This window comes from Tachypleus tridentatus, chromosome 6 (genome assembly GCF_004210375.1).
Source record: "Tachypleus tridentatus isolate NWPU-2018 chromosome 6, ASM421037v1, whole genome shotgun sequence".
Lineage (NCBI taxonomy): Eukaryota > Metazoa > Arthropoda > Merostomata > Xiphosura > Limulidae > Tachypleus > Tachypleus tridentatus.
Window position 1 is genome coordinate 107,468,056 of NC_134830.1, and position 144,179 is coordinate 107,612,234.

Below are 144,179 nucleotides of genomic sequence, written 5' to 3' on the forward strand. Positions count from 1 at the left end.
ACCAACCTGGCCATGCTGGACCAGGAATGTGATTTTTCTCATATATTTTACACCTATCAGTTTATAATGTCCTTTAAACGGTAACTTTTAAACAATAACAGCTATTTTAAGGAGCATGTGGATTAGAAGTTTCGAGGATGATAATTTTGGCAAAAAAAACTTTATGAAGTCAAAACCTACATTTTTTTTAATGGAGAGAAGAAAGTAAACCACCAAGAAGTTGCCCGTAAAAGAAGTCAGTAGCTACCAACATCTCATTTATGATTCAACTATAGCCCACATCTCAGGTTGCATACTTTCCCGCAATACTACGGATATCAATTTACTTGTTTCGTGATGACAGGAAACTCACTTGAAGTAAAAATGTATCTCAGGACGGTTGGTATGGGTATTAACACTTTTACTAAAATAAAGAAGAAACAACGTTTTGACCTGAAGATGACCTACGAAGGTCGAAATGTTGTTCTCTGCTTTATTTTGGTAAAAATGTTAATACCCATACCAGCCGTTCTGAGATACAGTTTGTTTGTTTGTTGGGAATTAAGAAGAAAGCTAGACAATAGGCTATCTGTGCTCTTTCCACCATGAGTATCAAAGCCTGGTTTCTATCGCTGTGTCACTGGGGGGCCTGTAGCTACCAAATACATAAAATTAAATAAATGAAAATATTAAGTTAAATAATGATACATAACATTAATGTATAAAAGAATAAGTTGGGTTAAAAGGAAAACAAAACGTGTGTTTAAAAGTGACGTATGAATAACCGTAAGGTGTCAATTGTTTTGTTTAAATTTACTCTTTTTTTTCTAGTCTTATTTTGATTATTTATTTTCGAAACAAACAAAACGTATTTAGTTTGATGTGAAATCATGTGGTGTAGTAGGTCAATTATTCAGGTTGCACTGTAAGAATAAACAAACCATTTTCAGTGATATAAAAAAACGAAGTACTGAGTTTAGTTTGTCAAGTTTAGTTCCAGTCTATATAATATCAAAAATATGGCCATCTATACTATAATTCACGTTGAAAGAACTGCAAAACTGTCTGCATTCATCTTTCTTACTGACTTACGTACCAAGGCTTCACAGGTATTCCCGAACAAATGAGTGATTTACATTTGTAACGATGCTCATTAGTGCTTTAAATGGAACAGGGGCCTTTTTTTACTGCTCCTATTTACAACTTAACATTTTATTTGAAAAATATTAATGAATACGCACTGATCTAGTATTTTTGTTTTTTAATTGCATAGGATTTTTCTTATATGACGGAACAAGTGTAAAAATAACATGCACCAAGAGATCTTTCAGAACAACAATTGTAATATGTAATGTGTATCATTTTACAAATAATTTAGAGATGAGAATATTTTATGTCCATTTCAGTGAAAGGAATAGATCCTTTATTATGTGTTTATACAATTATAACAACGTCTCTTAGTTTTATTGAACCTACTTCACTGAAGTAACATTTAGAATCACACAGGTTTTACTATCCTTCTGTGGGCGTCTAGCTGGAATTTACCACAAACTGAATAAGTAAGTTTGTTTCTGTGACTTAAGTTAGTTCACAGTGTTGAATTTATGTCTAAATTTACATTATTCAATCTACTGTTGTTACTGTTATTTCAATACAAGGCTTCATCTTGGGCTATCTACGTTCTATTTATCACAGTGAATCGAGCCCCGGATTTAGTAATGTAAGTCCGCAAACCTACTGCTGACTCACCATGGTACTAATTCATCATATACTTTAGTTATTTGGAGTATTAACAAGATTAAGTATATAACATTAAACGTCATAAATAATAATAACCATATTGAATAAATGTGATAAGCATGTCACATAGATTTATATGTAACCCTTATATTTTGGTACGTAATAATATCGCCATTATTAACTGTAATTATTATTGCAGTAGAAGTTATTACGTAGTTAAAAGCGTTTTTTTATATTTATTACAAAAATGTCCGCGCAGCTACAACTCTTTAACGAATAAACAAATCATTGGGCAAGAGAGAGAAGAAAAAAAAAAACATACTAACGAATTATCTCTTCAGGAATATGATGGTTTATTCAATTGACCTGTATCTTGCATGTTCCATCCTTATCCATGTCAAAAAATACAAAATAATAATAATCGGTTAATCTTAACTGGTAGGTACTGCTTTTATTAGCACAGAGTGGATTATCTACACACTACTCAACGAGTGGAATCAAATCCGAAATTTTAGTATTGTAATTCCGTAAATTTACTGTTGTCTCACTGTTTGTTTGTTTTTGAATATCGCACAAAGCTACTCGAGGGCTATCTGTGCTAGCCGTCCCTAATTTAGCAGTGTAAGACTAGAGGGAAGGCAGCTAGTCATCACCACCCACCGCCAACTCTTGGGCTACTCTTTTACCAACGAATAGTGGGATTGACCGTCACATTATAACGTTCCCATGGCTGAAAGGGCGAACGTGTTTGGCGCGACGGGGATGCGAACCCGCGACCCTCAGATTACGAGTCGCACGCCTTAACACGCTTGGCCATGCCGGGCCGTTGTCTCACTGACGGACATTGATGTGTAATCAAACTGAGCTACCCAAATAGATCAGAACTAAAAACCAATCCAGTAATGAGTATGTATAATTAAATTCGTTGTTCTTACGAGGTGGGCACATAACAAAAGAATTTGTGAAGAGTTATGTTCAATGAAATATCCAGTAAATTCATAAAATAGCATCCCTGAAGTACAGAAAATACTATATACAAATGTTTTTAAAACATCATTAGCATTCTAGCCTTAAACTTAAAACAGTTCTCTCTTAATTAAAAGTCTTAATTAGCCAAAATATTTTTGTGTTAAATAGTATTCCTTTTTTTTCTTATATATATATATATATATCCACATCCAGCTAGGAAACTTTTAAATTTCTTTTGATATCCTAACACAAACAAAAGCTATTGAGAGAGTTGGGGAAGTCATGGTATTTGGGTCAGGGACTTTCGAACAATGTTTTGCCGTCAGGATCCTTCAAACAAATCTCTAGGTCATTCCAAGTTACTTTAGAGACATTACAGAAAAAAAATCGGAAATGAACATTTAAGATATTTTTCGGTAAACAGTGAAGCTAACAGTGGGCTAACACTTCTCCAGGGTTTGTTTAAACATTTATGGGGCCTTGGGTAAATATCAGAGGGTTAGGACCCCTTATTTATATTTCCATATTTACAACCCCGATGTATAATATTTATTTCAAAGCAATGTCTTGCTTACCTTTTGACTTAGAGATATTTTCGATTCAGCACGCTATGTAAGATTTGTGAGACGACTTTTGGTCACGGTTGTCCGTTGCAAGTTTTTGATCAGCTTCATTTTAGAAAAAAGATCGTTTACCAGAACAGTTAGTGACCATTAGTGTGAAACGGATTTTTAAAGCAACTTTCACATTAGGAAAAATAACCTGAACATCATTGTCGAGTATTAAATTATACATAACATTTTTTTCAGATTGCGGTCTTCTTTTTCTTCTGGTCCAAAAGAACAGAAAAGAATGGTTAAAAATTAATTTTAATGAAAAGTTACTGTCCAAACCATGTTTTGTAAGAGCCAGGCAACTTATATGCAGCAATTTTATTGAAAGCAGGGTTCTTCGTTAGAAAGTTTATAAAAAATCCAAATAGATCACATACTTCGATTGAGGCTGCTATCCGATATTACAAGCCTTTCGAATCACTGCTGAAGATCTTACTACGGTTTTCGTTTCTTATCCTTTATGCCCTGTTGGCTCATGAAAAGTTAGAAAGCATGGTCGTTGTGCATCATTGACTGATGTGATAAATCCATTATTTCGTAATTGTTGAAGTGTTTTGTGTACTGATGCATCTCGTTCCTTGACCCAGTATTCCCCTCATTTCTGTAGTAGGTAGTTTGAGTCACATGCGTGTGTGTTTATAGCAAATCCATATCGGGTTTTCTACTGTTTCCATCAAGAGGAAAAGAACTCCTGATTTTAGTATTGTAAATCTGTAGACATACCGCTGTTCCATCGATGAATATAGGGCCACATACCAATATTAAACATGAAACCTGGTTGTCTCACTTCGATGTTCACTCCATTTAGTCCATCTGATGTAAGAACAGCTTAAGGGGGGGTATCTATCAAAAGATCCATGTATGTCATTTTCAGAAGGAGGTCCAGGTGTTTCACGTTGTGCAAAAGTACCACTTAGAAAGTAATTAAGTTTTGGATGTTTCAACAATTCTTTCCTTCAGAACCTACTTTTTCTTTCATTCCACTCGAAGACTTCATCAGGATGAAATGTGCAACTCGTTATTTGCTTCTCAGACAACTTAGATCTTAAACAAAAACAACAAAAAAGGGAAAATATGGGTATACGTATATATAACTACACTGGCAAAGTGGCTTTAATTTATTTATTACAATAAATTAGTCCTGTTTTCTACCTGTTGTCCTTCCCAGCATGCAAAGGAAATTACAAAAGAATTATTGGAGAAGATATCAAATCTGTCAATTTGATGCCATTTGACAAAGATACTACAAGAGTGATTAAATAAATCAAATGATTTTCTTATTCCCTTTTTCTTGTGCGTGAGGTGGGCCCTGGGTAAGTGCCTCTTTTGCCCATTGGATAAAACGGCCCTAGACTTTCGAAACATTGGAGCTACAGCCTTATATCTTCCTCACTTCATGGATGCGCCCCTGGTTCTTATGTTCTTACCTATAAAAATTAAAATGTACTGTTAGCAATATTTTCGACAGTGATCCTGATAATATCTGACAAGACTCAGCCAGCTTATGAGATTTAAATTAATATTATATCCAGACATCAAAATGATAATGCAAAAGATAATGATAAAAGAAATATGGAAGTAAAAAAATGAAAGGTTTGTTTGGGAATTTCGCACAAAGCTACTCGAGGGCTATCTGTGCTAGCCGTCCCTAATTTAGCAGTGTAAGACTAGAGGGAAGGCAGCTAGTCATCACCACCCACCGCCAACTCTTGGGCTACTCTTTGCCAACGAATAGTGGGATTGACCGTCACATTATACACCCCCACGGCTAGGAGGGCGAGCATGTTTAGTGCGACGCGGGCGCGAACCCGCGACCCTCGGAGTACGAGTCGCACGCCTTACGCGCTAGGCCATGCCGGGCCAAAAATGAAAGGTATAATACACATTAAATTTCTCTGTCAATATTGTTATTGAAAGTAACGATAAAGAAAGAATAGCGTACAATTTACTTACGAAACACATAAATACTACTAGTGGTTTGTTTCATGCACTATTGTAGATTTATCGTTCTCTGAAGAGTTATGCATCCATAAACACCAAATATTTATATAATATTCCCTGACAATGCCTTACGAGTATGAAAGCACGTTAAGTGGTTCCATTGGTAACTTCGGAGTAGCTTGGCAACGGAGATAAGTACCACGACACATGTTTCTTTTTTTTTTGTTATAGAGTACGAAAGCAAGACAGCGGAGATAATACAAAAACAACAAAACTAATGCATATGATGATGCAAGATTATAAATAACAAATAAAATCAGTAACATAGTCGTACAATAAATAAATATAATAATGATATTATAATTAAAATATTTTAAGTTATACGAAACGAAAAGAAAAATAATACATTAAACATACTACAACGAGTGTCTAACACAACTAACCCTTATCACATTACAACAGCACGAACTAGTAAATTAAAATCTCGCAATAACAATAATAAGACTTAGAAAAAAATATAAAAACAACGGAAAATACGACAAGTAAACACATTAGCAAAAATGAATAACCAAAACAAAAATTTCCAGAGGAAATCGATTTGCAGCTTGCATTCATGAATATCTGGCTAGAAGAAAGTACGGTAAAAAATTTGTCAAATTTTATGAGTCTTAAAAACAATTAGAAATAAAAATGTATCTCAGAACGGCTGGTATGGGTATTAACACTTTTACTAATAAAGCAGAGAACAATTTTTCGACCTTCTTAGGTCATCTTCAAGTTAATAAAGAATTAGAAATCATGTTACTCATTTTCAATTATGGCTTTTCATATGAAGTTACGAATATTTGTTCACCTTATTTCTTTTTTTTTCATATAGAGAATTCTACTTTTATTTTATTATGGCTTTGTTTACCATTGGATTATTATTCGTTAAATTATGTTGTTCAACTATACACTTTCAGTTATATTAAAGCATTAACTCACCTTCTAGCTAGAGCACATTTAATTCTTGTATGTTTGTATTATGAAATTGACACAAGCTTCCCCTAGCGGCGAAGTACAAATTTTAATATTGTGAAAGGTTATGTAAATTAAATAGTCACATAAGATATAACCTATTAGTCTAGCCATTAAACAAAAGCTCTTCCTTGATCTTAAACAAGTTAGTTCACGAGATATAGTTAGAATGAATTATTGATGATGGTTGTTCCATATTGTTATTGATCTTGAGATGTGGTTTACCTTTCAAAAGTGATTGTGTTATAGGTTCTTATATCTTTGTTTCAGTAATATCATATATACATATATGTGTGCAGCGTTTCTTAGATAACATATTTATTTAGAGTATTTTGCACCATTTATATCACTAGTCATTCTCTGCTCTATACGTCCTTGTGTAACACAGCACAAAGTTCAGCAAAATAGATATTTACATAAACTGAACTGGACACTATTGTACAAGTAGTAAGCTGTTCTTATTTCAGCACCTGCTCAGTTCTAAGCTAATCGGAAACGAAAAGGAAGTATAAGTGAAATGATTTTATTTTATAGGGTTTAGTTTTAAGAAAAATTGCAATTTACATGTGGATCTACTTGTACATGTGATAAATTAGAAGATCATTTTGAGAAGGTGAACCTGATTGCGCGTAAAAGCTGTAACCAGCAGGAAAGTAACTGGCAGTCGTAGTTGGGTTTTCTTTGAGACCATGTAAAGTCTTTGAAACACAGCTCAGAAAATTTAAATGACAACTTTAAAACGCCATTTTCATTAACTTTGCTGCCCTGAGGTTAACTGAAATCCAGTTACGACTACTCTGCTAGTGACACTAGTGCTGAGGATGCAGAAAAACACAGGTTATATGGACTTATTTGCAGTATACTCTCAACTGTAGAGGTAATGCCAATTTTATGGTTTGTTTGAATGGCATATATTGTAAATAGGCGTTCAGCTGATATTCGATTTCGTTAACATACTGATAAGGTGTTGTCTGTAAAAATAGCAAAATTTCACTGGTCATTTCAAATAATGTTTTAAATATGTACTTTATTTAAAAGTACTTTAAAATTAAAAGTAAGTTAATTTTATATGAAAAGTTAGATTATGAATGACAACTGATTGATTTTCCTTATAGTTACTATTGCTCCTGTTGAAGTTAGCATTTGTTTGCAGAAAAAGCTATTTGATGGGATGTTTTTAGGATTACATTTATACTTGCATGTCTATCACTAGATGAAAACATGTCACTTACTGTGAAAAAAAGTTTTTTGGCAGGAATAATATTTTATAAGAGACACGAGACTAATTGCAATTAAGTTTTGTGTTGTTAAATGTTTAAGTTTCACTTTTTAACTGCATATCGTGTACTTATGCAATCAAACAAGGTGGAACCCATTAGTAGTAACTAATGTTTCATAGTCTCGGTATTTATATATTTAGGTCATAGTTATCCGTATTTTTCGCTGAGAAGTAACTTTCTCTGAAAGCAGCTTTAGTCCTCATTGATTTGTTTAGAACATCAAGAATGAATCTGAAAGATCTATCAGGACGTAAAATGGACTTTACAATCTTCACTTAGAAAAATTACCATTTTATCTCACTGTAAACAAAGACACAGGCTCGAAAAATAAGAAAGTGTTACCATTATGGTAAGTTATTATCCATCTAAACTTCAAAATAGAACGTATTTTATCAGTGATGGAATCGGAGTAAATGCAAAAACTCTATATAAGATAACGTAATCATATTTCAGAATTTAATATATCTTCTAAAGGGCTCTTGTAGTGTTACGAAAGGCCAGAAATCTGGTTTAGAATGATCTTTATAACTATTTCAAGGGATCCCATGAAATGTGTGAGTAATTAACAGAAGTATGCATGCTTATCAATATAAAATTTACAATGTTTATGTTATGATTTAAATATTGACATTGATTTTACTCGTGATCCGTATCTGGCCTTTCAATTTGCATTATTTCATAAAGCTTTATTTTGTTTCAACCCTTGGCAAAAAAGGTGTTAAATAAACCTTTACATTCACCATAGCTTCTTTTCAACTATTTAACCATTCATTTTCTTCCCTCTCTCTTGGAGTCACAAACTGTTGAAAACCGCACATCCTCAAAGCCACGTTATTCATAAAAAGAAAAATGTTGGATTCATAATTCATTTTGTTACTGAGTTTCAGCTCTAAAGTTCACAAGTCTAAATACATCCATAAAGCAATCGAAAAGCTTTTCTTCACATATAAAGAGGATACACACAAAAATGAGACCAGCAATAATTAACTGATATTTGCTGTAATTGATGAATTGTGGATGCTTCAGTAAATTACAGCTTCTACAAGAACATCACTTCTCTTATGAGATGCAGTGAAAAGGTTGTACATTTTCTCCAAGAGACAAGGCAATTACTTAGCCAACAATGAAACGTTTCATACAAGGAGATTCAGTGCGTGGTTAAATTGCCAAATGTAGAAGCAGTCTGGATTTTACTTCTGACAGTAATGTAAACATTGTCATACAAGTCATGGGTCAACTCCTTTAGCAGCAAGAGTAATCTTCTAAATATTGAATAAACTGTAAAAAAGTCCATATATACAATTTCAGATGATTGTTCACGATGTATAAATAAGCTCTTAATATACCAGATTACAATCAATCTTGGTCTTGATAAGCAAATACCAGTAGTCCAATACATGGTAATACTGAGACATCCCATCTCTTAAACTGCAGTTGCTACTGTTTAACATATTCTAAATAATTTTATTTTGTGATTGAAGGCTCAATAAAGTAAGGAGTGAACAGTAGCTACCATGCAAATAAGTCAGATATTTTGTCTTCTTTTTATCCATAAGTTTTTTAAATGTTCACTAAGCAGCCTGTGATCTTTAGAAAATTGATGGTAAATATCCATTAAGACTGATCCTCTCTTTCTTAGGTAAACAGTTTCATAATGAAGTGTCAATTTTTAGAATAATTAAAATGTTTTATCCCCACGTTTAAATACAAATAAGATTTAAATCACCTTTCAAAATACAAATTCTATTCCGATCTAAAGACCGATTACCTACAACTGTTCCAGGATCGTATATAAATACGTGTGGTAGCTCTAATGCCACCTACATTGGCAAAACTATACGCCAATAATACCAATTGGGTCTTAAAAATACCAGCAAAGGCCAGTACATTCCTCTCACTCATGAATTTTTCATGGTGAAATGGAAAGAAAAATGCATTGGTATTTGTGATGATAACCATTGCCTGGTACGTTTTTCATTCGACTAGATGTAGTATTTACAGTTATATTTAACGGTTGCATAAATACTCTAATTGCCATTTAAATTAAACTTATTTGTTTAACAGAAAGAAAAACGTCTTTACTAACGCTACATATATCATTATATTTAATGTGAGCAACTTCTTAGTAAAAGTGTTCAGAATGAGTTTAATCAATACTTTGTATGTATTGTAGCCACTGTGAAGGGATATTTATTCGCGTTTTTAGAGAAAGCGAATTTAGATTAGTTTTCACTGTAATGTAAATAAATATATCTTTGCACAAAATCTAATAACATCGATAAAATTAACAATTCCATTATGTCTAACGAGACTGTTGAATTGCGGCTTATAATTTTATTTACTTGTCTTAGTTTCACAAAAATTGCAGATTTTAAACAATCATTTAATATTCATATTTAAGTTTCAAATATTGTAAAATGTCATAGTTCACTACTACAAATTAACCTAAATAACAACAGAAAGTATATTTGAATTTAACTACTTTTCTTTAATATTTCCAAATATCACGATGAATCATCTACCAAATAACCAGCTTGTGCTATTTTTGCTTTGACATTTTCCATGAGACATGCATTATGTTTTCATATAAAACTACCTAACGTTAAAATATGGTAGATATTAAGTTCCAGATGATATTAAGGTATTGTATGTTGCTAGCTATGAAAAAAATGCTGTTGCTTTACAAAAGGATTTAGATAAAAATAAATGACGGATGGGTTTTAATTATAATAAATGCAATATAGTGCATGCAGGCTATTTGAATTATAATTTGAATGGGAATAACCTTAACAGTGTCATGAAAAAAAGGGATCTTGATGTAAGAGTTGATCTGTCTCTTAAGCCATCCAAGCAATGTGCAATTGCTAGTTGTAGGGCAAATAGAATTTTGAGTTGTGTCTATAAAAATATTGAGTAAAATCTAAAGAGGTTATAATTTCATTGTATTGGTTACTGATTAGGCCACATTTAGAGTATTGTGTTCAATTTTAGATTTCTTACTTTTACTTTATGAAGGACATTGAATTGTTGGAAAGGGTTCATAGAAAGAATACTAGAATGGTACTTGGGATGGAGGGGTTACCATATGAGAGGAGGATGAAATCTCTCAATTTGTTTTCTCTTAAAAAAAAAGAAGAGTTAGAGGGGATCTGATTAAGATTGTAAAGGGAATTGCAAGCAATAATGCATCTGTTTTTTTCATACTTAACAGTGAGCATAGTGGAATTGGGGGACATGTGTATAAATTTTGGCAGGGTTAGAGTCATCTTCAACTAAGACAGTTGAATTTTCTAACTTTGTAATGGCCTTTGTAATGAAATGCTTTAAGGTGTTGTGGAGGCAGTAAATTTATGATGAAACTTCATAAGTATATGAATAGTAATGGCTGGCTTTAAGAGTTTGTTAAGTTTATTTATTAATAGTTTTACTTTAGTTTAGAAGATGATAGAGCAAAGATGGACTAAAATGTCCAAAAAAATTATGTTAATAATAACCACCATCTTTGTGTTATTCCCATCAAAGTAAAAAATACATTGAAATTTTACAGCTTAAAATAAAATAAAGCAAAATAAAATATACTTTATCAGAAACATGCAAAACAACATAAATTACACACTTACACCCTTATAATGTGGTACACATTATTATATGAACATTTTTGTCTGAACCAGATATCAGTATATTGAGCTCTATATAGTTTAAATTGAATTGTTTTGATAGTCAAGAATCAGAAAGCATGGAATCAATATAAAGTATTTGTATAGATTGACTTTTTAATTATAATAAATTATTGGTCAACAATTTAAACAAGTAAAAAATACCCAATACTAACTAGATGATTTATGAAGAAGCAATTTCCTATTGAAATATTTGTAGTAGCTGACAGACCATTAAGTGAAACATCAAAATATCATAAAACATCTAACTATCACTCAAGCATATATCAACTGGAATAGATTGGTAAATACCAATAAAGGATTTGTCATACATTTCAAGTTGCTAATATCTATTTAGATATTTTAATGTCTTTTAAAGAACATTTATTTCAACATTCAACTGGAATAATTACTATACATTTTTTAAAGTCTAATCATGACTAAACAAACTTTTATAATATAAACAATTGTAAAAATTTTAACAGTAAACTCTTGATTTCTTATTACAAAGGCCTTTAATTACTCTTCACTCCTGGGTGCAAATATATTGTACTAAGCACTTTTTATATCAATAAACATTACACTCTTCAAAAATAATTAGAATAAAAAGAAAATATGTTATAAACAATTTTATTCAAATTCACTGTAAAATATACAGATTGTGAAATATTTCATACTTTACTATACAGAAAATCCATTATGTGGGATTGTATTAGGATTTATCAGAATTAGATAGTTTGATTGCAGTAATTATTAGTATGGCAACTGAAAATTCTCCATAGTGTACATGGACTATTTTGCTGTGGAATTTTCCCCAAGAAAACCCCATGAAAAAGGGAACATTTTCACTTTCTTTTACAGACTTTATTTTTATCTCCAGAATTGGCTGGTTCAATTACAGTAATTTTTTGTATTGTAGCTAGGAACTGTCTAGTGGTGTATATGAGCTATTTTAAGATTTGTCCCTAAGAAGAAAGGTAAGAAACCCTTTGAATTAGGAACAATTTCTCTTATGGCTTTGAATTTAAAGGCATAAATACTTAGTCAATTAGTACCTACCACAAAGTAGAATATGTAAGTTAGAATCTACTGAGGCCAATAGGGGTTCAATAAAAAAGCAGGAAGTGGAAATTACCTCACATAGTACTTTATATACATTTTTTTCTCTCTTAACAGAACTCTAAGCTAATGTTATTAATAATGTACAAATGTAAAATTTATGAACACTTATTTTTCATGTTTACATTTAATCAAAGTTCCTTATACAATGAAAGCAAAACTGAAAAGTATTTGCCACATTATTTAATTCTGAAAAAACCAAAATCAGATAATTGTGAAAAATTAACACTGAAAAAACAAAATTATTGAAGATCCAATATCTTATTGTAAAATGTAAATTTGGTAAATAGCAATTTTGGAGATGGTTCTAATATTGTATTATTTTCAATAACATAAACTTTTAATATATCATATTAAAAGAAACATACTTCTAACTATGTCGTAATCATATACATATATTTCCTTTATTACTATATAGACATTTTTTACCACTGTACATACATGAAATTTTTTTTATAAGTGCAGTTGTTTTACAACTGAACCAATATTTGAAACAAAGAAAGAATTATGCATTTTTGCTTAAATAAAGCTGCTTAATTCCCCTTTTGAAAAACCTTATACTTTCAGAAAGTTGAATATCTAAACAAAAGATATTTGTTAACCAAAGTAACTACAGCTTCTTTATTCTTTCTTCAATAATGACAAAATTTCTTTATGAATAAAATTTAGTGAAAACATTTTGTATAACGAGCTGTACAAAAATGGGTTTATTTTCTCTCCTATTCTTAGAACACTCTCTCATCTACAATTTTCTACATTATTAAAACCTGATTCTAGAAATCCACTAAAAGGGTTAAGTATTTTTTCTTCTAACTTTAACAAAAAGAATACACTAATTTATGTTATAAACCTATTTTACAATATCTAAATAAAAGCAAAGGATTTTTTCATCCTTATCATGTCTGAATTCTAATCAAATAATTACAATAAAAACTAATACAGACAACTGTAATACAGTTTTCTACAGGTTTTTAAGATTATTTATGACACACATCACTGAAATAAAAACACTAAATATAAAATGTACTAACTGTTAGTATATGTTTCATCTTATTAATAATATTAAATTATATACATAAATGGAAATGAAGGTAAAACAAAAAAGTATAAAACCAATGTTGACACCTAGTCTACAATGTTAAGATAGAAGGCAGAGTATAAGAAGTTGTAAGGTATTTACTCAAGCAAAAAGGTAATGATCATAACCCGCCAGGAAGACTAACAGGTAGGTATAAAAACCACCGTCAGTCACCTGAAGTTGGTCTTTCCAGTCCTGGTTCCGGGTTATGAGTCAATATGGCCAGTACTAAAAAGTTAAGTAGTAAAAGTGTGAAATGATATGCAGCAAAAGTATAATAACAACTCGCCAGGACGACTAACGAGTAGTTCAAACGGATAGTTCAAACAGTAGCGTTAGTCACCTGAAATTGGCCTTTCCAGTCTTGGTGTCGAGTTATTTAATGTTCTGACCATTGTCCAATGTCAAATTGAGGGAGAGAGATTAAAACTGTAAAAAAGGAACCACAATTAAAAAGGTGTAATGAATAAATATGCAACAGTTAAATGAGATTAAAAAGATTAATGGCCATTAAAAAATTAAAAACATTATCAAGGTGGACAGAGTCACCATCACCAATAACTGTCCAATGTTACAGACTAACCTGGGAAAAAATATGTTTAAAATATTGCCGTTGTTGAGAATTGTAATGATGGCAAGAAAGTAAAACTTGGCTGATAGTGATTTGAGTGTTACACAAACTACACATTGGTGCATCAGTTCAGATAAAAGAAAATGATGAGTTAAAAAACTGTGACCAATGCGTAGCCTAGTGAGAACAACTTCCTCCTTCCGAACTTTACGGAAGCTAGATGGCCAAAGCCCAATTTCGGGTTTGATTTGAAAAAGTTTGTTGTCACGTTGCTCACTCCAAGTGGACTGCCAGCTGGCATGGAGCCGAGCCTTGAAGACAACACCATAGTCCATGTACGGAATAGGCATAGGAGTGATGGTGCTGAAGCAGACATATTTAGCTGCCATGTCTGCAAGCTCGTTCCCGCGAATACCAACATGGCCTGGTATCCAGCAAAACTGGATTGAAGTAGCTGCTAATGAGAAATGGGCCATTCGGTTTCAAATATCAGCGAGAATAGGATGTGAGCTAACGTGTAGCGATTCCAAGGCAAGTATAGAACTAAGCGAATCAGTATAAATAGTGCAGTTGAAGTACTGCTCAGCTGCAATATGATCCAGGGCAAGAGATATGGCATACAGTTCAGCAGTGAACACAGAAGCTGTAGAAGGGATTCTGCGCGCAACTACTGACCCATAGCAAACCATAGCAGAGCCCACTGAATTACCTGATTTGGAACCGTCTGTATAAATGTGAACTGAATGATTGTTTGAAAGATATTCATTAAATAAAAGACGGTACTTCCAATCTGGAGTATCTGCCTTTTTTAGGTGACTGAAAGAAAGGTAACATTTGGGGGCTGTAATAAGCCATGGTGGGATGGGCCAACCTGTGGAATCTGCAATGTTATCCAAGGACAGACCCAATTCATCCAATTGTGCCTGGATGCGAAGGCCAAACGGAGCAATGACAGATCGTCTGTTCTGAAAAAGTACTGCCAACCGAGGAAGGAAAACACATTTCCAGGTGGGATGCTTTGGTAAGGAATGAAGTTTCGAAGTATATTGTAAAGATAGTTGCAAACGACGAAGGTGTAGAGAAGGTTTATGAGATTCAATGTATATACTTTGAATCGGAGAGGTATGGAAAGCCCCAGTGCAGAGTCGAAGTCCTTGGTGATGAATGGGGTCCAGCATCTTTAAGGCCGAGGGTCTGGCAGAGCCATAGACCATTGATCCATAATCGAGTTTCGATCTAATAAGAGCACGATATACCTTTAACATTGAACAGCGATCTGCCCCCAACTGGTAGAAGAGAGAACACGGAGGATGTTCAGTGCTCTTGTGCATTTGACCCGAAGCTGCTTTAAGTGTGGTATAAAGGTCAGTTTACGATCAAAGATAAGCCCCAAGAACTTGGTCTCCGGGACCACTGGCAGCAAAACTTCACCGATATGAAGTTCAGGATCAGGGTGAATACCCCATCGACGGCAAAAGTGCATGCATACAGTTTTGAGAGAGAGAAATTAAAGCCGTTCGCCAGAGTCCACTTCCATTACACAATTGAGGGCGGTTTGTAGTTGCCGCTCAATATATCTCATGTTTGACGACTGACATGAGATGTGAAAGTCGTCGACATATAGCCCATTCGCAACAGTGAGAGGGAGTTGTTCAGTGATGGCATTTATCTTTATACTGAGGGGTGTAACACTCAATACACAGCCTTGAGGGACTCCAAGTTCCTGTACAAAAGAACGGGAAAGTGTCGAACCCACACAATCTTGGAATCTTCTGTCCATTAAAAATTTTTTAATAAACATGGGTAGATGGCCACATAACCCATATGTATGGAGGTCTCGAAAAACGCCATACCTCCATGTTGTGTCGTAAGCCTTCTCTTTGTCAAAGAATATTGATACAAGATGTTGGCGGTTGAGAAAAGCCTCTCTGATAGATGTTTCAAGACGAATTAGGTGGTCTGTGGTGGAGTGCTGTCGACGAAACACACACTGGGTGGGCGAGAGGAGGTGGTTGGATTCAAGGAACCAAACAAGACAAGCATTAACCATCCTTTCTAATGTCTTACAGAGACAGCTCGTCAAAGCAATTGGACGGTAGTTTGAAGGAATCTTGGGATCTTTCCCTGGCTTAGAGAAAGGTAAAATAATAGCCTGGTGCCAGGCAGCAGGAAAAACATTCTCCTGCCAGATCCGGTTGAAAACAATCAGAAGGACATCAAGAGAAGCAGGAGATAGATGGTGCAGCATGTCATAATGAATATCATCAGGTCCAACAGACGTACTGGCAGACCAATGAAAGGCCATTTTTAGTTCCACCAGGGTAAAGGGACAATTATAGTCAAAGAAACAGTCAGTTCGAAAGGAAAGAGGTGATCGCTCTGCCCGAGTCTTGATGGCCAGGAAGGTGGAGGAACAAGCAGAAGTGCTAGATACCCGTCAAAAGCTTTCACCTAGAGTGTTAGCGACGTTCCAATCATCAGTCACCTCCTGACCATCAGAGAGTAAGATCGAGAGGGGGACAGAATTGTAGTGTCCATTAACCTTTCAAATCCTGTCACATATGATCTTGGAACTGGTGGTAGAAGATATGCTGGTTGTGAACTTAATCCAAGATTCCTTCTGGCTTTGATGTCTTACCCACCTAGCATGTGCACGGGCCCGTTGGAAAGCAACCCGGTTTGAAAGTGTGGGATATCTACGAAAAGTATCCCAGGCCCGCTTTGGAACCTTCCGTGCTAAGTGGCAAGCAGGATTCCACCACGGACGAGGATATCGTGGAAAACGTGTCGAGGTTTTAGGAATACACTGAGCGGCTGCATGTGTATTACAGTCAGTTACCGCTGCTACACACTCGTCTATTGATGGCTGGTTTACGATGGCAGAATCAAGTTCTGCGAGAGCAGTGAAAGTGGACCAGTCTGCCTGGTCCAGCTTCCACCGGGGGCACGCGGGTAGGGTGGCATCGACCACGGCCAGTCTCTCTCAAAAGGATCGGAAAATGATCATTGCCTAGTGGACTACTGTCAACCCTCCATGAAAAATGGGAGAATAATGAAGGGGAGCAAACTGAGAGATCAATAGCGGTAAAGGACTGTCTAGGTGCATGAACGTAAGTGGAAGAACCAGTATTGAAAAGAGAAAGATTGTGTTCAGAGAGCATCCGCTCTACAGATTGGCCCCTCCCATCAATAATAGCACTTCCCCAGAGGGGATGATGTCCATTAAAATCCCCCTAGGATTAGAAATGGAGATGGCAATTGTTCAACGAGAGCATCAAGATCTGATTGATCATATGTCTCTCCAGAAGACAGGTACAGAGAACAAACAGTGATGGTATGACCCAAGGAAACACGGATGGCTACAGCCTCCAAGGGTGTGTTGAGTGACAAAGACAGGGTGGGCACGTGTTGATCAACCAACAGTGCCACCCCTCCATGTACTCGACCATCACACAACCTGTCATTTCTGTACAGAGAAAACTGCCGAATGAAGACAGTATCAGCAGTTTTGAGAAATGTTTCTTGTAAAGAAAGACAAACAGGATGGTAGGAAGCAATCAGCATTTTGATATCATCCAGATTAGAACGTAAACCTCGACAGTTCCATTGTATCAAGGTGGCCATTTTTAAGAACGGGTAGGTGAAGTGGCTGGAGAACCCTTCGGTTTACGACCACGTCTTTTTTCTTTACTGTCTTTAGTCGGAGGAGGTCTGTCAACCTCCATAGATCCTGCTCTGGGTTGGGTGGGCAGGTTTTTGTCATTGAAAGGGGAATCCAGTGACTGAGGACGCGAACGAATAATTGTTTTGTCTCTTGTGGTGGGAGAAAATGATGTATCAGAAGAAATGCCTGTATTTGAAACTGAAGGACGTGGATCTTGAGGTTTGTTGGAAGGTATGAGAGAAACAGAGATGGGTGTGGAAGTCGATTCATCAACCCTTTTATCCACGGAGGTCAAAAGGCTTTTCATTTGTTTTGAAAACGATTCTCTTGGAGGCACAGAGAGATCTGTCTGCACTCCCACTGTAGTTGTGGAATGAAGTGCAGCAGCATATGTCCAAGATGGAGTTGTGGACAGCAATTTCCGAGCCTCAGGATAATTAATGTTATGTGTCGTTTTCAAACGCTGCACCTCTTTTTCCTCCAACCATTTTGAAAGTAAGAGGGGTGAGAACCATTGCAGTTTACGCAATGTGGGTTCATGTCACAGTCATAGGCATCGTGGTCCTTGCCTCCACAACGAGCACATGTCAGGGAACCACGACAAGATGTCTTTGAGTGGCCGAATCTCTGACATTGGAAACATCTGAGAGGGTCCGGAATGTATGGCCGTACCCTGCAAATTAGATAACCTGCCTTGATGGTGGCAGGTGCACATGGCGAAGTAAATGTTAAAACGAGGGTATTTGTTGGCAGTGTAACTCCATCTTTGCGAGTGGAGATGCGCCTCACTGCAGAAACTCCTTGAGTGGAGAGACCAGCGAGAATCTCTGACTCAGGAACGTTCTTCAAATCCCTTTCAACAATAACTCCTCATGAAGAATTCAAGGTAGCATGGGGTGTAACCGCAATAGGTATATCCCCAATTGCCTTTGAATTCAAGAGGAGTTCACTGTGTTGGGATGTGGATGTTTCAACCAATATGTCACCAGATCGAAGTTTCTTTACTGACTTTGGAGAGCCAGCAAGTCCCTCTAGTCCCTTTTGAATAAAAAAAGGGGACATTTGCCTTAAAGATTTTTCCGAAAGAGAATGTAATATAAGAAAATGAGGTACGTGTGTTACTGATGTTGAAGATTGCTGTTCTGAGTATTCAAGACGTGGTCGCTTACCCATTGACTGTTTTTTTACAATTTTATTTAAATTTTTTAGAGGATCCATAGGAAAAAGGAAAAATTTCGGTACCCACTGACCCCACCCACCATGGAGCCCTATGAGGGGACGCACTACAATGTCATGCAACGGCAATGCAGCAATGCCAGGGTTTCGTGAGCACTATACCCAAACACCAGCATCAGGCACAATGTCCACAACACCCGTTGAGAACTTCCAACACTGGTACTTGGTTTACTTTAGCCCAAGTGGGCCAGCCGATTGACCCAAGGGGGGCCACCCAAAGGCCACCCGTCTACAGGAATTCGAGGCCAAAGTGGTGTGTTAGGGTTGGACCCCTCAACCACCAGGATCCTCTCCTCCCCTTCACGGGTCGCCACACATGGCAAACACGTGGATGGATGTTTAGATCCCAGAGAAGGTAACCAGATAGAACAGAACCTTCCCTGGGAGGTCCCCTCACCACGTACAGGAATCCACACCGAGAGGTATTAAATTATAGAATTTAAAGAACAAGTAATTATTTTTTTGTGTTTACATTTTAGCCTTATTTCTGTATACGAAGAAATTGAAACCAAGACAAATATTTGGCACACTGGTAAATTACGAAAAAATCAGTATCAGAGTCAGGCAAGGTTGAAAAAAAAGTTATTAATGATGCAAGGTCATACAAGTAGTTTTGATTAGAAAATGTTAACTGAGTAAATGATAATTTCAGGATTGGTCATAATATTATATCGTTATTAAATTAAAATTGTTATGTATGGCATGGTTATATTCTTGTACATTTTTATTACTGGATATATATATGAATCATATAAACACTTGTTAACAACAAAAGCAATACATTGTATATGAAAAATAAGAAATTTTACTTAAATAAAGCTGGTTAATTGCTCCTTTACCTTTGAAAATACTTTAAAATTTTGGAAAGTTAAATATACAAACATAAAAGGCCATGGGTTATTGAAAACTACATAGTTTTCTTATTCTTTTTTTCATTATTAATGGAACTTGTTTATAAACAGAATTAACAGTCAGTGATAATACTTTGTATAATAAACTGTTCAAAAATGGCTTCTTTTGTGTTTTATTATTGACACAAAATGTCATTAATTTCATTTTGCAATTTCTGAATCATGATTCTACATAAAATATATACAAAAACACACAAGCAGTTTTATGACTGAAGCCTATTTCATGGTCTCTAGATGTAAGCAAAGATTTTTTTTTCATCCTAATGTTCATGTCTAAGCTTAATCAAATCACTACAGTGAAAACTAATACTGACAACTTAGCTCTCTATAAACTGTTGTGATTGTTTATGACACATGATCACTGAAATGAAATGCAAAACAAGAACACGTTAAAAAGGCAAGTTTGAATTATAAATCACTAGTAAAAATAACTGTTTAATTTTAAATGTCTTAGATAAAGAAATAATTCAATAATAATTGCAAACATTAAAAATATATTGCACTTTATAATTTTTCAGTATGTGGTCAGATTAGAATAAAAATATTTGTGATAAACCAAGAACTAAAAGTTATGGTTTATATACTTTTGTGTTATTTATCTATAAACATTTGTTGTATATAAATACCATTGCAATAACTTATTTTATAAAATATATAGCTCTTCTATTAAGTTCAATTTTAACTTTTTCTTCACCAAATGCATACAAAAAATGTAAAGACAATGGCACCAAAAGTGAATCTTATTTTATTTTAAAATGTGGTTGTAGATTAGATGCATGTGATTTAACTGAAGTAAAATATGAAAATACGATAGGTCCAATCCTTGACTAGTTACAAAAAATATGGAACCACACTAAAAAACAACATAATCTTAAACTGTAGAAGCTAAATATTCTGTTTGAGGGGAAGATAAAAATAATACACACAGAATTAAGGTTACTCAACCTATTTAATCACTGAAAACTCCCTCACCTCTTCAAAAACTAAAAACTAAATAAAAAAAGGTGAGTCTCTTTATGATTTCAAGTAAAACAGTTCTTAATTCAAGATTTATTTTAATCAAAATTGTTACATTTCACTTAACAAAAGCTGTTACAAAGGAGAAAATTTGAACATAATGTTTGTTGTGCTAGAAAAGTAATTTCAATAAATACTTTTACTGTGAAACTTAAAATTCAACACTACTTCAAATCAAATATAAATAAACACAGAAAAACAAAAGGTAAGTATTTAGAAAACAGAAAATACTAAATAATAACAAGAAACTAATGATGAGCAGGCATTGAAACTAGATGCACACAATATGTACCATTATTGGTTTAGCCTGAAAGTTCTGAAATGTAATACATTAAATAAAAAGGATCACTGAAGCATGTAGATTAATCCACTACACATTTACACTAAGATTAATTAATTTACACTAAACTTTTTATATAGCTAAAAAGGGCAATATCAAACTTGCATTATTATTGAATCACTGTTATATGAATGCCTGTTACAAAGCATTTTTACTGAAAAATGATGCAATAATAGTTAAAATTACACACTGCAACAAATTACTTTTCATACAATTCTATTATATTTAATTATTAAAAAAAGTTGTATAAAAAATAAGTGTGAGTGATCTTGTTAAAGATTTAAATCTTACTATTCTTTACCTCCACAAACATGAACCAATCATTTACCTTCTAAAACTCTAAAGTTGGACTAGCACTAAAATCAGAGTCAAAAGATTAAAACAAATGATTAACTCTTAATCAAATTAAATACTTATGAAATCAACATTTTTTTTCCAAATGCTTGAGCACTTTTAGAAATTTCAGAAAAATAATTAGTGTACAACAGTGAAAAGAAAGCAAACAGTCTAGCTAATGTTAAAGACAAACTAATATTATATCATTAAATTAATTCTCTAAGCCAAAGGCCTTTTAATTCATATATGAAATATACATATTAAACACATATATTTTTAAATAAAATATAACCACCATTATTTCAAATTTTTATGTTGAGATTCAAATTTCCTTTCATTTTACCTAAGTAATGAAGAATAATTTCTTAACTGTGTGCATATTCCTATAATTTTCTGATAGTTGTTGCAATTCAAGCTAGTCCTCCTAAAACAGTTTTACATGCAGTCAGAACTGAATGACTGTGCTAATGTGCTCAAAAAAACTAGCCACAAAATATTATCACATAAAGATAAACATTTTTGCATCAAGTAGATGCCCTAGATTTCTTACATGTACTAAGTTCTAACAAAATTAAGTGTGAATGTTAGAAAATTTGAAAGTGCAAAAAACAACTCATAAAACACTTAAAATCAGATGTCTATAGACGATTTTGCATAACCTATTAATACAGGGTGTTAGGAAAGTCACTGTGCACTTATATATTTATTAACAGACAAAACTGCACAGTGACTTTCCGAACACCCTGTATAATTTATTACAGTAAATTCAAGAATGTTTTGAGTGGAAGAACTTGATTCTTATCCTCCATCCAAAATGATACACTAAGCTTCATTTTCAGAATTAAATCACCATTTTATAAAGGATTTTTAACATTCAGAACTATTTTTAATTTCAGTAACAAATAATATTTTAAACATGTAAAATATTAAATAAAAGGTAACTTCTAAGGCAATCAAATTCCACAGAACAAAGAATTATCTCATGCACCTTATGAAGAAAGTTCCACCTTTCAAAAGAGCTCAAGTCACAGGTTCTGTATTTAGGTCTTTCATTTATTTTTTCAACCTACGTGTCTTCCAAACATCGTGAATGCATTCAATAGAATATAGCATATTTCATACCTCTCTTTACAAGTGGAAGATGATTGAAAAATTTGGGATATCAGTGCATTCAAAACTATGATAGAATGCTCTATTCTTAGTGAAAATAAAGCATGTTTACAGAGTAGGACTGACTTACTTAGTTTCCGGTTGCATGAATTGTTCTTAATAGCATACTACATTCACTAGTAACACTATTACCTTTTCTCCCACAACATTGTAGAATACAAGAGTAATCCCAGAAACTTTATTATAATTATTTAACCTTTTATTGAATTTCAAGATAAATAAATGTTGTTATTTTTTAACCTTGCTACAAATTTGTGAAAAGACTGTTTTTCTTTCAGCTTATCTGCCATTGTTGCATATTTTTGGAAGACTGGCTTTTCTTTAGTGTCACCTGTAGGCTGAGTTTCTAGCTTTGGTTCTCTTTGACCTATTCACATGCACACTTTCTTTGCTAAAATATTTACTACTGCAATTTTCCTCGGAGACACTTCATTTTAGCCAAAAACCACTTCACATGAAACATTTATTAATCACTAATATATATTTTCAACAAGCTTGCATAGTAACTAACAATCTAATTTAAGTTAATCACACTTTGCACAAACCAGTTTTTATTCAGAGAAAACAAGCAGATAATAAAATGCAAATTTCATTAAAGTACTATAACAATGTGAAAGCTTAAACAATTAACTTTTGAAAGATACTGATCACAAATCAACACCAACAATTATGATAATAGTAGTGTGACATTATGAAGAATGTGGATTCATAAGTAAATTTTATAGTAATTACAAAAACAAATATATGCAAATATTAAGAATATTAGTTATTAAAAAGAAATATCTAATATTCACATAGCCTTTTACTTATTTATAAAATTATTTTTAAAGTATGGGCATTGTAATCAAACAAATTGCTTTAAAAACAAGAAAAACAGTGAGATACTAGCAAATATTAATTGGCAAACACATATCAAATGCTATAAATCTGTAACAATGTATACAAAATTACCATAGTCAAATCGCTTGCAAAAAAGGGTGATACAATAACCAATTATGATGTTATTTAGCATGGACAGAATTAATCATCAATAAGGCTGCTAGCTTCTGAAGTATCTCCACGTTTTTTTATAAGATGATGCCAAATCCACTGGGTTAACATCACTAACAATGGGATAGCACATAAAATGCACAAAGTTGACAATATGTATGCTATAACCAGAAGTGATGACCCTGGTTCTTCCTCATAACTGTGAGCACAGTCTGTTGGATCTAACAGAAGTCACAAAGTAGAAATTATTATTACAAATGTAATGTATTAAAATGATAATTTTCTTATAGCCACATAATTAGCTATTCTCATCCAATGCTGCCTTCTTTATGTGCTCTCCCATTCTGGAATGAAATGATTTCAACATGTTTCTCATGCAAATCATCATACAATACTTCTACACCAATTGGATTACAACATATATGACACCCTCTATATGCCTCTACTGAAATATCACTTTGAAGTTTGACAGAAGACATACCCATCACAGGAAAGTGAGGAGAAAGTGTGTTAGGTAAGTACCTATCAGAAATACATTTTCAGTAAAAGAAAATTATAACTTCTGATATGGTACTTACCTCCTCTCACAGGATTAGCTAGAATCCCACAATGAATAGGAGGCAGGACTAGTGCAAGAGAATGACAGAAGTAACCCCTCAAAAGCATCCAAAGAATATCCTTGGAAATGAGAATGTGAGATCTGAAGATATGATGAGGGGAACTGCACCACTTTTGAACCAGGTGTACTCTTCACCCATCCATGAAAAATGTAGGAGATAAAGATAGAAAAAAGAGAAGCATATTCAAATGGAAGAGAACTGTGGTGGGATTGGAATTCCAACCTTGAAATATACAATAAAATCAGTCCCACATAGTATAAATGTGGGTAAATCAATGGTTGTACCCCTAAAGGTAGAGGCTAAGGTATGATGGACCCTACTTAGTAAGTCAACTACATTCAAAACCCATACCACTAAGTACTGACATCCATGCAGAGATAGGATGATGATCATACTATTGTCACCTCAGGTTCCAAAGACCAGAGAGAATCTAGAACTACTCTAATCTATCAATATGGGTGCCTGACATCTGATATTGAAAGAATATCTGTATCATTGAAATCAACTCCTCCAATAGCAACATTGACCAAAATCATCTGAAAAGCAATAATATCCTTGGCATATAGTACAACAAGGGTTAGCAAAAAGGACATAACCAAAACAATCCCTTTTACCTCCACTATGACCCATAACACAGAAAAAGTATGATTAAAGGAGAAATATGGACAACCATAAACAACTATGGGGAATCAACATTCAAGCAGAGGTAGGATGAGGACTCCCAGTTGAAGTGAACTGGAATTTGATGCCCAACTACTTTGTGATGGTATAATGCAATTTTGAGAATTCCACATCATCTACACTCACAGAAAACCACCACCCTGTTCTGCACTGAAGGTTATAACCATCTTTATGTGGAACCCATTCAGTTAACCACTCCTGCAACTTGAAATTGAAAAGTGGTAAGGACTCTCATGCTCCACTTGAAGAAAACGAGGTTCAGAATGCATTGGAATATCCAAAGGTTATCACCTGAGACAGTGCAATGGGTGACCATGAAATCCTATTTTGAAAAGAAAGCCACACAGATTTATTCAATACAAGGCATAGCATGGATGGGCAGCTATTCTCTTCTGCTTTACACTTTCAGTCCATGAGTGCTACAGTCCAGATCAGGCACATGTATGAAGCAAGTATATTGGGAAGTTATTAACCTACAAGCAGTCTTGTAGAATACTCCATACAAATAATGAGAATTATGAAGCCATGGAAGTTAAAGTGGAATCCAACATGACTGTACAGCATGGACTTTTAAGAGAAACTTTCTCAATGTTCCATCAATCAGCTCACACAGATGTATTAGGTTTTCCAGAAATAAATGTTGTTTCTGAACTGTGAAGTTTGGAAAAGTGTAAACCAGTGTTGTAAAACATGCTATGATCAAAGTAAGCATCATTTGCTTCAACACACTTTTGCCAACGTGTAACAACGCTGTTTATGCCCCTGCTGAAGAAATCAGAGTTCCTGTGGTCAATGAACTCCTTGAAAGCTTCTGCTGCAGTTGTCTGATTTTAAAAGTGTTATTATTCAAAATGTTGTCAAAGTGCTTGAAAAAATGAAAATCTGTATGGTAAATTGTCTTTGGAATAAGGTCGATGAAGCAGAACCTCGATTCCCAATTCATTCAATTTTTAGATCATCATCCTTGACAGGTCTCATAATCCCAATTTTGTTGATCTTCAGTCATCTCATGTGGAACCCATTTATCCAACTTTTTCGTCTTTCTAATTGCACTCAGATGGTTGGTAATGCTTGAGATGCTTGTGCCTAGCTTTTCTGCAAGCTCATATACTGTTATGCAAGAGTCTGTCTCAACTGCTTCCCTTAATGTGTTTTCATCTAAGGACAGCATCTTTCCAAGACTTTGTCTCCATGTTGAAACCTTTGGAACCAATGCTGAACTGTATGTTCAGTAACAGATCTATGGCTGAATGCCTGGTTGATGTACCATGTAGTTTTGGTAGCTTTTTGCCTAAATTTGAAGTCGTAGAGGAAAATCAGACAAAAGTCCTTCTTGTCCATGCTGCCTTGGCAGTTGCAAAACTTACTTTGGGTAGAGATGAAACAGCTGACAATTAAGACACCTTGTAAGCAGCAACACCAACGATAAGTTACTCAATATTCAGCTTCTAAATGTCATTGTGAGAATTCCAACATTTATTTCTGGACAACCTAATACCTTGCCTATAAACCAGTCATCAGATAACAGACTGGTTCTTACTACTGCACTGTTACATCTAGTGTCTCATAGGACTTTTAATTCATTGTCCCTGACATAGCCCACAGAGTGGGATCCATATAAAAAATAAATGAACAATGGCCCCTAAAATGAAAAGAAAGTATGAATATAAAATTTTCTAGTCAAAGTTGCAATGAAGCTTGAAGAATAGCCACAGGTGAAAGATGGTCATCCATGGAAGAAGAAACCATGATATGATGTAAATAACGGGATATGAATGTATTATGCCCAACTGTAAAATTTCTTCCAATGGCCGAAGAAGACGAGAAGTGAGGGTAAAGGTGAGATGACAAATCTGATTAGAAAATACCTTCAATAAATTCCAGTGGAAAGAAAACAAGGAAAAATAAGCCAATTGAAACAAACATGGAACCTGATTGGTGAGGGTGAAAAAGTAAAGATCACAAACAGAAGAAGACTACCAAGGTATAAAGAGTGAGAAATGAGTACCATAGAAGGAAGCAATGTGGACAATACACAAACAAAAAAAAAGGATATGGACTGGCCACAGAAGTCTATTTTAATCAGGACAAGGTTATAGATAAGAAATACAATGAAGGGAAGTAGGAGAAGTTTCTCTTAATAACTGCCATAGTCTTTGAGAAGAAGGAATGGAAGAGGATGTCACCAGAAAACCCCTCAAAATTTTGGTGGAGTGCCTCAGAGAGGAGATGAAGTATAGAGTTATTGTAAAAGAGTTGTGAAACTAAGACAAATGATGGTCAAACAGAAGACAGTCTGTATGATGATATACAAGAGGAAACTGAACCAAAGCCTGTAGGGGACAGGTATGTTAATCTTGTCACTCAACTGCGAGGCAAATTGGTCAACATGTACTCAAATATCTAGGAAGGGGGAAAAGAACAAATAGGGATGTGATGATTGGTCATGTAGTAAGAAATGTTGTGGTTCACAGGAAATAGAAGCAAGGGAAAACATCACATACCAGAGAAAAAAAATTCAAAAACTCTGTAACAAGCCTAATCAAACCTTAACTGAATAAACTCAGCATGTTCATGAGGATTTGGAGCAAGGTTAAGATATAGAATTTAATCCAAGCAAAGTCCAATCAAAAATGTGGTCACCCACACTGAGGTCTGTGATATAGCACTAATTGCAGGTATGAACCCCAGAGTGGTAACATAAACTTTAGAATTTGTAATTAAGAAGAGTCAAACAAAAATAAAAATAATTAATAATGTGACTTTGGTAAACTGGGATTAAATTGAAGTAAATAAACAGTCTGAATAAACATTAAAATAATTTAAATGAAAAACCACTTTGTGAATATACTAAAACTGAACATGACACTTTAAACAAACAAAGGAACATATCTAAGCACAAGCACTGCCAAGTAAGAAGTCAGTTTGGTGTATATAGAGGAAATCCTACTGGTGGAGGAGTTACACATAATGATTTCCACTACAGACATATTATAGTCATTTGATTCCAACAAAGTAGAGCAGCAAGCAGAAGAGACTTGTGGCATAAATAAAGAAAAAGTTTGCATATAGAGGGCAGAACTGGATGAGAATTGCTAATCTTGTGAGAGGAAGTAAGTCCTGTATTGGAAATATCTTCATTATATGTTTTAAAAATATTGTATTTACAATGTCAGACTAATCACCTTACCACTCACTATCAGATGTAAGAGTAATTATGCTGATATTTTTATGAATCAAAGAAATAAAATCTCACATAAACATCATAGTAACTTAAAAAAGTCTAAGTGAAAGGAGATTTGAGTTAAACTTGTATAATTTTGTGGGGCTGTGGTAAATTAATCCCCTAATTACTTGTCCAAAACAAAATAGTATGTTTTTTATAACTCATAATATAAAAGCTTTATAGGTGAAAAAAGATGGGGAAGACTTGTGCTCTTGGAAAACTCAGTAATAGAGCAATGTCCCTATTAAACACAAGTCCTGGTTCAAGCCCTAGTTCCTCTTTTTTTTTCACCTATAAATTGGCAGTTCTATAACATATATGAATTTCTGAAAATTCTGACATTATATTTTCAAAATGCACTTGTAAGACAGACAGACAATAAATATGCAATAGAACTATCTTCCTTTTATAAGATTATCATTTCTTTAAGATTAAAATGGCTGGAAACACACCTCTAGGCACATTCGTGGTTCTAATGACTGCTGCAGTTGTATGAGTACAAGTAGAATTGGCAAAGCCTATTCTTTTATTTTCTCGATCATATATTATGTAAAAACCTTCCAAAATTACAGCTCCAATGATTGTACCTGTGGAGAACAAACTCACTTATTATAAACTGCATAACCATCTTATTTCTTTGCAAAATATTAAAAGTAACACAATTTATTGCTGTATTTCTTTGGTTTTGAAAAGCTTATAATAACACTACCCAATCATTCTAAAGTATATATATTCTAACAAGATGTGTCAAATTTACAGTTTTGAAACTGTTGCTGCTGTTTTAACAACAAATACATATAATTTTATATTAAAAACAAAACAAGAACAACTGTACAACTATGCAGAGAAACCATATTAATTGAACAAGACATCTTTTGAATTATGGTTTATTATTTGAAGTTAAAGAAACATGTTTTGTATCACAAAATAAGCCTAAATAAAGTTCTTATCTGGCTTTCATTTACTTCCAGGTGTTTTCAGTTCCAGAAAAGTTTAGTTTCACTAACAACTTTCTGTAGTAATAATTTAAATAATTACTCCTAAAAACAAGCAAGCTGAAAGATTTAAGACAGCTTTTTTCAAGCCAAATTGGCAAATGATGAATCACTTAAAAGATGTAACTGAGCTAAGCTGATAAAGGGTTATATCATGCTGAAGGGCATTAGAAATGGTTAAATTTTTTTATCCTGTATATATAATTAAGTATAACATTAATATTCTATTTTGTTTCAGCTCAAAGCTATGACAAATTTTCCTTATGTTGCTTAACAGATGCTGGTAAGACATGCAGAACTGAAAAGAAATAAAAAAATAATGTAAGGCCTAACAATGCTCACCAATTTTTGATGAAGAGATCCCCAGTTTGTAGCAGTCACTATCAGGTACAATTTGAGGTATCTTCCAAAGAAATAGCTGGCAACATAAAATATTTTCACATATAAATGATATTTTACAATATTTCAAAATAGATAGAAAACATTATTGCTAGAAACTAAAATATACAATAAAAAACTTGCATGTTTTATGAATAAGCATTATTTCTGTTATACCCATTATATTACTTGTTAGTCAAGTAAACTGAAATACATACCAACAGAAGGGAAATATGCTAGAATCACTCCTATCTTCAAGGGGGGTAATAGAAGTTGTCTCAGTAAGTATAAGCCTATTAGCCTTACATCAGTTATGGGAAAAGTTTTGGAAAGTCTGATAAAAGATATGTTGCAAAGCCATTTAGCAATGTTCAGAATTTGATTAGATAGTCAATATGGTTTCACTGAAGAAAAATCTTGCCTCAGAAATCTCTTGATATGCTTTGAAAATGTTGCTGCATACATATGTGAAGGTAAGGATGTAGATTTGATGTATATGGATTCTCAAGAAGCATTTGACAAAGTGCCACATAAAAGGTTTGTAAAGAAATTTATCACTACAGGCATTGTGGATAAATTAACTAACTGAATAGAAAAGTGGCTCGATGAAATAAAGCAGAAGGTTGATATAAATGGAGTTTAGTTAAACTGGGCTCAGTCTTAGAACTATTACTCTTTCTGACTTATATTAATTACACAGATGAAAGAATAGTTAATAAATTACTTACATCTGCTGATGATATCAAGGTTTTGAGTATTGTTGGCTGTGAAGAGGATGCTGATTTAAATAATTTAGTTAGTTGGACAAATAAATGGAAGAAGGGTTTTAATCATGATTGATGCAAAATATTGCATGTGGGTTATCATAATGTAAATTACAAATATAATTTGGTTGGAAATAACCTTAACAATGTCATGAAAGAAAAGGATCTTAATGTAATAGCTGATTAGCCTCTTAAGCCATCAAAGCAGTGTGCTGTTGCTAGTGGCAGAGCAAATAGGATTTTAGGTTGTATTTACAAAAATATTGAATACTAGAGAGGTTATAATTTCATTGTATAAGTCACTGGTTAGAGCACATTTGGAGCATTGTTTCAGTCTTGGGCTCCCTATCTTAGGAAAGACATTGAACTGTTGGAAAGGCTTCAAAGAAGGTTTACTAAAATGATACTTGAGAAGGAAGGGTTATCATATAAGGAGATATTACGATACTTAAAACTGTTTTCTCTTGAAACAAGAAGAGTTAGAGGGGATCTGATTGAAATGTTTAAGAATCTAAAAGGAATAGACAATGTTGGTGCATTAACATTTTTCATAATAAACAGCAAATACAACAGAACTGCAGGACAAAAAATATAAATTTAGGCATAGTAGAAATCCTCTTCAGCTAACACAATTTTATTTCCCAAATAGAATGGTTGGTCTATGGAATGGATTGCTTTTTGATGTTGTGGAGACAATAAATTAGAGTTAAATTAAAAGAAAGCTTAATAAATACACAAAGGAAATGGAATGGCTTTAGTTTTTTTTTAGTCTTAGTCTGGCAAAAAGAATGTGACAGCTAAAATGGACCAACAGCTCCCTTGCTTTCCCTAAACATTATGTTATATCAACGTGATTTCAATTCTACTGATTACTTGAATGTTTTCTTAAACGTGTGATAATTTATTTTGAAGTTTGTTACTGCAACTTATTGTAAAAACAAAAACAAATTAGGATAAAACACAAGCTATATAATTTCAAGTGGCAAATAAGAAGTTTTTAGCTAATCTCAGTCTAGTCAGTTTTACTTCAAAGAAGTAGTAGTTTACAAACACTTTTTATAAACTGTAGTTCACAACTATAAGTGACTTGATCTTCACTACTGAAAAGTGAGTTAATTTCCTTAAATCAAACCCTGGACACAGTGGTTTCATTAACAAACAGGGGCTTCACATCTTTTTTGTACCAAACTCTACAAATTTCACAATAAATAGGTTAAAAATATATTTACTTTTAATTAACAATTATATTTTGTGTAGGGTTTATAGGTTTATATAGTTAATATATCTCACACTGTAACCTGTGTACTGTATCCTACAGATAGAGGTTTACATGCAATTGTTTGGAATAAAACTTAAAGCTGCTTTCCATAAAGAACTATTAATGTTTGTGGGTTATTTATTATTATATCAAATTTCTTTTTGTCTCTAATTTCATTTTCAAATTTTTTACCTCAATCATGTTGACATATTCGCTGTTTTAATTAACTGTAACTCTTGATGACGAGAAGCCCATTTGAAATCAAAATGTATCTTAGAACGGCTGGTGTGGGTATTAACACTTATATTGATAAGAAGAGAACAATGTTTCGATCTTCCTAGGTCATCTCGTGTTAAGAAAGAGAGAGTTTGCAAGTGACTGTTGCCAGACACGTCTCAGAGATGATTGTAAATGGGTACGGGATTGTAAGAGGTGTTGCAGTTAGATGTTAGGTTATTTTTTATTATAGGTATAAAGGTGCTTCTTTATATTGATTTTATTTTAGTTTTAGTTGCTGTATAAGTAGGACTTTGATTTTGCATTTGTTTATATTTGTTTTCCTCCTTAGTATTTCAGTGTTTTCTATGATTATGTTGTGTTTTTTTGTTCTTTGAATCTGCTTTCCATATTTTTGCTTGTTTCTCCAATATAGAAGTTATGGCAGTTGTTGTATTGTATTTTTTAAATTATGTTTGTGTTATGTTTGTTAGTGTAGTGTTTACATAGTATGGATTTTTGTTCTGTACCTGGTTTCTGAATAAATTTGGTGTTTACTAGAATGTTGTGTTTTAAGTTTTCTCCAAATGTTGGTTATTTGTTTTGCTGATGTTGGGAACATATGGTATGCAGCAGTATAGGGTTTTGCAATTTGTTGTATCATGGGACTTATTGTTGTTTCTTTGTTCTTGGTTTAGATGTATGTATTTAATTTTTTCCACAGTTTTTGAGGAAATTTGTTGACATTGATGAAGCATTGTTTTATTTTCTTGATTTCATTGTTAATTTTATCAGGTGAGCACTGTTCTGGGGCTGTGTTTCTTAATATGTTAAGTTTTTGTTTTGTTTCGTGTGCTGAGTCACATGAGTGATTTTTCTGTGGATTCCTGTTTTGAATTGTGTATCACTTCTAGTGATCCTGAGGTTAGTTTTTTTTCCTATTCACAGGTGAACTTAATGTTGGGATGTTTCAAGTTAATGTGATTAAAAAAACTAATTGTGTATTCTGTAGATATGAATCCTGCCTCCTGCATTTCTATCATCAACATACCTGTACCAGTATAGTGGTAGGTGTAAGGCTGAACTGATTGTTTTAGATTTCATGTGGTTGGTTGGTTGATTTGGTGTTTTATGGCACAAAGCAGCTAGGCTATCTGTGCCAAACATCCAGTAAAAAATTAAAATTAAAGTAAAATTAGGAAATTTATAAAAGGAATTTATGGTAAAATAAAACAAAGTAAAATAAAGGTATAAAATCTGTGCTTACATCAAGTCGACAGCATTAAGAGAGAAACAACAGTAATACAAGTGGTAGAGGACTTTCTGTAGCATAACTGTAATTATCTGAAATCACCAGGAAGACTAACGGGTAAGTACAAAAACCACCGTCAGTCATCTAAAATTGGCCTTGCCAGTCCTGGTTCTGAGTTATTTGACATTATGGCTATTTTCAACAAGTAAAATAATAAAAATTTTAAAAGATTGTAATAAAATTTTAATAATAATTTGCCAGGATGACTAACATGTATTTTGAACAGCAGCATTAGTCACCTGAAGTTGACCTTTCCAATCCTGATTTCGAGTTATTTGACTTTACAGCTATTTTCTAATTTCAAATTGAACTTGATGAACTGTGATTCTTAAAGGGAATCTCATTAAAAAATGTCTAATGTATAAATTAAAAAATTAAATAGCATTAAAAAGATTAATGGCCTTTAAGAAACTAAAAACATTTCCATGGTGGACAATGTCACCATCACCAATAACACTGTCTGTTATGGACAAACCCTGGGACAAAATATGGTAAAAATGGCACCGTCGTTGAGAGTCATAATGATGACAAGAAAGTAAAATGTGGTTTACTGTGGTCTGAGTATCACACAGACTACACAATGGTGCATCAGTTCCAGATAAAAGAAAATGATGAGTTAAAAAACTATGACCAATGTGTAGTCTAGTTAGAATAACTTCCTTTTTCCAATCCTTATGAACACGGCCAAAGTACAATACCAGGTTTTATTTAGAAAAGCTAGTTGTCACGTTGCTCATTCCAAGTCGACTGCCAACTGGCACAGAGTCGAGCCTTGAATACAGGACCATAGTCCACGTATGGAACAGGCACAGATTTTGCTGCAGCATCAACGAGCTTGTTCCCACAAATACCAACATGGCCCAGTATCCAGAAAAACTGGATGGAAGTAGATGTTAAAGATAATTGGGCCAGTCAGTTTTGAATATCAACAAGAACAAGGTGTGAACTAATGTGAAGTGATTCCAGGGTCAGAAGAGAACTAAGCAAGTCAGTATAAATAGTGCAGTTTGAATACTACTTAGCTTCTATGTGATCCAGGACAAGAGAAATGGCATATAGTTCAGCAGTGAACACAGAAGCTGTAGAGGGGATTCTGCATGCAACCACTGAACCACAACAAACCATGGCTGAGCCCACACAGTCACCTGATTTTGAACCATTTGTATAAATAGGAGTGAAATGATGGTTTGAAAGATGTTCAGCAAATAACAGACAGTATTTCCAATCAGAAGTGTCTGCTTTTCTCAGATGACTTAAAGACAGGTCACACTAGTGGACTGTAAGAAGCCATGGTGGGATGGGCTGACCAGTGGACCCATCAGTGTTATCCAAAGACAGACCTAATTCATCCAACTGTACCAGAATATGAAGGCCAAAAGGAGCAATGGCAGATCGTCTATTCTGAAAAAGCATGACCCACTGAGGAAGGAAAATACAACCACAAGTGGGATGCTTGGGTAAGGAATGAAGTTTCAAAACATATAGTAAAGACAGTTGCAAGCAGCGGAGGTGTAAAGAAAGTACATGAGACTCAACATATAACTGGAGAAGTGCAGAAAGCCACAGTGCAGAGCCAAAGTCCTTGATGATTAATGGGGCCCAGCATCTTTACACCCGAAGTTCCAGCAGACACAAACCAGTGATCTATGGCTGAGTTTTGAATGAATAAGAGCACAATATATCAATCCTCTCCCCAGGTGGTGGAAGATAGGACACAGAGGATGCTCAGGGCTCTTGTACATTTGACCTGTAGCTGCTTGATGTGTGGTATAAGGGTCAGTTTATGGTCAAAGATAAGCCCCAAGAACTTTGTCTGAGGGATCACAGGCAGCAGAACTTCACAAATATGGAGTTCATGATCAGGGTGAATACCTCGTTGGCAGCAAAAGTGCAAGCAAAGGGTTTCAGAGAGAGAGAGAAGTTAAAGCCGTTTGCCGTGATACACTTCAGTAAACGACTGAGGGCAGTCTGTAGCTGCCGCTCAATATACTTCGTGTTTGACAACTGGCATGAGATGTGAAAGTCATCAACATAGAGCCTGACACAGGAAAGAGGTGATCGCTCTGCCTGAGTCTTGAGGGCTAAGAAGGTGGAGGCAGAAGTGCTAGATACATGGCAAAAACTATCACTTAGAGTATCAGCAATGCTCTGGGTTTAAAATATTTCCTGGCAATCAGAGAGCAAGATCGTGAGGGGGATGGAATTATGCTGCCCATTGACATTTCGAATCTTGTCCCATAAGACTTTTGAACTGGTGGTGGAAGATATGCTGGTTGTAAACTTAATCCAAGATTTCTTTTTGCTTTGACATCTTACCCACCGATAATGTGCACAGGCCTGCTGGAAAGTGATGCATTGTGAGAGTGTGGGGTACCTACAAAAAGTATCCCAGGCCCATTTTTGGGCCGTCTGTGCCATGTGGCAGGCAGGATTCCACCACAGATGAGGATATTATGGAAAACATGTCGAGGTTTTAGGAATACATTGAGCAGCTGCCTGTATAATACAGTCAGATACCACTGCCACACAGTCGTCTATTGATGGCTGACAGACAATGGCAGGATTAAATTCTGCGAGAACAGCGAAAAAGGGCCAGTTTGCTTGATCCAACTTCCACCGGGGCATGCAGGTTGGGTGGCATTGACCATAGCTAATTTCTCTCAACACTATAGGAAAATGATCACTGCTTCATGGATTATTGTCAACCCTCCATGATAAATGGGAGAATAGTGAAGGGGAGCCAACTGAGAGGTCAGTAGCAGTAAAGGACTGATAAGAAACATGAAAGTAAGTAGAAGAACCAGTACTGAAAAGAGAAAGGTTGTGATCAGAGAGCATGTGCTCTACAGATCGACCCCTCTTGTCAATAACAGCACTTCCCCAGAGGAGATGATGTCCATTAAAGTCCCCCAGAATTAAAAAGAGAGATGGCACTGTTCAATGTCTGATTGATCATAGGTCTCTCCAGGTGACAGGTAAAAAGAACAAATAGTAATGGTATGACCCAAGGAAACACTGATGGCTATGGACTCCAAGGGTGTATCGAAGGCAAAGACAGGGCGGGCACATGCTGATCAACCAACAATGCCACCCCTCCATGCACCCGTCCATCACACATCCTGTCATTTCTGTACAAAAAACTGCCAAAAGATGACTGTATCAGCAGGTTTCAGAAATGTTTCTTTAAGGAGAGACATACAGGTTGGTAGAAAGCAATCAGTGTTTTGATGTCATCCAGATTAGAACGTAAACCTTGACAGTTCAATTGTATGAAGGTGGCCATTTTTATTTACTGAGGATGTGAATGAGTGATACTTTTGCATTGTGGGATGGGAAAAGAAGATGTATCCAAGGTAATCCCTGTATCCAAAACCAAAGGAAGGGAATCTTGGGATTTGTTGGAATGTATGGAAGGGACAGAGATGGGTGTTGAATTTGATTCATCAACCTTTTTAACCATGAAGGTCAAAAGACTTTTCGTTTGTTTTGAAAACAATTCTTCTGGAGGCACAGAAAGATCCATTTGCACTCCCACTGTAGTAGTGGAACGGAGTGCAGCAACATATATCCGAGATGAAGTGGTAGACAGCAACTTGTGAGCCTCAGGATAAGTAATGTTAGGAATCATTTTCAAATGTTGCACCTCTTTTTCTTCCAACCATTTAGGGCAAGAACAAAAGTAAGATGGGTGAGAGCCATTGCAATTGATGCAATGAGGGTCTGTTTCATGCTCGTAGGTATCACGGTCGTTGCCACTGCAATGAGCACACGTCAAGGAATCACAACATCATGTCTTTGAGTGACCTCACCGCTGACACTGGAAACATCGGAGAGGATTTGGAATGTATGGCCGTACCCTGCAATTAAGATAACCTGCCTTGATGGTGGCAGGTGGACGAGGTGATGTAAATGTCAGAATGAGGATATTGGTTGGCGTAATTCCATCTTTGCGAGTGGACACATGCCTCACTGCAGAAACTCCTTGGGTGGAGAATCTCCGACTCTGGGATGTTCTTGAAGCCCATCTCAACACACCAAACTCCTCTTGCATTCAAAGGCAGTTGGGGATGTACCTACTGAGGTTACACCTCATACTACTTTGAATTCATCATGAGGAGTTATTGTTATAGCAGGTCTCTCTAGTCCCTTCTGAATGAAAAAGAGAGACATTTGCCCTGAAGGTTTGTTTGAAAGTGAATGCAATATAAGAAAATGAGGTGCAACAGGTGGTACAGATGGTTTTCCTATAGACTGTGTTTTCACTATTTTAATAAGATCTTTAATTGGAGTATCCATAATAAAAAAAGGAAAATTTTGGTGCCCACTGACCCCACCCACCATGGAGCCCTACGAGGGGATGCACTACAATGTCAAACAAGGACACTGCAGCAATGGCATGGTTTCGTGAGCACTATACCCAAACACCAGCATCAGATACAATGTCCACAACACTTGTTGAGAACATCCAACACTGGTACTTAGATGACCCTAGCCCAAGTGGACCAGCTGAATGACCCAAGGGGGGGCCACTCCAAGGCTGCCTGTCTACAGAAAATCAAGGCCAATGTGGTGTGTTAGAGTTAGACCCCTCAACCACCAGGATCCTCTCCTCCCCTTCATGGGTTACCACACATGGCAAACACTTGGGTGGATGTTTAGATCCCAGAGAGGGTAAACTGAAAGAACAGAACCTTCCCTAGAGGGTCCCCTCATCACGTACAGGAATCCACACCAAGGGGATTTAATGTGTGTTATAAAAATGTTGGCTAGAACTAGTGACACGGGATTTCCCATACTTTGGCCATTTATTTATCGGTAGTTTTGGTTATCGAACATAAAGTTAGTTTTGGTGGTAGTGAATTCTACAAGGGTTGCTAATTGGTTACTGGGGATGTGTATCAATGAGTTGAGGTCTTGGATATAGAGTTCTAAAGTTATCTTGCAGGCTTCAGCTGTTGGGACTTCTGTGAAGAGGGAGATTACATCAAAATTGGCCATTAAGGCTTTATGATTTAGTTGATTAAGAATAAATTCAAAGTTAAAAGTTTCTGAAAAAGAAGCCAGCTGATGTTACACATTTAGAAAATGCTCATGCTCTATATTTACCAAATTTGTAATTAAATGATACATTGGTCAACTTTAAGGGTCGTAGTGGACAATCCAGTTTGTGAGGTTTGGGGGTGCTGTATAGTTGTGGTGTGAGCGAGTCTTTATCTGCTTTTAGAATTTTAATGTTGTTGTCTTGTTTTAAGTTGTTTAAAGAATTAATATCTTTTTCTGTGAGGTTGTTTTTTAGATTTCTTTTCTGTGAAATTATGTCGATAGTTTTATGTGAAATTTTCTTGAAAAAGTTGTTTAAGATACAGTTTTGAGATGTTTCAGGGAAATAGATGTTTTCAGTTCTACCTGGAAAAATAGGTTGTTGGTTGTCAGTGGAATTGTTGTCGAAGTTGTCTTCTTTCTGGTTGATTTCTATTGTTTTGTTGTTGTTTTCAGTTTGTGAAGAGTGGATCACCAGTCTTCTAGCTATGTCTTGCAGGCAGGCTTTCATTTCGATGGATGGAATATTTCTAGGTGTTACTGCAAAGTTGAGTTCTTTGTTGAGCAGATGTATTTATTCATTGCTTAATTTTTGGTCAGAGATGTTAATTTCTTGTTGGCATCTTAATTTTTCTAGTTTCTTGTTGTGGCAGACCTTTTCCTAGATAAAATTCTTCGATAGTTTTATCTTCACAAAATTAGGGATTAGTTTTTCCTTTCTGCACTGTTGAATAAAATAAATGTCATTTCTTCTATTGATGATTTTTTTTTAATTTACGTTTTAGTTTCTTTAGGATTGCATGAAATTTGGTGTTTACTGGAATGTTGTGTGTTGTTATAAGCTTTTTTCAAATGTTGGTTATTCAAAAACCAGGTACAAAACTAAAGTCCATACTATGTAAAAACTGCACTGACAAACACAACACCAACGTAATTTATAAAATACAATGCAACAACTCCCACGACTTCTACATTAGAGAAACAGGCAGAAAAATGGAAACTAGATTCAAAGAATACAAAAAACACCTTCACACATTTTTGAACACTGCAAATCATATACAACATAACCACAGAAAACATCCAGATACTAAGTAGGGAAACTAATATAAACAAATGCAAAATCAAAGAAGCCCTACTTATACAGCAACTAAAACCAAAATTAAAACAGTGTAAAGGAACACCTTTATACCTATTCTAATTAATAAACAAACATCCACTTGCAACGTCCCCTACAATCCCTTACCCGTTTATACTCTCGTCCCTAAGTCGTGTCTGGCAATGGTCATTTGCAAACTTTCTTCCTTAACCTGTAGATGACCTAGGAAGATCAAAACGCTGTTCTCTTCTTATCAATAAAAGTGTTAATACCCATAATAATTTGTGTTCTAAAACAAAATGTCTTAAAGTAGGGAAGCTGCATGTATGATACCTAACACAAATAAAATTATTTTCTTCATTACGATTGCTGCACAGTCAATGACATCATGATGACACTACCATTCAACATCTCTTTTCCAATGCAAAATTTAATATAAGCAATAAAAAGTAAATATTTATAGTTCAATATATAAAACTAGTTCAAACATTTGAAGATAACATTTTTCTTACCTTAAAATATATTTCAGATAAGACATATCCACATACAGAACAGCTTTATTCCTTGCATGTTTGCCTCTGAGACTAGAATGTTACTGGCTTTGGATTAACTCCAACACAAAAATCACAAGTTTAATATAAACTGCACTAGTGTATGATGTACACATTTTGCAACTACAGTTCTTCACCAATAAGAGGGCAACAAAACCTACTTGTGATAAAACAACTTCATTCTTAGGCAAGGCCAGAAGAAATGCATCAGAAGTTGGGAGGATGGACAGAAAGGTGTGATGAGGAGAGTATCTATAGTAAACATATTTTCAGGTAAGAAAAATGTTAACCTCTAATATTATACTTCACCTCTTCACACAGAATAGCCAGATTCCCACACTGAAGGAGCAGAGAGACCATTACAACAATTAATCCCATCACCCCTGATATCCTTCACTATGCTTGACACAAAGTTTTAGTGCCTTTTATGCAAATTTTTATCAAACTACTTTGTTTATGTTATATCATTTAGAATAGCATAAAATCTTAGCTAATAACCCATATTTTAATGGTACATATATTTTTTAATTCTTTGTTTCATAAGGCAATATTTAAGAAAAAACATGAATTTCTCCCTAGTGCAACTCATCTGACACATTTTCTTGTCTCTATTCTATCTCACTATAAAAGCATTATTGTTTAGATTAACCATAATTTTTATATCCTCCAATTTTCTTTGGTTACAGAGCTATCAAAAATAGAATCAGAGCCCTCCTGTCGGATCTTTTCATTCAGGATTTTTTAACAGTTCTCTCTTGCTTTTAATTACATATTAACTATAATGAACAAAAAGTTGAGGTTTTCATCTATGCAATGACATATTGTATGACATTCTATTCTGAACACTGAATAGTAAATTTCATTTCTAATTCAACTTTAGTTCCCAAAGGAATCACAGCAGTTAGCTTGGATGCATTTGTAATAGCTCTTGTTGCATAGTTAGAAAGCCAGAAAAATTATTATTGTTTTTGTTATATATTCTTTGGTGCATAATTTAATTAAATCAAAATTATTTAATGCACTACTACCATAGTTTAAAAAAACAGGGTTAACTGTCATTGATAGTCATGAGCAAAAAAAAAAAGAATTCTTGGAAAAGTATTTCATTTCTTGTCTTTTATGCTCCTTCTTCATTTATTATAATAAAAGTAACTAAAAAAGTGGTTAGATTAGATAACAATAATAATAATATAATAAAAATGTTTCATGAGTCACACATGTGAACAACTTGGAGTAGCTCATGAGTAATATAAGTTGGTAGTGTAATTTGAACTGCACATTCCCCAAGTGATTATTATAGCATGAATGGGGTTAGACATGGTTCAAAGGGCAATAAAACAATAAATTTAAATAATACATAGATACACTGTTATGAGTTTAAAACTACTTAGGATTTCATGTTATGTTTGAAGTAATTCTAGAAAGGAAAGGAAGGTAATTTAGGTTAATTTAGATTTTTAGGGGAAGTACAAGGTCAGTCAAATCACAAACTTTGTACAGAGTTAGGGTAGAAAATATAACATATACAGCATAAAGTTTTACTGAAAACAAATGTCTCAAATGTATTTAAGAGGTTTTAGAGATTACATAAATGAAATTTATGATTTTTGAGATGAAGAAAAGCATTTCTAATCATGATACAAAAATTACTATGCACATGAATTTTTCAAAGCAAGTACTCAATATTTACTGAAACATTATTTTAGTTTACTAAAAATACTTTGCTAAAATATGTTTCTTTATGTGAAAGACTGCAAAATATTAAGATATACACACTATAATAAAATTTAGTAGTATTAAATCTATAAAGATTTTAAAAAAATACAAAGAAGTCACAGGGTTGGTCAAATTGACTGATTCAGTTTAGATTGAGTTAGACCAATACAAGTTCCATCAGAAAGTGCCCAAAGGGAAAGCACACATAATGCAATACTTGATGGCAGTGGCACTCATGGAAGACCACATCTTGTCTTGACCAGGATCTACTCTTTACCCAGAAGAAAACAGAAGAAAAGACAAAGTAGTCCAAATTCTAACAGGGATGAGCAGATTGATATCATGACAAACTGAGTACCTGCATGCAAGTAGTTGGTGTGACAATATATGTGTAATGTAGTTAGAGTGTGATCAGATTTTATGGTGTGTCTTCACCTTGATTCAACTGGACAGACTCTTACTGCTGGAGGATGGTATGATAGCTGTTTTGAGAGGTGATTTACACTACACAGACAGAGTCACCAACACTCTACTTCCCATAATATTGAGGAACTCTTCAATGTACACCACTTAAATTAGATTGAAACTGTTAAGTGACAAGGGCCTCCCCCATGCTCCACTTGAAGAAGGAAGAGGGGGAAATTCATGGTGGAAATACCCACAGGATTGCCCAAAACCCCATCATATGCCTGCCAGAAATGTTTTTACTGGAGATAGTGAAATGGGTGACTGTAATACCTTATTTTTACAAGCCAAAGAAGTGGACAGACATTTCCTTGGTGCTGGCTTTTTCAGTGAAGAGTTCATGGAATGGTACAGTCTGGATCAGGTAGTAAAGTAAGATGAATAACACAAAGATGATTCTAGAGGTCTTCCAGAACACCCCATCTCAACAGTAGGCCTAGAACTACGGTGGATGGGTTTAGTGCTTTCTGTTACCCCTAGCCCAATGCAGATTTTGGGAAATAAGCATACTATGGGAGACAACATTAATCACTTGATGGAATCCAATAAAGAAGAAAAGGGCACTGAAAAAAGAAATACATACTTCCCTTTCTCAGAGATAATATGTAGTTATATTAAAGAACTATGACTAGACGAACTTGAAATCTTGCAGAAGATGAAACAGCCAAATGACAAAGAATCCACCCAGCCAATATTGGAAGGGTTAATACATACTGTAAATGTAACTAGATATTACTCTCTTGGGTATTACTCCTCTGATTGAGTGTTTCTGAATGGTAAAGTATACTGTTTGTGTAGAACTGCAAGATTTCCAAACAAATTAAATCACAAGTGGCATTGCGAAATATTTTCATATGCTCAACATTCCTTCTTTCCTTATCTAAAACCTCTAGCTTCCAAAAGCTTTCAATTACCAAGTGTGTAAACACTACATTCACTACAGTATACAACATTCAAGTTAATCAACCATCAAAAATGTGGTTAAAACTCAAAATGTTATAGTTTACATATACAGATTTTCAGAAAATCTTGAAAAGAAAAATACTTTATCAGAGCTCACCAGAATGTTTTAAATAAATACTTTCCCATACATGTATTATAGTTGTGCTCAAATTTTTTCTCCTCCATTTGTACACGATTTAAACACTGTTTTACATTTAAAAGGAACAGTATCATGTTATGAATATTTAATTCTTTGTTCATCATTAAAGAAATCACATTACAAGCATGTTCTTATACCAGATAAAGTTATTACCTCTGGTGGAATGACCAAGGACACGGAGCTGTTAAATGTCTCCCCAAAGATCATTTCTATCTGGTGGAAGTATTCACTTAGAGATCTTCCTTTTTGTATGCATATGTCTTCTTGTCCTTTCCAAAATCTTTCGTCCAGCTGATTTTCTAACTGGTGAGGTTTTTTACAAAAGGGTATTTGTACTCAACATATATAAAGATTTGAAGTTTTATTTTAAAAACTTTTATGCATTTTATCCTATTTTATCATATTACCATATGGTATTTGAGTTTTAAATAAACTACTCTGAAATACCGCATGATTACAAGTTTTCAGTAATAACAAAAAATTATATTTATATACATAAAATAAAACAAATTAGGACTTGCATATAATTTATTAAAAATTAATTATTAGCTTTTGCCTCTTTATTGATGCACTTTACAATTTATCATTTTAATTTATTTTAGGAGTAGAATCATAATAACAATTGCTATAAAGAAGCCATATTCATAATGAATTATTTAAAGCTGAATTAATTTCCTCGAAAAAAATATGAATCGTGAAAAAATAAACATACTATCAGATCTATTTAAGCAAAGAAACACAAAAACTTAAACCAATAACATATTCAATACTTAATTAATATTAATTCTATTAGTATCTTATAGTTTGAAACAAGAAATAAATATTTTAGCTACTAAGTTGTGGAAAAACTGGTAAGGCAAATAACAGTTTATGATATTTATAAATCTCCAACAGATTGTGTTATTTTTTATAACTTCTGAACTAAAATTAAAAGGATGAAATAACAAGGTAATGCACATAAAAACACACACAAACATAGAGATTACAGTGTCTTTACTAGTATTTGCCATATGATTTCTACCCAGTGCTCTGAATGTCAAAGTAAAGTAATTCAACCAAGTGCAGGTAAGTAGCAGAAGTAACTACGACTCTCTTAAGGTAGCCAAATGCCTCATCATCTAATTAGTGATGTGCATGAAAGGATTAATGAGATTCCCTCTGTCCCTATCTATTATCTAGCAAAACCGCAGTCAAGGAAATATGCTTGGAGAAATCAGCAGTGAAAGAAGACCCTGTTGAGCTTAACTGTACTAAGGATTCTATGCACCATGTCACTCCCAAAAAATCTCGATGGTCTTCTGAACATGGATGGAAATGATATTTGTAGGAAATCTGATGACAAAAAGAACTATTCTGACTTGCCAGAGAAAAGTTATACTAGCACTGCTATGTCAGTAGATGACATTTAAAGAAGTGAAAGAGAGATTGAAGATTTGAGAACAATCTTTTGAAAGAACTAGACGTCACTTTCATCAACTGAAATATGATATGTCTGGCATTACTGCAAGCAGGTGCACTGAAAGCAGTAGAGTTCCATTGTTAAGGTGAGGAGAATTATCCCACTGATATCAAAGCCAAAGCCTTTATATCTACTCTGAAAACAAAGAACAATAATGGGAATAAATTGATTGATTCATTGATTTAGTGTTTTATGGCACAAAGCAGCTATGCTATCTGCGCCAAACGTCCGTAAAAGGTAAAAATAAAGTAAATGTAGTAAAATACATAAAAGGAAATGAAGGTAAAACAAAACATCATTGAAAAACAGAAAAAGTATAAAAACAACGTTGACACCTAGTCTACAATGTTAAGAGAGAAAGCAGAGTAAAAGAAGTTGTAAAGTACTTACTGTAGCAAAATGGTAATGATCATAACCCATCAGGAAGACTAACAGGTAAGTTCAAGAACCACCGTCAGTCACCTGAAGTTGGCCTTTCCAGTCCTGGTTCCGGGTTATGTGTCATAGCAGCCATTATCAAAATGTAAAATAATAGAAGTTTTAAAAGACACAGAGCAAAATCGTAATAATGAGTAGCCAAATGTCCAGTAAAAAGGTAGAAGTAAAGTAAATGGAGTAAAATTTGTAAAAGTAAATGAAGGTAAAAACAAAACAGCAATTAAAACAGAAAATGGCATAAAACCAATGTTGACATCCAGTATACAAAGTTGTAAAGGACTTCCTGTAGCAGAATGGTAATGATCATAACCCGCCAGGAAGACTAACAGGTAAGTATAAGAACCTCCGTCAGTCACCTGAAGTTGGTCTTTCCAGTCCTGGTTCCTGGTTATGTGTCATTATGGCCAGTACTAAAAGGTAAAGTAATAAAAGTGTTAAATGACATGCAGCAAACGTGTAACAACAACTACAAAGTTGTAAAGGACTTCCTGCAGCAGAATGGTAATGATCATAACCCGCCAGGAAGACTAACAGGTAAGTATAAGAATCACCGTCAGTCACCTGAAGTTGGTCTTTCCAGTCCTGGTTCCGGGTTATGTGTCATTATGACCAGTACTAAAAGGTAAAGTAATAAAAGTGTTAAATGACATGCAGCAAAAGTGTAATAACAACTCGCCAGGACAACTAACGAGTAGTTCAAATGGATAGTTCAAACAGCAGAGTTTGTCACCTGAAGTTGGCCTTTCCAGTCCTGGTGTCGAGTTATTTAATGTAATGGCCATTTTCCAATGTCAAATTGAACTAGAGAGATTGAAACTGTAAAAAGGGAACCACAATTAAAAAGGTGTAATGAATAAATATGCAACATTTAAATGAGATTAAAAAGACTAAAGGCCATTAAAAAACTAAAAACTTTATCAAGGTGGACAGTGTCACCATCACAAATAACACTGTCCAATGTTACAGATAAAACCTGGGAAAAAACATGTTTAAAATAGTGCCGTCTTTGAGAATCGTAACGATGGCAAGAAAGTAAAATGTGGCTAATAGTGATTTGAGTGTTACACAAACTACACACTGGTGCATCAGTTCCAGATAAAAGAAAACGATGAGTTAAAAAACTGTGACCAATGCTTAGTATAGTTAGAACAACTTCCTCCTTCTGAACCTTAAAGAAGCTAGATGGCCAAAGCCCAATATAGGGTTTTATTTGAAAGAGCTTGTTGTTGCATTGCTCACTCCAAGTGGCACGGTGCCGAGCCTTGAATACAAGACCATAGTCCATGTACAGAATAGGCACAGTGGTGATAGTGCCAGAGCAGATAGATTTAGCTGCCGTGTCTGCAAGCTCGTTCCCGCGAATACCAACATGGCTTGGTATCCAGAAAAACTGGATAGAAGTGGCAGTTAATGAGAAATGGGCCAGTCAGTTTTGAATATCAGCAAGAACAGGGTGTGAGCCAACATGTAGCGATTCCAGGGCCAGTTGAGAACTAAGCGAGTCAGTATAAATAATGCAGTTTGAGTGCTGCTTAGATTCTATGTGATTCAGTGCAAGAGAAATGGTATACAGTTCAGCAGTGAATACAGAAGCTGTAGAGGGGATTCTGCGCGCAACCACCGAACCGCAGCAAACCATAGCAGAGCCCACTGAATTACCTGATTTGGAACCATCTGTATAAATGGGAACGGAGTGATCGTTTGAAAGATGTTCATTAAATAAATGACGGTACTTCCAATCTGGAGTATCTGTCTTTTTCAGATGACTGAAAGGTCACATTTGGGGGCTGCAATAAGCCATGGTGGGATGGGCTGACCTGTGGAATCTGCAATGTCATCCAAGGACAGACCCAATTCATCAAATTGCACCTGGATGCAAAGGCCAAACGGAGCAATGGCAGATCGTCTCTTCTGAAAAAGTACGATCCACTGAGAAAGGAAAACGCATCCCCAGGTGGGATGCTTTGGTAAGGAACGAAGTTTCGAAGAATATAGTAAAGATAGTTGAAAACGGCAAAGGTGCAGAGAAGGTTCATGAGATTCAACATATAAACTTTAAACTGGAGAAGTTCGGAAAGCCCCAGTGCAGAGTCGAAGGCCTTGGTGATGAATGGGGTCCTGCATCTTTAAGGCCGAGGGTCTGGCAGAGACATAGACCATTAGTCCATAGTCAAGTTTTGATCGAATAAGAGCACGGTATACCTTTAACATAGAACATCGATCTTCTCCCCAACTGGTAGTAGAGAGGACACGGAGGATGTTCAGTGCTCTTGTGCATTTGACCCGAAGCTGCTTTAAGTGTGGTATAAAGGTCAGCTTACGGTCAAAGATAAGCCCCAAGAACTTGGTCTCAGGACCACTGGCAGCGAAACTTCAGCGATATGAAGTTCAGGATCAGGGTGAATACCCCGTTGGCAGCAAAAGTGCATGCAAACGGTTTTAGAGTGAGAGAAATTAAAACCGTTCGCCTTAGTCCACTTCAGTACACAATTGAGGGCAGTTTGTAGTTGCCGCTCAATATATCTCATGTTCGACGACTGACATGAGATGTGAAAGTCGTCGACATACAGCCCATTCGCAATAGTGATGGCATTTATCTTTATACTGAAAAGTGTGACACTCAAAACACAGCCCTGAGGGACTCCAAATTCTTGTACAAAAGAACGGGAAAGTGTCGAACCCACATGAACTTGGAATCTCCTGTCCATTAAAAAAATTCTTAATAAACATGGGAAAATGGCCACACAACCCATATGTATGGAGTTCTCGCAAAACGCCATACCTCCATGTTGTGCATAAGCATTCTCAATGTCAAAGAATATTGATACAAGATGTTGGCGTTTTAGAAAGGCTTCTCTGATTGATGTTTCAAGTCGAATTAGGTGGTCTGTGGTGGAGTGCTGTCGTTGGAACCCACACTGGGTGGGTGAGAGGAGGTTGTTTGATTCAAGGAACCAAACAAGACGAGCATTAACCATCCTTTCTAAGGTCTTACAGAAACAGCTCGTCAAAGCAATTGGACAGTAGTTTGAAGGAATCTTGGGATCTTTCCCAGACTTAGAGAAAGGTAAAATAATAGCCTGGCATCAGGAAAAACATTCTCCTGCCAGATCCGGTTGAAAACAATCAGAAGGACATCAAGAGAAGCAGGAGATAGATGGTGCAGCATGTCATAATGAATATCATCAGGTCCAACAGACGTACTGGCAGACCAATCAAGGGCCATTTTTAGTTCCACCAGCGTAAAGGGACAATTATAGTCAAAGAGACAGTTAATTCGAAAGGAAAGAGGTGAACGCTCTGCCCGAGTCTTGATGGCCAAGAAGGTGGAGGAACAAGCAGAAGTGCTAAGCAAAAGCTTTCACCTAGAGTATCAGCCACCTCCTGACCATCAGAGAGTAAGATCGAGAGGGGGGCAGAATTGCAGTGCCCACTGACCTTTCGAATCCTGTCCCACATGACCTTGGAAATAGTGGTAGAAGATATGCTAGTTGGGAACTGAATCCAAGATTCCTTCTGGTTTTGACGTCTTACCCACCTAGCATGTCCATGGGCCCGTTGGAATGCAACGCGGTTTGAAAGTGTGGGATATCTACAAAAAGTATCCCAGGCCCGTTTTTGAGCCTTCTGTGCTAATTGGCAAGCAGGATTCCACCACGGATGAAAATATCGTGGAAAACGTGTCATGGTTTTAGGAATACACTGAGCAGCTGCTTGTATAATACAGCCAGTTACTGCTGCCACACAGTCATCTATTGATGGCAGATTCACGATGGCAGGATCAAGTTCTGCAAGAGCAGTGAAAGTGAGCCAGTCTGCCTGATCCAGCTTCCACTGGGGAACGTGGGTAAGGTGGCATCGACCACAGCCATTCTCTCTCAAAAGTATAGGAAAATGATCACTGCCTAGTGGATTACTGTCAACCCTCCAAGAAAAATGGGAGAATAATGAAGGGGAGCAAACTGAGAGATCAATAGCGGTAAAGGACTGACTAGTTGCATGAAAATAAGTGGAAGAACCAGTATTGAAAAAAGAAAGATTGTGATCAGAGAGCATACGCTCTACAGAGCGACCCCTCCCATCAATAACAGCACTTCCCCAGAGGGGATGATGTTCATTAAAGTCCCCCAGGAGTAGAAAGGGAGACGGCAACTGTTCAACAAGAGCATCAAGGTCTGATTGATCATATGTCTCACTAGGGGACAGGTAGAGAGAACACACTGTGATGGTATGACCCAAGGAAACACTGATGGCTACAGCCTCCAAGAGCGTGTTGAGTGGCAAAGACAGGGTGGGCACCTGCTGATCATTTTTTGTACAAAGAAAGCTGCTGAAAGGTGACTGTATCAGCAGGTTTTAGAAATGTTTCTTGTAAGGAAAGACAAACAGGATGGTAGGAAGCAATCAGTGTTTTGATATCATCCAGATTAGAACGTATACCTCGATGGTTCCATTGTATCAAGGTGGCCATTTTTAATGACAGGCAGGTGAAGTGGCTGGAGAACCCTTCTGTTTGTGACCACATCTTTTTTCCTTACTGTCCTTAGTCGGAGGAGGTCTTTCAACCTCCATGGATCCTGGCCTGGGTCGATTGGGCAGGTCCAATTGTTATTGGAAGGGGATTCCAGTGACTGAGGACGCAAACGAATGATTGTTTTGCCTCTTGGGGTGGGAGAAAAAGATGTATCAGAAGAAATGCCTGTATTTGAAACTGAAGGATGTGGATCTTGAGGTTTGTTGGAATGTATGGGAGGAACAGAGATGGGTGTGGAAGTCGATTCATCAACCTTTTTAACTATGGAGGCCAAAAGGCTTTTCATTTGTTTTGAAAACAATTCTCTTGGAGGCACAGAGAGATCTGTCTGCACTCCCACTGTAGTTGTGGAATGAAGTGCAGCAGCATATGTCCGAGATGAAGTGACGGGCAGCAATGTCCGAGCCTCAGGATAATGTTATGAGTCGTTTTCAAACGCTGCACCTCTTTTTCCTCCAACCATTTTGGGCAAGAACGAAAGTAAGAGGGGTGAGAACCATTGCAGTTTACGCAATGTGGGTTCATGTCACAGTCATAGGCATCGTAGTCCTTGCCACCACAATGAGCACATGTCAGGGAACCACGACAAGATGTCTTTGAGTGGCCCGAATCTCTGACATTGGAAACATCTGAGAGGGTCCGGAATGTATGGCCGTACCCTGCAAATTAGATAACCTGCCTTGATGGTGGCAGGTGCATGTGATGATGTAAATGTCAAAACGAGGGTATTTGTTGGTAGTGTAACTCCATCTTTGCGAGTGGAAATGTGCCTCACTGCAAAAACTCCTTGAGATGAGAGACCAGCAAAAATCTCTGACTCGGGGACGTTCTTCAAATCCCTCTCAACAATAACTCCTCGTGATGAATTCAAGGTAGCATGAGGGGTAACCTCAATAGGTATATCCCCAATTGCCTTTGAATTCAAGAGGAATTCACTGTGGTGGGTTGTGGATGTTTCAACTATTATGTCTCCAGATCGAAGCTTCTTTACTGACTTTGGAGAGTCAGTAAGACCCTCTAGCCCCTTCTGAATAAAAAAGGGGGACAATTGCCGTAAAGGTTTTTCTGAAAGAGAATGTAATATAAGAAAATGAGGTACGTGTGTTAGAGATGTTGAAGATTGCTGCTCAGAGTCTTCAAGACGTGGTCGCTTACCTATTGACTGTTTTTTCACTAATTTATTTAAATTTTTTGAAGGAGGATCCATGGGAATAAAGAAAAATTTCGGTACCCACTGACCTCACCCACCACGGAGCCCTACGAGGGGACGCACTACAATGTCACGCAAGGACAATGCAGCAACGCCAGGGTTTCGTGAGCACTATACCCAAACACCAGCATCAGGCACAACGTCCACAACACCCGTTGAGAACTTCCAACACTGGTACTTCGTTTACTTTAGCCCAAGTGGGCCAGCAGATTGACCCAAGGGGGGGTCACCCAAAGGCCGCCTGTCTACAGGAATTCAAGGCCAAAGTGGTGTGTTAGGGTTGGACCCCTCAACCACCAGGGTCCTCTCCACCCCTTCACGGGTCGCCACGCACGGCAAACACATGGGTGGATGTATTGATCACAGAGAAGGTATCCAGACAGAACAGAACTTTCCCTGGGAGGTCCCCTCACCACGTACACGAATCCACACCGAGGGGATGGGAATAAATAGCCAAGACTATGTTTGATCTTAACCAAGAGGTCAAGAGGGTAAGTCAACAACACCACACACACATCTTTTAAGGTGGATGTCCACCAAGAGACCTAAGTTTACTACTGTGTACTATGTAAGTCAAAACCTTGATATAGCATTACTAAATTTGTGAACTTTTTTGCAAAACTTTGTGTGGAATTTTAGTCTTACATGAATAGTCTAAAAATAGGGTTTAAGATGATTCTAGAAAGATGTTATATATATGAAGGTCTACCACACAGCCCAAATCCTTGGTGCCTAGCCTGTGGAAGCACCATTAACAATGACATCTTAAATTCAATGTTTTCATTTTTTATTACAAATTTCTTAGTGTCAACAAATGTTTTAATAATTAAAATACACAAGTACCTAAGAGAATGATGCACCAAGAATCAAAGTTAATAATCAGTTCACTAATCAGGAAAATTAGAATTAAGAGTTTTATTCATTCACATTTAAGGACCCATCACAGTAAAAGTAAAAATGATAGAACAATTTCTAGTCTTATATTGTGGCTTACACTTGTAAGAGTCATTGTGAAAAAGTTTAGATATTTATATTTAATAAAAGTGATAAAATGTTGAAAATACTTTGCTCATGTATATGACTGGAAATATACTTTGATACTAATAATCTGTACATATTATCAAAAATCATAGCATAATTTTTATGATTACCTCACACCACCTGGTTGTCACAAGAAATGTTGGTAAGTGTATCAGACTATACTGACTGTGATGGCTGTTACAAGAAAGGATGGTAACTGTGGAAGACTATATTGACTGTGATGGTTGTCACAAGAAAGGTTGGTAACTGTACCAGACAGACTATGATGACTGAGATGGTGTTAGTTGGTTGATTTGGTGTTTTATGGCACAAAGCAGCCAAGCTATCTGTGCCAAACATCCAGTAAAAAATTAAAATTAAAGGAAATTTTAAACAATTCATAAAAGGAAATTAAGGTAAAACAAGACAAACTTAAATAGCATAAAACCAATGTTTACATCTAGTCTATAATGTTAAGAGAACAACTACAGTAATACAAGTTGTAAAGGATTTTCTGCAGCATAATTGTAGTTATAATAACTTATCAGGATGACTAACGGGTAGTTCAAACAACAGCGTTAGTCACCTGATCACCTGATGTTGGCCTTTCCAGTCCTGGTTTTGAGTATTTTGACGTTACAGCCATTTTCTAATTTCAAATCAAACTAAATGGACTGTGATTCTTAAAAGGGAATCACATTAAAAAAAGTCTAATAAATAAATTAAAAAACTTGGATGGCATTAAAAAGATTAATGGCCTTTAAAAAAAACTAAAAACATTTCCAAGATGGACAGTGTCACCATCATTAATAACACTGTCTGACATCATGAACAAACCTTGGGACAAAACATGATTAAAATGGTGCTGTCGTTGAGAGTCATAATGACAGCAAGAAAGTAAAATGTGGCTTCTTAAGACCTGAGTGTTACACAGACTACACATTGGTGCATCAGTTCCAGATAAAAGAAAATGATGAGTTAAAAAACTGTGACCAATAAGTAGTCTAGTCAGAACAACTTCCTCTTTCCAATCCTTACAGAAGCAACACGGCCAAAGTCCAATAAGGTTTAAGTTGGAAAAGCTTGTTTTCATGTTGCTCACTCCAAGTCGACTGCCAGCTGGCAAGGAGACGAGCCTTGAATATAGGACCATAATACATGTATGGAACAGGCACAGTGATGTTAGTGCCAGAGCAGATAGATTTAGCTGCAGTGTCAATGAGCTCATTCCCGTGAATACCAATATGGCCCGTTATGCAGAAAAACTGGATAGAAGTAGATGTTAAAGATAATTGGACTAGTCAGTTTTGAATACTGGCAAGAACAGGGTGTGACCTAACTTGAAGCAATGCCAGGGCCAGTAGAGAACTAAGCGAGTCAGTATAAATAATGCAGTTTGAGTACTGCTTAGATTCTATGTGATCCAGGGCAAGAGAAATGGCATACAGTTTAGCAGTGAACACAGAAGCTGTAAAGAGAATTCTGCATGCAACCATCAAACCACAACAAACCATGGCTGAGCCCACACAGTCACCTGATTTTGAACCATTTATATAAATAGGAGTAGAATGATTGTTTGAAAGATGTTCAGCAAATAACAGACAGTATCTCCAGTCAGGAGTGTCTGCTTTTCTTAGATAACTTAAAAATAAGTCACATTTGGGGACTGTAAGAAGCCATGGATGGATGGGCTGACCAGTGGATAGAGCAATGTTATCCAAGGACAGACCCAATTCATCCAACTGCACCTGGATACGAAGGCCAAAAGAAGCAATGGCAGATCGTCTGTTCTCACAAAGTATGTCTCACTGAGGAAGAGAAACACTTGGTAAGGAACAAAGTTTCAAAGCATATAGTAAAGACAGTTGCAAACAGCAAAGGTGCAAAGAAGGTTCATGAGACTCTACATATAAGCTCTAAACTGGGGAAGTGCAAAAAGCCCCAGTGCAGAGCTGAAGTCCATGATGATGAAAGGGGTCCAGTATCTTTAAGGCCAAGGTTCTGGCAGAGCCATAGACAAGTGATCCATAGTCAAGTTATAATCAAATAAGAGCACGATATATCTTTAGCACAGAACATCGATCTGCTCCCCAAGTGGTGGAAAAGAGGACATGAAGGATGCTCAGTGCTCTTGTACGTTTGACCTGTAGCTGCTTGATGTGTGGTAAAAAGGTCAGTTTATGTCAAAGATAAGCCCCAAGATCTTTGTCTGAGGGACCACAGGCAGCACAACTTCACCAATATGGAGTTAAGGATCAGAATGAATACCCCATTGGCAGCAAAAGTGCATGCAAATGGTTTCAGAGAAAGAGAAGTTAAAGCCATTTGCTGTGGTCCACTTCAGTAAATGACTGAGGGCAATCTGTAGCTGCCGCTCAATAAACCTCATGTTTGACGACTGACATGAGATGTGAAAGTCATTGACATAGAGCCTGTTTGCAACAGTGAGAGGGAGTTGTTCAGTGATGGCATTAATTTTTATACTGATGAGTATGACACTCAAAACACAGCTCTGAGGGCCTCCAAGTTCCTGTAGAAAATAACAGGAAAGTGTCGAATCCACACAAATTTGGAATTTCTTGTCCATTAAAAAATTGTTAATAAAAATGGGCAAATGGCCATGTAACCCATATTTATGGAGGTCTTGAAAATGCCAGACTTCCATTTTGTATAATAAACATTCTCAATGTCAAAGAATATTGATACAAGATGTTGTCATTTGAGAAAGGCTTCTCTGATTGATGTTTCAATTTGAATCAGGTGGTCCACAGTGGAATGCTGTCATCGGAACCCATACTGAGTGAGCAAGAGGAACCAAACAAGACGAGCATTAACCATCCTCTCTAAAATCTTACAGAGACAGCTCATCAAAGCAATTAGACGGTAGTTTGAAGAACTCTTGGGATCATTCTCAGACTTAGAGAAAGATAGGATCAATAGCCTGGCACCAGACATCAGGAAAACATTCTCCTGCCAGATCCAGTTAAAAGCAATCAGAAGAATAGCAAGAGAAGCAGGAGATAAATGGTACAGCATTTTATAATGTACATCATCAGGCCCAACCGGTGTACTGCCAGACTGATGAAGGGCCAGTTTAAGTTCAACCAGTGTAAAATGACGATTATAGTCAGAGAGACAATCAGCTTGAAAGGAAAGAGGTGATTGCTCTGCCTTAGTCTTGAGAGCTAAGAAGGTGGAGGAAGAAGCAGAAGTGCTAGAAGTGCAAAAACTTTCACCTAGAGGATCAGCAATGCTCTGGGTATCGACTACTTCCTGGCCATCAAAGACCAATATCATGAGGGGGGCAGAATAACATTGCCCATCGACCTTTTCAATCTTGTCGTTTGTTTGGTGCATGGGCCTGCTAGAAAGCAATGCTGTTCGAGAGTGTGGGATTATCAACAGAAAGTATCCCAGGTCCGTTTTTGAGTCTTTTGTGTCATGTGGCAGGCAGGATTCCACCATAGATGAAGATATTGTGGAAAACGTGTTGAAGTTTTAGGAATACATTGAGCAGCTGCTTGTATAATACAGTCAGTTACTGATGGCTTACAGATGATGTCAGGATCACGTTCTGTGAGAGTAGTGAAAGAGGGCCAGTTTGCATGATGCAGCTTCCTCTGGAGCATGTTGATCAGGTGGCATTCGCTACAGCCAGTCTCTCAAAATTATAGGAAAATGATCACTGCCTCCTGGATTATTGTCAACCCTCCATGAAAAATGGGAGAATAGTGAAGAGGAGCAAACTGGGAGATCAATAGCAGTAAAGAACTGACTATGTGCCTGAAAAAAAATAGAAAAACCAGGATTGAAATGAGAAAGGTTGTGATCAGAGAGCATACGCTCTACAGAGTGACCCTCTCATATCAATATCAGCACTTTCCCAGAGGAGATGATGTTCATTAATGTCCTCCAAGATTAAAAGAGGAAGTGGAAACTGTTTAATGAGAACATCAAGGTCTGATTGATCATAGGTCTCTGCAGACTACAGGTAGAGAAAACACACAGTGATGGTATGACTGAAGGAAACATGGATGGCTACGGCCTCCAAGAGCATGTTGAGTGGCAAAGACAGGGTGTGCACATGCTGACCAACCAACAGTGCCTCCTCTTCATGCACTCATCCATCACACAGCCTGTCATTTTTGTACAAAGAAAACTGCTGAAAGGTGATTGTATTAGCAGGTTTCAAAAATGTTTCCTGTAAGGAAAAACATACAGAATGGTAAGAAGCAATCAGTAGTTTGATGTCATCCAGATTAGAACGTAAACCTCAACAGTTCCATTGTTTCAAGGTGGCCATTTTTATTTATGTGTATACAAATTGGATGGAGAACCCTTCTATTTATGACCACATCTTTTTTCTTTAGTGTCTTTATTTGAAGGTCCTGCCCTGGGTCAATTAAGCAGGTCTTTGCTGTTGGAAGAGGACTCCAGTGAATGAGGATGTGAACGAATTATCATTTTGCATCTTGGGGTGGGAGAAGAAGATATATCTGAGGAAATGCCTGTGCCCAGAACCAAAGGAAGTGGATCTTGGGATTTGTTGGAATGTATGTAAGGGGCAGAGATGGGTGTTGAAGTTGATTCATCAACTTTTTTAACCATGGAGGTCAAAAGTCTTTTCAGTTGTTTTGAAAACAATTCTTTTGGAGGCACAGAAAGATCAGTCTGTACTCCCACTGTTGAAGTGGAATGAAGTGTAGCAACATACGTCTGAGATGGAGTGGTGGACAGCAACTTTCAAGACTCAGGATAAGTAATCTCAGAAATCATTTTCAACCACTGCACCTCTTTTTCTTCCAACCATTTAAGGCAAGAATAAAAGCAGGGTGGGTGAGAGCCATTTCAACTGATGCACTGAGAATCTTTTTCACACTCATAGGAATCATGGTCTTTGCCACTGCAACGAGCACATGTCAAGGAACCACGATATGACATCTTTGAATGACTGAACTGCTTACACTGGAAACATCGGAGAGGGTTTGGAATGTATGGCCATACCCTGCAATTAAGATAACCTGCCTTGATGGTGGCAGGTGGACATGGTGATGTAAATGTCAGAATGAGGATACTGGTTGGAATCGTAATTGCATCTTTGTAAGTGGAGATACGCCTCCCTGCAGAAACTCCTTGAATGGAGAAACCAGTGAGAATCTCCAACTCTGGGATGTTCTTCAAATTTCTCTCAAGAACAACTCCTCATGATGAATTTAAAGTAGTATGAGGTGTAACCTCAGTAGGTACATCCCCAACTGCCTTTGAATGCAAGAGGAGTTCACTGTGTTGAGATGTGGATGTTTCTACAAATATGTCACCAGATCAAAACTTCTTTACTGGCTTTGGAGAGCCAGCAATTCCCTCTAGTCCCTTCTGAATGAAAAAGGGAGATATTTGTTCTAAAGGTTTGTCTGAAAGTGAATGCAATATGAGAAATTGAGGTACAACAGGTGGTACAGATGGTGAGGATTGCTACTCAGAATCTTCAAGACTGTGTTTTTACTATTTAAGTTTTAATTTGGAGGATCCATAATAAAAAAAGGAATATTTTGGTGCCCACTGACTCCACCCACCATGAAGCTTTAAAATGTCAAAGAAGGACACTGCCAGGGTTTTGTGAGCACTATACCCAAACACCAGCATTAGATACAATGTCCACAACACCTGTTGGGAACATCCAACACTGGTACTTGGTTGACCCTAGCCCATGTGGACCAGCCAACTGACCCAAGGGAAGCCACCCCAAGGCTGCCTGTCTACAGGAATTCAAGGCCAAAATGGTGTGTTAGGGTTGGACCCCTCAACCACCAGGATCCTCTCTTCCCCTTCATGGGTCGTCACGCATGACAAACACATAAGTGAATGTTTAGTAGATCCCAGAGGAGGTAAACTGAAAGAACAGAGCCTTCCCTGGGAGGTCTCTTCACCACGTACAGGAATCCACACTGAGGGGCTGTCACAAGAAAGGTTTGTAAATGTGTCAGACTATACTAACTGTGATTGCTGTTAGAAAAAAGTTGGTAACTGTGTCACACTCTACTGATTTTGATGGCTGTAACCAGAAAAGTTTGTAACTGTGCCAGATTACACTGACTGAGATGGCTGTCACAAAATGGAAAATAATGTAACAATCACAGCGTATGTGATGAGTAAATTTCATAACTTAAAATCACAAAATACCTTCTTTTATAGACTGTTCGATCAGAGTATTCATAATAAAGAAATGGGAAATGGACATGAATTAACTAGTTCAGAATGACACTTACATAGAAAGTATTACATCAATGCAAACCAATCTAAAGACAAGAAGAGAGAAATCTTTTAAAATGTTGTCCTTTCTACCTGAGCTTTGTCCACGAGTGTCATACTAGTAGAACTATGCAATCACTGCTCATTTCAAATTTGTTTGTTCACAAAATACTTTAACTTCAGCAAAAGAAATGATAAATAAGATTTCTGTTCATGTTATGAACTATAAACTTGAAAATCTTAGACCATATATAACTACTAATACAACTAAGAGTAAAGAAAAGTGGAGAGAAATTGTGCAGGGATCAAAATATTACATTGCACATTCTTGAGTAATTTTCTCTTTTTAGTTAACTTATCCAATCAGGAATGCATGATCTATCCATATTCATTTAGTTATCACCAATGAGAGTGAACATATTACATAGATTAAATAAAAAACAATTCACAAAGAAAAGCAACATTACATACAAGAAGGTAATCTCCCTGATACCTTTCCCTCAGGTAAATGTAATTTTATTTCATTATTTCTACTCCTGTTGCAATAAGTAATAATCATTTTAATATATTTTAGGGTTTATATTTCCCAAGGAGATTTCTATAAGCTAACAATTTTGCAATATTTGCTTTGAAAATATAAACATTTAACAATTGTCAAAGGTCCATTTCAAAAATTTTGTGAATAAAACTTTGAATTAACACAGAACTATAAAAATTTGCAAAAAAGAGAAATTCTGAATTTCTACACTCTTTCATAGTTCTCATTTTATTTTCTTCCTAAGATTTATATTATCTTTAATGCTTAAAACTGTTAAATTTTATGTGCTGAAATACTTTATAACAATTCCAGTTACCTATTTACAATTCCAAGTTAAATTTCACAGAATGAGCCATTTAATAAAATACCAAAAACAAGAAATAATGAAATATTCAACTACACCAAAAAGTTTACTTGTATGCAAACAATCTGTAGATGCTAACAAAAAGAAATGAGTATATTTTGGAAAATAAATTTATCAAATTATGGAACATATTTAAATACCCCATGAGAAACTTTAATTAATGAAATTTGCATGAAAAGCGAGTACTAGATACATTTCATATGCTTACCTCGTCCAATTTGTGAATTGTTTTTTTAACCCAATTGAAAACTTTTTCAGGAAGATAAAGTGCAGATGTTCCAGTGTCAATTATGGTTTTGTCATTATTCAACTGTGAACACAGGAAAAGAAATTAACCAACAAAAACCTAATCTTAATGTTAGACATTTGTAACTTCTTTAAAGCTTGTTTTTATGTTTAATTTTTTATATCTTACTCTTATCAGGTAAGTTCTATGGCTTATTAATATATTCTTTGATTAGAATTAGAATTCAATCACATAAATTTAAAAATTGATAATTTCTTTTATTAACTTATTTACACAGGATAATTCTCAATAGCATTTTTTTTGTAATTCAAATTCATTATACTTAAATTTTTCAATGATTTTTCAGAGAAATCCTAAAAAAAAATATTAAAAACTTTAAAACCATGATATATCTTTGAAATACAGACATTTAAAACTGAACTTTACTAATATGAGACAGTACAGCCATCTAACTTTACAATTTATGGTTAGCAAAAGCACATGTAAAATGCAAAAATTTTGAATATAATGTGCAGTGTGTCCAAAGTGTCTGAAATCATAGATGATTTCTAGCATTTCTTAATTTCAGTAAACATGAGAAGGTAGAATTAATCCTGCTATTAACTTGGTTCAAATTATAAGAACAGCATGTGAAACATTCTGTAAAAATTACTAAAGTGCCTATGATTCCAGACTTTTCAGGCAACCCATACAAATTCTGTAAACATACTTTTGAAGAAGAGCAAAAAACACAAAATTCATTCAAATGATATAAATTTTTTAATGTTATTTAGCAGTAATCAAATCATCTAATTGAAAAAAACTGAATTTAGAATAGTACTTAGCTCTACATTTAAAAAAACTATTGATACTTTTCAGTGATAGCTTCTCATAAAATATCTAAGAAATTGAAAATGTGCAAATATAATGACCAATCACTCTTTTGGGCAGTATTTGGAAGAAAAAAAGTATGCATTATGGTCAGGCAGGTACACTATGTTTATTGTATTCATGCATGGGCAAAATATTCAATTCTATAGAAAACTGAAAGTTCTATTCACCAAACATAGCATTTGAGTGTTCTCCATGGACATAATATTTGACATTAAGTACACATTTAAATTACTTTTATTGTGCTGTGCTACAGAGCTTTCTGCCTTCAGCATACTTTAATACAAAAGTATAATTATTCATTTGAAAGAGCATTCATTAAACCATCTTAATCTAAGATAACAGTTTGCAAATGCCATTGCAATAAAAGATGTTTTAAACCTTTGACATTTAAAATAAAAGATCACTAGAAGCTTTCACTTTCAAACAGACAATATCACTCATATATTAATAAGTTTTATACCATTTGGTTATATCAAAACCAGTCATTATGTTCACTTAGCGGTATTAGGCTAATAACTTTAATCATATTTGACACTATATTTTATGAACCTACATTTTCCACAATTCAACATGTGTTAACTTGCATTTTTATTCCAATCTTCTACTATAAAACTAACCTTGGATATACAGATAAGTGAACTTCTACTGTGTACCATAATTAACATACAATACTATATATTATTAGGTATTCTCACTGAGCCATAGCTCATACTTATCTAGTTACATGATGGTAGTTAGTTGGTTCTTGAGCCCATTGCATACTATTTCCTGCTTCTCTTTTTGTGCATCATGACATCTCACTGGTGTTTGCAACACAAGTTTAATTATTACACATGACAGTAGAAACACATTTTGCCACAGTGTAAAAATGTTAGTGTTCCTCTACCAAGTGTTAATATGGATTTTATACAGAGAATTGGATTTTGAGTGGAAAAATGTGCTTAGAAAATTCAACATTCTGCATAAATGCAAGGTCAGGCATCAGTATCTTTATATGAATAATTTATTCTGTATGAAATCTTCTGAAGATTTCAACTTGGTTACAAAAAAACAAGAGGACTAATATGGGAGTACAATAATCTGAGTATATGTGAATTCAATATTAAGGCTTGGTTCTTTGAAACAGTTAACTAGGCTTTTCAAAAGAACTATAATTTGATAATATGTATATTTTATTATAAATGTTGTCTTTTATTTCCAGCTTAGATTCTAAGCTTCATAAGAACATTTATCAAACTAGTGAATATTATAAGATTTTATTTTTCATTATCTCAATAAAAATGAAATTTTTCCCTTTTAATTTTATTAACAAGATTTTTGATTTGCTGCACAATTATGATTAATAAACACCAACATAGAAGAAACTACAAGAATTTTCTATTAGTACTAAATAACTAGTTATACACAGAACAGGCATTTTTATTTTTCTTGGTTCACTTACCTAAAGCAAATGAAGACTGAAACATTACTGATCTCTATTATCTAGCTGTTAATGTACTTTACCTGTCAAATTTTCATGCTATTATATAAATATATGTTTAATATAAAGTAAATTATTAGTATAACTTATACAAAAATTATTATTTCTTAAACTTAATAACTTATACTTTATTTTCATTCATTAAAATTGCTAAATTAGTGGGTAAATTTTGAACCTCAGTGCAATGGCCTTCCCATTTCTTGGACCCAACTGTTATGTTTGTCAGGATGACTTCATAAAACCATTCTTTGTGTATTCTTGTGTATAAGATATTTCCAGTATAAAGAGAATTTTCTATGCCACCAAGCACCTATTAAGAAAGAAAAAAAAACTGAAAAATGATTTCTGTTTTCTATACAATTCTAAGTAAAAGTTAATCATGAAAACTAGTAAATAAATAATAGACACTACGAAAAACCATAATATTTCCAAAACCACCAAAAACATGCAACAATAGATGTATGCATACCAAAGTTTCTGAATTAATTTGAAAAGATATTTTATTAATGCTTTAATAACTCTTACATAATTACTTAACTGACTATTCAATTATTTTTTTGGTATATAACTATTTGTTTTTGTTACTTGGAAATATTAGTCCACCCTAGTGGAAGGTACAGTTGTTTTAAAATTAACAATGAAAATATTATTCCTAATTTCTGACTTAAAATACATTTGCTGAAATTCACTGATATGAGATTGAATATACCACATGTATATTTCTTTTGTTAAAAGATGAATAGATTTTACCCCTTCTTATGATATGTATTTTTGTTACTAAATGGCTAGTCTGGCCCCTTCTTATGATAAAATGTTTTAAGTGCACAGCTTTGGTTAAACTGAAGATCTATCTATACACACTTCATAAACACAAAACCTGCCACAAAGATATGTAGGACACATTATATAACCTTTGTTTTAACTTTGAAAAGTGTATTATAAAGTAATGTTCTTCAAAATAGGTATGCAATAAAATCAATAACTATATATTTAATTTTAAGAAATTATAAATGTTGGATATAAACTTACAAATTTTGGAAAGAGATGAATAAATATTTCATTTTGTGCTTCTCACAATTTGGGAACATAATTATCTGTGAAATATTTCATTAAATTGTCCCATATAAAATACAATGCTGATATAACAAATCCATACAAAAATATAATACTTATGCAAAATACATAAAAACACCACATGTATTTCTGTGTGTATTTAATGTTCTGGCTCCCACACAACTCATAGGTGGGTTGTGATAACTTTCCAGTAAAACCCACCGGTGATTTGTGCTCCTTTTTTTTTTTTTTTAAAGGGTCACTTATCGGCTGGGACACAAAGGCTACATATACACTCTTCCCAAGGAAAGTAATTGTAAAATAACCAGTGGGACCCTAGAATGTATTGACAAAATAAGCTTAGGACCCAATGTGTTAAATATTAATAAGTCACTGGGACTATTATTTATCTATAAATGTGGCTGCAAAAAAGTTCATGAAATAATGTGTTAAAATCAGGCAATAAATAAATTTTAAAAAAGAATTAGAAACCTGAAAATCTCAAACTAGCTCACAGGGAGATCACTTGTACTTCAAATACAAAAGTAGAAGGTGAGGGAACTTATGAAGATAAAAAAAGAAAAAATCAAGTGTTATTACTTTCTATAAGGCTATTATAAATCAAGAAAAAGTGGTATTCATTCATGCAGATGCCCTATAATTAATGCCATATTTCTAAAGCAGTTGAGTATGTGGTAATGAGAGATACTAGATGACTTCATATTTTATTAAACAAATTAACTAATGGAAAGATTATAACGTATGCAAACTTCAAACTGGTAACTGCTAAGAAGAAATATCATCATATAGTAACAGGCAGGTGCATAACATTCTTTACTGAAGACTAAATACCTAAAGACAAAGAATCCTTAAACATGTTTTTACAATTATTTTTTTTTATCAAATTATCATGACAAACACTACTGACCAACTGGAATCTTTGACTTCAAGACCAAAATAAAAAGCATACTCAAACAATTACGATTTGTTAATCCTGTAGGAAGACATGCTGCAAATTAAAAAAGTGTACTTTTGGAACTAGATTGTGCACAGTGTTAACAAACATTTAAAATGTTCATCAAGAATACACAAACAAGAAAATACAAAAAAAAAATTGAAACTTATACAAAAGAGATACATTATATAAGTGAATTATCTGAATTATATACATTAATTAAGTGAATTACACTTAACATGGAATAAGATAAAAATTAAATAAGAAAACACAATTTTAGCCATTTATTTCCTTTTTCTTTAGTTTTCCAACTTTCTTTAGTTCATTTACTTCATGGACAATAAATGAAATGTCAATTAAATTGGATAATCAGTCATGAACTGAGTAATTAAGTATAACACTTTATAGAAGGGATAACAAAGTATAGGTTCTTAATTTCTAAACTTCAAATTTATAATTTTATACAAAATTTCCAAAATAAAAAAAATCTTGTATAATCATCTATTAATAGCATTTTCTATTCTTATACTAAGTGCAGAAGTTATTTCACCAATACTTTGAATACTGACAGCCTTAACATGCTTAATGTCTCAAACAGCAAGGTAATCAGCTTGATTTGCACATAACAAATAGTAAGGTAATTGGCTTACTTAGTACATTAATGTCTCAAAGAGCAAGGTAATTGATGTACTTAGCACATTAATGTCTAAAATAGCAAGTTAATCAGCTTACTTAGCACATAAGTTTTATTAGCAGGGGAAATTATTTATCCCAAAAATAAATGTTTGTAATAAATGGCTATCACTTTAAGTGATTGATCAATCATGCTAACAAATTGAAGACTCATTTTTGTATTTGTTTAGAATAGAATGAAGGCTCCAAGCAATCACATACCTTGCTTGTGTTTAAAACTAGCACTGACTTCTCCATCTAAGAATATCATTAAGTGAGAAAATTACTCCAAATACTGTTTAGTGTAAAAGTTTTATTCTTTGAACTTTTATTTTAATGAAACAATCTATTTTGTAAAAATATATCACATAGTTTCTGCCTATTAGTTCCAGCCTTCAAACTGTTACCATTTTTTTATTCAATGGAATGGCATGTTTGGAGAGAATTAGTTGTTTATTTACGAAAAAAAACAAACTATTATTGTGTGCAAAAATTCCTAAACTAGATTTCCTGATAATAGAAACTTTACTTTGGCTATAACATAACTATTCTATATGCCTAAAAACCTGTGATAACAATAATGTAAACTGCATGCTTCTTTTGGTTTTTTTCACATCTATAGTTCACATGGGTTTATGACAATTTTAGACTCATTGGTTTCTACTGCTTCACCAGATTTTGATACTTAAATGATAACTGTTGAAGCATTATTTTAGATATCTATATTATGTTTCAGAAAATCTCTTGTTTCTAATCACCCAGTTCAACTGATGAGTTCCAGTATTGAATGAAAGACCTCTTAAGGCAAGTAAAATATAAAAGTGTTATTCTTATATGCTTCTCATTCTGAATACAAAATGAAAAAATTAAGAAAATTTTGAAACTGATACTGAAATTTATGTGACTTTTATCATAATATTCATGCCTATTGGTTTCTAATGCTTTGCCTGCTTTCAGCTTTTAAACCATTACTAGTTCATAGTTCCTAGATCAGGCCTTGGATTCTCAAGACAGCTGGTGTGGGTCTTAAAATTTTAATTACAATGAAGTACAGAACAAGTCATCTTCAAGTTCACAAAGAAAGTTTGTAATACATATATCAGCTGTCTTGAGAATACATTTTTATTTAAGGTGGGTTTCTAGTCATCATGAAAGATCAGGCCTTGTATACATGAAATCTTGTATGTTTGCTCTCCACATAAAATACATTAATTTCAAATACAAATTCTGTATTGTGTTATTTTTATCTTCCAACACGTTTTTCCAAGTATATATACATAGAGAATTCAATAACTTACCAACTTTCCTTGAGACTGCTTTACACTTTCTATTTGTGACTTATCACATAAGGCTATGGAAAATATATTTGCAACTTTTCCATCAGCAATCAAAGCATCAAAATATGGGATAACAGATGAATCTGGCTATATGAGAGAAATGAAGGATAAATACATTTGCATTACACAGACCAAAGTCTCTTTATGCAGAATATATTTATAAAACAATTAAGTCCTGCATTCAGAATCAAATAAAGGTACAAAATATTGTGTATGGATATTTCTGATAATTTAACAAGCTATAATTTCCAAACTCCTAACACTTTATGTTTCCCAACAAGAGTAGTTAATGACATTATTAACACATGCTTCCAAATTTAAGCATAACAGAAATTTTGGTTTTAATAATGGGTTTTTCATAATTCAGCTACATAGATTTTGAAAATAATGTTCATATTTTTCCATCTCATAGGGAGTTTTTTTTAAAAAAACAAACTCTTACTTAGATCAAATTTACAACAAATTTACCACAAAGACAACAGAATATGTATGAGTGATTTATACAACCTCTTGTTGCCACTGCAAAAAATAATACTGAAAATTAAAAAATAATGTCAAACTGCACACACTAACAAAAACTATCCAGAAAATCTGTACATGATGGAAAAAGTGGATATCATTTTTGTATTCAGCATACAGGAACTACTGTAGAACATGTAAAAATTTCAAGACAATAAATAAAACCATTGCAGGCAGACATGTACAATTAATAAACACTTTATTAAAAAGCATACTTCTTAAGAAGGTATATAGATATAACAATGGGATTACCAGGTATATATTTGACAAGAACAAGGCATGAATTAAAATTCCAAAAACATATAGATGTGTATATACAAATCATGTGGTAAAATAGTAAAAACTTATAATTCCTAATGGAACCTTGACTTAGACACATGACATTTACGTTTTTTACTTAAACATCCACTGTATGAGTATAAATTAAAATGCACCAGTAGCAATTTGAGGGGGTTTTCAGTGTAGAATATTACAATTTCTATGGTCTAAAAGTGAACAATAATGTGGTCTGTTTGTCATAGCTAGATATAGCCCTTAATGGCTGTAACAACAGAAAAAAACACACAAGACCTATAGCAGTTTTTTTTCTTGGTTAGATACAGCAAGTTTCATACTATGTATTCATCCCCTTTTTTTTTCTTTATTCTACAAAATGATATGAAGAAGATCAAGAGTAAAGGCAGATAAATTAATAACAGACTGAAATAATGTTACTAACAAAAATCTTTATTTGTTAAATAAGAAAGTCAACATGAGCAACAATGAAAAATATACAAACACTGTTATTTCCAGGTATTTTTTATTGATCCGTGTGTATACATGAGAAATAAAATGTAGCATGAAGATGAAATCTTCCCATTTCACTTCAGAAGTATTATTACTTTGGCAATTTAAAACAACAAAAAAATATACATTTAAAATGCATGAACTTGTAGTGTAATGCAAAGAAATGTAACCTGCTGTCCAAAAATGCAGGTCAAAATGAGTTATTTTGAGCCTTACTATTAAACTTTCATGCTTTACAAATGAATTATAAATTTAACAAAACTCTTTTTCAGACTTAAATAAGTAGTTAAAATTAAACTTGATAACATTGGTTTTTGAAATTAGTGGGTGTAACTTATACTGAGAAAAACTTACCAGTTTGTAATCTTTAGCGTTACCTTCAGTGTCTTTAATAAACCTCAAAAGAGTATACACAGTTTGTTTAAAAACAATTGAAAATTTCTTTACACTTCTACTGCATCATTCCTATATAGTTCCATATAGCATCAGTGAAAATTATTAATGTAAAAAAAAAAAAAATTCACACAGAATTTAAAGCTGCAGGGACATTTTTTTCAGACTTTATTGCAAAAGTACAGACTAGGAATTCTCAAACTATGGTAGTTGAAGCTAAAGTCAGTGGTATAAGACATAATTAATATAAAAAATCATAATAATCCCTATTTGAGCTTTTAATGTACAAGGCATTTTTATTATTTCCAATATTTTATTCTATTCAAATTGATAAAAATGGTATCACATATTCTTCACTTGTGCCAGAAAAAACAAATGCATCCTTCGTATTAATGGGTTAGTGTTAAAAATATAAAATTTTGTTATTAGATTTTTTTTTATCTTTAATTAAGGTTTGTAATTTAAAAAAAATAAAAAGTAGCACATGAACCTGAAGCATTTGAGAACTATTGGTATAAAGTTTTTACAGCAGCTATGTTAATGTACGGATTCACTAAAAGTCAGCATCTATTTTCTTAGTGAAGTAAAATATACCACAAATTTTATTAATTCCTAAATAATTACTTTTTTAATGTTTTGACATTAAAGGTATAAACCTTAAGTGAAAGAATTTCACTTTATTTTATAACAAGTTACTGAACACTAAGTGAAGCTACCTTCTTTGGTTTCTAAAACAGGTAAAGCTGAATGGGTAATAAAATTATTGTAGCTTGATATTCAACATAGCAGCTTTCATTTGTTTTACAGTGAATTTATTAGAATACATAAGTGTTTGAAGAATAAACTGTGATCTTTTATACTTACAAAGCCATACTAAGGTTCAATACAAGCACATCATGGATGTGTTTTAGACAATATTTTATATACATTTTTCAAAACAGAAACATTCCATTTAAAATTTAAAAACTCTAAAAACAAATGTTTTAAAGAAATGAAACTTACCTTTGCCACAGCAGAGTAGGCAAGTCCTAGCAAGCCCTGCCAATTAGAAACATTAGAGAAAATGTCTTCTGATGAAAGAATACAAGCTACATTACACTGAGCTGTAATGGACAATGACTCAGGGATAGAAATTAGGTCAGAGCCTAATATTCCTGACCACTGACCTTGTACATACTTGATATTTACTGACTTCCCAGTTAAATGAAATGATTTTGATCTGTAAAATGAAAATGTTTTATTATTCAGTAGAAACATTTTCTAACTTTTTTATGTATATATACTTAATTAACAGTTTCTGTACTGAAACTAAATTATTTCTATACATACTAACTAAAAAAAGATGCTAGTATTAAATGCATAAAAAAGTTAAAAACAATAAAGTTACCATTTTGATTAATGGTTTAGAAAAAATGGCCTTTACACTCTAGATACATATATATAATTTTATTTATTTTTTCATATATATATAAACCAACATTTTACCTTTTGGCTTTATTAGGATTAATATACACTTCTGTTTGATATTATAATATTTGATAAATTATAATAATGTTTGTAACATTCTATTTCTTGAGTCTGTTGTAAGAAGTGTCTAACAATACATAAATTATTAAAAATGTTTCCTTATTTTTCTAATAGTATAGTATAGTTATAATACTAACTATACAGTTGTACTAACATATGATAAATATAACTATGAGATATAAAAATAAAAATGACTAAAACACTACTATTATGAAAGGGATACCCTGAAGATTATATCTTTTCTAATCACAAAAAAAACAAAAACATTGCAACATTAACAGAACCCAAAACAAAACATACATGAAAATGTCCACAATGAACATTTCTTTCATAAACAACACAATCACAACCAAGATTTGTAAAGCCATTAAACAACGTCAACTGACAATCAACATAATGCAAAAACCAGGTAAAACACTAAAAGAACTATTAGTTTACACTTCATTTTCACAAAACAATGCTATGCCAGAGAAGATAACAGAACAAATGTGCACGTCAAAAATATAGTCTATCAAATCATTTTTAATATATGTGGAAATGCATACAGAGGAAAATCCAGAAGACCTTTTCACACGTTAGAACACATCAGTGCATTATATACACAAGATTAACACAAAACCATTCCATCAGAACACTTTCAATACAAACATGGTACCCTAAACACAAAAAAAACTATTTAAAGTTTCTATCTTACAAACAACCAAAGGCTTCAAGAGAAAAAATTTATGGAAGCTACATTCATTAACAAAATAATCCAAAAATGAACAGTGAACAGAAACACTGGATGGTACATGCAACTAAACTGCCATTGTAAAAAACAACACATCCTACTAATACAGCTGACACTATTACTTTCATTTCAATACTTGTGCACTCTGTAGTGTCCTACAGTTTTTGTATCTTTTACACTTATTACTGTTTCTTAGCAGAGCTTATCTTTCCTTCTATGTATTTTTTTAAAACTAATCATGAAGCATATTATACTCCTCTCTATTTTCAGATCTCCTAAAATAGTTATATATGTGCTATGTTAGTACAGCTGTAAAGTTAGTAGTATAATTATACCGTAATATTAGAACTATAATGAAACAATTATAATAATGTAAATATTGTTAGATGCACATTATGGGAGACTCAAGAAATAGAACATTACATGCAGTTTCATAACTTATTGACTATTCTAGTGCCAAGCAGGTGTGTGTGTTATGTCTAAGGAAGCCACAAAGGTGAAACACTGGTTAAAATATAAAAAACTAACAAAATTATATATGCCTGCAGTGTAAAGATAATTTTTTCTAAACTTTTTATCAAAATGTGTAAATCCCTCTAGTATACACTACAAATTTTGAAATACTATAGTAACCAACTTTGATAAGAACCAAACTTAACAGTAACTCAATATAAAGAGTTGCTCAATATAAAAACAAAGCAAAATTAATGAGAAAAAAAAAGATATTATATTTGGATGCTACAAAGCCAATATTTATAGAGGCGAAATTTAACTTTTCCTTCTATGAGAAAAAGTAATATGTAAACAGGAAAAAATGACTTATAAAGTAGAGTTTTAAGTATATTAGGAATAATGATTATATAAAATAGAAGCTAACAAACAGTTTTTGCTCACAAGAATTTCTTTTCATTTGTTATATTTCAAAAGAATGATTGAACTGTAAGTCATTGAATGTTTCTACATCAGAGTTTTAAGCAGATATTTTTTATAAAAGATCTCTTCGTGAATTTAAGGAGTCAGGCTCTGATTAATCTGAGTGCAAAGTGATTTTCAGCTTAAAATTAAAACTACTTTTCATTTTACAGTTTCAAAATTTCATTTGCATGACCTCAATAATCTCTTAATGAATACGTCTTTGGAGTAAAATATATTTTTTCTCTACTCTAATGTTAACAACTATACAAGTTCAAATATAAATGACCTTGTAACCATCACAAAAAATATACAAGATAAATCTAAATTACCTTTTTAGTTTTTAGACTGAATATTACAGAAAATTACAACTATTTAATCAAATTCTTCTCAAGCTCGTGACAGTTTACATCTAATTACATTTAATTTTATTATTTCATTGCAATTTGAACAGAGTCTCAGTATCAAACTTTCACAGCAAACTAGAAATCAATAAGTAAATGCATAGCTCAAGTTACAATGTTGAATTACTTAACATGAGTTTCTTTTGTAAATTCATCACAGTGAAATTTTTGTTTTCTTATCTAACTTCATAAGTTTCTAATTATTAGATTTTATTTACTTTAACAATAATAGAAATATCTACAAATCTAGAAGTTTAGTACCTACGTGTTGGTCTTGTACATCTTTGCTGTTGAATATTTTATATGTACACAAATAATAACTAATTATTAACAGGGTAGTTATTAGCACTTCACTGAATTTTTTATGTATGTCAAATATTTAACTTGAAATATAAAATAACATGCACCTAATAAACAGTATTATATAAGTATTATAATTAACTTGCTTCCTGACTAAGCTGTATATACATTATAAATAATTCCCATAGCTGGTCGAGTTCAACTCAGTGATAGAAACTTTCAATCCGTCTCCTGTCAAAAGTTATCATAATAATGCATTATCTTTATACGTAATTCAGTAAACTGAAATGTGTGTTTTTCTATTAGTTACAGGTAATGTAATAGTGAATATCAGAAAATTAGTGGTATTTTTTCACAAAACACAACATGACAGGAAAATGTGAGATGTGGGTTGGACATTCTGGTTTATGTCAGAATCAAAAAAGGTGAAGAGAGGAATAAAGTTACATTATGACTTTGCAATGTTTATAAGTTTGTAATGTGTATTAAAATTGAATATGGAATAAGAGTAGAAAAATAACCTTAAAGGTGAAATTCAGAGTGAAAAAGTATCATGTGACAAAGACAAGTAAAGAATGAGAATTTACTTAAATATTTCCTGTTAAAACAAACAAAACTTAAATAATATTAATATTCATTAGCCACTTACTGGTGCCAAGTTTATTGACATTGTAACAGATTTATTATTATATTTATATTAATATGTTAATATCAATGTTTGTTTTAGTTAAACATATATTTAGAAATGCATATAACTTATACTGTTAGGTTGATATTGTGAAATTCCCACTTATTCATTACAGCTGTAGAAGATTCTTGAGTGCAGGAATCAACAATGTAATATATGTGTATGTAAATACTAGTAATTGGCAGTGTTATTACTAACTGAAATCCTGTGAATCCCACCTAAAAATTACAAAAGGTAACCATCAGAACATGCGGAGAGACAGTACATATTGTTAATTTGTTCAGTTGGTATAGTATAAGCCTCAAAAGCTATAACTATGATTAATTCTTACTAATTGGGAGCTTCATATATTGACAAGGAAAGTTTATAGGTTCTGAACATTACAAACCATTTAACTTCAGTAGATTAACATCAGATGTTAATATTTTTACAAAGACATTCAGAGGTGAAAAATTCAAGAGTGATCAGTAAGAGCTACTAGCTTCCTGTTAAGTAAATGGTACCGATATTAACTCAAAATAAATTCACTCATTATGAATCCCTCAAAATTCTGGATCAAGTAGAAGGCTCAATATTGTTAAGTTTGTAAAACTTTTGTATATAAATCATTTGTAATAATTATTTTTTTTAAAATGTTATTTTTATTACAACCTGTATTATTATTTGTATATTAAAATATATTTGTATTAAGAAAGAAAACTGTGTGTATCAATCCTGTCTGCAAATATCATAAAGTGGATACGTATCGACATTTAATTAACTTCTAAATTAAAATCAAAATTTAGTTCAACTTCAAACTAAGTGGAATCATAATATATAACACAATAAAGAGGAAGCTTGTGCAAGATAAATTAAAATATTTAAATTTAAGTTACTTTGCTATCAATGTAGCTTTCTTAAAAGTTTGTGACATGTACACTTTCATCTAATTGTATTCAGAGATACAATTGAAACATTAGTATAAACAACTTAAGAACATTTTCATTCAGACTAAGGATGAGAACCTAAGATAAATGTCTACTCTTGTTTGGACCATAACTGAGGACTACACATCCTTGAAATGAAACTTTAACTTTCTCAGTTACTGATGGCTAAAAAACAAAAATAAATATGTAAAAACAAAAAACAAAACACTTGAAAAATTGTAGGGCAAATATATATGCAAAAACGGCTCGTTTGGGTTGAGAAAATATTTTACACAGAAGAGCGAACAACGTTTCGACCTTCTTCGGTCATCGTCAGGTTCACAAAGAAAGAGGTAACTGACCGGAAGCTGACCACTATGTAAAAACTACACTGACAAACACCACACCAACATTATTTATAAAATACAATGTGATAACTGCCACGACTTCTATATTGGAGAAACAAGTAGAAAAATGGAAACCAGATTCAAAGAATATAAAAAGTCACCTTCACACGTTTTCGAACACTGCAAGTCAAATAAACACAACATAACCATAGAAAACACTCAAATACTAAATAAAGAAAGAAACATAAACAAACGCAAAGTTAAAGAAGCCTTACTTATACAACAACTTAAACCCAAAATAAACCAATATAAAGGAACGCCTTTATACCTATATTAATATAATAAAATAAATAAAATTATATATTGAAACATCTAATACCGCCCTCTACATTTCGACACACAGTTACACAACCCCTTTCAAACATGTGGTCAGCTTCCGGTCAGTTACCTCTTTCTTTGTGAACCAGACGATGACCGAAGAAGGTCGAAACATTGTTCGCTCTTCTATGTAAAATATTTTCTCAACCCAAATGAGCCGTTTTTGCATATAAATTTCTCAACAAGTGGGTTTCTCAATATCACTGATGTAGGGCAAATACTAGGAAACAAATTTTTGTTCTATGTATGATTTATGTGAATAACCATCTATACAGTATAATGTGTAAAACAATTGCCCATAGGATATTAAAATTTATCTTACTACATTAAAGAAGCATTTTTTTAAAGAAAATCCAAGAACTAAAAATTAGTACTTTATTTAACTACAATGTTTTGAACAGCTTCTCTTCCTCAGGTTTATAATGAGATTCATTTTGAAAAACAACAAGATAAACAAATCTACCTTGTTTATTTTACACATGTAGCTCCTGTGGAGTGTAATAACTGTTTGTCTTAAGTATAGTATATAAATTAAGATTCTTCATAATAATGAATTATACACTGAATAGTTATAGTAATAAAAAAGAATTAGTTTAGTGATTAAAAGCTTAAAGTTGAAAATACAACTTTGATAACTCACTAATCTAAATTTGTGGCTCTATGAATGCAAAAAAAAACAGGCAATTAAACAACAACAACACAAGTATCAAAACAAAGAAGCACTTGTCTATGAACCATTAACATTTTCTTAACGTGAAAAGTGATTTAGAATAGACACTATCCACTTCAAACAGAAATGTTATCTTACTCACACAGTCTGCCTATGAGATTTGCATACCATTAGCCTTGAGGTAACTCCAACCTAACTTTGTGTATTTTATATATACTGCAATGATGCATAATGATGTGATCATGTGAAATAAGCTCTCCACCAATAGAAGGCAATAGAACTTCTATGTATTTGTATTCATGAACAATTCACTCTTTTGACAGGATAAATTAGAAACAAAAAAAGTGCACAAGAAGAAGGGGGTGGCAGGTGGGAAATTGTGTAGAGGTGAGTATCTAATGAAAGTACATTTTCAGATTAGGAAAATGTTAACTTCCAAAAGAATAACTCAACTCTTCACACAGAAATTTTAAAATCCCAAAATGATGTGTTGTAGAAGCCAGTGAAAAACCTTACCTAGAGGAACTCCTTTCAGAAAGTCTATGAAGTGTGACACCCAAAGGCAAGGATCCTACAGAAACACACCTGTCGCAGAAAGAGAACATGACCACCAGAGCACTTGCACACAAGTAGCCAGCAAGTCAACAGTAGTGTGGTTTGGGCAGAGTCAGACCTTAACTTGTGTGCTAACCTCGATTCTACTAAACAGACTACAGGTGCAGGAGGAGGATGCATTAGTTATACACCATGTTTTCCATATCTTGTAAACTCACCTTGATTGAGCAGGATCTGTATTTGAGGGGTAACCTGTACTACACCAATAGTGTCATCACCACCCCACTTCTCACCCAGCTAGTGAGGATTCTCCATAGTCCACCACACTAGTGAATAAAAATTGGTATGTGATAAGAGGCTCTTGTGTTCCACTTGAAGAAGGGGGGGGGAGAATTCATGTTGAAGATACCTGAATTCCTATCATATCATCAGCTGGAAAGGATTTTTTACTGGAAACAGTGAAATGGATGACCAAAACACTCTCTTTTTAAAAATTGGTATGTGTAAGCCAAAGAAGTGAGCAAAACACTTTCCTGATACTGATGTTTTTTTCATGATATCTCGGGAATTGGTATGGTCTAAACTGGACAATTAAATAAATATGTATACCTTAGGATACCTCAAGAGATCTTGAAGAGTATACCATCTCACAATGAGCACTGGTAGTGTTTCCTTTATCCTGGTTCACTGTGAACTAGGAGAAATAAGCATACGAGGTAATACCAGCCACCTGGCAGGGTTCTATGAAATGGAAAAAAAAACTATGAAAAAAATTATACATATTCTTCTCAAAGACAGAGGGTTGATTAGAAAATGGTAACCAGTGGAAGCTAATTATGTAGATAATGAGAGATGAATGCAGGAACAATCAACTGCATGCCCATCTAGAGAATCTTAAGAGACAGCAAAGATGAGAAGCAAGGGAGTGAGATGTTTATTAAGCATAAAGGTGCATGAAGTGCTATCTGTGCTCAACCCACCAGGAGTACAGAAACCTTATTTCTGGTGATAAAAGTCCACAGACATGTCACTGGAGGGTAAGAGAGCAAGAAAGGAGACAAATAAAATGGAAAGAAAAAAGAAATGGAAATAACTGGGAAGCATTAACATCCAGAGCACCATGAAGTTATAGAATAAGTGAAAGACCCATTCAGTAAAAGAACAATGAGGAACAAGGGACCAGAATATAGGAAGCCTAGAGTTGAGAATGGTACCAAAGGTATTTAAAAAATGCATGCCCAACTGAGAGCAACTTCAAAAAAAGTACCTGGGACATAAAGGTTCACAAGTAAGGACAATGGAACCCGAAAAAGAATCGTGGATGCATGATCATAAGGGGAGGCAAGTCATTTAGGCATGAATGAGGAGTTGTAAGAGGAAGAAAACAGTATAAACTGTAATAACAAGCAAGGATGAAAGACAAGGTAAACCCCTATAATTAGAACCATAGTGTAAAAATCTAGAAATATTAAAGGACACAGGTCAGAAATAAAGAAAGGAACATACCTGAGAATAAAATCTGGAAAGAGAGTGGAAGATTAGGAGCACTTCTTGAATAGTAATTTACTATCCAATGCAAATAAAGTAAAACTCATCGTTCAACAAACAATTCCAACCAAATAGAAAGAACATTAACCAATAAAAAGGAAGAAGCTGGCCCAATAAGCATGTGGTAGTCTACAATATGTTGAATAATGGCTGCAATGGCCCCAACAGTTAACCAGCTTCCAGGTTCCTGTGTGGAATGTCACTCTCACAGGACAAAGTATAAGTCACCATCATTTGAAAATATGTGATAAAAAGTTTAAGATTTTGAAACAAATATTAAAAAAAAACAAAAACATCATAGTTTTGTTAGTAAATGCGAACCTCGTCAAACTGAGTTCAGATGAGAAATTTTTTAGCACAATGTTTAATGCAATGCTGAGGTGAATAAATAATGATGTCACAAGTACAAATGCATAGAGAGAGTTATTGCATGTGGAAGCACCCTTCCATTGTTGGAGAGCTTTTGTCACATGATGACATCATCATATCCCAACAAAGTTCAACAAGACTAGTGGCATTCAAATCTCATAAGCAGACTGTGTGAATAACATAACATTTCTGTATGATGAGAGTTTTTGTCTTTGAAGACAATTTTGCCAAAAAGGAGTGGAATAAGAATAGATTGAGTAAGTAGAGCAACTGCCACAGAACTCAGATTTCAAGGCCCCAAAAGGCCTACCAAAAATGTACAAGTTTTCTAAAATGGATAAAAAAGAACAAAAGAAAAATAAGATGTTAGAATTAAGTTTTAATATAACTTCTCTTTAGGCATTAGGTAACAAGTAACGAGAAAAGAACTGAAAGTTTTTGTAGTGTTAAAAATATCTGATTGAGTTGTTGTTATTATCTTTCATATTAATTTACCCATATTTTGGATTTATAATAGAATATTTCACACATTTATGTTAGGATTTCAGAATCTTCAAACTAAAAAAACTATGTACAAGTATATAATGTGTACTTGCAACTAGTTAACTTTCATTTTTCTTTGCTTTTTTCACAAATTCAAGCAATTGTAATTTTAAAAATTATTGAATCAAATTACTTTTGTCATTTTTGTTTTAATAAAATGATGTTAGATAATTATGTGGAAGAGAAATGGCCAGAAATAAAGGAAAAGGTTGGTAGGTGGATGTCACTTTAAAGGTTTTTTTTTTCAGATTCTTGTTACAATCACTAGAAGAAGTAACAATTCAGTAAATAGTTCCAGTTTGCATTATGTAAAAGTCAACCATAAAGTATCCAAAAGTTAGTTTGGTGTAAGTGAAGCAGTGTGGTATTAGTCTAAAAAACACTTCAAGGGGAAAGCTTATAGAAGCATACAAACTTATGTTACAGTGGTCTTCCTGGCATAAAATAATGCACTATCACTGGAAAGTAATGATTGTATATTCAAGTAACTTGTGAACAGTATTTAGAAGTTTGTATCATGAAGATTAAAATAAACTTATGTAAAAACCAAACAATAAACTAAAAGCAAAATTACTTTGAAATACCTTTGAGTGCAGTACTGGAAATATTTACAAAGATCTCTACTTACTCATTCATATGAAAATATCTCTTCACAGGTAAAGCTGATGAAGCAGCTACTGCCAAGTTACTACTGCCTGTATCTAGCAACAAGGCTAACTGAAATATATATATAAAAAAAGACTTAAAAATGGCATTTTAGTATTAAAAAATATATATATATATATATATATTATTATCTACCCTAGAACTACAACAAAATTTGCCATGTCAAAAAGACACAAATAATTTAAAATGACAAAACATAAATGTAATGTTAACACTTACATTCCACACTAAACTACATAAAACATTTAATCTAGTAGCTTACATACAATTTAAAAGAATTTTATGAAATTAAAAAATGATCAATTTTTATTCATCCAAGTCAACTTTTTTTGTTTTACATGAAAGTATTTTATTTAAATCAGGTAATATTTAAATTATTATCATTAACTGATAACCCACTTAACATTAATATACATGTTTATTATGCAGTGGATAGTTATTTTATACTCACTGACACTGAGGATAATTTTGAATCACAAAAGGTAAAAAAAAAGCTTATTTTTGTACCTTTCATGATTCAAGCACACTTTATATTAACCACTGTTACTTTGAATATTTGAAGCCTGACATCAGTAAAACATATCAACCAGTCTATAAATGTAAGGTATTTTAATAACTCAAATTTTGTCACATCAACACATCTCATTATTGAGGAATACTAACTTCATTTAATTAAAAATATTGGTCTACAGGAATTTTTTTAAATATTTGGCCTATTTCTATACAAAAATTTATAAACAATCAAATTCAATTATCTTTTGAGATTTTGTGAAGAATCAATGTACCCATAATGTGATATCCTTTCTGTAAGAAATATATTTACAGCTAATCATTACTTGAAGTGAAATGTAAAAGCCCATTTATTTTTAACAGATGTTCATTTTCTCCTATCACTTAAATTTCACATCTTTAGAATTAAAACAAAGAGGAAAGCAATTCATTTTAATCCAAAAAATGTAAAATTAAAACCTGGTAGATTTTTCTCCAATATACTAAAATCTAGAACATTCACATTAAGAAAGAAAGGTGAAACTGAGAAGAATAAAGATAACACAAAAATATACATTTCATGCAAATGCATTAACACAAAAAATTAAGTATGTATTAAATTGTGAAAATCAAAATATCCTAGTAATTCTAATTTTACAGAACAAATTGTATGTGCTGCATGAACATGTACTTACCTTTTGTGGAGGTGAGCCTATGTTAACTAAGACATAATATCCATCATCAAAATTTCCACCGATACTTGCATTAACAACTGTCTTGTCTTGATTTAGATTCCGTTCTTCTTGGTAGAGTGGTAAAATTATAACTGATGCTTCAATAAGGTTGATCAACTGAATTATAAAGTTGAATATACAAAAATGGTAGCTCATGATCAATGAAAGTGTATTCTGGAGGTCCAAAATAATTACAAATGTTGTATTTTACAATGATCCATACCAAGATTCCTGAGAAAAAATTCAAATGTAATTTAGAATAGTGAGAAAAGTGGAATGTACCACATAATTCAATAATTAAATAACATTCAATCAAAATTTAAATGTACACAAGCTTAGTGAATTGACTAGGAAATAAAATATATTAAATATATCTGTATATTAAATGATACAGCACACACCGAAAGTACTTCAAAATTCCATGGAAAGTTAATAGGAGTGTGCTTAAGAGTAAAATAATGCTAAAACATTTGATACTAACCAGAATTAAAGTACATAGCTGGTTGGTTGATTTAGTGTTTTTTGGCACAAAGCAGCTAGGAAAGTACATAGTAGGACTATCATGAACCACGGTAGTAGTTCATAATAGGGATTACCTATTTTTTGTTTTTTTATTATTGCTCTACCAGCCTACAGCAAAAATAGCTGAGAGTATTGCAGTGAAATCTAAGCATTATTACTAAATGCATTATTTCACACTGTGTAGAGAAGTTTTAAGTTTACTTAAGTACCAAGCAAATAACAGTAGCTGTATAACCACTGATACCCAATCATTTTAATGTAGTTATAATTTATACGGAGCCTTATAATCTACCACATGCATACATACATAGCTGTGCACAGGCTATGGACATAATTTAATGCTTATATAACAAGCATGATACACTTACATAACAATTAACTTATTGTTGCAACTGTATTGCTGTCATGTAACATTTGTTTATGTATAGGGTTCATGTCCTGTCAGAGATGATGATGCTGACCAGATCAGTTTGTTTGCTTTTTTTTATCACTGCATCATCAATTTTGGCCATGTTACACAACCACCTAGTCTGTTAACCACAACAACAATCTTTAAGTCATAGTTTAAAGGATGGCACTAAGCTCAGTTTTAAACACTGGATGATTGATGAGTAAGTGAACTGTAGCCAACACTGTGCGACTGCAAATTTTATAGATACTGAAGATAAAGTAATCATACCTGAAGATAATTATAAGGAACAGCAAGAATCATGTAAGCAGGAGATGGTGAAAATGATGAAAATTATGGGCAAAATCAGGGTAGAAGTTGTGTACCTATATATTTTATCTACAAAATATTTAGTTTAGCAGTAGCAACAGCCTACTGTTTAGAGTCATCACAGTTGAAGAGTTTCATAAAAGTATTACAACCTAAATTCCATCAGAACAGAAGAAAAGAAAGGTATATTACTATAATCAATCTATAATTGTTAATTAACATGTTTTAAACCTTGTAGCAGGTGTAGAATGCCATTCAGAGAAAATCTGATCACCTGCTCCAAAATTATGACCAGCCTAACTATGCTTATTTGAGTACATATTGTATTATATTATGACACAATGTCTTGTATTTGCATTGAATAACATGCACATATACAACTCAAAAAATGACTGATGACTGTACTTTATTATTTATATATTTTTCTGTTTTATTACATATAATCATAGCCCTATCAGTAACTGATTTAGTTAATTCAAAATGTAGTGTGTTGAAACATTATATATGGAACTTCATATTTTCTTTTTTTCATAATTCTTCTTTATTTTGGTATTACTTCTTGATAATGTCATCATTATGTACTTGTGGCATCTAATTAACAAATTAAACCATGTATAAAAATAGTTTACTACTATATTGCTAGTCTAATGCCTTGAAACAACAACAAAATAATAATAATAAGGTAGTAATGATAGTGCTTGACCAGTATTAATAATCTAATAGTAAGTAATACAATGTGGTCATTCAATTCTATAATGTTATGATTATGTTTTTTATATAAATAATAAAGATTATTTTGCATTTTTGGCCAAGTATACGATATACTATATTCTCAGTACCTTAAAACTTCTCAGTAATAAAAGAATAAATAAAAAACAGAAAGGTCCTAAAAATTACACTCCAGCAACAGCTTGGAAACCATTACATCATGAACTGAATTCAGTCGTAAAATGTTATTACCAAATCTTCTAAGCTGGCCGACTTCGTGAAATATTATGCTATTAAACTGAGTAACAGTGTAAGCACAGTTTACTTAATTAGCTATAGATATAGATTCAAAATAGAACATATTTTACAATAAATTTAAATAAGTACTCAACTAAGTAGCTTGATCTAACAGTAATATGAAGCTAGGCACTACAGTAGTTTCAATTTAATTACACTATCTTAAACACGACTTATGATATTTACTAAATATAAAACATAAAGTGTTTGAGGCAGAGATGTTTTATACAGAAATTACACTTCAATAAAAGTTATAGCTTACAAAATACATACAACTCACATTTCATAATTTTTTCGTCTCAATTTATTATTTTGTCGTACTATTAAAACAGTAAATAGGCCTATTGTACATATCTGCCATCTGCTGAATCAAGACACAGTCGTAACTTCAGTAATAATAATAATCTTATTTTGTACTTAATACATAAATGTGTTTCCTGGTGGGTTTGTTTGAAATTAAGCACAAAGCTATACAATGAGATATTTATGCTCTGCCTACTACCGGTTTCTAGCGTTCTGCAGACATACCACTGTGCCACTCCCTCGTGAGTCAGCGGTAGGTTTACAAACTTAACCCTAAAACTTGTGATTTCTTGAGTTGGATAAAGTGCAGCTTATTGCGTTGCTTCACGATAAAACAAACAAGTAATATATATATGTCTAGTCGAAAATTGTCATATAAAATCAATAGTGTGCATATACATTTATACATATTTATATATTATGACGGATTTGCTATCATATATCTATTTTAATATTGATGTGTGTTAAAGTTATATTTAGAAATGTACATAGCTTATCCTGTAAAATCTGTATTGCGAATTTCTCGTCTATCCACTAAAATTGTAGAAAATTATTGAGTATAAGAATCAACAAAATACGTGTATATAAACACCGGTATATCGTATACATTCTATAAGTTCTCTTCACGCCTAGAAATATAACCAACGCGACGCGACAAGAAACAGTATATATTATTGGTTTGCTATATTTGTAGTGATGTAAACCTCGGAAGTTAAAACTATGATCGATATAACACTTATTAATTGGAAACTTCAGATACTTGACTAGAAACGTCGAAATATTACGGACGTTACAAACCATTTGACTTCAGTGGATTCACATCAAAGGTTAGTATTTTTACGAAAACATTATATAATTTCAGTGGTGTAAAACTCGGTGTGTGGCCGGAGGAGAAAGTAAAATATAGAGCTAGCTTCATCCTTGTTACAGCAATTCAAAATTCATCTGCTCATCGTGAACCTTCAATAAGATATCAAGGAAGTTTTGGACCAGATAGAAGACTCAATATTATTTGTAAGTTTGTAGAACTTTTGTTTGTTTGTTTTGAATTTCGCGCAAAGCTGCTCGAGGGCTACCTGCGCTAGCCGTCCCTAATTTAGCAGTGTAAGAATAGAGGGAAGGCAGCTAGTCATCACCACCCACTGCCAACTCTTAGGCTACTCTTTTACCAACAAATAGACGGAATGACTGTCACATTATAACGCCCTCACGGTTGAAAGGGCGAGCATGTTTGGTGCGACTGGGATTCGAACGCCTTAACCCACCTGGCCATGTAGGGTCTACAACATTTGTACATAGATCATTATTTGTAATAACCATTATTGTAAACTGTGTTATAACATGTATATTAAAATATATTTCTATTAATAAAGGAAAACGTGTGCATAAATCCCGTTGGTAAGTGTCATAAATTGGATATATATTGAAATCTATTTAACTTCCTAATCTAAATCATCATTTAAATCAGTTTTGGGTTATTTGACTTATAATATGCTCAGGAATAATATGGTTTAAAAATATGAGGCCTGCAGGAATTACGATAGCCTCATTGGCTTATAGTGCGTTTAGGCAACACATTACAACCATTTAAATAAACTCCAGAGATACAGCAGATTGTAAATAGAAATAAACAATCTACTCAGGCGAGTGTTTTAGAGCTTTTATAACAGTAATGTTATTCTGTCCATCAGAAAATCACAGACAAGTAAGTTTGTGTGGAAATAATAAAAAGGAAAACTTACAGTGAGTTCAGTTTATAAGCATATGTTATTTGTATGTTTTATAAACACCAGTTTAATTTCTGGTCGCTAGGTAACAGGTTGTTCTTATATAATGATCCTATCTTACTTTCATATTTATATATATAAACATAATATCTGCCAAAACAACTTCATTAAAAATGAAAAAGAAAGAATTATCTTGATTAATAATTAAGGTATCAAGGAGATCGAGTATATATGCAACTGACAGAGCTGTACACATAATATTAATATCTGAGTTTCTTAATTATCAAAACAATGAATTAAATACGGGTTACTCTTCTTCAGATTTTCAATTGATCAGAGCTTTGTAGTTGTGCGTGTGTGTCATAGTATTAAAAAAAACTGTTCAGTTTAGATATTATCAATTCATTTGTTTTGTGAGTGAATATTTTATGATTGTTTAGTTTTGTTCATAACTAGAGATTTAGAAGCAATTATTTTAAAGTTTAGTTTAGGATACAGATAGCAGACGATTTAGTAATAAACATAAATAGTATGAGATCAACGAGAAACAGAATACGAAAGAGTAGACAAGAAATAAAGTCACGTAAGAGTTCGGACATATGAGAAACGCATAACGGTTAATATATATTACAGTGAGACAAAAATGTTGAAATAGATAAGAAGAAGAATTTATTTCCCCAAAGAGATTTCGAAAGTAATTAAACCTGGCTGTGTGGACTTTGGAAAAAGTATAAGTTTATTGGAAGTAAGCCTTGGGAACTCGACGAAACGTTCGTGAACTATACTAGGAGGGTTTAGCGATAGCAATAGGAAGAAATAGTTCAACTAGTCAAATTAAATTTTAAAGCAATTTAATAGGCCTAAGTGGACTTTTCACAAGAAGAAGAGAACTATATAGTGTTTAAGGTATACCTGTGATCATCTATGGTATAACGAATTTGTTATAAATAGGATAATTAGTTCTAAAGACATATATAGATTATTTAGAAAACAAGCGAAATTATGCTATTCGTTTACTTTTTTTCGAATTTATCACCAACAAATTACACACTTATTGTACAAAAATCTCAAGTCCAACAGCAACAACACAGTATTATATTTACACTATTAAGAAATATAAATTAAAGCTTTTTATTCAAAATTGGTGAATGTAACATTTGACAATGTGTATGCGTAGTATCATAATTCATGGTTTGGAATCTGTATGATGTCAACCCTATTAATCAACACAATCCTAGCATGTATACATATTGTATGTATATGCAGTGTGATGGGGTGAAGTCAGAAGTCTGTAAATATCCTCTTGATATCAATCCAGTGTTTCAGGATATTTTCAACATCTTGGTGGATTTGTTTGTTTGCAGTTAAGCACAAAACTACATAATAGGCTGTGTTCTGCTCACCGGGGATGTTAAAAACGGTTTTTAGCATACACCCCGCTACGCCATTTGGGGGAGGGGAGCGTCCTGGAGGAACCATTCCAGCTTTATTAGCTGTATAAAAATAAAATAAATGTTCATTCATCAAATTGTTTTAATAAAATTGTTTTTTAAGGAGGGTTTGGTGCGTTATTTTAATGTCTTTTTTATGAATATTTTGAGTCAAGATTTTATGAAATGTTTCAATAATGAATTCGATAATGTTAAAAAAACAATACACTTAGTACTACTGTTTTATAATAAACATTATTTATTACTAGCTAAAGTATTCGTTTTCTAGATGGAAGCTGTGTAAATTCATGATTAATGAAAGGTTATCTTAGAACGTGAAAAGTTGTTTCACTTATATATAATTATGAAAAATTCCATAAAAACTGTAAAACGCAAAATGCAAAACTGGAAATTTGTGTGTACTCTCACATGAACTTTATGACCATTCACACCAATTTTGGTGAAGATTTACATGCAACAGACAGATAACCACACTTCATCAACAAAAGACGTTCACACCTTAACAATTTTATTCTTAGCAAAAGGTTATACATGAATAAAATTCAGGTCATTACAGTGTTTATTGTATTCCAGCGGACCTGATGAGCTGTGGTTTTCAGCGAAATGCATTATGGGCAGTGGAAGAGGTCGAAATAGTGTAATAGATATACTACTATACTAGCTTCTTTCTGTTTTGCAACTTAACATCGATGGTGTTATAAATTATTTCAGCTATTTTTAATTTACTAGTAATTTTGATAATGACACCTAATTGTTAGCTGATGGGTGGTATGAATTGCAGTGTAGAACGATATGTTTTACCGATGGCTTTGAATCAGTGGTAGTAATATGTTAGTTGTTTTCAACACGTTGTGGTATCAAAAAAGGGCATTGTGAGTACGTGTGAGTGTGAGCCTTAAATTAGATAGGTGTCCATGATTCCGTATACAAATATGTCATCGATATAGTTTTATCACTAGCTGGTTTTAGAATCCATAAATATAGAGGCTAAAACAAAAGTAGTCCTGATGTTCCTGTTGATAATTTTATCTCTCTTATTGACACCTCTGTGAACAATAATATGTTTATTTGTGTTGGTTAGTATTTTAAACCAAAATACGAAATGGCCATGGGAAAGCAATTTTATCCAATACTGCACAACATTTTCATAGGATATTTTGAAGATTTGATATCTAGATGGTCAAATCAATGAAGCGATTTTGAAAAGCTTTTCAACATCGTTAATCACTCTCACCCCATTATCAAATGATAAAATAGTAAGAAATAATTTCTAAAGTTGAATATTTACATCCATTGGACCTTGTAAATGTCACAGTCATTATTTTTCAAAACTGATTCTTCTCTCCCTGAACTTCCGATCCCCTCTACCGGATAACTTTATGTCCATTATTGTTCATGATATTCAACTGGCCTTCAATAATAGTTGCAATACTGTTTTTGGTCTAAATAGTATATAATATATAGGGTCATGCACAGAATGTAAATTTTACCACTATGTGTGTGAGGAGGGGGCATTTTAAAGACGCACACCTTGAAATTGGATACGAACATTTAAGCATTGTCGTTTGGTTTTGGTTAAGCATAGAGTTACACTATGGGCTATTCGTGTTCTGCCCGCCATAAGTACCGTAACCCGATTTCTAGCATCGTAAGCATGCTGTGTTACCACTGAGTCACTGGCAAGCTTTAAACCTTTTTGACTTTGAGATAATTACAAGTACTTTTCTTTTCTTCTACACAATAAATTCTACGTTTGAAAACTAATCCAGAAATAAAACTAAAATCTACTTTATTTCTGGCATTTATTGATTGCTGCTTGGCAACAAAAATAACTGTAAGCTCTAAATAAAAATAAACGTTTGCATCTGCTTTTTTCTGCGCATTTATGACTACTGTTGTGCCTTAAATTGTAGTGTATGTCTTTCAGAATTACTCAGCCAATGAAGCATTGTAAGAATCATGAACTTTGTTTAAATTTTGCAATAGGAAAACTGAATAAAACTGGGTAATATAAGTTTAGTAAACATCTTTTAGATTACCTTCCAGACAAGTACGTTAGGCCAAGAGCATTTTATTTTTTGTCGTTAGCTGTTTTTAATCTGTCTAGAAGCCAAACAACTTTATTATTTTGAAGCTATAACAGCAAGTTTGGTTTAGATTATTTTGAAATTCGCTACAAGTTACTTGAGGGCTATCTGCTATAGCCATTTCTAATTTATCAGTGATAAACTAGAAGGACTGGAGCAAGTCAACACCACCCACCACTAGAACTTGAGTTACTTATTTACTAACGAATAGTTCAATTAACTGTCATATTATAATGCCTTACAGCTGAAAAGTTGAGCATGTTTAGTGACGAGGATTCGAAACTATAACCTATTGATTGAGAATTGAGCGCTCTAGGCATCAAGCCATTATTGCAATAAAAATAATCGAAGTTCCGTTGGCTTATCTGCCATCCAAACCTTCCTCCTTACCCAGACAGAAGTTTTAATTTATTCATTCTCTAAATGTAGATGAAATGTAACATGATATTTATTGAAAGATTTTTAGCTCTTTGCAGTTTGGGTATTTTTGTGCCTAAAATCCGATATGAATTTACATAATTTAGAGGCTCATGACTCGGACTTAGACATTGACGATTCTGATTGGTGGTTAAAGAGTCAACCACAAGCCTCTCTCTATATATATATATATTCACACAAACACACAGATCACTGCATAGAAATAAATAGATTATTGCATAGAAATAAATGCAGTATACTCACTAAAATTTGGGGGTCCACACGCATAGAGTTATTAGGGATGCCTGGGGTTTTGCTTGTCTCGCCCCTTGCAAACGTCTCTTTTTTATTTACATCTTCAGCACTCACCAGTGTGGTTCCACATTTTCCTGGCGACGTTTTACAGCTTTATACTTTGCAAAGGGTTTTACTCGTTTTCTTGAATAGGATTGAATACCTTACGCTTTCCAAAATCTGACCAGAAGGTAACATTTTTATGGAGGGCTTAAGTTATAGTTCGATAACAGACAGGCAGGCCATAATGGATGGTTACGTGATAATATCACAAAGTAGAAAACGCGTTTCTAGGATACCATGACAAACAATTATGACTCATACATGTTTCATCATGTCGATAATTAATCATTAATTAATTATATCGTTCCTAAAAGATGCTTAACGCTAATTAATTAGTTAATCCTCAAAAGGACATTAATTCATCCGACCACAAAGTAGAGAACGTGTTTTTAGTTGGTCACGACTCGTACGGCCTGGCATGGCCAAGGGCGTAAGGCGTGCGACTCGTAATCCGAGGGTCGCAGGTTCGCGCCCGCGTCGCTCCAAACATGTTATAACACAGTTTACAATAATGGTTATTACAAATAATGATCTATGTACAAAAGTTGTAGGCTCTACATGGCCAGGTGGGTTAAGGCGTTCGAATCCCAGTCGCACCAAACATGCTCGCCCTTTCAACCGTGGGGGCGTTATATGTGACGGTCAATCCCACTATTCGTTGGTAAAAGAGTAGCCCAAGAGTTGGCGGTGGGTGGTGATGACTAGCTGCCTTCCCTCTAGTCTTACACTGCTAAATTAGGGACGGCTAGCACAGATAGCCCTCGAATAGCTCTGTGCAAAATTCCAAAAACAACAACAACACGACTTGTACAATACATGTCTCAACAAAAATGTAATTTATCATTATTTCAATAGTTCATTAATTAAATAGTGCTTAAAGAGGATGCTTAACACTAATTAATTAAAACATTTGTAATTAAACTATCATAGAAATGACGCTTATTAGTAATTTATTAAATTGTGTATAATCAATTCGTCCTAAAAACTGGCTTGTAGTATTAATTTATTAGTTAATTAAATCGTTATAAAAAAAGGACGTTTAACACTGATTTATAAGATAAATTTAGTTTTCTTATAATGTATATGTCATGAAACGACGATATCTCAACCAAAACTTACTATTTTAATTATCACTCAAATGTTTTTCAATGACATGACATATTATTTAAGGTAACATGATCACAATTATATATCTTTTTACCACGTACAAAATACATGTCTTTAGGTTTAAATCGCCCTTAAAAGGATGATACCATGCAATAATCAAAAATTTTATTTTGACTTTATACAGTATAAAGTTATCCAATAATATTTTTACTAATTTGACTTCATACAACAAAATACTTTACACATGTTTTACAAAGATGAACCATTATTTTAACAAATGTACATAGGATTTTAACTAATATACTGTAACAGTATTTCTGCAAGTCATCAATGTACCAAGCCTTTCCTTAAACTCTTTTAAATTAACTGCATCTGATACATCTGCAAGTACCCCTTCCACCTCAAAAGACAAAATTTTACTCTTGTAAAACCATTCTGATTAGCCATAGAATTTAATTAGCCTGGAAAATTATATTCCACTCTTGATGTCAGAGTGACAAGTTTATAATTACTAGGATAGTTTTATGAATTCTTTTGAAAAGATGAGTAACATTAGCTAATTTCCAATCTTCTGGCACTTGCTCACTATTCAATAACTTGAAAAGAGTAGTAGTAATTGGCTCACATATTGAACACAAAACCTCTCTCCGAAGCTTTGGGTTAATATTATCCAGCCTAAAAGCTTTACCATACTATAAAATTCCCAATTTTATACATTGGGAAACAAACTAAGAATTAATGTGATAGTTTTGTTTTGATCCACCAACTGTTAAGGGTGATGAATATTTCTTAACTCTTCAGTAGTAAAAAGCTAAAAAAAAGTAAAATTTAGTAACCATCAAATATTAGCCTTCATTTATCATTCTTCAAAGACCTTACACCCATCTTAACAATTTGCTTACCCTTATTAAATTTAAACCAACGCTTTTCATATAATTCTTTTTTAGCATTTGACCAACTCTCTTGTTTTTCTGTAGTGTTACAAATCTCCTAACATTGCAGACAATTTAAACTTATTAGATTTTTAATGTTTTGTTTTACCTGTGAACATATTTTTTTACACTTGCAGCCACACCTTTTAATTCTATATGAATCAAATATTTAAGAACATTGAATCTTGAATATTTAAGAAATTATTCTTTATCTTATTGCATGAAAGTTAGTTTTTGTTTGTTTGGAATTAAGCACAAAGCTAGACAATAGGCTGCCTGTGGTCTGCCAACTACAGTTATCGAAACCCAGTTTCCAGGGGTTTGAGTCTGTAGACACTGGGGGGCTGAGTGTATGAATATTTTGTGTCAGAAAAAGCGGTTGCATACTATTCCCAAAAAGGATAAATTTTCGGTGGCATCACTACCTACAAAACTCCATCGAATGTTAAAATGTAATGCATTGCGTCACACTGCGACTATATAGTGGCCGCGGTTTTCACGTAATTTGTTGACTTGCATATTTAAAATTGTTTTAACATAACGTACTCAAATCTGCATTGGACAGAAATACATACTTTAAAAATATATTATTAAGTGAGGTGCTATTTACTAGTAGGGATCAACGAGGTGTCCAAATAATTCATGTGCTTATAAATTCCCATATTGATCCTTAAGCGAAAACCTGACAATTCAAAGTATTTGCTATGATATATTACATATATATATATATTCTAATAATGCGCTAAAAAGGTCGCTAAGATTTTCCGTATAACAATTTAAACATTTCTAAAAGAACAACTTTTTATCTACTGTCTTGGTGGTTAAAGCAGTCGACTCGTAATCTGAGGGTCACAGATTCGAATCCACTTCACACCAAACATGCTCGCCCTTTCAGCCGTGGGGGCGTTATAATGTAACGGTCAATCCCACTATTCATTGGTAAAATAGTAGCCCAAGAGTTGGCTGTGGGTGGTGATGACTAGCTGCCTTCCCTCTAGTCTTAAGCTGCTTAGTTTGGGACGACTAGCGCAGATAGTCATCGTGTAGCTTTGCGCGAAATTCAAAACAAACCAATCTACTATCTGCCTACCTGCTCACCCTAGAGGTTTCAGTCTATCGCTACAATATTTCCTCAGCTTACTTGACTGATCAGTGGATATCTGTTTTTAATGTTCTGATAAATAAATGCAGATCTTTTATATCACGTACATACTTGAATATTCTGTAACTTTAGTTCAATCCAAGAGATAGCGCTATATGTACATAGAAAGACACCCAAGAGTTTCTAAAGGTAAAGTATATACTTTAAAGAGGTATAATATAAAAATTAAACAAATAAGAGTATTAAAAATTGTGAATTTTAAAATAAAGTAGGGATTCTAATTCAAAAACTAATGAAACAAGAATTAAAGTTACTGTCACAAATTTATAAAATTTTATCTCTTCTTTGAGCAACTTTGTAAACTTAAGTGCATCATTTAATTATTTTATCCTTTACTGTTCGTGTAGTTTTTAATTGCAGTATTTATTTTGTTTTGGATAATCTTTATATCAATTCTGCATATAACAAACGATTCCCAGTTTTTGTTAAAATCTTATATTTTCCTGTTCATATAATTCATTTTGTTGCTCAAAAATATTTCTAACGAATTTTATTTCAGTGTTATTAAGTAAAGTATAAATATATGCTCCTCACCTGACTCATCCCTTTTCGGTAAAAGACAGAAATCTTAATTCAAGTTAAAAATGTATTTGAACTTTTGCTGAAAACTACTTGGAGGATAGAAACTGTCATTTTTTGGAGCAAAATTGTTGGAAATGGCATGTTCTGGCACGAAAGTGATATAATAGCATTTGAATCTTAACATGTCATTATATTTTTGTTATCATTGTTTAAATTAAAATAACTAAATATTTGCGATTTAAATAAAACTCAGTTTTATAAAATTTGCTTACTAGGATTGAGATCTCGTGTTTCTCATAAATAAGTCATCTTTCTTTCGTCGTTTGAAAGTCATAAAAAGATCGCCAGCTACAAATGAATCAAAAAAGAGAAAGTGATAAAAATTTTCCTTTTTTATTCTTTGAAGATAAATGGTACATATTGTAGTATATTACAATCAAAGTGATTTTCCATCTAGTTTTTCTTAAATAGATACTCGCGAATAATTGCAAGTTCGGCTTAGTGATTTTAAATGATCTTCCCGTTTGAGTTTGTTTTGTTTGTTTTGGAATTTCGCACAAAGCTACTCGAGGGCTATCTGTGCTAGCCGTCCCTAATTTAGCAGTGTAAGACTAGAGGGAAGGCAGCTAGTCATCACCACCCACCGCCAACGAATAGTGGGATTGACCGTTCAATTATTTGGTGCGACGGGAATTCGAACCTTGCCGTGAGAGCGCAGAAACTGAATACTCTATAATTAAAAATATATTTATATATCACTGTACATAATAGAAAAACATGGTATACCTGCATATCACAATATTACTCTTGCTTTAGCATTGCTACTTGTAAATCACGTTTTGAATTAAATATAAATTTGTTTTCCAGCTCTTATTTTGCTTTTCCTAACACCTATCAGTTCAGTATTTTATCTGCGAAAAATAATACCACTCTTAGTTTTAGAATATGTGAACACCGAGAGTTAATTGTGCTTTATAACAAGGATTTGCCATATGCAAATGATTCTTATAAAGTGCGACTACTCTTTTGTACAAGTTCAAAGATGTTACCGAGAATAACGTATATAAATTCCAGTCCTGACCACATGACTGATTTTTAAACATTCTGTCACCCGACAAAAGTTTCGTTGTACAATTTTACTGGTGGTATGGTGTTCTCGGTTTGCTCCTCATCTATTGCCTCCCTTTGACTGAAGTTATGAACTAAATATGGCGTGTATTTAAAAAAAAACAACGTCGTTTCTTGTGCAGTGTTTCAAAATTTAAGTTTTTGTTCATTATTAAACACGTATTTGAGCTTGACATATATGTATATATAAACACAAACACACACATATGTTTTTTTTTTGTACAAATGTTTCAACTTGTCAAACGGTAGCTGGATAATTTATAATCTCGATCTGACTGTACAGGCAAAATAAAACACGATATAATATTGATTATTCAAATCTATTAACCTCAAAACTGCATAGCATTAGAGAGTTATGAGACTTGTAACATATATACTTGAAATGTTTGGTTGAGAAAAATTTAATGTTCCTACTTTTAACTCTCTGGAATTTGTTTGACACCTTTACAGTTCGTGGATTGCTTCACATGAAATTCGTTTAGTTATTCAGAAGTTTTGGAAGGCAAACGTAATACTGCACGTTTCACGAATGTGAAAGATCTTGTTTTCTTCAAATTTAAGTTTGGTATATCTGTCGCTCTTATTTCTCTGCTTGTTCTTCCTCACATAAAATGGATCATGGAATTCGAAACGCTTAACATATTCCATAGCTACTGTGCCGCAAGAGGTGAACCTTAATTTTTATTTTCTTATTTTATTTATTGTTATTTCTCGGATTAAAGCAATAAATAAAACTTGTCTGTTATTCGTAGTTTTGTACCAAATTTCCGTATAGAGGTATGACGAAATAATGTCCACTTATGATGTGCTAATCTAGTAAATTGCATCTAAATCATGATAAAAAAATCGACATTCAAAATTTAGGCAAGAAATAAATTTAAAAAAAATATATTTTACTATAAAAATCATTAGGTTTTTATAGGATAACCAAACCATCTTTTTATTATAAGAAAACTATTTTCACTGAGCTACCATGACTTTCATATAAATCTGGGTGTTGTATTTCTTGTTAGGTCAACTTTAAACATACACAAGTCTTCTTCATTCGAATCTGTGACTGTTTTTTCTCAGTGTCCTTATTTTGTTTTTAAATATTCATTTTCTATAATTGTTTTATTCCAAAATATATCAATGGAGATTGCAAAAGCGGAAAGTAAACGAAATATATCTTGTCTTCCTTACCATAGGTTTGATAACTTTAATGAATTGTAGTTGCTTGTTGAATTAAAAGGAAATAACGTCTTAGTTTCTACACTAAGCCTTCTTGAGGTCACAGTTCCTTATAAAGTTCCAGTCCATGAAAACTCTAAAACTAAGTCTATTGTGCTTAATGTCCCACTGGAACATCATAAGAAAACTGAGATTTATCAAACGTACCGCTAAAGATGTGTTGATATTACTTTGAAGTTTATAAAACAAGTTTACAACTACTCAGTATGACGGGAATGACTTCTTTTTTTAGGGTTTTGTGAAATAAAGCAAACTTTATTCATCACGATAAAAACAAAGATTACAGCACATGTAAAATCAAAAGTCTAAAGCGAAAATTTGAAAAGTATGATAGTACAAATTGAAAATGAAATATGAATTATCGCGTATCGCAACATTCCAACAAAAAAAAACGTAATTAGACCGGCATTATTCAATCATTATTCACAATTTGAAAGTTTTCTTCCACTTCTTTCCAATCGTATGTCTTCAGGCTTGAAAGCATTGAATATCTCTGATTAAGTACTCAATGTTTAAATCTGGCAAAATGGTTAAGAGTAAATTGGCATTTGAGAAAGTGTTTTCTGCAGTTTGGCAGGTATAACACTTAAAATATAAATTGTTCTATGTACTTCTAAATATTCCTGAGAACTGTGTACTGCAGGTTGAGGTATCAAAGACGTTCACACACGACCTTTGTGGTCATGTTGAAACATTAACAGCTGAATCAGTAAAACAGAGATAAAGTAGTAATGACAAATCATTTTCATAAATTTAAGTGCTAATCTTGCCGGAATATAAACAAGATACTTGGTAAAGAACCAAAAATTAGAAGGTGATTCACTTTTTTTGAAATAACTAGAGGAATGTTTTATATGTATATGTATAATCTAATGGAAATATTTTGGAGCCAAACTACATTTAAGCCATTCATTTCTTGCTATACGTAAACAGTTACATACTAGAAAGAACAATTAAACAATGAAGTTTCACAAGGGTTAGGTTGTAATAATGAATTTATATACATACCCCTTATAATTACTGTCACACATCGTAGCTACAAATTAGCGGTTTTGTGTATATATATATAATATACATGACGAGAGTGTGTTCTAAATCATTTTCATTGAAGCACGAATGTAAAAAAAAAGGACTAGACTGATATCCCTTGAACACATTTCCATCTATAGCATCAATGTAATTGTGTCTTATAAATCTTTCAAACTAATCGTGCTGTTTCAAGTTTTTCAACATGTGATCAAGAAGCTAAGAAACTCTTAAATGGCATTTGATACAACTAGAAATTACGGTCTACATCAGTGAAAAACAACACATTAATATATATAAACTACTAATTATACTGACTACGTTGAGACCTTAAGAAAGTGTATACAGTTACCGTTTAAAAATAATTTCCAGAGAAACAAAATTACTTTTCGTTTACACATTTAAGGAAAGACATCATCGTGCTTTTAAAATCAATGTGTAATCACTGTAACTAAAACATTACATGAGAATTAAGTACAATACTATATCGAACCACTGTGATTCTTTACTATTTCAAATATCACGTATGCTGAAAAAAACACTAAATTTTGGCTAGTTCATGTTTTGTAATTTTCTTTAAAACATTAGAAAAATTAACAATAATAAGATGTAGGCAGGCAGCATTTTGTTTCAATCACTCTAAATTCTTCTGACATCTGTTTATTCATAATCTAATTCATACAGACTATAAGCTCAACTGAAATACTTTTTTTTTGACAAATATCAGTAGTATGAATCCGTTCTATTGAAAAAATAATGCACATGTAATTAAGAATAAGTTGAATCATTAAAATTCTTGAATGACAGAATTGTACATTGTGGAATGTTCAGCTGTACAAAAAAGATATATACCAGAAGAAAAAAAACTGCGAAGGAGGTACGAAAATACCAAAAGCATCACTTTATTTGCATTGAACTGAGATGTGCAATGAAAAGATAGTTTTAAAAAATCCAAACTGTTGTTTTTACATGTTCCTCTGGGTCTGTTTGAGAGTTTAATATATGAGGGCTTGCTGGAAATTATCACTCTCAAATAAATCCTCTTATGACTAGTGCTGTGGGTACAGCGATACTGGTCCAGATGGCAGCACCATTTGAGTACAATTGACTTTCAACATTGTCTCTCTTTCCTTTTAAAATTAAAAGAAGAAACAGACAAATTGTTCAAAAATGAACATTCTGAACATCAGTTGGTGTTTCTGGTTTGCTGTTTTCAGGCTTCAGTCCATTGTTGGCCATCATCTTGTTGTTGCCACCTTTCCAATTAAGAGATAAAGTATGCGATTTTTGTGAGGATGTTATGTTTGAAGCAATCATTTCTTCAATTTGTTCAGAACAATGACGTAAACAATCCTGAAAAGTTGTTAAAAATAAGATAAGGATAATAGTACAAAAATTAAAACCAAAACAAGAGGATGACACGCGCCTTTCTCTTTCTCTCTTGATTATGTACGCTATCAGTAAAATATTAATATTAATTGTTTGTAAACAGTAAAAAAAATGATTAAAGTTATTAAAATACTTATATAGTCAAATTACATTAAAGTTAAATAACTGCATTTAAAGACATAATAATAAGTTTGGCTATCGCAATCTGTATTAATAAGTTCGTATAGGATTTGTAACGCAGTAGGGATGTATGGGTGAGATATGAAGGGTGGGGGTGGGGATTTAAGGAGATATAATTTAACACCTCGTCTGGGTTAAAGAAATGAATGGGTCGATGTATTATTTCACTTCCTCTTAAACCACATTTCAGATCACTATATTTCCACGGAGCTGCCGAGAGCCGTCACTATGGGCTGTACTAACAAATGCCTTTATTGGGAAAGGAAATGCAATTGTTGCTAGCCTCTGCTCACTTACTTGAGGTGACGAACATACTCAAACTTTCATTCTAATGAAATCATAATAACTACGAACGATACAAATCAGTATCGTACTTTATTAATAAACAAACAAAAAATACAAAGCTCTGTTTTGAGAACAGTGTGCTACTGCAGAAGAAAAAAATGCCCTTTCAAAACAGATGTATAACTACAGGATTTAATTTGAAATATTTCAAATTATGATTCGTAGCCTCTGAGACAATGACATCAGTGTTTAGCAGGTAAACATTACCTTCTTACTGTTACTTTATGAAATTAATACAGCATTTACTCTATCAGCGAGCTGTTCGAGAACTAATGACGATTGTTTATAATTCACAGAATGAGATGAAATTTGAGTAATTTAGTTGGATTAGAACTGAGAATATTTTGATAAAAAAAGAGTATAGGTGGAAAACACTAATCCAAATACCTATTCAACAGGGTTCCGGCATGGCCAGGTGGTTAGGGAGCTTGACTGGTAATCTGAGGGTCGCAAGATCGCATACCCGTCACACCAAACATGCTCGCCCTTTCAGCCGTGGGGGCGTTATAAGGTGAAGGTCAATCCCACTATTCGTTGGCAAAAGAGTAGCCCAAGAATTGGCGGTGGGTGGTGATGACTAGTTTTATATTGCTAAATTAGGGACGACTAGCGCAGACATCCCTTGTATAGCTTTGAGCGAAATTCGAAATAAGCAAACAAACAAACCTATTTAAGTGATGCAGCTTCTATTATTTTGTTATATCGTATAAATATATATTAAATTAGATATTAAATGTGTATTAAGAGTATTTATGGAACTTGCAATATCAATGGAATTCCTTACATAGAGGCCAGGTAAGAGAACCCTAAATTTGAGGCGTTTCTAATTTTGAATTGCCGACTAGAGGGAGAACATAGCCAACAACAGTCATCATTATTAAAGACTGTGGCTTTATGCAGTGAATAAGGGGATTGACTGTCATTTTGTAATGTACTCCAAACTGAAAATGTGGAGCGTTGTAAACAACATTACGATGCGCTAATTATTATACCACGCTTGGCCCAACGTATACACTCGCCTCATCCTTTCTTTAACTGTATTCTCTTCTCGAGTACCAGGTTGCGGATCTGATGGTCAGTGTTTCGAGCCTTGTTGACGGAAAAAAAATCGTGATCCACTTTTATAAGTGTGACAGTCAAATCCCATTATTCAGCTAGAGAAGTTCAAGAGTTGAGGGTGAGTTAGTGCTCACAGCCCTTGTATAGCTTTGTATGAATATCCAAGCTGCTGATTAATATAACAAGACCACTCACAGGTACTGACACCAGTACACGTAGATGCTTTTTGGAAACTCCACAGCAAAAGTAACAATGCAGTATTTTATCGGAAAGAATATGATTGGTATTCAATGTACTGTTGATAAAGATTTAACATTGTACAAACGTTAACATTACGAAACGATCACGAATCTTTCAACAAGATACAAATGTTGTTATTAATGTGTTGTAAAACCAGTCAAGAGAATTAGTAACTATTATATTTCTGCAATTAGGGTAATTATACCTCTAGAATCCTTGATTTTGAATTTTCTTATCTATTCTGAATCTTTATTATCCTGCACAGAGTCAGTTAAATATATGCAGAATCATTTTTCTGCACGTTATTAAAAAAGTCTATACAGGTTAACAATTAAAGGTAATTTTACATTCACTTTAACACATTCTTTTTACTTTTTAAACCTGTAGAGTAACTGACTTCGTATACCTGAACCGTCTTATCCATTCTGCGGTTAACATAACTCGTGTTTTCATGAGCTTATGTTTTTTTATTATTCAGCTAAGACTGCGTTTTAATTTTGTTTGTTTTTAAGCACAAAGCTACACAATGGACTATCTGTGTTATGCCCACCACGGGTGTCGAAACTATAACCTTCAAGCCTACCTCTTAGCCACTGCGTGCACTAAAGTTTCACTAACAGAGAAGTCGAATGTTTTATGGTTTGTTAGGTTGAGAGATACACAATTGTCTGTGCTGTGCCAACGAGTTTTGAAATTCAGTTTTTAGTAGTGCGATTTCTCAGACTTATCGGTGAGCTAATGGAGGAAAAGAGGGGCTGAAAAACTGAATAAAAATAGGTACAAAAAAAAAGCAGAAGTTTAAACCAATGGAGAGTGTATTCACATTATTTTTAATATACACTTGAAAGTTTTACTTTTTTGTAGACATTATTGGGTTTACTTGAATTTATTACATTTGGGTAACGAAGGCGAAACAAATCTGAATTAATCGAGATACAACAGCATGAAGCGTTGATATCCTAATAAACCTGTTAAACAAGCTTACGCCATATGACCAACCACATTAGAATTAAACGACAGGGTTAATATTCGAAAGGTATTTGCTGAGCTCTGCGGTCCTAGGCCAACAAGATGATGATATCATCTTATTTACAAATCCACAAGACAAGCTAGTTTACGTGTAGTGTTAAAAACTAAGGCCTGTCATTGACCGCTTGGAATATAGAAAAACTGTAAAACTTTCCAAGATAGATCAATTTTTTTTCTGATTAACTGACTATCATTTAATACAATTCATCTAAACTTGTGGGGGCGGAGCTTCTAAGAACTGAGATACCGTGATTTTTTTGCACAACTGACCGTCAGAGAGCTAGGGTGGGGTTCAGTTTCTATTCTTTGCCTCTCAAAGCAACTTTGTGACGGGGCGGTAAACATAGATGGAATGTGTGATAAGGGACAAACCTCGGCACTTCATTAAACCACAAAACTTAGGCGCAGGAAAAGACCCCTTGTAGGCGACCTTGACTGAGACTGCAAAAAATCGTGAGATCCCAGTGGCTAAGTGTGTGGCAAACAGATGCAGTAAAAGACTCAATGGGATGTGTTGATCACAAGTCGGTCACATCTACATGAAGATGTAGTGCACCAGTGTTTCTTTCTGCTTCAAAGACGATAACACAACCCATACCCTTATTTCTGTTTGTTTTCATTTATCTCTCCTTTTTCTACTAATGCTCTCTAGTGATGATGACATGTACACATATTATATTATTCATTCATATCTAAGTAGGCCCAGCATGTCCAGGTTGTTAAAGCATTCGACTCACAATCTGAGGGTCGTGCGTTCGCATCCCCGTCACATGAAAGTTCGCCCTTTTAGTCGTGGGAGTATTATAATGTTTGGTCAATCCCACTATTCGTTTGTAAAAGAGTAGCCCAACAGTTGGAGATAAGTGGTAATGACTAGTTACTTTTCCTCTAGTCTTACACTACTAAATTAAGGACGGCTAACGCAGATAGCCCTCGTGTAGCTTTGCACGAAATTGAAGACTTGGGGTGAGCTCTCAAACTTAGTTCACTAAGTATTTGCTAACCCTCTTAAAAAATAAATAAGAAACTTGACACATTATCATTCTTCGAAAACTAAAATTTTTTGTTGTTATTTACGAAAATATAATCAACTACCTAGGTTTCATGTATCTCATGATTATTGTTACCATTCTAGAAAACGTTTCTTTGTTTTGCATATTTAAGACTAACTTTGATTGATATGATTGACACGTTCACAATATTTCCATAAAAATTGTGATATATTAAAGTTACCGAATGAAAAGTGAGTTTAGGAGCAGAAACTTCTTTTGAGAAAAATTACACATTGTTTGCACTCATTTTGAGCTTGTGTGTTTGAGCTAAAGTTACTGCTGTGGAGCAAACTTATGTTGTAGCTCAAAAGTATGTTTAGCATTAAATATTGGATACAATTAGATAAAAAAACGAAAATTTTAAAATTTAATAACACAAAAATGTTTTACTTAAATTTTTACCAATAAAACCCTAAAACATTTATTTCTAGGATATACTTATAACAATAAATACTCTACGAGATACACTCATTTTGACAATTGTAAGAAATATAGTATATCTGAGAAGCAAAATAAAATGGCTTAGTGCTATAAATCCTGTTTTAACTATATATGAACTAATTTCATTTTTGTTTCGTATGAATAAAAACACTTGTAGACACCACTAATGACGTTTTTTATTAATTCTTTTTTATTCCTTAGGAAAAAATAAAACAACAGTCTAAATTAAAAGAATTATTGATGGTTTAGTGCAACTAAGGGACCTGTTTCTTGTATATAATCACTACGGTAGCGATAAATATAATTGTATTTGTTTGTATGTAAATATTTGTATGTATGGTAAAACTACTAAGGCTATTTTCAAATTTGAACTAGTAATTAGAAATAAGACAGTCAATCAGAAGTACAATACCACCCATCATTCACGTTAACAAATTGACTGTCAGTCGTAGTGCACACACTGCTTAAAGTTGAGGGAACGATTTATGATATAGCACAGATTCAAACTCTGCTTGTCAGTTCTGAATTCTAAAATTTTGTTACAGGGTCAATCCGCGTCCAACTTAGAAGATAAAGTATCGTTTATTTCAGTTAATGAATAGAACAGGTTAAGTGATCAAAAGAGATTTTATACCAAATTATCATTTTTTTTTCATGAAATTGTGTTTTTCACGAGTAGCTAAAGGTATAAAATCCTACTTTGTTTTTTAGTCAAGTATCAGTTATAAACCAAATACAAAGCTTCATGCCCACATGAATAAATGAACAGACTACAGTTTCAGTACACATGTAATAACAGTGTCTCTTTCTTCATTTTGTACGTTGACAACTACACTCTTGTTTTGATGGTTGAGTTTATTTTTACAGGAATGAGGGTATTTAGAGCTACAATAAATACGAATATAAGATATTTCTATTTAAGAAACGTTTGCGTTTATTGAAACACATTTTTATCATCCTTGCCCAGAGTGTAGTTTGGAAGAGTATTCTAACATTATATAAGTTTTCTAAAATAAAACCAGAGTTTTTAAAAAAATATTCAGTTTTCACTCAAAAGTTGTCCAAGTTTTCTCAAAATATCCTACAAGACGCTTATCACAAAAGGTTAAACAAAGTATTATGACTTTTTTTTTGCATTTCAAGGCAATTATAATCCTTTCAGATATTAACGAATCTTCTTCTTTTTCGAGGCCCGGCATGGCCAAGCGTGTTAAGGCGTGCGACTCGTAATCTGAGGGTCGCTAGTTCGCATCCCCATCGCGCCAAACATGCTCGCTCTCCCAGCCGTGGGGGAGTTAAAATGTGACGGTCAATCCCACTATTCGTTGGTAAAAAAATAGCCCAAGAGTTGGCGGTGGGTGGTGATGACTAGCTGCCTTCTCTCTAGTTCTACACTACTAAATTAGGGACGGCTAGCACAGATAGCCCTCGAGTAGCTTTGTGCAAAATTCAAAAAACAAACAAACAAAAATAATCTTCTTTTTCGAAATTCACTTGTTAAATGCACTTCTATAATTTTGCTTACTATTTCGATGCCTGTGATATGGTGAAGCTTTGTCAGCAGTTCTCTGGAAGATAACCATTCTCTGTGGTGTCTCGAGAGTCCTTGTACAGCAGCGCCAATACTAGCTGCAGCCACCATGGAAGGGGGGTACATCGAAAAAATGAACTCTAGAAGTATAAAAAATCTCTTGTATAGATATTTGATAGCAGGTTAACGAAGGCAATTATTTACAATTATTGTTATTTCAATCATTCTTTTATTAAAAAGACAAAAAAGAAGGAGCTTTACCAAAAACACGTATAAGATTCAGATTATTGTAGTCTTAAAAGCTTTAAGCAGCTTAGCAGCTTTACTCAATAACTTCACTTGTAAACTTTACCTACCTAAAACTACCCCTTTAAAAGCGGGGTAAAAAGCAATATTTAGTACACAAGATAATTTCACAATAAAGACATTGCTTAAAAAACTATTTTCTTGGGGTTTATAAATAAAAGCAATGAAACATTTCTAATAATATACCAACTATACAAAATGTGTCATACCCAGTGCAGAAGCCTTAGTGGTCGATACAATATTTAAATCATTAAGTTCATTGACAACAATTGTTACAGGGTGAACTAGATTAAGTTAGAGAATTTGTAATTATAATAAATTTTATTTAAGTTATTTACAGGTAGGAATTAGAGCAAAGATCGATAACACAATATTATTTATGTTTAACACCAATTATTAGGTTGTTTTCAGAGCAAACTTTATTCACTTCTCTTTCAGTTAAATGTTCAGAACCAGACGTTCTCTTGGCTGTTTATGCACTATTCACTTCTCGTTGGTATACATGTTGAATAATATTGTGTATTTAACTGTTACAGCATGCTGTATAAAGAAATGATAGAAGAAAAAGAGTGAAACAGAGATGGTGAAATCACTCATTTATTTGTTTGTTGCTTTTTGTCGCGCAAAGCTACTCGAGGACTATCCACGCTAGACGTTCCTAATTTTGAAATAATAAACTAGAGGGAAAACAACACATACCAAGATCTTTTAGGCTAATTGTTGCAAATGAATAGAGGGACTTACAGTCACATTATAATTCCCCTACGACTAAAGAGGCGAGCTCGTTCTGCCACAGGTTTAGATTTTAGAGTCTGCAGAGCATAAGTTAAGTACCTTAACCACCAGCGATATTACTCATCGTAAGATATTAATTAACAATATTGATAGAATTTGTGTTTGCGTACGAGACGCATGTACCTAGTGAAGTCATGGATCCGCGAGGAATTTGCATAGAAACAATTAAAAAAAAAGTGCTGAGAAATCAAATGGAGGCCGTGTTCTAAACTTTAATCGAAAACCTTAAAGTTAGAAACTGACATATTATGGAAAAGGTTAAATCGTTGGTATTTCAGATTGTAGATGAATGCAGAAGACATAGCTTTGTTTGTATATTTCAACATCAAATTATTCAACCACATCTATTAAACTTATGTAAAAATCAGTATTATATATCTAAACTAGAGCTACACTGATAACGATCTTTAACCACACAATAATTGATTTTGTTTCCGTGCTGAAAGTTTATTTGCAAGTAATAAAATTTTATTCAACCAAACCTCATTTGTGACGCAAAAAAAAAGCATATTCAGGAACAACAACAAAATCAAACGCAGAAAAAGCAAAAACTTCATCGTTTTCCTTTGTGCACTTCATGTTTCTATAATCTAATCCTGTCACCTCCTTCTGCAGCATTGACTAACATGGTAATTAATGTACTCACTACTTCTAGATAAATATTGGAAATAGGAATTCTTTCTAATAAATTCTAGTAGACATTCTTTAAAAGAAAGTTTGTAATACAATTTACTACGCGCGTACAAAAAAAATACTGTGATCCTATATATGCAAAAACGGCTGGTATTGATAGAGAAAAACTCTATGTAGAGGAACGAACAACGTTTCGACTTTCTTCGGTCACCGTTTTTACATGTATATTTTTCTTTAGAAGTGGATTTTTCCGGTCATCACGGAGTACTGTTATCGTGTTTAAACATTAAAACTACGTCAGTGCAGGGAAGAAATAGTCTATGGTAATGCCAATGTTACAGGTATTGTTTTCTACCCTCTATTGTGTTATAGAGAGCTTGGTAGACAAAAGAATAACTAAATATGATTCAAAAATAAGACATGAATTAAAACTCAGTGATCTCAAGAAAACCCACTTGTAGAGAAAAATATTTTTGTAAAAACGGCTCGTTTGGGTTGAGAAAATATTTTACGTAGAGGAGCGAGCAACGACCTTCTTCGATCATCGTCAGGTTCACAAAGAAAGAAAGAGGTAACTGACCGGAAGCTGACCACATGTTTGAAAGGGGTTGTGTAACTGAATGTCGGAATGTAGAGGGCGTGCTTGGATGTTTGAATATATAATTTTATATTATTTATTTTATTATTATTACTTATATTATTTTTAATATAGTTATAAAGGTGTTCCTTTGTATTGGTTTATTTTGGGCTTGAGTTGTTGTATAAGTAAGGCTTCTTTAATTTTGTGTTTGTTTGTGTTTGTTTCTTTATTTAGTATTTGAGTGTTTTCTATGGTTATGTTGTGTTTATCTGACTTGCAGTGTTCGAAAACGTGTGATGGCAACTTTTTATGTTCTTTGAATTTAGTTTCCATTTTTCTACTTGTTTCTCCAATATAGAAGTCGTGGCAGTTATCACATTGTATTTTATAAATAATGTTGGTGTGGTGTTTGCCAGTGTAGTTTTTACATAGTATAGATCTCAGTTTTGTGTCTGGTTTTTGAATAAATTTGGTATTAATTGGAATGTCATATTTTGTTACTAGTTTTTGCCAAATGTTGGTTATTTTTTTGTTGGTGTCGGGAATATATGAAATAAAGAACAACAACTTATACAACAACTCAAGCCCAAAATAAACCAATACAAAGGAACACCTTTATACCGATATTAAAAGTAATATAAAATTATGTTTTCAAACATCTAAGCACGTCCTCTACATTCCGACATATATTAAAATATTAAAAACCCGAAGAAGCAACCGTATTCGTTGTAAGAGAGATCGTTTTTTGTTTTTTTTTGGAATTTCGCACAAAGCTACTCGAGGGCTATCTGTGCTAGCCGTCCCTAATTTAGCAGTGTAAGACTAGAGGGAAGGCAGCTAGTCATCACCACCCACTGCCAACTCTTGGGCTACTCTTTTACCAACGAATAGTGGGATTGACCGTCACATTATACGCCCCCACGGCTGAGAGGGCGAGCATGTTTAGCGCGACGCGGGCGCGAACCCGCGGATTACGAGTCGCACGCCTTACGCGCTAGGCCATGCCAGGCCTAAGAGAGATCGCGATAACGGGTTGTTTGTAACTTAATTTTCTTTCGTATTAAACAAAAATGATGGGGTTAATGTTATTTTTCAATATAAGTAGGCAATTGAAAAAATCATTCTCAGAGGTGAACGCTAGAAGATAAAAGTTGCCGTCATCAAAACGCACGGGCGAAATACGTCATACCTGATTTAAACCTGCTTTACTGCATTCTATAGATGATTTTGGCACTGCCCTTTATATTTACTGATGATTTCCTGCACGCATTGAGAATTAGAGTATTTTCAGACTTCACTCATTGCTGGTAAAGGGAACCAGCTTTAATTTTGTTATGAGAAGGCAAGGTCATGGACAGGTGTCGTTTCTAAACTGCAGAAGAAAGATTCTTGCTGTTGCTTATTATCTTTCCCGGATCTTGTTTCTTTTTTTTTAATGCACCATTTGTATCGAAAACTTTTTCACACAAACTGTTTCATAAGTTGACAAGAAGTAAAATCAGATATAACACCTTTTTGTGCTTTTCAAAAAGAAACCGTTTTATTCCAATTATTTCAATTCATAACGCTAAAATCAGGGGTTCGATTCCCCTCGGTGGGCTGAGCAGATAGCCCTTTGTGGCTTTCCTTTAAGAGAACACACACACTGTTCTTAAAACAGTCATACAAACATTTCAGACGATAAGATCTCCTATATATGGTGGAATAAAGAAAACAGTACATTTTAAAATGTCATGAAATAAGATCGTAAAATTATTATCTTCAAGAAGCGTTGGGAACTGTGGTAGCACGAAAAACTGACATTATTGTGGTTGTTTGACGTTTATTTCAGTTTACTGTATTTGCGTGAAATATGTAAAGATATAAACATACCGTTTTTTAAAGGTGCAACAGAACAGAATAGTTTAACCGATTATTAACATCGGAAATCACAACAAGTTCAGTGTTTTATGCTACTCTTCATGTTAAAATTTCATCTACTAGAGTTATTTTTCCGTATTTAACTGCTGGGCCTCATTTTTTGTTATTAAAGGCAGCGTTATCACTAAGAATAAACAGTCACTTTTTTAGAAGTATCATCCAAGATCATAAATAAAAACAGTTACGGGTTTTCAGAGAAAAGCCACATTAGGCTATCTGCTGTCTTCACCGCTTGGAATAAAACTCCGAAATTTTGTGTTGTAAATTTATAGATTTATGACTGCCCAATCGGAGAACATAAATGAAGAGTGTTTCCACAATATTTTACGCCTAATATGACTATGTGTATTTGTTGAACCATACAGTTCGTAAACGAAAATACATTTTTGAATGCTATTTTCTTTACTTGTAACAAACAGTTTTATTTAGTTGAACAGTTAATTGAAAGAGAGCACAACTGAATCTAATTTTGCCATAAATGGTCTTTCTAAAGAATTTGAAACAATTAGGACAGAACTAAAGGGTTTTTGATGTTCCATCTTATTTCACGAATTTGTTATTGGTTAGATAGGCGTAAAAGGGATCGAACTGAATTTGCCGTAACATTAGGTCAATATTAACCATTCGGATTAACAATAATGATCGAGTTGAAGCGTCTGTATGTAGCTTTTAAAACATTATTGTTTAATACTTTGTAATAATGTTTATACGTGCACTTTTGTAAGACAAAATTATCGCTCATCATAAATGAAAGACTTTTGTATACTTCAAAAACAAACAAGTTTTACACTATTCATCACGTACTAAATGTTTAGATGTATTAATACATTAGCTTCGATACAAACTGATTTTGTGCAACTACAAGGAACATATGTTTCATTCTTGCTGATATAGATTAAGTAGCATTAAAGTGTTGATAATACAAATGTATAAGTCTCCATTCGACAGATGCGAAACTCGGATTCATGACTGAAGAGTGAAAGGAAGAAAAGTTGTTAAGTTAGCTTACTTCTTTTTAATTGATGACACTTGACTCCATTTACCTCACGAAAACAGTTGTAAGTTACAAAAACCTTAAAAACATTTTAAAACGTTTGGAGTTGATAAAAAGGTGAAATCGTAACACTTTATACTTTTTAGCAGCCTTTTAAAAAATTGATAGTTAAAGTTTACATAACTATAAAAGCTATGAATTACAAATGGAACCATTTCCACAGATTTATTCTTGAGTTAAATGAGCCGTATCGTTTATAAACTGGTTGAGTATTGATGTTATTTTTCGTTTAAAATTGAAACCGCGACAATCAAAGCATGCAACGAATAAATCTAGTTACTTCAAACAAAAGTTTTAAACGAACTTTACCACAATGGCACAGACAGTACGTTTTGAGGGCTTAAACCATGAAAATCCCGAAGCCCATTGTAAGGTTTTGGCCTTTAATAAAACAAATATATAAAGGGACAACCGGTTGAAACAAATTATGAAAGAGCTAACTAATACAATTAAATAAGGTTAAAAACAGATTAAACTAAAATTAAATAGAAGAACTTGAATATATCTATTACATCTGTGTTAAAGTTGTCACTCCTAGACTAAAATCAATTATCTGTGAGATCAAACAAAAAGATAAAGTCAATGTTAGTAATAAAATATTCTAATTTTACTTATAGATAATATGACCTTACGCAATTCTTCCTTTTAGAGAATTTCTTTCTTATGCCACAAGTTTTCCATGATCATTTCATAAAGGTTTTTAGTGTAGACTTAATAACCGTCATTTTTTCATGAAAATCGATCCTAAGTATTTTAAAAGCACGTTTGAATACAATGTAAACAAAAACGTTTTTTACAGCTTAATTCTTTATTCTCGGTTTATTTATCACATTTTGAATTATAACTATATGTACGTTTTACTGTAATATTGAGTAAAAATATCCGAGCGTAAATAAGGGCTTTTTATTTCTTAATTTCTTTTTCAAGTGGTCCGGCATGGCCAGGTTGTTAGGGGCACTGGACTCGTAATCTGAGAGTCGCTGGTTCGAAACCACATCAAACCAGACATGATCGCTCTTTCAGCTTTGAAGGCGTTAAAATGTAACGGTCAATCCCACTATTCGTTGGCAAAATAGTAGCTCAAGAGTTGGCGGTAGTTGGTGATGACTAGCTGCCTTCCCTCTAATCTTACACTGATAAATTAGGGATAGATAGCGCAGATAGTCCTCGTGTAGTTTTGCCCGAAATTCAAAACAAACAAAACAAATCTATCGTAAGATGAAGGTACAGCGATACGTCTACGGATTTACAATGCTAAAATCAGGGGTTCAATTATTCCCCTCGATAGACTCAGTACATAGTCCAATGTGGCTTTGCTATACTAAAGAACACACAAACACTTAAGATGAAATAACTCAAAATCGGGAATTATTTCTGTTACCACTGTGTTGAAATATAACCTACGAGTATAAAGTTTCTAATTTTGTCATCGTTTTGGATGATGCAAGAAGCTTCATTCACCTGTAGTAGTTCGCACTGGTAACTAAGGGCTTCATTAAGCTCTAATAAACTTTAGGGAACAGATACTCATTCCCTTAATTTCTAAGGATTAAGAAACTTTTCAGCAATTCTTCAAAGTTGGGCAAATTATTACCTCCATTATGTCCATTAACGACGCACTCAAGACGTAAGCGCTGTGGGGGGTCTGAATCAGTAAAGATGTACCCCAACTCTCTTTTCCTAAACACAAAACCCATCTTTTCACACTTCTTCAAGTCCTATCTCCGACACACATTAGAAGGAGAATGGGAACGATACTCTCCTTTCCAAACACAGTACTGAAATAGCCGGAAAGGCTTTTCACATGGATATCACATGTACAGTAAATATCTTTGAAAAATAGCATTTTTTAAGATTGCGTTTCCCCACTATTGCCACTCTTGAGACCATAAGTGAAATGTAGAGGCGTTTTGAATAACAACTTCCACAGTATATATAACAGATATACAGGTTTCATTTACAGTAATTACAATACTATAATCAATTTCAAAGTATTAACATAAGTTTTCGCGTTTTTCTATAAGCAAAAAATCAAACTATATATTACGTGGATAAAGGTACAAGCTATGCCTTTTGCTTGATTCTCTCGGAGAGATTGCGAAAATGCGATTCTGAGAGATAGTGTGTTTGTGTGTTTGTCTTATAGCAAAGCCACAAAGGGATATCTGCTCAGCCCACCGAGGGGAATCGAACCCCTGATTTTAGCGTTGTAAATCCGGAGACATCTGAGAGATAGAGTAAACTGAAGTAATTTAGTAAATAAATATGAGGAACAGTTTCATGTTTAAACTACTAGTTTTCAAAATTGATTCTGTTCATTATAAAAGAATCATTAAAATATAGGGCTATAGACGAATGTTGTACATCAATAACATTATTTTAAATTGGAGACGTATTGTGATAATACTTTGCTTATATTCTTTATGATTTAGTGAAGAAAAATTGATATCTTTCAAACCACACCCACGAAGAATAAATGAAAATGCTTTGTTTACTTAAGGAAATACAGCGAAATTATATTATTGAAACTCAGATACCAATACCATGCTCTTGCAGTTTTGTTACTTCTCATCTATAAAATCCAATTTCAACATTAAATAGTACTAGGTTGTACAACACAAATTCTAGCGTTAAAATGCATTTTATCTAGATCTCTGTTTACTTTTGTTACTAAGAAAATAAGAACGAAAAAAAAAAGAGATAATAAGAGGAAGAAGGTTCCTGGAATCTCATGTTCTGTATCGATTAGAAGAAAGATCTGAGTAGAAATTTGATAAAATTTCCTTTTGTTAGTTTTACACACCGAAACCTAACCATTTAGCAGCATTTTACGTAAATACTAGGTCTAAAAATTTAAGTCTGTTTGTACATATTTTATCCGTACGTCACGCACGACTAGAAGTATAGAATTACGGCCGAAAACACTGCTAACTACAGCAAGGGTGCTCAACTTATAATCAAATGCATTCAAGATATTTTACATTTCCCACGTGTAGCACAAGGCTACATAAAGGGTTATCTGTATTCTACCAACCACTGATATCGAAACCCGATTTTATAACGTTGTAACTCGAAAGACATACCGCTCTGCCACTGTTTTTTTTTTTTACGTATTGATCTATCGCGTTGGATGTTTTCAGTGAGTTATACACAGCAGAGTATTGAGGTTAACTGGTGCTCTAGCACGTTATACACAGCAGAATATTAAGGTTAGCTGGTTCTCTAGTGAGTTATACACAGCAGAGTATTGAGGTTAACTGGTGCTCTAAGCCCACAGTTTTAGATGCGTTTTTTCCTTTTCGAATGACTCAACGTGAAAAATTTCTATCAACAAATTAAACAGTAATATAAAGAAAGGAAATTGTTTTGCCAAATTTATTTTGAAATTCTTTTAATTTTGTTTTAGAAATTCCTATCCTTAAGATACGCCCCTTAAAATATTGCGCTATAGGTCCAGCTCTTGGAAATCTATTATTAATACACAAGACTATATATAACTAAGTTAAATTTAGTTGTGCGCTATATAGTCAGCTCTTGTTTTATCAATAACTTTTAATAAATTCTGCATCAACTGTTACACTTCAATTAAATGTACGTGGTAACGAATCATGAATTATTTTTCAGTTTTCTTTTGTCTTTAATATATGTTTGAAAATATTTAGGACACACGAGTATCTTTTTTCGCACGTACATAAACTGTAAAACTATCAGCTGTGAGACGCATTGGTTCATTGAGAATACTACGTGGGAGAGCACGCGCCCATACAATTTACATCGCGTTCTCGCGATCACGTTGAACATGTTGAAGAATGTTGATATACCGCTAGGCGTGACCCTCTCTACCTGCATTCCACAGATTGAAGGGCCTGGGAACGTGAATGAGTGGCCACCTACGAGCTTTAGTTGGCCAGTTGTACAACGACAGAAATATTCATTGTCTATTCCAACTCATACACGTTTCTCCTTCACGCAAATGTGTATAAGTTTCACATTGTTACTATCACACCAGTGTAAAATAGCTCTCTTTATCTTACATCACAACACTTCTGGTATTTGTACTTTAAATTAGCTTTTGTAATATATCTAGAGAAGGTAAATAGTTGAGAAATACCGTAGTATTTATCATGGTACATCCATATCCTATCTCAGAAAACTTTTGAATTAAGCAAGCAGATACAACGTATTTCATATTATTTAACTGTGCTGTCCCAAGTGTGAACTTGGATCTTTCATGTTTTCCAAACATTACACTAGCTGTTTTTTAAAAAAAAACACCTGTCCGTCACGTGACCTATAGTACCAACACATGTAATCGAGCGTTCGCTGGTGAAAAACATGATTAAACTCCAAGTCCAAAAGTCTGTTAATCCAAGTATAAAAAACGGCCTTAAGTAAGATTTTGACTTGATAAGAACTATAACAGGTGTAGAAATGCACTGTGGTAGAAGAAAATAAATTATCTGGATATTTTGCCTAACCGGAGTAAACATGGACCAAATGAAATATCTTACAGTATAAGCAAAAACGTGTTTATTAAACTACTCCCCGAGGTAAAGTAGCAAGATTTTATAGTTAAATTATTCTAAAATCAAATGAAAGATAGAGCTGAATCTGGAGTATATTTTATGAAGAACAAATTATTAATTGCTACAGTGATTGAAATATGTTCATAATCAATATGGCGTTAACTACAATTCGTGAATCAAGAAAATCTACAAATTTAAAGACAATATGTGTAAAAGATTCACACTTAGTAAGCAAACAAAACAAGAATAGGACCGATCTCTCAATCCCCCATAATGTTATCTGCCAATTAATCTGTAGTGTAGATGAAAATACTACATTAAGGCTGAAGAGGGCATACTCTATTCTTGGGGTCGGCGTTAACATAGTAGTAATCTTTCTAGAACGGCAAAATAGATGGCTGAAAAATGAAAACAAAAGTTCACCCATGAATTAACTTACCTCGTTCTCTGTACATTTATAATAGCAACTCTCATGTTATATTTCTCTTAACTGAGCACCTGTGCTGCGGCTAGCCAGGTGACCACAATGTGGTCAAAGTGTTTAGTTGCCTTTCACAGTTCAACTTTCTGATTTATTATTTTTTTTACTAAAACACAGTCGTGTGTAACTAGAAATATTTAAAACGTTCAGGAAACTAGGCAAGCTCAGTACACTACATTTCGTTTTTCAGGAAGCGCGAAGAATAAAAATATTCTTGTAAAGTTATTTTTCCAGTTCGTTTTATTCTTGTTTTCCTTTTTCAGTATCAACTACCGATCGTTATACTACGTCAGAAGAAAGTTTTGCTCGTTTGTCCACTTGAAAGTTTCTACAACTACATTAGTGCTGATGTTTCCTCACATCGTAAATGAGCGTTTATTACAAAATAAAGGTCATATTCATCGATTCTGAACTGTACTTATTGTTCATATCTAACTCTTTGGACACTTAACCTTCGATCATGAAACCTCATGTATTAAAAGTACAAACGTCCAATGACGTTACTGTTGGTTCAGATAATCATTTCGACTGAAGTCTACATGAGATATATGTTCTACTTGGGGCTGAAGTAGATTTTCTAGACCGTAAGCTTGAGAGTTTATTATGCTATAATTCGAGGTTCGATCGTTGCATTTGGCACTGAAACAGATAGTCCACTGTGTAGCTTTATACTCAAAACACACAAAGCCATATGATTTTATTTAGATTTATCACAGAAAGTTGAGAAGTTATACAACTTCAAATGACAAAATAATAAATGTCGTGATTTGTATTTAAAAAAGGTTACAAACACCAGTTATAGAACTCATATTTTTAAGGTTTTACTAGAAATCGTCTACATCTTTACACAGTAATGTTAAATTCTTAGAAGTGTTGCTGTACCTGCCGAAAGATATATTCACTCTGAGTTAAAAAATGTTATAATCAGAACAACGATCTTGGAAGCTAGTCTGCTTGCCATGTTAAAACTCAGTTTTATTTCAGTTCGAGTTAATGTAGAGAACTCAATCTAGTCATCTCCCCTACACAGCTAGGGTCAATGAATCTAGCAAATTCCACAGCTTGTTGCTGGGGTGTTGTTATAAGTAGTTGAGCAGCTAACACAAAACCCATCGAGACGACCTTCGACTGAGACTACACAAGGCGATATCATTACCAATAACTACAGCAACGCAGGCGGAGGAATATTATGTTTTAGCAGACCAGATAGAAAAAGACTTTTACTAAGTAAAACTTCTATCGTACGTCATCAAATGTTTAAAATTTCCCAGACTTCCCTCTGTCATTCTTAGGATTGATAACATTTTCTGAACATTCATAAAAAGGTCTACAACTTTCTATAGGTTTTAATATAACACTGTAATAACTTTGCTCCTATGTATGCTCATAGTGGCACAGCGATATTTCTGCTGACCTACAACGTTAGAAAGCGACAAATAAACCATTGTAGAGCTTTGTGCTTAATTTCAAAACAAGCGCACAAGATTTTCCGTGTACATGATGAAATGTTCAAATAAGTATCTACATTTTTAGTAACAGACTGTATAAACCCTCAACGGTGCACAATGTAGAAAATAACATGTATTTAATTTCGATTATAGTGAGTTTAAAACTAGTGTTCTGCGTAATCGTCAGATTATTAACAGTATTGGCTTTGCATTTTAAAGCAGTTGTTTTAATTAACAACAGCCTAGTCAGCCGAGGAGTAAAGGAAAGGAAATTCATCCAATTGTTTTTCTAAAAAATATAATTTGCTATGAGCACAATAAACACACTATCAGTTTATAACATTTTCAGCTAATCAGCGACATTTCATTTGTATTTATGCTTTAGTGTTTCCTTACTTTCTGTAATCGTGTAAATTCTTAACCAATGTCATCATTAGACCTGTTCCGTTGTTTGTAAGTCATCGATTAATTTATAAGTTTTCTTGTTATGCAACTTAATTCAGCGATGAAATTCGCCACAAAAAGTACAGTTACTCACCTTTGCTAGGACTGTCTCACAGCGTAAGAAGTATGACGTTTTTTATAAGTTAACAGTACCTGTTCATGCATTTTCCAAACTGAACTACCAAGAAAAAAAAATACTCGCTACCAGATTAAAAGAGAGAAAGAAAACGGGTGTTACTCCACCTGTAATTCCGAAAAAGAACTAGTGCAGAATTTCGATGCATACCAGCAAACGTTTACGAGTGTATTAATCTTAGTCGATCCAGAGTTTATTTAGCGTTATATTAGCTATAAAGTCCTGTGTTTTCTATAAGAAAATATTCAATATTTTAAAACTGAAGAAGGAAAACAAGTAATATAGCGCATGAGGTGAACAACAGTTTATAAGACAAGTTACTAATTACAGAAAATTATAGATGTATCACTTTAAACAATATACATTGTTTAACATCTAATACTACAGCCAAACTAATACTTTTGTAAAGCTACGCTTTCTAAAATACTTATAACAAGAATGATAATGTTTGATTTCGCAAGCAGTTAACGTCTACGTATTCGTTAGGACTACAGTTTGCTTGTTTGTTTCAGAGTAAAGTTACATTGGGCTACTTGCTGAGTCCCCGCGGTATATTTACACTATACCGCGTTTACCACAAGGATCGAACCTCGAATTAAGTGTTATAAGTCCTTAGTCTTACCACTTAGCCAAAGAGGAAGGAGAGCTGTATAAAAAACCAGTTTGTTAGATCAGGTTTGTGAATAATATTGCATTTTTGTATGGGTAAATTTGCTCGATATATATGAGAAAGATTCAACACTGTTTGTGAATTGATAAGTTTATTTATCCACAAATTCTTCCCGTAGTTTTGGCTAGTTTACTTGGGGTGGCCCTCGTTATATAGCGTAGCCCCATGGAAGTGGGGTATCAAGAGAGCTAAAATGTACCTTAAAGATGTTGGGGGCCTAAGAATAAGGTCGATGAACACGAATCTGGCATATAATTTAGTGTTCTTGGCCTACTGGAATTCTCTAGAACTTCTTATTTGAAACTGCATTCACATCTCCACTCACAAGCTAACCGTCCAAACTTAATTCAGGTATCATCAGTGGGTGTCGTAACAGCATTTGTTCTAGGGTACAGGGGTTCCCTTGTGATAGCAATAAAAGTAATTGGAAGAGTCTGGTGCCCTGCAGAGGGCTGTGGTATTTCATACTAATAGTGGGAATGTCCATTGTTCACCATAAATAACCTATATTTCGTAGATGCCAGGTATCTCCTATCTTGTATTACATTCTAGTCACTGTCTCATGGTCAAGTTAAAGATAATACTTGACAAATGCAAGTTGAGAATAAATCATTTAAGTCGGATGACCTTAGAGTGTGAACTATAGCGCTCGACTGTTAATACCAGAATGCATATTACAATTACCATACCTACGAAGCACTCACTGATCACCTTGCACAATGATCCTTTGATTGTTTGTGTTTTATATATTTTCACATTTATTTTAAGTATAAGATTCATATTTCTACTATAAGGGAAAACGTTTTTCATTATGAATTGATCAGTAGTTAAATATGTGGGTGTATTTATCTTAGCCAAAACATCACTATTTCTTTCATTGATAAAAATATTATGAATATATAAATCTATTCTAAAACACTTCAGGTGTACAAAAAGTAGCGGACAAAACCGGTTTCAGCGAGCGATTTAATGGAATGAAATTGAAATTAGCGACCAAAGTGGTAGCTACACTTATAGTATTGGTCATAATTTTACAGCAAATATTCATCATTAGTTAGCTAGACTGTGTGTGTTATTCATTCATTAGTTAGCTAGGCTGTGTATGTTATTCATTCATTAGTTAGCTAAACTGTGTGTGTTATTCATTCATTAGTTAGCTAGGCTGTATATATTATTCATTCATTAGTTAGCTAGGCTGTGTATGTTATTCATTCATTGGTTAGCTAGGCTGTGTATTTTGTTTTACCCACTATATCCACACTTGAACAAAAAACTGACTTTCTGATTACGGGAACCCACTTGAAATAAAAATATATCTGACTTGTTGATTTCGTAAACAATTAACGTTAAGACCACAGTTTTCTCGTTTCTTTCAGAAACAGTACAGAATTCTGATGAATACCAGCAAAATTTCGCGACTGGATTAATCTTAGTTGATGCAGAATTTATTTAGCGTTATATTAGCTGTAAATTATCGTGTTTTTTATTAGAAAATATTTAGTGTTTTAAAACTGAAGGAAGGAAAACATGTGATATAATCCATAGTCTTCCACTGCTAAATTAGGCACGGCTAGCGCAGATTGTCCTCTGTAGCTTTGCGCGAAATAAAAGCAAACAAAAACAAATAAATATTACATACGGATCACTCCCTAAAATTCTTATAACAAATGCGATGCTATGTTCTTTGATTTCGTAAGCAATTAACGTTTGTTTATTCGTTTAGGTCACAGTTGAACAAAAGAAAAATGCGGCCTGGGTAACTAATGAATGAATATTTACTGTAAAAGTAAATTAGCGACCAATGTGTGTGTACACTCAATGCTATGAGTGTAGATGTCAGTTTGGTCGCCAATTTTGATATCTTTCCTTTAAGTCGTATGCTGAATCCTTTTATGGTCACACTTTTTCAACCTAAGATTTATTTGATTATATATCATGACATTTTGAGAATACAAAAAATTGATAAAACGTATCTGCTTATAGCAGCTTAAGCTTTATAGATAAAGATCGGTTGAAGCCATTTGGAGGAGTGACCAAGCCTACTACAAGACCTCTCAAAGTACTGAATGAGCATTTATGATGCAGTATACACAAGCCAAGCTAATTTAACTTATTTCAATAGCATATACGTCTTTCTTGTGCGTGATTAATTGACAACGCAAACCTTAGTGATAAAGGTGAACAATAACAGGTTAGCTTAAATTGTGATAACATCGAGCGCTGTTTCACCCAGACTTACTCAGGTAACCTTGATGTAAGCAACTTAATCAAGAAATACTGAAGAGTAAAAAATAATGAAAAAACAAACATAGACACACAAAAAAACGCCCAAGCCATGTTTTCAAGTAATGAGGGAGGACAGGGTTTATTGATTTCCGGTGTCAAAAACTCCCACATCTGAACATCTTTGGTTTCCACACCTGCAAAATCACAGTCAAGTGCGTCAAGTTACACCCTTGTCTTGTAGGCAGAAGGAAGAATGTTGCGATTTTGATCCTCACACAGGTAGGCTTTTTCTCACACCTACTTAACTTGGTCATTTTGATGTCAACTATACTATAGTCCTTTTACTACTAAATCTGACTGAATTTCAGTTAGTAGGAGTGACTAATATATAAGAATATTGGGTCAGAAGGCGTTCAAAAATGTCATACTGCTTGTTGGAAATTCAATAGTTTGAACAATTATTATTTATTTTATTGATTTTTACATTTTGTGGAGAAAGGTATGAATGTTTGCTTTGGTGAGTGGTAAGAAATTATATAATTATCGTATCACGCAAAATGTGTAATTTAAACGATGTCAATATATGTCAAATTCTCAAATTAGTATCATCATATATAAACAAAATAGTTGTATGTATTTTTCAAAATATACTTAAATATTCTGTTCGACTCTTGTGTGTTTCTGTGTGATTTTTATAGCTATCGGGCTATCTGCTGAGCCTCCCGAGGGGAATCGAATCGGTGATTTTAGTGTTGTAACTCTGTAGCCTTACCGCTGTACTGGCCAGGACTCGACTTTTGTGAATTGAATTTTATATTTTTCGTGTTAACTACAAGAATTGTTTTAATTTAAAAACAGGATAAAGGTTGATATCATTCTTTTTTCTCTTCTAAACTGGGCTAAAGAACATTATATTCTCAAAAATATTTAAAAGACCGTTTAAACACAATTTCTTTTTCATTTCCAATAAACAGATTATTTATTACGATCGATTTTAAAAATGTATAAAACATTCACTTTTATTGAATTTCTGGTTTTGGTAATAAGGAGTTTAAACCATAATCACGAATAACAATTTAATCCGCAAACATCTTAAAAGTGTAGTTTTGTGTACATAGCGAACAAATAACTGCCTAGTATTATAAAAAAGAACGTAATGTTATGAATAAGTAATTATTATGCTGTCTTACTTTCTTGGGTGATTACGAGAGAAGGAAGGAAACCGCTGAGATTTTAAAGTTTATAACGCATGACTAGTTACAGTTATAACCTAAACGAAACTTAAAAATCTTTTTCCCCACGACATTACCTTATTGACTGAAGTGTTTACTTGTACAACTTCCGCTTTTTCTCACTTGTGGTTACTCAAGCAATAGAAGGTATTAAGCCCAATTATACCTCTTCGTCATTAATTTTACCAAGCTTCACTTAACGAGATATGAAAAAATATGGTATATTCGTGGTAATAGCGATGCATTTTTGTATCTCACTCGTAGACCATGAAACGGTCTCATATCTGGACATGTTGTTCAAGTAATGAAGAGCGATTAAATCTCAAGATTGGCCTTGTTGTTCCAGAAATAGATTTAAGGAGGCCGTAACTATCTTAAACAAGTAAAATCAAAAAGTTCTTTTGTTTTAATTTCACGCAAAGATACTCGAGGGCTATCTGCGCTAGCCGTCCTTAATTTAGCAGTGTAGCTCTTGGGCTACTCTTTTACCAACGAATAGTGGGATTGACCGTCACTTATAACGCCCCTACTGCTGAAAGGGCGAGCATGTTTGGTGCGACAGGGATTCAAACCCGCGACCCTCAGATTACGAGTCGAATATAAACGAAAAGAGTCTCTATAATTCAGGTAGTAAAAGTGAAAGTTCAAGTAGAGTGTGGATATTCACTTTTGACTAGCATTAAAACAAAAAGAAGAAAGCTTCGGAAACTGACAAATTTCAAGATTTATGTTATTTTATAGAAGTACTGTTTTCAGAATACTAGTGGGTTATTTGTATTCGTAAAAGCTAGCTTTGCCAGTAAAGATCTGGTTAGTAATTTAGGTGGATGGATACATGCATGAAATATTTAAACAACCAATGAATTCCAACATTATTAAACAACATTGCAATGTACATTAATCATTCTGAAAAAATCAAACATCCATTTCTAACAGAAAATGTGTTACTGAAATTGGAAGTATAAAGCAATTAAAATTGAATTATGTTCTGTAACAGATTTACTGTTTTACATTTATTTTACTACGTACGTTTGTTTCAGTATTGTGTTTTTTGTGTGTGACATATATTACTGGATGTGTATTGAGCAAGTCTCACCTGTTTGTAGAATATTCTCGAGAGCAAGAATCAATAATATGTAATTTACGTGTTTTCAAACATTGTTGAACGTTCGAGAATCTCCAATGATTCGAATAAAAGTAGCTAACTGAAAGACAGTTATTATTATTAGTTAGCTGCAGTCAGTATACTATAAGCATTGGAAGCTATAATTATGGTTAACGCTTATTAATCAGAAAACTACAGAATTTAACCAGGAACGTTTATAGATTTCGAACATTACATACCATTAAACTTCAGTGAATTACTTCGGACGTTATTATGAGGGCATTAAATATCTTCGCCGAAAAAGGTCAGCTTGTAACCGGTGAGAGACCAGCTAAGAAAAGACAGCGCTAGCTTAAACGAGGTGTAACAATATCATTTCTGAATTAATTTGCTCGTCGTGGACCTGGACCATCGATAAAATATTCAGTTCTAGACCAGATAGAAGACTCAGTATAGTTTGTAAAACTCTTGTATATAAACCAATATTTGTAATAACCGTTAATAACCGTTAATTGTATTTTTATTATTTTTATAATTGAATATATTTGTCCTAAAAAAGAAAATTGTGTGTATCATTCTTGTTGGTAAATATTAGAAATTTGATACATACTAACATTTAACTAACTTCTAAATTCAAGTTCAAATTTCCGGTTATTTGAAATTGTTATACATAATGTGCGTAGCATAAAAAATCGTCTGAGATAAATTATAATACGTAACAGCTCGGACAGTTAGAAATAAGAATAAATCAAAAGTTGTTTGTAGTTGTGAAATAATAAAGTAGCATATTGAAAATAACTGTGTTAAATTAAGTGCTTCAATTATTTTACCTTAAATTGCTGTAATAATTTATTTTCATGTAGTTCACTACCGGTATGATTTGTGCACTGCACTGTATTCAGTAGATTTAGTTTTTACCTGCTACGACGCTCAATTTAGAAAAAAAAAAAAAACTAATCAAAAATTGGTGAAATCTCTCCTTTTCTATGTAGAATGCTCAAAGGATTCCAGCAATAATTACTGTGGTTAATTTCTATATTGATGCCATTTTTGTTCACGTTATCTTGTGTGGTTCGTGTGTTATTAGCAACCATGTCTCAAAAAAGTCATGGTTTCACGAGATATTTGGATCATAAACAGTTTAGAAAGAATGTGTTTAAAAAACGACGAAACGATTTCGAATTTGGTACTTATGGACCCAGCAGTATTTCCACGGTTGCATTATGAAAACATTTTAATGTTTTAAACCAGGTGAAACTTACCCGTAGAACACATATTTATTAAAACTTCTGCGTGTCCTTTGGTCTTTCTTCTTGCTTCTTCATTAAGTGGAAGTCTGTGAAGTAGTGGTTCTAGGAAGTCGTTGGGAATAACGGCATATATATCCCACTTTAGTCGACTCAACACTAACAATTCCCAGCTCTAGATAAAAAAATAGCAAGTAGTGCTTCAATAAACAACAATGTTAACTAATGACGGAATCAACAGTAACAGTTCAGAGTTCTGTAGAAATAAGTAACACATTCTTTAAAAACAACAACACAGTAAACAAATAATTGACTCACTTTGAATTGTAAAGCTAAACCGAGGGGTTTCTACTAGTATAAACAATGTTTGTTTGTTTTTTGTTTTGTTTTTTAATTTTGCGCAAAGCTACTCGAGGGCTATCTGCGCTAGCCGTCCCTAATTTAGCAGTGTAAGACTAGAGGGAAGGCAACTAGTCATCACCACCCACCGCCAACTCTTGGGCTACTCTTTTACTAACGAATAGTGGGATTGACCGTCACATTATAACGCATCCACGGCTAAAAGGACGAGCATGTTTGGTGCAACCGGGATGCGAAGTATAAACAATGTGTTTGATTTTTCTGCCTTAGTGCAGGGTTCCCAAACTGTAGGGCCTCAGACTCCCAGGGAGTCGGATCGAATATACAAGGTACACCATACTGTGAAGGTGTTCAGTATCTATAGTTTCACTAGTTGGGGCCTCTGTCAGGATGTGAGATATTCTGGGAGGGCTTGTGCTACAGTATTCGCTATAGATGTAAATGAAGGGAAAGAATTACATTTACTTTGAGATCTCCAGAAATTTTTGAATATTGGATGAATCTGAAACATTCTGAAGCATTTCTATAACTTAAAAGTAATTATTTTATATTTCATTTTAAATTTTGGTGTCATTTTTATTACAATTTAAATTTTTTCTATCACTAATGTTAAATGAGTTGTATATCAAGTTACTTTGAAACATGCGTATATGAGCAACCGCATGAAAAATTATTGTAGATAAATAAATCTAAGCTATTGACCTCACACATTGATAAGGGTTTAGCAGCATTCAGTTAAATCGTAATTAAACTAAGTGTTTGTAAGAAATTATTGTATACATAAAATGTTGAAACACGTATACATAAATAAATATGCATAAAAATTACACGTAGATATTTGCCAAAATACTTTGAAAAAGAATAAAAACACCTAAAAAATGAAGATGTAAAACTTTCGTCGCTAATTAATTTAGCTCGAATACGAATTAATTGGGCGAATCGCTTACACAAAACACATGGTTAAATCTAAAAAAATAAAAAGAATGCCTTCAGAAAATGTTATTTCAGTCAAAGTTTTATTTAGTTTGTGAGTAAGCCTTTGAATTTCATGAGTAATTAATACTGGTTGTTTATCAATAGATGAACATGTTCTGTACCTAGTGAATGACGTAATAACGTTTCACAAAAATTTGCGATAGAAATAGCCTAATACGTCAGACTTCACTGCTTCGATCTCATATAATTTTATCTATTACTGAAGATTTTGCGGCATTAACACTACAAAGGTATCTGAAACAATAGAATGATAAAAATACATATTATAAAGAGTCTGAACAAAAAGTACACTCTTAAAGGCGCCGAAAACATCTAATGTCGCTTCGGTTGAAACGGGATCAGTCTGTATGTTTTCTATGATATGGGTCTTCAAAGATATACGAGTAGAAGAGTCCAAACAAATTCGAGTGAAAGTGATTATCACGGTCAATTTCACTTGTATAGAGTTGATCAATCCGATGTTGTGTTCATGTTTTCTTTCTTTCTCTCTCTCTCTCATATGTCTGATATGAATAAACACGTATCTAATAAACTAGAACATTATATTACTTTTTGTAGACGTAATTTTATATTGCAAGACTTCTGCTGTACACTAGAAAGCAACAAAAACAGGCTATCATAACGTTTCACCTCGTCCAACACTTCAACAATAAGATTAATTCATGCACTTTATACGTTTACAAAATGATAAAACTTTGTAACGCCCCCACGGCTGGGAGGGCGAGCATGTTTGGCGCGACGCGGGCGCGAGACCCTCGGATTACGAGTCGCACGCCTTACGCGCTTGGCCATGCCAGGCCTATAATACTATAGAGAAAACTATAACATTACAACTGTTCTTTAAAAACTGTGTTTTTACAATAGAATCAATCTGTCCAAATTTTTAAAGACAGCATAAGTTGAATGTATGTATTTTTCTGTTTTCTCCCAGCATTTGGTTCCATGAAAAGACGTGTGATCTCCATTAATCAATTTCTGTCGGAATTTTAAACGAAGAGCTGGTTTTTTCGGTGTTCAGCAAAAACTAAATAATATGCTATCTGCGATTTTTCTACCGCGAGGAATCTGAATCAAATCCTGGGTTTTTAGAGTTGTAAGTCTATAAACTTATCGCTGACCCACTGGGTGGAGGCTTTAAAATAATTTTCATGAGATATCAATGATACACAAAATTCCGCATTTTATGACAACCTATACAAGTCCAGTGGTGCTCAAACCACTCTATAATTAATGCTTGCTGTATCAAATAATTTTTTAAACTTTCTTTATAGTTGTTTCAAAAGCTGTTTAAATAAGAGCGATTTTATGTTTGTGATAAAGAAGAAACAAATTCTAAAAAGAAATAATATTGTCATTGTTTACCACATAGCTACACAATGGGCTATGTGTGTCCACATGGAGATAGTAACCGAATGTCTTGAACTCTACAAGTGAACTCGTGCTGAACAGTTACATTACTAATTTCAGTATAATTTTCCATGTATGGGAAGTAATATTGAGCTGGTACTCTTGCCTTATTGTATATTACTTAGATCACGTAATCATACTTTTGTAATAAATCCTTTTGGTGTCTTGGCATCGCCTATTTATTAGGACGCAGTCTGTGGGTTGTACTCGAATCCCCTTCACAGGGTATGCTCGTACTTTCAGTCATGGAGACGTTACAATGTGATGACCAATTCAATTCTTACTTGGTAAAAGTGTAGCCCCAAGAATTGGTGGTGAGCGGTGTTGACAAGTTTTTTACTGCTAAATTAGGAACTTCTACCTGGAGAGAAGATGGGCGTCACCCAGTGATTCTGCCTGAGAATCACCGATAATGCAACAGCATCTAAGGTGCCCCAAGAGTTGTAGGCGGGCTCGGGACTCAAAACATATTTGAGTAAAGCTTCTACAGTGTGTTTTTCATTTTTAACGATATCTTGTTTAAGCATTCTATTATAATAACACAGTTGAAAGACACTAGAGCTCAACACATAAGAAAAGATTTAATATACAGCCCTAAGCTGGATCAAAAGTATTTCCTAGAAAACTCATTGTTGATAAAAGCAAATTTTTTTCACATAGATATGGAATAATGCTTAATCGTTCTTCACATCCGTTAAACACACCACTCAGTACAGGTCTTAATGCGCAGAAACCTACTGCTCCGTTGCTCAGATCATCAGCGTGTATATTAATATTTAGGAAGTCATATGTATACACATATGTGATTTCTAAAAGTGGACTACTGTTTCAAAAGGACACGTGGCGCACTCGTGCTGGGATGATGCCCATTATTTCGTCCTTTTGTGTATACACGCGACAGAAGGTCTGCAGAGGTAAGGTAGATCAAACCCTTAGACCATTTCTCCAGATTCTACCCAACAGTACAACAACGGCCAACCAAGTGAGGTTCGTGATAAAAAAAAATCTCACACCACCTGGCTGATGCAGTGTGAGCACATACACACCTTTTTCTTCGAGCCACTCTTTTCCATCCCTTTCCGTATTTTGAGTGGCATTAATTCCTTCTATTCCGATTTCCTTCAGTACCTTTAAAGTGTTTTCAAAAGAAGACAAAGTACTTTTAAGTATGGTCACATACTGTTCCACCAGGAAGGCACCGTCAAGTCTCGCTCACTTTATAATGTGACCATTGAGAATACAGGACATGCTTCCGGTATGAATCTATTGAAAAATGTTTTATGCTGCTGAAGGGGGGAAGAAGTGTCTATTAGCAAGGTCTCCAGCACATAACACAAAGTGCATCTAACGGTGGTATAACAGTGAAACTTAACATTTAAAAACAGATGGAGATTTATCAGCGATAACGTTAGCGGGGTTACACACCCAGATAACTGAATGAAATGTAGATAGGAAAAGAGAACAACAACAACAACAAAAACAAAAACGCATGACTTTCCTATTCATATTTCACCTGGACAATTTCCCTAAAAAGGGTCCGAGATTTTGTAGAGAAACTTAACTTAGTTTGTTTTCACAGAACTTCAAACGAATGTAAAAGAATTATGAAAGTGAAAATAATATATTGTTTTTAAGATGTTGATAATTCTTATTTATCTGTATATTATGCTGAATACCTATTGGCTTGGACATTTTCCATGAAGTATGCCAATAAAAGTACCGAATGAAGATAAAATATTCGTGTCCGTCAATATAGTTAAGTGGCTTAAAATATGAAGACAATATATGAAAATGAGAAAGTATGCTGTTCTCTTAGGGAAAACTATAAAAACGAAATTAATATATGTAAAACTCACATCCAAAACTGCTTTAAAGCACATACTCAAATATAATGCACAAAAATGTTCACATTAGCACTGAACAGTGTCAACTTTGAAAATACATTTTATTAGATTGTTTTTCAATAGTGTGTGTTTTCTTATAGCAAAGCCACATCGAGCTATCTGCTGAGTCCACCGAGGGGAAGCGAATCTCTGATTTTAGTGTTGTAATTTCTTAGACTTACTACTGTACCAGCGGGGAACTTTGCAGTAGTTTGGACACAAAAAATAAAATATTTTAAATGGTAAAGTACGAATTTTTCCAGACAAAGTGAAGTAGTCAGAAGAAAAAAATAGCAGTTCATTTTTGTTTCTCAGAAGTCTTCTAGTGGCTCATAAGTAAGTTTCAGGATTTATGACATCAGAATATGGCTTCTATCCTCGAATCAGACACTGCAAAGGTAATCTATTAAGCGATTTTGCGCAAAAAACAAAATAAAAGGAAACTGGTGTTCCACTGGAACTTTAGGCAAAGTATACATGGTATCTTTAATAACTTTAATGGACTACAACTGCTTGGTTTGTTTGAAATTAAGCACAAAGTTACACAATCTGTGATCTGCCCACCACGAGCATCGAAACTCGGTTTCTCGCGATGTATGTCCGTAAACATACCGCTGTTCCACTGGGGGGCTACAACTGCTTGTTGAATAAAACAGAAAAGACCTTTCGGCTTTTATGCTGGAGCCTTCTTCAGGTTTTTTAAGAATTTTTAGAATTTCCAAATTATTATTGAATTGCCCAGTATGGTTAAGGGACTCAACTAGTAATTCGAGGGTCGCGAAATTGGAATCCCTGTCACATCAAACATACTCGCCCTTTCAGCCATGGGGGCGTCATAATGTTTCGGTCAATCCCACTATTCGTTGGAAAAAGAATAGGTCAAGAGTTGATGGTAAATGGTGATGACTAGTTACCTGTTAAATTTTCCCTCTAGTCTTACACTGTTAAATTAGGTATGGCTAGAGTAGATAGCTTTCGAGTAGCTATGCGAGAAATTCAGAAAAACAAACAAACAATTTATTGAATAGTTTAATACTCTAGAATGTAATTGTATAAATGAATAAAATGTATTGCGTATTTAAATTAAATAGTATATTTAATGTAAAAAATGTTGAAAATGAATGCACAGAAACGGAAGAAAATAATGCATTCTATATTTTCAACAATCACCAACCGTTTCGCTATTGGTTTTGGGATTCAATGATGTCATCGCTGCTTTTGCTTGCCTATTCCTTTTAGACTGTACCATTCGTAAAGAGTGACAAATCACACAGTGAACCAGATGTACTCAAGGATTTTATTACGTACTGTTACAATGACCTTGGACGTCTGCCACCACAACAAATAACAAACAGCTTAGGTTTTTGTTTTCTTAAGCTGACCTTTTAAGGTCTAAGTTGTTTGAGCTAGTCGTCTTGAAGAGTTAATGTATAAAATCACAACCTCCAGCTAATCAAAAGCGATCTTTCTTCTTTCAAAGGGCATTTTACACGTGAGTTAATGTGGGTGTACATACATATATCTGTATGTATATAACCTGCCATAACAAAAGTCATCCTTTCATTGCTTGTTAAAGCACGGCCGTTAATTTAGTTTATGTTGAACACATATAAAAATATTTTAGGGATAGTTCAGTTCTTTTGAAAACATATTTACTCGTTAATTTATCACAGGATAAATTGTTTGTATATGGGAATATTAAGTTGAACAATTTTAATATTTCACCTGTGTTACAGAACTATTTTTAAGCAGAATGTACTGATACTTCATCGTGAGCAAATATTACAAAATATTTAAGGTTTGTCTCTTTTTTTTTAAAAGAAAAAAACTATAATCTTCAGTAGTTTATATTAAAAAATAAATAATAAAAGCAACACTTGAAATAGGAGAAGTTACTGAGACCTATCTATATAATTTTCTTTTTATGTTATAGTAATAGTCTGAGAAGTTAACAGTGTTTCACTTGCACGCGCTGTGTCTTTTTCCAACTGAGATAACAGGTGAGCTCAGGTTGTACTTTTCTCTCAACATGACCATCCGTAACCAAATAGTTGAAACCTTAATGTAAGAGTTCAGAAGTACTATTAAGCTGCCAGTTTCAATGTATTAACCACCATGGTTTATTCTATATAGTTGGATTGACCAGTTTCATCTTTACTGAAGATTTTTGGACAGTTTTTGTTGATTGTACTTAGATGAATCATTTGAATAAGTAGTTTCGTTCTGTTTAATATCTGTATTGGATTACTGGCGAATTCCTGACCAGTGGACAGTTTAATGTTAATACGTGAATACTTGTAGTTGATTAGATATATCACATCCTTTTCCAAAGAAGAAAATTCATATAGCGAGAATTTTAACAAACAGACGTAGAATCAAAGGAAACAATATTTTAATAAATTTTTTCAGTACTTTTTTCATGAAAGTGCCAAAACTCGCTCTAGTAACTTTCTGGAACACCAACGGGCTCCAAAGTCAATCATAAACAAACGCTTTCACTAATAAAGTGAGGATAATAATTGCTAAAAAAATTTCAAACTCAAAAGAAGGAAAAATAACGAATCGACAAAGTTGGATACTTTTTCATTATACCATTAACAAGCTCAATCAAGAGTGATTTGAAAACTAAACGTTCACAAGCACCCAATTGTATCTTGATAGAATTGTAATGAACTTTTATGACTTTCGTCCGTTTAAGGCAATGTCAATATCCGATACCCACAAAGAGTCTGTGAAAAGCTCATCAAAGTTTATAATTTGAAAGTAACCTCGCTGCCTTTCGCAGAAGTTTGTTACACACACAAAAAAGACGTTGGACAATATTATAAAAACATGGCCATCAGACCGAACGAGATCGACGATGTAAGAATTTGTTGCAATGACAGCATAAGACTTGGAACATAGTTCTTACATGGTGGATTAACTTTACCTAAACCCAAACAACATGTTGCGACAAGTCTTTGTAAAATAATTTATCTTAAAGCCTAGTGATGTATCACATTTACTAAAACACTGGTGGAAGAATACCCCTTTTCCTACAAACAACATCGTTTGTAACTTTGTTTTTCAATATTCGCGCAAAACTAGTCAAAATCTAACTGCGCTAACAGCCACTAGTTTTTCAACTGGTAAACTATAGCACCCATTTATAACTCTTATCTGACCGAATATTACCAATTGACCATCATCCTTATACTGCATGCACAGCCCCAAAGTGAGGACAACGTTTTTGTTTTTCCTACTACAAAGGTATGCGATTCACAGTTCAGGTATAACACGCTATGCCCTAAGGAAAAAACGGTAATTAAAACTACTAATGCGATTACTTCATTTTACTAAAACAGTGAACGAGATACAGTTATGGAATACAATGCATTTACTAAAGTTTATTGTATTTTTAATTTGTTTTTAATTTTTTTACCTGTTGAATTGATTAAAAATGCTATTGGATAGCTGTTTGTTTATATTAAAGGAAGTAAAATTCATAGATTGTTCTTTATTTGTAATGAAAAACGTTTCATTTTTACTTATTTTTGAAAGTTTAAGTCATAAGTCGTAAATTAGGTTCATATAAAAAATACGGATATGGATTTTCACTGACCCAAAGGCAAGAATCTAATTTACTGCTTTGCATGGAAAAGAAGTATAGTGCTTTTGATAGGCATTGACAACTTGTTGAAGTCAAAGCTTATGAAACAGAAGTAAAAGGTCACAATAACTGAAATATTTTTCATATGTTGTTATGATCACCAAAATCATCCACCACTAGTCACTGAGTTCCTTGTTTGACAGAAAGTGTTTGTCATATATCCCACAAATCAAAAATATTTGTAGTTCATAAAAAAATCGTGAAGTCAAGGGTCTTTCAACATCAGTCATATCACTAGATAAAAACGAACGTCTCTGATGTAAAAATAATAACAAAAAAGTGTTTGTTCGGCTGATGTCAAATTCAAGATGGAAATAATATGCTGCGAATATCATAAAACAAATAAGACACTACACAATATATACATACATACATACACGTTAAATAAAAGTTAAAAATAGTGTGTTACTACTAGAGAAGGAAATTTTCGGGATCATCAGTTACACGTTCATTACAACAATATATATCTGAGCTGACAGACAAGTACAGAAGGGTGTGTATATGATATATTATATCCATTGTCTGTTTCATCCTCTTAACGATACATTACGTACACAATGAGCTAAACGGCTACGTCAGAGAGAAGGTTATCACTTGGCAGCGTCCGCCGTCAAAAGCGATTACTCTTAATGGAATAGAGGGATTGAATGTCACTTTTATAATGCAATAATACCTGGAAGTATGAAACATGTTTAGTTGCATAGCACCTCAAACCTGATACTTTTGGGATATCTTATCCAATACGTTGACCACAAGACCACGCATAAACCATTGTATATTATAACCAGATCACGCGTTTCTCAATACTGTTATAGTGTTGTTAAGTCAAGTATTTTGAGCTTATATTGATCGTTAGTATATTAACAAGCTAGATGTTTCTATGTAAAATGCATCACTGATGTAGATACCAATATGTAAAGATTCAATGACGCAGAATAATTGTTTGTTTGTTTTGGAATTTCGCACAAAGCTACTCGAGGGCTATCTGTGCTAGCCGTCCCTAATTTAGCAGTGTAAGACTAGAGGGAAGGCACCTAGTCATCACCACCCACCGTCAACTCTTGAGCTACTCTTTAACCAACGAATAGTGGGATTGACCGTCACATTATAATGCCTCCACGGCTGAAAGGGCGAGCATGTTTGGCGCGACCGGGAGACGCAGAATAAAGTTGTTTAAGTACAAAACTTTACAGTAGGCTATCTACAGGCTATGTACCCGAATTTCAGTTTTATAAGTCTATCAAGTCCAGAGTTGATTCATTAGGAGATTAGGTTCATACGTCGTAAACCTTTATCATTGAAGTAAGGTAGTTTCAGGGCAGAAATGTAAGACAGCCTGAAAATTCGCTTAAAATGTGATATAACCTTACGTAGTTTTATAAACTATTTTGTTATTATAAATAGTTTGTTTTAAGAGAAAAACGCTCATAGTGGACTATTTTCACAAAATCCACTGCAGATATCCACCCCTGAAATTTTGTGTTTTGAATTCCACAAACTTACCACTGAGCTACCGGTGGAAAACTGTAATTAAATAATATAAATATATATATTTACATATTTTCATATTGTATGTGAAATCGATGATAGAAGCAACTTGCGAGGCCCAGTAATTTTATAAGTATGAACGTTCATCAAGTCGTCTATCGCTACCAACTAGTTATACTCAGACTTGTATAGCTAACTCATGTATAACCGATGCACTGTCTTGTAAGAATTGTCGACTCTGTACGTCTGGTGATTAAGGTAATAGTAATAAGAACAGCTACAAATGTTTTCACACACGATTTCTTTATACAATTGGCAGAGTCTACTTTTCCATCACGTGCAGCCTCATAACTGTTTGGTGGGAATTGTACCACAACATATATCTAACACAGGAAATGAGTTATCAACACTCGCACCAAACAGCTGCTATAAGCTTTCTCGGCACTTTTATGTACTCACTGTTATAGGCTCTTGAACGAAATGCATAAGCCACACATTCACTGAAAACCTGTTTTTATCTTTAGACAAAGGATAACATATTTTCCACATAACGCCGAAACGTGGATATCTAGAAGATGTATTTTATGAATATAGTGTGTATCACAGAAAACGTGGTTCGATACTAGAAGTACTCCTTGTTTATTTTTTATAAATTTGCAATATTATTCAGACTGTATGTACGTATGTATATATATATTGCTTGTTGTGGATTTGTTTTGAACTATAAGGATGCACATCCCTGATGTAGATTGCTCTTCATACTGATTCAGTTTTAAAATGAAATTTTTGTTGCTTGATAATGAGCACAAACCTAGGCAAAGAGCTGTCTGTGCTTTCCTCACCACGGCTTTTGAAACCCGGTTTCTGGTGGTATAAGTCCGCAGACAAACCATTGTACCACTGGGGTTTAAATTGAAGTAACAGGATCACTACAAAAATCGCTTTTCTAAATAAATTAATTGACTGTCAATTAAACACATCCCGCTATTATTGTTCTTAATTTTCTAATTAAGTGCAGTGTTTATTTGCCCTACCTTACTTGCCAATTCTTTTAGATTTTATATAATATGATGTATAGTTTAAACAAAACAAATGTATGTATGTGAAGCAAACGTTACAGAGATGTGGACACCATTTGTCACAAATATATATTTTGAAGTTTTAACACTTTTACACATATTTGTCGTTTTCACGTGGACAATAAGTCACTATTTTGAATACATTTATAAAAACTACGAATGTTGAAGTAGTACAAAGAATTTTAACAATGTGTTTTACAACATAAAGGAGTTATTAACTTCCTTCGGACCTAATCTTAGAACGTTTCGTTAGTATCACTTACTCGTATTTAAATTAATTATTTTTGTTGTAAAACATCAACATTATTTAAAATACTAGAGATAAATTTTTAATGTTTCATTCAACAGGATGTTTGTGTGAAACCAGTGACGATTTAAAGCGATTTTTTTTTAATTCGTATTTTCAAAAATCTATAATTTATGTACAAAGTTAAAGAACGCCGTTGAAACATTTCACGGTCATAGTCAACTAACTTTTACCTTACGATATGACAACATACACGAAAACAATGTGAAAATTCTGAATCTACGTGAGAGGAAAATACAGTTATATGTATAGTGTTTTTAGTTGTCTTTTACTAGCCACATTGAACCTATATTTCAGTTTGCGTCAATCAAGATTCAGTAAAGTGTCAAAACAGTACGCTTTCAGCTTGTATTACTTGGTGTTTTAGCCTATATTAACACTACTTTATTATATTCGCTACAGGAAACATTCGTAAGTACGAGTTTTATATTTCAGTGTGTTAAAATACATTACGTTGCAAAATACTTAAATCATTGTTATTGAAAAATGGCATGTTATGGTTTAAAAACACTGATTACATTTATATTCAATAAATACATTATATGTTTTAAGTAAATACATAGTCTAAATTAAAATCCACTGAATTAGAAATTTTTCTGTTGACTTCAAGTCGAATTTTTTGCAACGACCTTTAGAACTTCTTTATTGTCGTTGTTCATGATTTACCTTTGAAAAACATTCTAGAAATGAAAAACGCAAAAACAGCTTGTGTTATGAAAGTTAGCTTGGACCAAGCAATTTGAAATAAACTGCTGAAAGTCATCTATTTATATACACTTAAAAAGATGTAGGTTGCGTATTATTATGTGGATTAAGATAAGTATACCAACAAAGAAAAATAAATCACTAAATACTTACTACCAATTCCTCTTCAGTAACGGAATTATCTGTATAATGACACAGCTTTCTGGCACTAAGAGGTATTACTTGGCGAAGTTTAGACGCTAAGAAAAGACAAACGGTTCCTAACAACTGCAGTTGAGTTCTTTTAAGTTTCACAACAGACAGGAATCTGTCCATGCAATTCACAGCTACGGGAAACACATCTTGTTGACAATGTTCTACCTCACAAACCTAAGTTTAAATGATGAAGTACAATTATGCATTAATGCATTATCGAAAAGTGTGCGTTCAAATTATATTATGACACATCACAAAACTATTGTGCAGGTATGAAATGGAGAAAAGAGGGCAGACAATTCAGTATTCGCTACTACTGAGGTTCAAATTTTTTTCAGTGATGTATAGACTTCTCTTTTTTCTGTAAAAATAGTTGTTTTTCCAAAAGTTATGCAATTAATATATTTGGACACATTATTTTATACCACTTTAATTATATTTTATATCAAGAAACACATAACAAATGCATAACAAGGCTGTAAACCTAGCAAAAAACCCAACGAAAAACAAACTAATATTATAAGCTGTATCTTACTAAAACATAAAATATAAACACCATAAAAGTAAGATCTGAAAATCTGATATAAATACCCGCACATAGTTGTTTTAGCATCATAATAAAACTGCTCTAAATATTTAAACTTTAAAGTCTTACCTCCCACATCCAGTCAGTCACTTTTCCCCTCATGTAAGATTTAATGTCCGATTGAAAACAGGTAAAATATGACGAAGTTGTACAGTATTTTTCTTCTAGTTGTAATAAGTTCTGGAGTACTCTATCACTTGTTAGTTTAGGTTCTGGAGAGGCGGTGCAAGTTTTCCTTTCAACTTTCTTTTCGAAACACAAAAGCTCTTCCATGACGACTTATTCTAAAGTCTTACTCCTCCGTAAGCATCAGAGTTGAATATTTCTTACAAGGCAGAACGACATCGGAGAGACTTGGAAAATTTAATTTGTTATTACTTCTCTATTGAACTACACATAAGGAATAAAGATATTCCAATTCGGTTATTTCATGTGCAAAATTCGCGACGTTTGTGTTATACTATAGAATTATCCAATAAAGCTAGATTATGGTAGGAAAAATATGGACTCATAAAAGGCTTAGACACATAATGAAACGAACTTTATACACGTTAGATTATAAGTAGTGAGCTCGAAGTGATACCAGTCAAGCTAGAAGGGAGGAAGAAAAAAACTATTGTTGCGTTATCAATTATAGTCTTGGATAAAGTATAGTAAATACTTATTGTAGATTAAACCAATGCTGAACGTGTCAAAGACGAGCGCTCGGTTTTGCTATATGTGTAAGGCCAGCTGATCATCAGACTGAAGTTTCAGCAAGGCTCACGCGAGATCCCATGTCCTCTAGAGCGGCTTCCCCTTCCACCAGGGGTCGTTACGTCATGTTACGATCTGTGAGAATACTGTTGTCTTTCATTTCCATTTACTGCCGGTAGGGTGCGGAGAATCTGTTGAGGGACAACTAAAGTCCTTTGCCTTCTGATAGTTTTTTTTTCTATGTGTATATGTGTGTAATAACACGACTGAAAAAGTTGGTGCAACATCCGGTAGTTAGTGTTTTCAGAAGAAGAGCTATTTTCTTAGCTACCGGCCTTTTGAATGTGCAGGAGAATATAATATGCATTAATCCCTATACAACATAGATCATGTCATACACACATAACTATATTTATTATCAGGCCTTGAAGAATATTTTCTTTTTTCTTTATTTGTATAAAAACACGATGGAATCTACGTAGAATAATTACAATATGTTGTGCTATTAAATTAAAGAGAAATTAAAATGTAACCTTTTTATTCACCGAAGTTTATGTTTTGTGAGTTATTTCCATTATGGTTAACTGTCGCTAACAATTTATAGTTGTTTTTCGAATATTAACTCACACAAAGAATTCGGTTTGCTTTTACAATCCATTGCTTTCTTCTCATAGCAATTCGTGAAATATGTCTTTATAAGCGTGTATTAGTTGACCTTCATTATGTAAGAAAATCTTGGTTACTGGTCTGGGAAGTAAGAAACTTAGGTTGTATATTTTACTTAGTTTTCAGCTAAAAGTTCTTTTACTTAATTTGTAAAGTTTGTTTTTTTCACAATGCTGACAAGCTCAGAAGATTGGAGCACGAATTAAAGTCACATGCAAGTTGATTCAAATGTTTGAGTGTGTTTTCTTTTAGCAAAGCCACATCGGGCCATCTGCTGAGCCCACCGAGGGGAATCGAACTCCTGATTTTAGCGTTGTAAATCTGTAAACTTACCGCTGAGTTTTTGGAGAAAAGTACAAAGTAATGTTTCAGGCTAATTCTTTATGTACCCATAAATCCTCAAAGTGCTTATACATTCTGGAAGCTTCGTGCACTTTAATAAAGATTTTTGAACAGTTGCGTGAGCGTAGCGACAGCATCGTATTACTGATTATGAAGTAGAGTTTAGCTGATAAAAACTAAAATATAAATAAAGCTACATCCGCTACTGTAGGATGTGCGTAATATCCCAGACTGTTCTTTCTAAGTTGGAGATAAAAATTACACGTGCAAGTTCCGTAACAAAGTTTATCAGGGTGGCTCTACACCTTGGCGCATTTGTTGAATTTCATTCATACACTGAAGTGACAGAGGACAATAATAAAAGTTACTAAAGTAAAAATAACAATAAAACGTTTAAAACAAGATACATTTTCAAACGAGTTCAGTAATTTCTTGCCTGGTTGACATATTAGTGCATATTTCTCCTTATTTTTCATTCATAAGTTATTTCAAATGTAAAAAATACACACACACAAACATACAGTTACGACAGAAAGTGTTCGTACCCCTGCGTCGTGAGTAGTTTTATCCTTATAACTTAAAAAGTATCACGAGTAGGATAATGAAAGTAAAGTATATTATAAATATTATACTTACACACATCTATATAAATTTTTATGTAAATTGAACGACAAATAAACTGTTTATAAACAAATAACCAAACATAGAAGAAGCAGAAAGTGTTCGTGCGTCTACTCTAATGGTCAGTTGTGTAGCCTTTCAGGTGAATTACTTGGCGCAATCTCTCCTCATAATTCTCCATGATCGTTTGACAGTACTTGACTGGTATTTTCTTCCATTCTTCTTTATAGAAGGCCTCCAACTCTTGCAAGTTTTTCGGATGACGCTAATGAACCCTGGTCTTCAACTCAGGGGGCAAGAAGTGTGGAAAATTTCCCTAGCAACGGAGGGCAATGTGTGGGCAAAATTTCCCTATCAACGGGGGCACCCAGTAAGGGCAATTTCCCTAGCAACGGGGGCAAGCAATAGGGAAATTTCCCTAGCAACGGAAGGCAAGAAGGGGGGAAATTTCCATAGAAACTGGGGCAAGGAGTGGAGAAATTTTCCTAGCAACGGGGGCAAGCAGTGGAAGAAATTTCCCAAGCAATGGGGGATAAGGTCTGGGGGAAATTTCCCTAGAAACGGGGGGAGAAGCTTTGGAAATTACCCTATCAATGGGGGCACCAAGTAAGGTAAATTTTCCTAGCAACGAGGGGCAAGAAATAGGGAAATTTCTCTTGCCACGGGGGTCAAGGAGTGGAAGAAATTTTCCTAGCAACGGGTGGCAAGAAGTGGGGTAAACTTCCCTAGCAACAGGGGCAAACAGTGGAAGAAACTTCTCTAGCAACGGAAGGCAAGCAGTGGAAGATATTTCCGTAACAACGGGGCAAGAAATGGGAAAATTTCCCTAGCAAAAGAAGTCAAGAAGTGTGTGAAATTTCCTTAGGAACGAGGGGCAAGAAGTGGGGGAAATTTCACTAGCAACGAGGGGCAAGGAGTGGAAGAAATTTCCCTTGCAACGGAAAGCAAGAAGTGGAAGAAACTTCCTTAGCAACGGAGGCAAGCAGTGGAAGAAATTTCCCTAACAACGGGGGGCAAGCAGTGGGGAAATTTCCTTAGCAACGTGCGGCAAACAATTGGGAAATTTCCCTACCAATGGGGGGCAAGGAGTGGAAGAAATTTCCCTAGCAACAGGAGGCAAGAAGTGGGAAAATTTCCCTAGCAACGGGGGGCAAGTAGTGGAAGAAATTTCCCAACCAACTAAAGGAAGGTAAGAAGTGGGGGAAACTTACCTAGCAACGGGGGCAAGCAGTGGAAAAATTTTTCCTAATAACAGGGGGCAAGCAGTGGGGAAATTTCACCCGTCTTAAAACCCCGTCAAACGTTTTCAATTGGGTTGAGATCGGGTGATTGCGATGGTCACTCCAGAACGCTTATATGGTTCCTCTGCAACCATGATTGCACATATTTCGATATGTGCTTGGGGTCATTGTCGTGCTGGAAGATCCAACGACGCCCAAGCCGTAAGTTCCGAGCATCATTCTTGATATAAGTGTCCAATATATCAACGTACTCTTCTTTTTCCATGATTCCGTTGACATGGTGAAGGCTGCTTACACCAGAAGAGCTGAAGGAACCCCATAGCATGATCGAGCCACCTCCGTGTTTAACTGTAGGGACGGTGTTCTTTGGAATATTTCGTTTCCCCTTCTTACGGAAAATATAGCGAACATTACTGTGGCCGAAAAGCTCGATTTTAGCCTCGTCTGACCAAAAAATATTCTTTCAATAGGTAAAGGGTTTATCTACATGCTTTCTTGCCTACCTCATTCGTGCTTTTGAATGAACAGGCTTTAAATTCGGAGCTCTACGAGGACGGCATGCTTTGAACCCAGAAGAGCGTAACATGTTCGTAACTGTAGAAGTGCGTACTTCAACCCCAGTTTCCCTTACCAATTTCTGTATGTCATTACGTGTTAAGCGAGGGTTTCTACTAACTTCTCTGAGAACCTTTCTCTTGGTTCTCTCTGGAATTTTGGTGGGGCGTCCGGAACAAGGGAGGTTTGCAGTTGATCCTGTAAGCTTAAACTTGCCAATTATGCTTTGAACAGTATATTTCGGCACATTAAGTTGTGTAGCAATACCGGAAAGAGACACACGAGACTTGTATTTTACAATAATTCGGTTTTTAAAATCACTTGACAGTTGTTTCCTGTTCGCCATGATGACCAAGCAGATAATGACGGAGACGGCGCTAAATTGCCGGAAGTACATTTTTTGCTGGATAAATTCCAATAATTATGCACCCAATGTTTAGCTCTGGAATGGTATAATGTAGTTTATTCGCCAAACTAAACAAAATATTTACGGGAATATCAGTTTTTTCATACGTTCTGAAGTATACGAACACTTTCTGCTCCTCCTATTTTTGGTTATTTGTTTATAAACAATTTATTTGTCGTTTAATTTATATAAAAGTTTATGCAGATGTGTGTTAGTATAATATTTATAATATACCCTACTTCTATTAGCCTACTTGAGATACGTATTAAGTTATAAGTACTAAACTACTCGGGACGCAGGGGTACGAACACTTTCTGTCGTAACTGTATATACATTAAACAAACAATAAACCTTTAGATGTCATGTTCGGAGCGCTGAGAAATCTGGACAACACCTATCTAGAAGTAGTGTAGAATATTTTCCGCGAAATTGCTAAATATAAATTTTGGATTAGGAACATGACACACCACTTCATTTGTAAGAATCACGCAACCTTTATTTGTGTTTTAAACATAAGCATCCAAATGGCTGTCTGTGTTTCACCCGTTCCAGACATCAAAAATCTCGAATTTGTTCGTTATAATTACTCTACGTAAAGACTTACTTAAAAAAACGCATCTAAAATACAGATTGTGTTAAACTTTTTGTCATATTCTTGCTGTCCACCACTCTACTAAACAAAGATCTACGCCAATATAAACTGCAGATGTTTTGCTATAAAAACACGATTGGATATTAACGACGGCTTAGTTGAGTATGCAGTTTTGTAATACACCTGTTATTGTGTTTATAGGAGCAGTGTCGTACATCATAACGTACAGGACACCCTGAACCTAATTTTTACAAAGGTTTAAATCTAAATCTTAATTTTATACTAAGCAACGAAAATATACAATCCAATCAAGTATTTACGTTATTATTACTGACTCTATAGTCAGAAATAATGGTTTATTAAAGGTTTTATATATTTGTTATGCTGTTGACGTGGGTGCTTCTTTATATAAATCAGAGAATGACGGATCATTTTTAAAGTCAGTACTTTACATCAGAATTTGGTTCTGTTACCTTATTAGGATGTTTAATATTTTCCATTTACTTTAAAAATTATTAATAGAGCCATCTTACAATGTTTGTTTTTAAGAAAAACGTGGTAGGTTACCTGCACTATGAATACAGAGTTACCAGTTGTTCGAATTGTCTTTTCAGTTGTAGAAACAGGAATGTCAACTAAAGACACGTGAAATGCTTTCTTGGACCTGTAGGTTTGTTACAGATATATTGAACAATATCTTAAAATTACTTGTGTCATTGTGCAGGTTAGTGAGCACTGGTTAATGGTAAAGATTTGTACAACTGCCACAGGTAGATAGAGATCGTGCATTCGGTTAATGCTAAGTGAATCTGATTAGTTCAGCAATAATTTTACTTCTTGCTGTGAGGATATGTATATGTTTCAAATCCATGCTTTTCTTAATCCTCATCAAATAGGATCGTGTCTTTTCACTGTCTGCCTTTCAGTCAGTCAACGATGATGTAGTTTCAAGTTTTTACTTTGTAGTCACGCGCATTTGAAATTTCATTAAGTTTATTCCACGTTTAAACTAGTTCTATGCAGTTCGCCTTATAATACATGTATCAACGTCAACACCTTTTATGTTTTATACTGAATTGCGCTTGTGCTATTAAATAGTCCCCTACTGGGACAATAGTAAGTCTTCGGATTTACAACGCTAAAGTCAGGGGTTCGATTCCCCTCGGTGGATACAGCAGATAGCCCGATGTGGCCTTGCTATAAGAAAAAAACACACACGATAATAAATATTCTGTATTTTTTTGTTATGCTTATGCCTAGCTTTTTTTACTTCGTAGATCCAGATACCTTGTTCTTCCACATTAACAATGCATTTCTAGTTCTCCTGCTATCCTGCAAGGTAGTAACTACTTGTTATTTGTCATCCCAATAAATATTACCACACTATTAGTTAGAAAGACCAATTCCATAATGTGACCCAGAATCAGACTAAGTAAAGCATGTGGCAAGGTAAACAATTTGAAGTTTATTTCTAGATTCTGATTATTTCTTCTTTCTTTTGTTGTTGTTTTACAGGCAATTGAAGGACTTCGTATCACAGAAAATGGAATTCCAGTACAGATGAGGAGACATTTTGTGCTTGAAAAGTTCAAATGATATGTGATAAGCTTAAAAGAGCTCGCTTTGGGAGATTGGATGTAGCTTTGCTTTCCACAAAAAAATTATTATTTTGTCTTTCAACCACAAACATCTCTAATATATATATGATTTTGCAATGTTCCAAATTTTCAGTAATTTCGTGTGAGAGAGAAAAGTATGAAATTTCATATATTTTGTGCAATGAGCGCAAGAAAAGCACATGGGGTTGGTCAACTATTGACTATCGTGTGTGTTATTTGTTCATTTAAATTTGGGTAAGCAATTTTTCTTTGACGCAGTTCCGATGTATTGTATGTATGGTGGAACACAGAGATTAGGCGGTTCAGAATTTTATTGTCTGCTTTTAGCATGGCACTTCCACTGTTGATGAAAAGTGCAAGATCTTTGAGAGAGAATTTTCCAAGAAAAGAAGAAAATCGATGTTGGAAAGCCTTGGAAAACTTCGATTACCATTAGCCAACTAGTACCAGTTGCTGGTACTGTCTTATTCATATTTTACATAACGATTTATACAGATTTTCTGTAGCCTTATTTATATTACAGTTGTCTTCAGTTTCAAGCAATCTTTCTCTCGTTGTTTTCGTCAAATATCTCTTTATTACTATTCCTACTTGCTTAATTCAATAGTCCTACTTGTTTTCAGTTAGTTATTATTGTAGTTTTTGATAGACAAAGTTTTGTGTTGTTGCTTGGTAAGATTACCAAATAAAGCTAATTTACAGCAGGATATTCAAAAACTTAGTTTTGGCAAGATGGTTCCTTCGATTTGGTTTTTATTATAAGCTATGAAAATTACACATCTACCTAACGATCGGTATATTCACATTCCATAGTTGTAATATAATATTGTTATTAATAACATTTACTTTTGATTTCTAATGCAGATAAAGACTGAAATCTAAGTCTCTGTATATTTTTAATAATACGTGAGCGTTTTTAAATAATTTCATTCAAGCATTACATGCAAGACTATACAATACTTCAATGCATGAACACATTACACCCAAAACATTTATTATGATACTTTATTTCATGTAATACCTAGGTATATTGTATGCATTGTTTTAAACGAAATTGCAAGAAATTAAATGCGAAAAGCAGATGGTGTCGAAAATGCTCGATTTTGTCCACTTGACATTCCATTTAATGAGCTGAAAATGAAAGCAAAAATTAAAGACATATGAAAATCAAACACACCATCTATTAGAGCAAAAAATTATCTACCAAATGACATGAAATATTTTGCGAAAGTGTTTCATTTATGAATATATTTTTTTGACTTGAAAAAACGCTCACGAATTATTCCTCAACCCAATAAAAGAAACTGTTAAAAGATATTGAAATAAAGAACAAATAAGACGTAAAATAATATAAAAAGATAAATTTTGTTGGTTCATTTCCAATTATTTCAACTTTATTTGATTGGATTTCTTCACTGCAAGTTAACTGGTTTTCAGATACAACCGATTTTACCTCATTACAAAAGGAAATAGGCGGTCTTTTTGTGTTACGTACCAGTGAAAGATCTGTTGGTTTTCCCAATGTACTACATTCTACAATTACACATTACGCTGGCCTGGCATGGCCTAGCGCGTAAGGCGTGCGACTCGTAATCCGAGGGTCGCGGGTTCGCGCCAAACATGCTCGCCCTCCCAGCCGTGGGGGCATTATAATGTGACGGTCAATCCTACTATACGTTGGTAAAAGAGTAGCCCAAGAGTTGACGGTGGGTGGTGATGACTAGCTGCCTTCCCTCTAGTCTTACACTGCTAAATTAGGGACGGCTAGCACAGATAGCCCTCGAGTAGCTTTGTGCGAAATTCCAAAACAAACAAACAAACACATTACGCTATAAATAACATTTCGTTACTCAAGTCTAGGTAACTAGCATTGTTGGAATACTTTCACGATCATTTAACATTTACTGTCTATTGTGTTGGAAGGGTCCTTTCAACTGCTGGCAACAATGATCACATAAGAATTAGAAATTTTCTCTACAATTAGTCCTTTCCATTACAACAGTAGATCCATCATTAACAAAAGGAGGAGTGAACTTTGTAGACGGATGCTGGTTGTATAGGTGATCATAGAACATTTTTAATAATTTATAATTTTAGTTCCAAACCACAAAGATGTCGTTCACGAATCGCGCCACTTTGCGCTCCAAACAACTTCAATAACAAAAACAAACAAAAAACACGCAAAAGTAACACACACACAAACTGTAATACTTTATTATATGATTGTACCTAAAGAGAAAATAATTCTTTTTAAAGATAATTTATAAAATGAAAATAGATACAACCCGCTTAAAAATGACGTGATATGAACATAACTGCTTGACGACGAAATATTTTTAATGAAAAATGTACTTCAGAGTTATGTCAAGAGGTACAGCTGTCAAATAGTTCATAACCAGACATGGCGACATGAACTGTAACGACGTGGTGAGGTCCGAAATAATTTTGATATAACGCGTTCAACCTCTGTATATTTGCGTTATTATTTTATTTCTAATTAGTATATTCATTAAATGTGCGTTGACAATTCGGGAATAGGGAATGAAAGAAATACTAAATTTTCAACAACTGAATACGTGATTAATTATCAATCATAACAAAAACAGTAAATAAGAAATTGTGAAAATAATCTTTCTGTATATCTATCAGAGAACCAAACTAAATTACATAGAAATAATCTTTTCATTTAATCATATAAGGTCATCAAACTGTGTTAATATTTACAATAAATCGATGAGCTTCGTAGTTGAAATGTGCTTTTGTGTTAGTTACCTACACGGCAATCATTTTCGTTGATGCTTAGTACAACTATACAGTTGTTGAGAAAATGAGCTTGTGTGCTCATGAGTCGAGGAGAGTAAATCATATGTGACTAATTAAGACGCAGACTGTATTGAATTTTTTTCCTTGTAAAAGAAGTAAAGAGAAGCTAATAAGAATTAACAGTGTTGAAATATTGAAGGTTTCTAAAAGAATGTTTATATGTCTAATGGAATGCATGAATAATAATTCATTCTGAGAGTAAAATCAGCTTTCAATGTAAAGAAACTATTAGTCTTTCACGACCCCAAGTGGCACAGCTGTATGCCTATCGACTCACATTGCTACAAACCCGAGTTTCGATACTCGTGGTGGGCAGAGTACAGATAGTCCATTGTGTAGCTTTGTGATTAATTCCAAATAATAATTAAACAAAAATTATTTTATGTTAAATAGTTAGCATTTGTTCAATGAACAAAAATTCACAGAAAAGAGCTTTGTATTTGAATTTATCTTTTATAGTGTACAATTAATTTCCACTTTGTTTACTTACTTAAAATAATAAAAGAACAAGGTAAGTACTGGCTCAATGAACAAACTGGAATATTTACATAAATGATCTATATATTTTAGTTTGTTTTTTACCATGTACAATTAATTTGAACTTTACGCATATTCTAAGCAATGCGCAAGCAAAAACAAGTGACTGTTATGCGCATATGTAGAATAACTGCGTGAAATGCTGCTTAGAGGTCGCTAGGACCAGTTAGCACACATTATTCAGTGATGAACTATGCGGGCAATATACAGCATGTGGTGGGCTGTTTTAATCCTCAGATCAACTATGTAAAAAGTCACTAACCTCTAGTTTCAAATGTACACTTGGAAAGTGAAAAAACTGTATTAGAACATACTGAACATAACCTAATTTGCTTTTGGTCCTAAATAACGTTAAAAGTACGTTTAATTTTCAAGTTTTAAAGCACTTTGTTAAACTGTAATTTTCTACCCTGTGTGAAATATCCTTTTTAATATAACAAAATCATATAAAAGGTCAAACACACACACATAAATATGTATACATTAGATATAACTTGTAACATGGAAAGTAATCTGAGGGTCGCGGGTTCGAGTCCCCATCGCACCAAACATGCTCGCCTTTTCAGCCGTGGGGGCGTTATAATGTTACAGTCAATCTCACTATTTGTTTGTAAAAGAGTAACCCAAGAGTTAGCGGTGGATGGTGATGACTAGCTGCCTTCCCTCTAGTCTCACACTGCTAAATTAGAAACGGCTAGCGCAGATAGCCTCGAGTAGCTTTGC

At 33.9% G+C, this 144,179-nt stretch overlaps 2 protein-coding genes across 3 annotated transcripts; both read right to left on the reverse strand.

Annotated features, from left to right (window-relative positions):
• Positions 1-4,577: 4,577 nt before the first annotated feature.
• LOC143253263 (beta-secretase 1-like) lies at positions 4,578-81,737 on the reverse strand. Of its 2 annotated transcripts, none has more exons than XM_076506829.1 (11): positions 81,466-81,737; positions 78,902-79,171; positions 77,680-77,768; positions 68,178-68,394; positions 65,439-65,564; positions 61,636-61,770; positions 59,069-59,170; positions 43,202-43,351; positions 29,493-29,568; positions 28,608-28,742; positions 4,578-4,729 (listed from the first exon to the last, which is right to left on the reverse strand). In XM_076506829.1, exons 2-11 carry the CDS (start codon positions 79,094-79,096, stop codon positions 4,692-4,694), a joined length of 1,263 nt encoding a protein of 420 aa, XP_076362944.1. In that variant the 5' UTR covers positions 79,097-79,171; positions 81,466-81,737; the 3' UTR covers positions 4,578-4,691. The 2 variants fall into 2 exon arrangements, with proteins under 2 accessions (XP_076362944.1, XP_076362943.1); XM_076506828.1 differs by lacking the exon at positions 4,578-4,729 and adding an exon at positions 20,789-23,849.
• Positions 81,738-95,257: 13,520 nt separating this feature from the next.
• Positions 95,258-134,164, reverse strand: LOC143253264 (G1/S-specific cyclin-D2-like). Its single transcript, XM_076506830.1, has 5 exons — positions 133,428-134,164; positions 132,731-132,946; positions 120,719-120,878; positions 101,895-102,040; positions 95,258-95,987 (listed from the first exon to the last, which is right to left on the reverse strand). Exons 1-5 carry the CDS (start codon positions 133,629-133,631, stop codon positions 95,799-95,801), a joined length of 915 nt encoding a protein of 304 aa, XP_076362945.1. The 5' UTR covers positions 133,632-134,164; the 3' UTR covers positions 95,258-95,798.
• Between the last annotated feature and the right edge of the window lie 10,015 nt (positions 134,165-144,179).

Excerpts from the sequence above, each read along its gene's own strand:
- LOC143253263 (XM_076506828.1), bottom strand. The coding sequence starts at position 79,096 with ATGAGCTACCATTTTTGTATATTCAACTTTATAATTCAGTTGATCAAC. Across the intron at positions 77,769-78,901 it reads TAGGCTCACCTCCACAAAAG|TTAGCCTTGTTGCTAGATAC; the intron begins GTAAGTACATGT and ends TATATATTTCAG. Across the intron at positions 28,743-29,492 it reads GATCTCTTCATCAAAAATTG|GTACAATCATTGGAGCTGTA; the intron begins GTGAGCATTGTT and ends TGTTCTCCACAG.
- LOC143253264 (XM_076506830.1), bottom strand. The coding sequence starts at position 133,631 with ATGGAAGAGCTTTTGTGTTTCGAAAAGAAAGTTGAAAGGAAAACTTGC. Across the intron at positions 132,947-133,427 it reads TGACTGACTGGATGTGGGAG|GTTTGTGAGGTAGAACATTG; the intron begins GTAAGACTTTAA and ends ATTTAAACTTAG. Across the intron at positions 102,041-120,718 it reads AATAAATATGTGTTCTACGG|AGTTCATTTTTTCGATGTAC; the intron begins GTAAGTTTCACC and ends TTATACTTCTAG.